The sequence below is a fragment of the Netta rufina genome (genome assembly GCF_964035555.1).
Source record: "Netta rufina genome assembly, chromosome: 2".
In the NCBI taxonomy this organism is placed as follows: domain Eukaryota; kingdom Metazoa; phylum Chordata; class Aves; order Anseriformes; family Anatidae; genus Netta; species Netta rufina.
Genome location: NC_140124.1, coordinates 97,378,510 through 97,522,688, shown reverse-complemented (window position 1 = coordinate 97,522,688; position 144,179 = coordinate 97,378,510). Strand labels below are relative to the sequence as shown.

At 40.7% G+C, this 144,179-nt stretch overlaps 1 protein-coding gene across 2 annotated transcripts; it reads right to left on the bottom strand.

Annotated features, from left to right (window-relative positions):
- Positions 1-52,702: 52,702 nt before the first annotated feature.
- Positions 52,703-112,453, bottom strand: ZNF516 (zinc finger protein 516; the record flags this gene model as incomplete). 2 transcript variants are annotated; one of them, XM_084306908.1, is made up of 5 exons in its annotated part: positions 53,070-53,259; positions 60,084-60,151; positions 61,060-61,164; positions 67,082-68,569; positions 110,548-112,453. In XM_084306908.1, 5 exons carry the CDS (start codon positions 112,451-112,453, stop codon positions 53,200-53,202), a joined length of 3,627 nt encoding a protein of 1,208 aa, XP_084163034.1. In that variant the 3' UTR covers positions 53,070-53,199. The 2 variants fall into 2 exon arrangements, with proteins under 2 accessions (XP_084163035.1, XP_084163034.1); XM_084306909.1 differs by lacking the exons at positions 60,084-60,151; positions 61,060-61,164 and having other exon boundaries at positions 52,703-53,259; positions 110,548-112,404.
- Positions 112,454-144,179: the final 31,726 nt, after the last annotated feature.

Below are 144,179 nucleotides of genomic sequence, written 5' to 3'. Positions count from 1 at the left end.
TTAACACTCAGTCACTCCTCCATGGACCCCTGCCTATGGGATGGTCCTGCACAGACTTCATCACTGCACTGGTCCCAGGCATGTTTGCTCACTTGTGCTCTTGGAAAGGGAAGGAAGAGGCATAAAGTGTGGGTAAAAGGGAAAATAAAGGCATAATTTGTTTCCATATTCAGCTACAAAGCAGTTGTGTTTCATTCCTTCACATTCCTCACTGCTCCCCACTCTGCATTTGTAGGGACTGCATTAAATTGAGCTGAACTGACCTCTGTAAAAACATCTACGTACAGCCTTGTAATTTGCAGTGCCTTTTCCTCTTTGATGTGCTTATAGTTTCCATTTACACTATGCAAGAATCTCAGATATTCATGAGCAAGCAGCTGGGCCAACTCGTCCGTCACTTCTCTCTCTTCTGCACTGCCCTGACAGCATGGAGCAGATGAACTCTAGTGGGTATCACCCTCTGGAAGATTTCCCTTGCCTGATGGGAACCCTCTGTTGTCATCAGGCTGTTGGCCAAGGCACTGACTTGAGAGGAGTTTGCCTCTTCCCAGCTGGCATCAAATTACTGCAGCAACCTCTTGGGCCTTCTGCAACAAGCAGGCGTTAGGGATTAAACTAACTCCCATCCTTCTTGTAACAACAGTACCCAGAATCACATCTGTCCTACCCATCCCACCCTGAGGGTGCAGAGCTCAGGTAGATTCACCCGTCCCAAATCCCAGCACAAAAATCCAAGCATGCGTTCCCTTTCCCACCAAGCAGGGAGTCCTCAAGAAGCAGGTTCTGTCCATCTGGTACCATGCTTGCACCCTGGATTGCTTTCAGCCACAACCATGGCCTGTAATGGTCCATGGACCATTTTACCCTTCCATAACCTTTTTATCCCGCACTAAGAAGCCAGAACAGAGGCACAAATCTTGCTCTTGGATCTTGCCCTGACTGCTGCACTCCAGCTTCTTCAAAGAATCTGGTGGTGAGAGATTAATTAGGACTCTCTAATTGTAATTCCCAATTCCTCCATTCATTTACGTTGGCAGAACTGCTTTTGGTTACATTATATTCTAACTATTTTGCATGGAGAACACACCACAGAATTCCTGCCTGGCTGGATCATTTTGAATCGCCTTTCCAGCATTTTTTTAGTCTCAAGTTTATGCTTATTCAAATTCTAGTTAGTCTGTTTATCAAAATCCTATGTGGAAAATATGTTAATTGGCAGAGAAGTTCTTTTTTTCAACGTCAGCTTGCTCAGCCTGGATTCCTTACAAATGGAGCTGCAGTTTATTTAACAGGATACTTCACAGCCCACAACTTCCTCAGGTACCCAGTGCGAGCCCAGAAATGCGTGCAGCTGACATCCTCCCGTGCTCCATCTGATTCACGGGCTGAAACCACCACTGTGATAATGCATTGCAAGGACTGCTAATGAGCAAGTTGATTGGAGCAATGCTGTATGCGGCTACATTGCTTTCATTTTAAGAGCTAACAAGGCTGCTGCTTCGATGTAACTTCTCCAAAGAGTGGCACTGGTCTGTTATCCAGGACATGAGCTGTTCGTGGTGACATTTGGCCAGTAGCCTGGCTGCAGAGAGAAAGAGGAAGGGTGGCAGGGGAAAGAGAAAAAGAACTCAGGGCCTATTTCAAGGCCTAAAACATGGACAGGTTTGGTGAGAGATATCTCAGAGCTGTGCAAGGTAAACATGGTCTAAATCACCTGCTTTAGGAAGATAAGTACGCTGAGTTCCCTAAGCTAAATGTACGCGACTGCACTTTGATTGAAAACTTTGTGATGTGAAGACTGAAAATCACAAGGAGGAGGCAGGCAGCATTTAATCTCCTGTTGGATGACGATTCAAGATAGACCGATAGAGATACCTGCTGCCTGATAAACCAGTCAATACTGTAGATGGTAGATACTTGCAGGAAACAGACACAGCAGAGGCGGGGGGAAAGGGGGGGGATTCTCAGTATTTTTACATTTTCCGTCTGTTCTCAGCTCCCTGCTAAGCAAGATGAGATTTGTATTTTCCTGCGTTATCACACTTCAGATGCTGCAAACATCCAAATATTCTTTTAAAGGGCATATTGTCTAAGTTAGGAGTAATGTGTATACCAATTGTGTACACAAAATCCAGGGAATTCCTGGTGCCTGGCAACTCTGGCATGACCCCGCCAGGATTCTTTATTACTTCTTTCTTGTATATTATGGAAGAATTACTTGCCCACCAACCTATTTCAGACTGAACGATGTTGTTTTGTACAAACAGCAGGTCATACCTGGCTGTGAGACAGGAAAAAAAAAAATAAAGAAAGAAAAAAAAAAAAAAAAAGAAAAAATAAAGCATGAAGTTTGAAAAAGCACGAGGAAATCACAGACAAGCAGAAAGCACATTTCACACTTCTCTTTGAAAGGACTTGCATAAGTTGGTTTGTACATATTCTTACTGCAACACTTCAGTTTTTGTGTGCACCTATCCTTCATGCTATGTTTATTATGAGAGCTAAGACAGCAGGCTTTCTAACAGCTCTCTGCTGCTGCTGTCTTACTATGATTTTCCTATCTTTTAATTAAAAGTATATTTCACAGCCAAGCCAAATGCTTTATAATAACAAGAAGGAAACACAGAGAAACAGCAAGGAAAACTTTTGACCTGCTGTGGACTGAACATACTTCTTCTTGCCATGCAACAAGACTAAATCATCACATGTGCTGCTGATGGACATTCATCATTATTTCTTCCCAAACTGAAGGCATATTTCATTTTCCTGAAACCTGGATTTTCTCCAGATTCGCAGGAAAATGTTGCTGCCATTGGAGCTTGTTGCTGTATGTCACCACCTGCTGGCAAATATCAGTCGAGGGTTTCTATCTTGATTGCACAGATGAAACAGTGTAGACAAGGACTTTTATCTTCCTTGATAGAGACAGATAGGTGGCCACAAAGAGAACATATGTTATTTAAACAGATTTTTGGTCTTGAATGCATATATTCAGACCAAACTGTTTGTATAACATGCAGTCTGGATCCTGCCAGCCATTACTCAAACTAGTTCTTAATAAAGGAGAATAGATGAAATTGCATGGAAAAGGTTACCAATGTGGGCAAGTGTTCACAGACTCCCCTGGTTCATAGACCTGAGTTTGCTAGGAAAATAAATGAGAGTTTAAAAATGCATGGTATAGGCTTTTACTGTATTTAATTAACAACAACATAGAGTGAAAACTCCCAATAACCTTCTAGATACAATCTCAGATTTGAATATTCTGATCTATGCTATTTATTTCACAAGTTTAATGATGAGAGTTTGTGCTTTTTTGCCCTCCCCCCCTGATATTTTTAGAAATAGCTCTTTTGAATATGAAAGCATATTTTCAAGCTCCTAGTATTTATTCTATCCACTCTAATAGGTAAACGTGCATTGCAGTGTGGGCACTAATGCTGATAATTCATATCATTTATCTGATAGATCAGGAGCCATTATGGCCTGTTGTGTAAATTCATATTTTGGCGCTCTTTAAAAAGTGGATTATTATTGACCCAATAGACCGTAACAGCTCCAAAGAAGCCATTACTGTCTATTGTGTAAATCCTTCATGGTGCATGTTTTATTGACCCTTTGGAGCCATCATGGTCTGTCTTGTCAATCCAGATGCCATGCATGCGTATTAGGGCTGCCTGCGTAACATCCGTATGAAATGGTAGTTACATTATTGATGTGGGCCTCTACAAAATTACATTTTGAGCCACATTAGTGAGCTATTTTTTCCTCAGGTTCCAAAATATCTATTGTTCTAGTTCACGTTCTGAGCTAAAGATCAGGGCTACAAAAATCATTTTGAAATAATGAAGCCGTTACTCTTTTTTTTTTTTTTTTTTTTTAAGAGTGAAAATCTAACTTGACTTAACCAGGGAAAACACAAAAACAGCCATAGACAGTCAGATCACAGCCTGCCTGGTCTAGGATGCTGCTCACACCAGACAAGGCTCCTGAGGAAGAGCGTCCAACATGCTGTTGAGCATTACCATCAGGCTGGGCTCTTCACCACTGCTTGCATCGCCTGTGCTGGATGATCCACCTCTGGCATTGCCCCTGAGGCACTGGATGATAATTTCATCCCAGTTCTGCCCTGAATCAACCAATCCTGTCCTTTGTTCTCTTCATCTTGTTCTCTGTCCCCCCACCCTCACCCCTCCCTGCAGCATGTGCCTGACTATACATGTATAGGACAGATCTATAAATTTAGGCAGAGCAAATGAAATCAGAGAATCATAGTATCACTGAGGTTGGAAGAGAACTCCAAGAACATCTGGTCCAACTGTCCCCCTACCACCAATGTCACCCACTAAACCATGTCCCTAAGCACCAGGTCCAACCTTTCCTTATACACCACAGGGACGGTGACTCCACTACCTTCCTGGGCAACCCATTCAAATGCCTGACTGCTCTTTCTGAGAAGAAATTTGATCTAATTTCCAAATATGAACCTCCCCTGGCTCAACTTGAGGTCATTCCCTCTTCTAAGTGTCCTCTCGTCCCATCAGGATCCACAAAACCCTTCTTGCCGGACAGCAGGATCAGCAGTTTCCCTGCTTGTGGGAGAGGCTGAGCAATAAAATGGCTGTGGTTTTAAAAAAATTACACAAGGAGCAAGCAAGTGAACATGTTCAGGTGAAAGTGCTCAGAAATGCAGTATGCATTGAGGTGCCTGCATCTGAGAACTTTAATGAGAAGCAGAACCCAAACTTTCCTGGGGGAAAGTCTGTCCTTAGGAGGTGCCTGCCCCTGCTCCCAGGCTGAAAGTGTTCATTTGGATAAGCCAAGTCCTTGCAAACCCTTTCTGGCTCATCATCAGCAGGGGAGTGGTGCAGACACAGGGAAGTGTGTCCCCATGCAGCTCTCCTCCCCACACTTCCCCATCTACCTCTTCCATGTCCTCTAGCCCCACACCTCCCCAGCCTCCAGTCCTGTCCTGAACCACAGGCATCACTGCACCAGGCACATGTCCCACAAGGTAAGCACATTTCCCGGTCAAGCCCACCACATGCAACTGGTCTTGCTCCTTTCCTTAAATGATTCCCAAATAAAAACCACACAGGAACAACATAATCTGAGTTGCTGCAGAAATAAAGTCTTCCTGAGGCAAGAATGAATTGAACTGCACAGCTAGTGGGGCTAAGTTCAACCTGGAACTGCCTAAATGCTTGAATTATTCCTATGCCTGGCATAATAAAGATCTAGTGTTGGCACTGGTTCCTTGTCTTATACATTCATAAATATTTATCCAAATATTAATGAGCAGAAAACAATTTATTTCCTTTTTTTTTTCCCTAATTGTAACATCAATTCTAATATGTTTTGTTACTTAGTCACCTCACAAGTAAATTGATTTTCTTATCCACCAATAAGTATTTAAATGTTTTACAAGTGTATGCCAGGATTCTGAAATGAGAACTGTGTTTGGAACTCATAGCAGGGCTGGTACTTTCAGATTCCTTATTATTTTATTTTGTTAACAAAGTTGTAAAGTACAGTTATGTAATAAAAATTCAGCATAAGGAATGGGTAGCAGTTTCATGCAATGCACATCTCTGAAGTCTTCTTCCAACAACAGGCAGCTGCAACGTATGCATGCAAAATGCATGGCACATACTACAGAAGAACATTTGTTCCTCTTCTTCCTCTGCACACATTATTTTCTCTTTTCACACACAAACTCCTCTAGTGCATAATATTGACACGATTTATGATTACCAATTGTATGTGTGAGTATCTAGTTTCCAAGATGGCATTCGAGAACACTTTTTGAAATTTAGTTTTCAATTCAGCAGCTTACTAAAGCCCACGACTGACTCAACATATGCAGACAGTCCCAGCAAAGTCAACTCCCTGCTTAATCACCTTGCTAAACTGGGGCCTCACTTTTGCTACATCTCAACAACTTTTCATCACCCACCTAGCTAATGAGAGATTCGGGTAATCCGACCTTCCATAGTAACTGAATTTTTTTCAATGTTATGACTTGTGAGAGCTGTATATTTCCTTGGAGGAGAAGATGAAGTCTTTGGTCTATGCAGCTCACTAAAGGAGCACTTTATTAGTCCAGCATTTCCTAGTGTGTGGCTGGAAAATGTATCAGATGCTCACTGACATCCTGCTGTGCATTAATGCCAGGGGACCACAGCAAACAATCCCTGGTGCTTGTAGGAATTGGGCAAGGGACCCTATTCTTCCCATTATCTTTCTAGGCGGGATGTATGGGAGATGTAGCTTCTCTGACATAAACAGACTTACATGTGGGTCATATATTTCAGGCAGTCCAGAAACACTTCATACCTTGATGGTGCCTTGGAGAGCTACCCCACCTATTCCATGTAGCTGGGCACTGGAACAGTTGCTTTAAAGCTATCCCAGATGAGGAAAGTGGAGTTTATACATGTCTTTTCCGTTAACATTTTGTCATTTGTCACTTACCCTGAGAGTGACTTATTTGCCGTTTTTCTGAACAAGAGAATAAAAAGCTCTCCTGATTTAGTAAAATATACAAAATCCTTTTGTTTTTTCCCTAATACAATTAAGAAGAATTTAGGTAGATCTAATATTGATGAAGTTCATATACTGGACACAATGTTTACCAAATAAACACATTTATTTTATAAATGGTAGCTTTACCTCTTTTCTAATCCACTTATTTTTAGAGCTAGGAATTGATTTGTTCAGATGTAAGAATAGCCTCTCTACCACCAGCTTCAGGGGAGTTGTACTCAGCACACATTGGTGTAAGCATAGGCAAAATTTCAACCCATCATTTTGGTTTATCATCTGCTTGCTTCCTCCTCATGGATTTCTGAGACAAGAGACAACTTGCAACGTTGCCAAATGAACTCCTGGAAGGAGAGGATGAGGGCTCAGAGAAGCAAAGCTCAAAGTCTCAGACAGCCAGGTCTCAGCTGAAGTCAGGAATAAAGGCTGTACCTTCTGGGAATATTCCCTACACCACGTTGGTCCCCATTTAACTACAGGAAAGAGGAGCTAGACCAGGCAGCTGGGCATCTCAGTGCTGTGAAGTTTGCACTCTTCTGTGTCCCTACTGCTGCAATGCCATAAAATTCCCTGAAAGCCTGCACCACCCATCATCGTAGTTTTGCAGGGCTCAAGTAGAAACTCCCAGGGTCTGACAGCCTTCTGTTTCAACACATAGCCTTATGCTTGACTTTTTTATATGCAAACAATAAATGCTCAAGGTCTGGATTTTTGTATCTGTATTGTGTCATTCCATTTATGGTCAGAAAACCATGAAAAAAAAAATGGCTTTTGACTGTCTTTCTCAGAGTGTACAGCCGATGGGTTACATGAAACAGCAGGGCCGCTGTGAAAAAATACAACCAAAATTTTTAGCACCAGGATTACCTCATTAATAAACTCCTGGCAGACTGAACACACTGGAGCTGGAATTACTGGAAGGACGGGAAGGATAATGATTTACCTTCAGACTTCCCAACTGCAGCTGACTCTGAATCCTGCCACAAAAGGCAAACAAACAAAGCAAAACAAAACAAAACAAGAAAATATTTGATGACTTTGACTTTCTGTTTTTCTGTGACAACCAACATCATTTATGACCCATTATGTAATGACATGAGCATTATATATTGAAAAGCTGTCTTGAAAGATGTTGTAAATAAACATTTCTGGTTTGCAAACAGGAAGCCAGAAATATTACTGTGGAAGCTGAGAGGATGGGGTTAGATTCTTGAAATGCCAGTGATTTGTTTTTCCTTCCATCTTTCCCAAGCTTGTGGTGCAGTCATATTGTTATTAGCTAATGCATTTCCTTTTCTCTCCACTCCCATAGCTAAAATATAACTAAATAATAATAATAGTAATAGTAATAGTAATAATAATAGTAGTAGTAGTAGTAGTAGTAATAATAATAATAATAATAATAATAATAATAATAATAATAATAATAATAATGGAACAGCAATAGAAAGAGAAAATAGACAGATGAAAAATAAGAAGTGGTAAAAAAAAAATGAATGAATTGGGGGTATAAAGTATTTGGGGCTACAGGGGTTTACAGGGGTTCAAACCAAGAGAAAGGAGTCCAACATCCAATAGCGGCCCATCTTAGACATTTCAGCAGAAGGCACAAAATCAGCAAGAATAAATTTTCCCTTGCAGAAGCATCTTCAAACTCCACATAAAAGTGGTGTCTGGCACCATGCAGGGGTGGGTTTTTCAGGTATGTGTAGTTATGCTGACAATGGTGAGCATAAAGGGAGAGCTAATAGTTTTTACTAGCCTAAGTATTTTGTGGAGGGAAAAAAAAAAAAAAAGGAAAAAAAAAGGAAAAAAAAATGTGAAAAGGCTTTGGGGGTTCAAAACTTTTCTTCAGGACTGAAACTTGAAACTTCAAGCTAGGCTTTACTGCTTCCTTTCGTGATGTGAAGAAGAACTCGTACGCTCAAAATCGGTCTGGTTTTTGAGCTGTTTCTGAGCCCAGTAACTCCCTCTCAGCCCTTACGAACACCAGACACTGTTGCAAGCTCCCAGCAGCTGTAGGTTTCCGACAGCCCCGTTGCAATCCTGGCTCAACTCTGCTGCCCTGAGCATGGACCAGGAGCTGACATGGGAGACGCAGGAGGCTCACCAGCCAGTTCCACCAGAGGAGGATCAGGCCCTTTCTCCCTTGGACGCATTTCAAAACATCCCTCTTTTTTTTCTTTGCTGACTGCTCATAACAGTTGCCTGGTCCAGGCATCAAATAAACACTGGCTTTTATATGCCGGCACTAGTGTTATTGTGAAGGAAGTGTTCAGTCAAACAATACCGCTGAACAAAATCTTTTCTCCTACTGATGTCGTGTGACAATTTTTTATTTTTTTTCACTCTAACCTGAATTTCTAACCCACTTTAAACGTGCCATTTTTTCACACATTAATGGGAAGATATTTTTTTTTTACTCTATTCTCTGCCTTTCCCCCCCCCTTCAGTAGATGAACTTTAAATGCAATAGTGTGCTCATCCTGAGTGACCCTGCCTGCTGGGAGTAATTGTCTAGAGGAGAATAGAAGAATCTAAGAGCTTTTGTGAAAGGGAATAGAGAAGACAGACTTTATTATGATTCTGAATCGTAAGCGCACTCTCTTTTTTTTTCATTCTCTCTTTTTTTTTTTTTTTTTTCGGGTTCTAACAGCTGTTTCCCATCACAACCGGTGTTTGAAAGACACAGCAAAATTGAGTGTATCAGTATCACAATTAGTTTCACAGGCGGCTAATAACTTACTTGCCAGCCATGCCTGATTTAATCAGGACAGTCCTGATTTATGGTTGTTTGTCCCAGTGTCCGATTTTCTCTGCCAGCTCCATCACAAGGAGATGCATGTAGCCTGCTCCTGTGCGCCGTCAGGGCCACCGGTTCACGACGGTGGGCTGGCTGCACTGGAGGGGAAAAAGGAGGAGGCAGCTGAAATTAGAGGTCTGGAGTCCTCTAACAAAACTCAGGGAGCATATCCTTCTTGCTGTGATAAACGGAGTGGCTCGCACTGGTGCAGGCATGCCAGGCTGTCTTATGTGGGCTTGTACATTTATCAAGGTACCTCACAGTGGCCTGCTACTCCCTCTTCCCTTGTGACCTGGAGGAACCTCCTGGGTTAAGGTCAAGAGGTGATTTTAGCAGCACATTATCTCAAGCCTGCAAGGCCCCGAGCTGCTGCTAGTGAGTCTTCTGTCAATGGTGCCAAATTACGCGTGGCTCATTTCTGCAAAGTGATCTACTGCTGCTGCTCACTGGGGACAGAGCTGAGACCATCCAACTCATTTTTCTTAGGACTGCAAGCTGGCCTGGATGAAGTCCCAGCAGTGAGAGCCCAGCTCATGCCTTTCTCACTCAGCAACTCTACTCCTTGAAGTTGAAAAAAACATCTATGAGAAGCTATTTGATGGATCAGTTGTAGCACGTAAAAGATGAGATCTGAGATAGTCTTGCCTGTAGACACAAAATGGCAGGAAAAAGAAGAGAAGATAGGTTTTTAGGAAGCTTTTAGCTAGGCTGGTGATACCACTGTCCCTCCAATTTATAAATATGGGAAATATGCAATATGGGAAACATGGGAAATATCCAAATATTTTCCCTAAAGAACAAAGAGATGTTAAGATGTTACAGACAGGCACCTCAACTGACACCTGCGCAACCCTTTAGGGCTGTATTCCCTGCAGTTTCATCTGCAGATAAAACCCTCTCTGTAAAGGTCTCTTTGCTGTGATGTTCACAGTACCAGGAAGGTGATTAGGCCACCACTGAGCTGAGACCACTGCCCATAGCTGTCTCTCTCTTTCTTTGTGATCCCTAGTCTGCTTTTTTCTCTCTTTCTCACTCTTTTTTTTTTTTTTTTCTTTTTTTTTTTTTGGTTTGGTTTGGTTTCGTTTTGCCTATGGTGATGGAGGAGGGTGTCAAATCTTCGACCCCAGTTTCTAGGTGCCACTACCCTTAGGGATGTCTAATTAGTGCAGAAGTAGCACATTCATGTCAGAGGGAGCTTGTGCATCATGTTTTCAACTTGTGAACAGAGGTACCCTGCTTTAGTTTGAAAGGCTATTGTGGAAAATCCCTCATGCCACCTGTTTTTAAAGATGTGTATTTCATGTCTATAGTTAGCTCTGAAATGTGAAAGACAATATGGGCCTTGTCATCACCTTCTTAAGTCAGGAACCCAGTAGTCTTAGGCCCCAAGTTTGAAAGGGGAGATGTAAGCAGGCACTTTGCACCTTCCTTATGCATACTGGGCAATCATGCTGCATGGGCATTGCTTGGGGTCTCATGCAGCCCTGGTCCTTGCCCTGAGGAACTCACAGTTTGGGTAGAAAAGCAAAAACGTCTCTGGGACACTAGAAAAGAGGAGGGTTGTTTTGGTTTTGTTTTGTTTTTCTTATTTTCCTCTTTTTCTTACCATATGTAGAGTGTTTGGTAACAGAAGAGACAGAATACAAGCTACTCAAATCAGAACAACTAACCAGGCTACAGGAGAAGTCATTGCCTCGTTCTCTACGTGACAAGATAACAAGCAGAGGCCACAGCACGTGTTTTTCTCCAGCTGGAAGAATCAAATCTACATTTGCAAGCCGCCTTCTCCTTATGGAGCAAGAAAGGAGCAGTTGCCGATTTCACTCAATTTTAAACAGAACCAAAATGCAAATCTGCATTCAGATTTTTGAGCTGAATGGAAGAGTTCTTGCACAATGCCTTTCACAGGAGGTATTCGCACAGCTTAACCTGGAGTATTTCCCTCCACCTCTCAGGTTTCCTATCAGCTGTTTGTAGCTGGCCACACACTTGATATGGAGACATTCTGACTTGCCCAACAGCAGGCTCCAGATTCTTTGTACAGTCTCTAGTGGAGAACTTGGGCTTTCCCCAGAAGCCTCTGAAGGGGCCTCACTCTCTTCTTTCTTTCAAGTGGAAGGGAACCAAGTCAGTCTGGAAAGCTTATGTGAGGCAGCAGCCTCAGGTTTAAGTTTTACAATGGCTAGCTTAAGTCCTGAAAAAAAAAAAAAAAGATGGGCCTGGCATGTCCTCACAGGCAGGTACCAAGGCTTTCTGCAGGCACACGGGGGCTTGAGTGCTGACATCTCCACCCTTTGCAGCAGAACATCATCATTTTTCCATCAAAGGCAGTATAAAGTGGGGCTGGAGCCGCAGCGACTCCAGTAAGAAAGCTGCACTGGGGATTCTCTTTTCTTTCCTCTGTTTACACAAAAGGCAGACCACATTCAATGATATCAGCACAACCCAACCATGATACTCATTGAGCAGTTAACACACACACATACAAAGAGAAAAAGAAAAAGAAAAAGTGACAGTCTATCCATCTCACTTGGCATGTTTATATGTCCTTCTTAACCATAAAAAAGGAGGCTGTTTACAAAGTGGAGTGTCAGTAACATTGTGTAAAGGAACACTTATCTGAGAAACTTTGATCTCATCCTGAAGCACCATTACTCTGAGACCGAACGGCTAATGGCTCTTTGGGTGGGAGAGAAAGTTTTTCAACAAGAAAAGAAGGAAGTTTATTGTGCTATCTAGTGGACACATTTAGAAAATCCTGCTCCTCGGAAATAAGTTGTGGCTGTGTCACCGGCAGCCTTATCCCACATTGTGCAGGCTGCTGAATGGGGATGAAATAACAAGATGCTGAGGCCTGGTGTAATGGGATAGTGGGGAAGTTGTTACTCTAGGGCAGGCCTGTTATCTCACTCATTTAAGTAATGGACATATTAATGGAGTTGAGAGCTAAACCAGACACATAGCCTGCCTATTGGATCTAACGTTTTCCATTTCCAGACTCTGAGCCACATTTTACAATACTGATTCACATATCTAGACCCTACTTGAGTGAGTAATTCTATTGGCTTCGTGAGCACGAGCAGAACATTGGCCTCAACAACAGGAGTAAAAAAACTCTGCCAGAAGTGTAATGGGATCAGATCCTAAAACATCTAGTGATGAGTTATCATTAGAAATAAAAATACGAACACTTTTTTTGAAAAGGAATTGCAAATTCCTGTGATCCAAAAAGTGGGTTGAAAAACACACATAGCACTCAGGTAGATTCTGTTTCTGATAGGCCAGAAATTCCATAACAGCAGAATCATTTACTCCACTGCCTTTGCAAAAACAGCACGAAGTCTTGTCTAATCATTCTTTTTATTTTTTTATTTTTTTCTAATTTCAAGTGTACCAGATCTCCCTAAGATGCCGAGGTTCACTCGATACTTCACTATCATCAAATATTGGGGCACCTCTGATCTCTCCTGCAAACGTATTTCTCTTAAAAAAAAATAATAAATAAATAAATAAATAAAGTTAAAATGCACCAACAGATTGAAACTCAGTCACAGAGACCTTCACAACAAACATAAACAGCTCCTCCTGAGGCTCACACATCACTGGTCCTAGCTTGCATCTGTCCTTCTGCTCTCCATTTTATTTCTCCGTGCTGCCGCCTGCACTTTTCAACTTCTTCTATCTGTCGCCGAGCCCCTCACTCAGAGACTGCTGAAAACCTTGGGAGACCGTCCAGTACCTGCCGCAGGCTTTGGACCCCACCGCTCAAGTTCTGCCCTGCAAGCACTTAACGCTTCCCACAAGGTGCCGAACAAGCCCATTAACTAATCTTGTTAAAAATATTACTTGCCAGCCAGCCTTTGAGTCGTTGTGCCTATCGTATAAACGTGTATTTCTCTTACAAACATTCCTGGAAAGACAATCTGGAGATAAGCTGGAGCTGTCTTTTACAAGTTGCTTGTCCTGTTGAAACAATTAGCTTGAAAAGGCAGACTTGAAAAGATGAGGGGTTTGTGCCCGTGAAAGAAAAGCAGTGGCTTCAAAAGGGTGTGATTTATATGAAAGGGAGAAAAATAAAAGGAAGCAGAACAGTTAGGCTCAGTGAGTTTCCATCCTGTAGTTTCCTGATTTTGCTGGGCTATGAAAGACTGCGGCCAGGCTCTATAGAGAGTGCACATTTTAACTCAGGCTCACTAAAGACTGACACGGCAGTCATGAAAGTTCGATTTATGTCTTTCCTCTTCCAAAAAAACAAGCTGCTCATACGGCACCGTATTTTTTGGTGATAGACAAATAAGGCAACTGTTATTGCAGGACGTTTAAAATAGATAATACCCCATTTGGAAACTGAGATGAAGTACCCTTCTATCTGGCATAGCCCTGAAACATTTACAGAAAGCCTTTTAATGGAGATTTAGTGCATATATAATAATAACACAGAATTTGATACCCTCTAGGAAAAAACTGCCCAGTGCTCCCTTAACAACCACAATTACCGCACAACTTGTTATACCTAAAGTTAATAAACTGGAATTAAGGTTATGAATAAACTTTATTAACCAGCAGGAGCTGGTGTCTTCTCCCCCTTGTGACTGTCCTACAAGCACTGAAGCCCCGACATTCATCCCTTGTTTTACCTTGCCTGGGGCACGCAGCCAGCCCCCGAAAGCTCTGGCGGTGACTGAAATTCACTGGGACCGAGCCAAAAAAATAGTAATAATAATAATAAAGTGAAAGGGAATAAAATGGGGTAAGGTAGAATAAAGCGGAATGGAATGGAATAAATAAAATTGAAATAAAGTTAGACGTAAAATAAAGCAAAACAAAATAAAATAAAAAATGAAAGTAGAGTAAAACAAAATAAAAATTAAAAATAAAATAACAAAAGTAAAGTAAAATAAATAAAATTAGAATAGAGTAAAATAAAAATAAGTAAATAAAAACAAATAAAATAAAGATAATGAAATAAATAAAATAATTAAAATAAAAATAAAATAAAAATAAAATAAAAATAAAATAGAAGCAAATAGAAATGAATGAAATGAAATGAAATAAAATAAAATAAAATATAAAATAAAATAAAATAAAATAAAATAAAATAAAATAAAATAAAATAAAATAAAATAAAACAAAGTAAAATAAAATAAAGTAAAATAGTAAAATAAAGTAAAACGAAACAAAAAAAAGGGATTTCTTCTGGCACCCAGCGCTCATCGGCACTTCCCCGGAGCCCCCGAGGCGAGGAGGGGCGGCCGGGGGCCGGGGCCGGGTGGCTGCGCGCAGCCGAGCGGTGCGGGCGACACCGTGTGGCCGCCTTCGGCAGCGCCCCGCGGGGCCCCGGAGGACTCGGGGGGAGACTTTCGCCTCATCACTGCCTTTCAGGCAGCAGCAGAGGAGAGAGGGAGGCTTGCAGGTGCCCTTTGAGGGCAAGGTGGGCGAGTCGGGGAGAAGTTGGCCGTCCTCTCCCCTTGGGTCCGCAGAAAAGCCCCGTTTTGGAAACGAAGTGCTCCAGCGAGCGGGAGGACAATGGCACGGCACGGCGCTCTGTGCCGGTGCCGTTTCTGGGTCAGCGTGCTCGTGGGGAGATGGCTTTATTTAGGCAGAGTAGGTGATGATGAGATATCAGTTGTTGGGCCAACAGAATTACAGTGCATGTGGTTTGGGCCTCCGCAAGCCTGTCCTCAATTATTTTTGTTTACTTTGGTGCTGCCCCAAGTCTTTCAGATAGTGTGTCTTCACTCATGTTTTTGTTCTGTCAGGAACAGGCATAAGAACCCAAAAGCCAGGCCTCCTCTGACAGCTCATCCCTGTGCCAAAAAGGCCGAAGCTGTTGCAACTGCTGTCAGAAACAAGCTTTCAGCAGGCCCCTGCGAGCCGAGGCGGCAAACTAAAAACAATCCTTCCCTTCCTTGCCCCCCAAAACGCCTGTAAACTTTGATCTGCTGGCAGGGAAGGCCCAGTGGTGGAAAGGGTGGGCTGCAGAGTCACGACCTCGGCTAATGGACCTCCCGCTTCAGAAGCGGTGCAGTACCGCCACCTGCTCTCCCCAGAGGTATTGAATAAACAAACGCGAAATAGTGAAAAGCTTTGCAGCATAGCTGCTCTCACAGGTAGAGGAGGAGGCTGTACGCTTCGTGCTCGTCAGGGTATGTCAAATTGGAGGTATACATTAACATTTTGTGCCTGACGGTGAGTCTTGGGTTAGCCTTTTCCCCTTCTGAACACCATTGGGACATCTCAGGGTTTTGAACACAAGGGGTTTTTTGCATTATTTTAGCTTCTGTAGGATTGCTGAGGTGTCTGTGTGACCTGAAAGATATGACAGGAGCTGCAGAAGAATATCTTCCCAGAAAATTGGATGGTTGCCAGGTGGGATAGTCACAAATACCTGAAATGGCAGTAGGAAAGCAGGTTTAGGACACTTTAACCCACCCATGTATCATTTTTATTTATTTATTTATTATACCTTTATTACATACAGATGCTGAACTAAATGGATGTTAAATGAGACATCTGGGACCCTTCATGCATCCTTGGTACAGAGCTGGCAAGAATAAAGGTGGAAGACCACCCAAAATCGGGCAGTATTTTCATTAGGGCAAGTGCAGGCTAGGCAGTCAATAGCTGCAGTGTTGGTTGCTGCACCACTGTGTTCATGCTCACACATTAACTCAGATTTTGCCTCGCCAGGTTCATAACCTGTTGCTATTAACCCCCAATGGACCTGGTAGAAGGAGTGTACACAGTCCTTGGACATCCAAAAGTCATCTTCAGTGGTGGACACCAGAACATTGTCCACCTCCTGCCGCAGCTGATTCAAACAAAGCACCCGGTGTCCATCAGACCACTCTATTCCCTCTCTGCTGTTTGACAAGATTTAAGGACAGAAAGGAAGTCGATTTCACTCCAGCAAAATGTTCAGATGACAGATCACAAAATCAGAAACAAGGTCACAAAATAGAAAAATAATGAAGATTATTTATAGGTATGGCCTTTCAGAGCAGAGCTCTTCACTCAAGATACAATGTCTAGGTATATAATGGGAAAGCCATCTCATCTTCAGTTCAGTGTAGAGAAATTATTGAAGTATCTTCTCAAGAAACATGGCTTTCTTCCTGGCTCACCCCTCAATCTAAGGAAATATCTTGAATGTGATCTTAAATCAACAGATACACAGAAAAGAGACCATTCTTAAGCCTACTAGGAGCCACTGCACCTTTCTTCTCCTCCTCCCTGTGGTTCTCTTTAAAGCAAGAACTATCTGGGGCTAGGAATAATGCAACTACAGCTTTATTTCTGTGGCCGCAGGGAAAAGAGACTTCTTTCTTTCTGAGCCAGTTCAGTTTCACCTGAGGTCCTGTTCACTCCTCCTGCAACATAAATGGATTAAGAGGTTTCTCAGACCTCCCTCACAAATAACACTTTTTCAGCTAGTTGCAGTATTTCATAATCATGTGTCTTAAAAATTAATGATTACATATCAAACATACACTTATATAATTTAACATAAATGATAACACCATAGTTGCCTCCAGCATATCAAAGAAGCCAAGCATGACACAAAGAGAGTTTGAACATTCTTTGGTTAGAATAGATATCTTAATGTCAAACAGAGTTTATTTGCAGGGGAACTTTTAAAACACCTATGCTATGCATATGTTAAAAGCACATTTGTCATTAATCTCTGAAAACTGGTGCCCACTAACCTGTGCTACATCTCCTTTTTCTCGTCTGCCATACAGAAAGATTGTAGAGCTAGGATTGCCTCAGCTCTTTGGAAAGGGATTGGTGAAGGCCAGGGAAAGAGATGAGTACTACAAATACTGGTGTAGCATCGACACCCAGTACCTTTGGTATCGCACACAAAATCACACATCTACTGTGATATCAGTACCTCACTGTGCCCATGTTATTCTCCATTTCAATGGGCAGTGTGGGAAGAAAGACCACGGAATACGTTCCTGTATAAAAGGCTTGCAAAAGTGCTTTTCTCAGAAGGTCTCTGAGGAATTTCCCCAGCAGATCAGTGCCTTCAGAGTGTTAGAGCAACCTTTTCATTTCAGTAACTGTTCCTCTCCTCTCTCTCTGTCTGCCTAAATTTGTGTTCTGGGCTTGAAACAATACCACCATGCATGTGAGTTTTCAGACAATCTGAATGATGAAATCAGCTCCCTATTGATTTATTTGTGGTGAAAAAAATCCTTGATGAGATATGTGCACTTTAGCTCTATCTCTGCCTCTAAGCAGCCAGTTGGTAGTGGCCAAAGTTATCACAATGTAGCTATGTCACTTAATGGCTTACACTGGTCACACAATCCCATTGCTAAGAAGCATCTCTTTGTATTCATTAAAGGGAGAGCTGCCTATCTCTCAATTAAAAAAAAAAAAAATCCTAAATTTTTTTTTACAATGCATTTTTACAATGCATTGTAAAAAATTACTAACAAGACATCTAACTCATGACACAGGCTGAACAATAAGTGGGAGAAGATGATTTTAGGAGTTAGTAAAACAGAGTGGAGAAAATGTTAGAGCAAGGAGCCTTCCAGGAACCTGGCAAGTCTGTTGTTTTATCTCATTCCCACAGAAGGAACCTCAGATGTGACACCACCTCTGTCAACCCTAAGTATACGCCGTGGAAATCTTCATGTAAGGAAGTCCCCCAGCCAAAGAACTCCGTCACCTAAGAGAACTGCATCAGTGAAAGCCAACACACCAAACCTAACTGAAGACTAAATGAAGGCTGGATGACAGTTCAGACTACAGAATTACCGACATGCAGTTAATACCTCTTGTATTCTGCACTGGCTTGAGCTTTATATTATTATTATTATTATTATTATTATTATTATTATTATTATTATTATTATTATTATTATTATTATTTTATTTATTTATTTATTATTATTATTATTAACACATTCAAACACCATGTATTCCAAAAGAGTACAAAATATGAGCAATTGTGCCCTCTCAGGAAGGAAAAGTCATACACCATGTCTTGCCAGGTACAAATGAAACTGGTATTGAATTTAACTGAATACAAAGGCAGTCCTAGTTCTATGGATGAGAAAAGTTTCGCCAGTTCTCACTCATCTGAGCATTCAGTTTCATATGATTAAACATCCCAACAGGAGAAAAAAAAAAAAAAAAAAAAAAAAAAAAAAAGGCCTTTGCCACAGTGAAAGTTAAGCCCTGACTTAAAACCTTAACCTCAAGTGTGTTCACAGTTGAAAATCCAATCTGGATGACATTTTGTCTTTAACACATGCTATCATAACCTCAAATTAAAGGCAGCACTTACATTGCACCAGGTTAAATCATGCACACTTTGGAAACTTTGTCATGTAAAGGAAGCATGGGGCAACATGAAGATGGTGTCAGAACACTTTTTCAGCCTTCTTTTCTTGATATCTTGAATTTTACTCAGACCTTCAAGGTTATATACTTTTCATGGCTTAATTTCTGTATTTCCCTAAGGCACTGATGCATATTTACCTGCTAACTATAATAATTCCTTTGAAACTAAATAATTTATATTAGGCATATTATGATCCTTTCAGATTTGTTGTGATCTAATCAGCAAGCACATATTTAGGAAATCGAAAATCCTTTCGGGGCTTTTACTTTGAGACAGGCTAATGCACAATGCATAAACACAAATTCATAATAGTTCACATTTTGATAAGGTGATCCATTCTCCAAAGCCAGCAAATACATGTAATAAAGTTAATTGAGCATTAGCCACTTTTCGAACCTTAATTGCACTGCTTGCTTAAAAATAAATAAATAAATAATTTTTTTTTTTTTTTAAAAAGCATTTGAAGAAGAGTTTTTGTATATCAAAGGCATGTTCAAACTGCAGACAAAGAATTGGGGTTGGTCATGTCTGACTGAATTGTCATGTAGGCATGATTTTGAGTTTATACATTTAAGTCAGAATCTAAATGTGTCTAAATGTGTCTTAAAGAAAGGATATTTTTACCCTGTTGATGGCCAGACTTCAGGAGTTTGATCAGCACATCATGGACCAAAACGAGTTTTCAGTAGTTTAATCATTTTTCCTGTGGGTTGTGTGAACTCTCAAGTAACTCTCAACCTAGTTCAATGCACCTTTATTTGCACAACAATGTCATGATGCAAGGCACTACACCACACGATTTCTGCTCAGAAGAGACTTTCTATAGTAGCACTGTACCAGCCTGAAAGTGCTTTGTTCCTGCTAAGGGATTAGTGCTGATAAATAAATTACAATAGTAGGGAAAGTAGGAGACAAGTTGGAAAATTTGGTAAAGTTTGGCAGTTTGGCAGTTTGATATGATGAATGGCTATATTCATTTATTTTGTGTCATAGGATACAGACTTCATACTTCAGTGGATTTACCTGAGATTGGACTAGTGTGAGTCAGAGAAACTTTGTGATTATAATGAGCATGCATATTACTATTTGCGATAAATAAATAATAAATAAATAAAATAACATTTTCTCCCAACATTCCCTAGTAAAAAATTTTTCTCCCACAAGGATTTCATAATAAATCAGAGCTCATACTGTGTACCACCTTACCTCAAACCTCCACTTGCAAAGAAGAGCTATGTTGTCTAGTAGTTGTACCATTTTTTTATATAAACTTGTAATTGTAATAACCACAAGCTAAAGCTTGAAAATGTGAACACTGCAGACTAAGATGCCAGCAGGTATGTCAAATGAACTCAAATCTTTTAATTCTTAAAAACATTTGTAATCTTTTGAATGTTGTCCTTACCACCGTAATCCAGATCATTCTTTTAAAACTCTTCTTCTCAAAACCAACACGTACACAGCACATCATTTATTACTTAATAATTATATTATTATTAGAACAAGAATTTCACACACACAAAGGCCATTGATAAGGTAGATACTTCTGACGACACCAACCAAGTTCTTGGTGAATATTTCCCTTATGTAATGAAGGTTAAATCATTGGGTTGACATGTTGAATTTTAAAAAATTAACCAAAAAAAATCCTATTTAGTGTTTTGATTTTCCAGAGCTTTAGTGCAACTGATATATTTTGCTCATTTAAACCACGCTCCATAAAACAGAAGAAAAACCTGAAGCAAAATTCCTTTCTGAAAGCATCTCAGTAGTCACACCATCCCATACTTCTTCATGAAGCTGTCCCTGGTTGGTTCATCCCTGAGACACCATCCTTAACAAGAAGAAAGCAGTGTAGAGAAGGTAGGCAGATTTTGGTGCTATGTAAAATTCTGTGATACTCTTCTGGACTATAACAACACATAAGTGTTGCAAGCATTGTGAAGAAAATGAGAGAAGAAAAGGAGGAGGAAGTAAAAGAACTGTGACGTGATGGGTTGGGGAGTATAATTTGGAGAAATAAGGAATGCTTCACCTATCGCTCCACTCTGATTACCTAGATTTCAAATGTAGACATTGGTTATGGGTGCCTCAGCCTGCGGATGTCTACCTTGAAGTGTTTCCTAATATCTCAAGTAAATAAACCATATATCAGGCAAAGGGCCTATCTCTAGTGGTATTAGATCATCTTTTGCTTAAAGCTTAAAGCAGAAGACCTTACTCCCCTTAACACTGATAATTTTTCCTGTTTTTTTTTTAGTAGGCAGCAATAAGGGCCTCATCAAACTCTAATCCACATGAATTGAAACTTAGATGGACTTTGGGTAAATCCTTCAGAGACAAAATTAAAGATAGATAGGTAGATAGACAGAGACATAAAAGCATCTCTTTGTCTGGAACTTGAACTTTCATTGTAGACAGATACTTCCAGGCTAAGCGCATAAGCAAATGTCCTGCTCCCCTCATTGTTCTGCGCAGTCCCATGGGACAGGGCATAGCCTAACCTTACTCCAATTTCTCTGTTTTCAACTGCTGAGGGACAGTGAACAGATCAGGAAGACTGTTATTCCAAATGTGAAATTCCAAGTGCATTACTTGTTCAAATTAAGCCATGTGATACTGTTTTAGTTCATTGATTTGACAACTGTGACATTTAAAACAATGTTTCTGATACAGAAACTGCTGGAAAAGCAAATGAAAAATGTCCCAAAAGCAAACGATTGTGGAAAGTAAGCACAGCTGGGCCTTAATTCTTTAATAAATTGGAATGAATATTCCCAGAACAGATTTTCAGTATTTAGCCATGTTTTTAAATTGCAAGACTCCTGAACTTGCATGACACCTGGAAAACATACCATTCTTTCTCTCTCCCCAAACTGACTATTTTAAGAACTTTTCTTGTCTGAAATTAAAAAAAAAAAAAAAAAAATGCCTGTAAGTTCAAGCATGATTATTCCCATTTTAAGCATAATGTTTAAAGATACGATATGCAGAACTTTGAAATAATTTAGGCATCTAATGGTACAAATATTCATTTACTGAGATCTCCCAAAATATCAAAGCAGGTTAAAAGACACACAAAGGTACCTTTTAAAATGCTATTGATTATCAACTTGCATCTCTAAGAGTCTAGAAAAGCTTTTCAAAATCTATCAGTCACCTTTTGGAGGCCACATGGAGGTCATAGGCAGAGAAGAGCAATAGAAACACCTAAACCACCAATCCTTAGTCCTAGACAAGCTCTTGGAGGATGGGATTTTAGTTCATTCAGCTCTGGATTAATTTTTAATACTGAGTGTATCCATGTCTACAGCAGCATATAGACACTTCACAGGAATCAAAGTGTCAGAACGAAACAATAGCAAGGAGACACAGATGGGGTGCCCTGGCAAGGCTACTATTTTGCTCCCTGAGGTAATTGGCATGTATTTACTTACTAATTCAAACTCCATTCCACCCACATTCTCCAGTCCTTTTACTTTTTACATTAGATGATTAATATTTTTTTTTCTCTCTCTCTGTTTTGACCACTTCCCTCCCCATACTGCCCCAGTGTTCTTCACCTGCTTCCTTTCATGTGTTTTCATTCCTCCTAGGAGAGGAACCTGCACAATTTGTTGGCCGGTCTGTTCTTTCTTCCCCGTTCATCCATAAGGAGTTGAAAAGGGCAGAGCCCAAGAAGCACGAAATGGGAGTGAGACTTGTAAAGACAATGAAACGAAATGAATAGACATAGGTAAAATAATCCCAAACCAATGACAGCTCTCTTTATTGCAAAAACCTAGATGATAAAACAGATAGTAAAACTCTTAATTGCCTCTTTACCACACTGTGCAAGGCTGCTGCTGTCAGGGTCCTGCAGTCAAGCCATGGCTAGGATGAGCAGATTTTTTAGAGTTTCATTCTTCATCTGCAGATTTCAGGAACAAAAGGATTGTTCCTAGGAGAGGAAGTTAAAATTTAAATTGTCCAATTTCTTCCTTAGGCTGGCATAAATCAAAAGTATCAATTGAGTTACGCTGGTTGGAAAGAGCTCAAAATCTGGCCTGCAATCTTTAAAAGAAAATGCATTTCTATTGTACGTTACCAGAAAATTAATTTTTGTTGCCTCCATAAGATGACCATAGGCTCGGAAGAGAAAATAAAAAGGAACAAAATATTAGATTTATTTCAACGTACTGCACTAGGCCGCATGGTCTCTTCTTGGAGCATCAATCCATCATCAGTCTGAAAATAAGATCCTCCAAGGCTACAACAGTCTCCAGCTTTAAAGGAATCCCAAAACTGTGGCTAGAAGCCAAGGGTCTTGACAGCTGACCAGGAAGAAAGGGGAGGCTTCCACCACAAACCTGTCAAACCTGAAACATTTCCATGAAGCATTTCAGGTTAAACTAATTTCCCCTTTCTTAGTTTTGTCCTGGCTCCCCTCTGCTATAGTGGTGCCAGAAGATTTCTGCAAGCAAAGAACAGGAAAGCTTGAACCAAAACTTTCCAGTTTTAGATGCAGATGATCCGAGAAGCTATGTCAGAATCTGGCCTGCGTGGGGTTCCAGCTCTTCATTTGCCATTTATAATTTTTTCCCCTAAATTTATTTCAAAAACACAATCTTTCTCCTCTTTTGGTCTGGGATATATTTCATGAACTGAATCCCAGCTGCCACTCCTGCTGATGCTTGCATCTATTTCTAAACTAAGGCTAAGAGTAAACTGCAGCATGTCTGAGCCAGGCTGGGATGTGAGGGACAAGAGGGATGCTGGCAGTAGAGAAGTAATGAGTCAGAGATTTAGGCTCTATGTTCATTTTCAGTTTGGGGAAGACCACTCTTTGCTCTTTACCAACAGAAGAGGAACAAAGTCATCCCTCTCCCGGCTGCTCCACAACACAGGAACAGGGAAAGGAGAAGATATTTGTGTGGCTCATCCATCCACCCTACAGATCCTGGAGCCCACACTACTCCATCCCAGTAAGAGCCCTCCCCAGAGCACAGGGGCTACAGGCTGTAACTGTATGTCTGACAGAGCTGGCAGGCAAACCGGGATGGATTTGAAACATCTCCTTCTAACACAGAAGAAAAACAGATTAAAACAAATGGACAACAAGGTGGCTAATAGTGTTGGTACAGTCCCTGGCAATAGCAGCTGTAATAGAGTCAGCCTTGCAGTGAGCTGTGGAGTGCTGATGTTACTTTATTCTTAGTAATGATCGGTGTTAACTAACATTTGTCTGCTGAGTGCCTACAGGTCCTTGTCAAGGATCAGGCCCTCACCAAGCCTGGCTCTGAATTCAACCCAATAAAAAGCTGCCATCCTCAAAGCTTGAAATTGAAGTACCAGTCAGAAAACAATAAGTGAATTCTGCAGAGAAACAGGTGGACCCCAGGGTAAGAATGAGACAAATGTGTGATGACATGGCCTGAAAGTGGCCAAGCAGTTACATACAAGAGGATGAGAAATGAAGCTATTTCTGTTAATTTGAAGAGTCCCTTGGACAGTCTATCCAAGTTAAAGTTGCCAGGTCTTTTGATGCTGTTTCAGAGTTCAAGTCCCCCTCCCGGTACACAGCTGTCACAGAGGCGGGGAGGAGGTGGCCTCTCTCTGGAGGTGATGTGAAGTGAATGTAGGAGCAGCAATGTTGATACCTAAGGCTAGCTCTCAGCACACAGTCCATTTGAACTGCATCTTCTAGAAGCCAAACCTGACTTCTCAGGCAGCTAACAAAGGGGATTCATCTTCTGTGCAAACTGGCTGCTGCCAAATGCCTGCTGCAAACCGAGCAACTGGTCCCTTCCACAGGCGTGTGCTCTTCTGAAAATAGAATTGGTTTCACTGTCTGTGCTGACCAGCTCTGTATCAAAATGGGAAGGGCTCCATACATGTAATAGGAGCTCAGAGACCACAGTAATGAGTACAGTATAAAAAATGATAGATAGGTGGATGGACAGATATCTCTTTATCATTTCCCTGAGCCATCCAGTTTCCCCAGGCACAGAGTACACCCTGGAGATTTGATTTTAAGGCAGAGAAAGCTTTACACGATGGATTGAGTGTTGTGTAAATATGTAAATAAAGAATAGGTCTTTAATTTTTTATGAGGAGTACATTTTAAAGCCTTGCTTTGGCCTCCCTACTCAGGCAAAATTGCCACCTGAGAAAATGCCAGTCATACCTGAACAAACATAACTACCATCTGCAAATAAAACATCTGTATTTTAAATTAGCTAATGAAAAAATATTTGGATAATATTAAGAAAGTAAACTTGTACTGAACATCAGACGAAAAATTCCTGGGGTATGAAGTGCATTAGACTAGGATGACTCCCTTAATAGGCCAAATGCTGCATGCTCACATGCTCAAATCCCAAATAAACAGGCTTTGCACAGGGAAGCCAAGGAGGTTCAGAGGCAAGCAGAGTGTCAGAGCTGCCCTACCACCACGCATGACATGTCTTGAGGCAGTCTGTGCACAGCAGCGTGCAGGGGTGACACAGCACAGGGATGAGCTTTTCAGCAACAAGAATGGCACCTAAGCATCTCAAAGACGCTGGGCCCTTGATATGCCTATTGGGCAGAAGTGTCAAGAAAGCCTGAGATGGGATTTTAGCAAGCAAGCTCCTGAACTGGAAGCTACAGTGCCATGCCAAGTTGGAGGGCTCGTTGCTCCACACACAGCACCGCTTGCCCTGGCTGCACAGAGGAGCCAGCATGCTCCTGCCTGACCATCTTCCCCCATCCTGGGGGGATGAAACCAGGGAAGGAAGGGAGCCCCACAATGCAACAAGCAACCCATTGCAAACAATTTATGTAAAGACTGGCTAAGACAAAGCAATGGACACAACCAGGAACAATCGTGAGCTGGTAGGAGCACAGACAAGATGGTCTTCTCCTAATAGCTCTATATGTCCTCCAGTGTCTCCAGCAAGATGTGAGAAGTTTCACTGACTGATCACCATCATTCAAATGAAACTTTTTTTTTTAAAAAAAAAAAAAAAAAAAAAAAAAAAACTCTGGTCCTGCTCACATATGAGAAAAAATCTCTGACCTGTTTTTCTGTAAAAAGTGCAAGGGTAAATATCACCCACTAAGAGAGACTCTGCCATTAAAAACATCGTTGTTTTGTTCATACCACCAAAGACACAGTGTTCTGCCTAACTAAAGGTCACAAAACAGCAGAAATTTGAATGCTTCTCTCAACATCCCAAGAATTTTCATACAAAGCCTGTAACCCAACCAGTAAACACATCTACATACATATGCACAGATAGATGTTTACACACGTGCATGTATATAATGAAGGAGGAAATGTTTCCGTTAATAAAGTGACCTTGTTGAGTGGTGCCGCTGTTTAAGAAAAGGGTTATTAATGAAGCCAGCAGAAGTGCAGCAATGTTTGTTAAGGCAGTGAAAACACCCTTTTTCTCTTTTTCCTTTTTTTTTTTTCAGCTGAACTGAAACCCGCACACATGATCCACACTCTTGCAGTGTTTAGGTGTAAATAACACTTGGTGTGTACAAAGCTCCCCCTTTCATATTCATTACTGTCATAGTTTTGAAAGGGAAAAAGCAGAGGTCATTTATTAGAGGTTACTTTTCATGCAAAACACCCTGTGGTTGCTGTCATTCAGAACTACTTAGTCTACGCCCTCAGTCATCTATTAGCAGGGCTTCAGGTCATAACCTTTAGTGGCATTTGGAATTCCAGAACCTCTGATTAGTGCAGGATTTACATATCCTTCAGTAAAAAATGCTCTGCTATAGAAATGCATGAAGTGTTGTAAATTTGTTTGGCCTTTTGTCTGGAATACATATGAACTCTGCATTCAAAGTAGGGTGCATTAAACTGTATTTGTTTGTCGTGTTATGGCTCTTCTATTAACGTGGCATCAGTTAACCCATTAAAGACAAACTACCATTTCAACGTGGTCTCATAATTGAGCACAAAGAGGAGGTGGATGATGGTACAATTAATAAGTTCAGGTTACGTGTGCAACTGCTAGCACTTCTTTAGGCCCGTTACCTTTTTCTCAAAGAAGTAGCCATGCAAGTACAAAGTTTGATTTAATAGTCTCTTCTGGGATCCATATCATGAAATTTTACTGGAAGGTGAGAGAATACTACTGAGTCGTTGTCTCAGCAGATGGTAGTAAGGTGCAACCCATCATGCACTTTTTGGGTTTCAGTAGCACAGAAATGTCATTCATTTCCCATACAGGATCAATACAACTTATTTTTTTGTTGCTGGAATTTGGAAATAAAGCCAAATTACACTGTTCTTCTAACAGAAATACCATTAACAAGCATTAGCATGACTAATTGGTTGATTTAGTTCTGCAGTGAGGATTTGTCAAACAATGCTAAGCTAGTTTCCCAGATATTCAAGTACTTGGGGCATTCTTCTGTATTCTAAGGTATTTCAAGGAAAACATTTTTAAAGAGGAATAACATTCACAGTGCATGACTAGAACCAGTCATTTGTGCATTTGAGAAGTCCCCAAGTGAATTGAAGTTCTCTAAGTCATACACAGTGACAGACCATCTATGTTTTCTTCAGACAGTGTTATGACTCTCTTATCTGGATACGAATTCTAATAGTGATAACAAAAATGGTAGTCTGCTGTGGGGGTGGCTCCTCTATCTCCTCTATACCATCACAGAGCTTCACCAGGCTGTCCGGCCTTTGAGTTCAATTAAATGACACCCAGAAGACCGTTTAGACTATGGTCTTCCTGCTGAGGTAATTAATTAGGATAAAAGTGAGGGGTAATACACAGTGACCAGAATACCTGTCAGAGATATTTTCCACATATATATTTTGACTTCTGGTGCTTATATGTCCTCTCTAGCTAAAGCTTGAGATTTTTTTTGCCCTAATTTTCAATTATATATATATTTGGGGTGTACCTCTTTACATGAAATCAGTCCACGAGCATATAGGTTGGTGGATGATTTTGGCCCATGTTTTCTCTTAATGTACAATCCAATTAGGAGTTGGCATGCTGAACAAAGAGGAAAAAAAAAAAAAAAAAAAAGGTGAAAAGAGATGAGGAGCCAGGAGACAGACAATCTCAACACATAACAAGATAGCAGTTAACAGTTTGAAGCATTACTTTACCCCTAGAATTAGTCTTATAGTCCTGTGTTCAAACAGCAGTTTCAGCCACCTCCCTGACAAATCCAGCGTTATTTCCAGACAACTCGTTGTTTCATAAATTTAGAATGATATATGATCAACAAAGTGGGCTTCAACTCTGCAAGTGTATGACGTGTCTTAACATACTGCCAGTTGTCCAGTTCTGTAGGTACTCTTTGACTTTCCTGCAGCAAGTTGAGAACATCTGAATGACCTGGCCTTCTGAGTATGAAACTTGACTTTTGATGTCAAGGTTGCACAATGTTTCATGTGAAGGACATGTTTCATGTGAAGGAAATGTTTCATGTTTCCTGGAGGACAGAGGTCAAGTACCTAAATTTATCTTCTAGTTTGACTTAAACTCAGTCATGAAAGGCAGAAAGACTCCACATTTAGATGATTGCTGCAGTGGCTTGGAATCAGCCCACCTTCCAGCTCAACAGAAGGACACATCTCACCTTTAAATTGACAGTGGTGGGGAAAGACTGTCAACACATGAAATGTGTCTGAGGTGACAGCAAACTTGAGGTGTTTACTTCAAGAAAGTATTTCAAGGCACTAGAGGGGCTGGAACTGAGGGCTCAGATTTGGACATACCCCAGAAAGGAAACATGACCCTTTCAGAGAATGGTTACACTTACAAAGGACCTGTAGTGATCATCTGCTCCAACCACCCTGCTCAAGCAGGGACACCTAGAGCAGGTTACCCAGGACCACGTCCAGATGGTTTTTGAAGATCTCCAAAGAGGGAGACTCCACATGCTCTCTTTGGCTCTGTTTTTCTTACCACATGATCAACACCTCTTCAATCGTAAGATAGTTCAGGAATCTTATATGTAACCAGAAGAAGGCCAAAATACCTATTTAGGAAATGTCATTGTCCTGCAGCATCAGGTCTGACATGGCTACCTTGATTGATGTGGCTTCATAAGTTCCCAGGTTATCAAACTCATCTGGGTGGAATCACATGTGCCCCATCTTATTTTACTTTTCGTATATCCAACTGAAAAACCAGAAGAAAGGCAGATAAAAATTTTCTGTTCTGCACAACCAGAAAAGGGTATAACAAAGCCAGCAATAACATGCATTCAGGAGCAAAGCTGAGGACATTTCCAACAGGAAACTGGGATGGAGAATGATCAACCACAGGATACCTCCAGACTGAAAATACCATCAAGGATCTAGCCATGTCTCCCATTCATGTATGAAAGCCTGAAATGCTTCAGGTTCTCCAACACTGTAGTCAGAATTCATAGGAGGCAGGACACTGCCAGGTGAACATGTTTTCTGGTACACATGACACGGGGAGAGCCTCAAATGCACAGTCTCTGCCACTCTTATCCAGATGTGGCACTGCCCCCCCACACATGAATACCTAGAGTAAACACATTAAAAGTGCAACAGTAGATGTTAAGGTTTTTCTCTAGGGACACAGATGAGAGCTGATTTTTTGTGCTTTCACGAGATTTCAGAAAAAAAAAATTCATCAGTCATCCCCCAATGATAAAAGAAGCTTCATGCATGGGACAATGCTCACCACCCGCAGAATAAGAGCCCTGGGGGACATATCAAGGGTAGGGAAGGATTAATAATGGGAAACAATGAAAAGTAATAGAGAATAGAGAGTAAGAAGCAGTAAAAGACATGGAGGCATGGGATCAAAGCAGTAAAACCACTTTGAAAGCAAACTCTTTCTCACATGGCTAGTTGAAAAGAACAGATGGCATACGGACACTCCTTGACTTATATAGCTGTTTGTCAGCGCAAGTAAGAAGGCTAGCCTACAGATACCCCTGAGCCTGATGATTTCTGACTGCCTGTGGCCCATGCATTTATTCAAAGTTCAAATGGGCAGAGGGAGCACCACTCCAAAACAGAGATCTTTTCTGGTGATATGAAGAATGCGGACTGGAATGACACTACAAATTCTGCTCCACAGGGGTCAGTGATGAAAAAGATGGCTAGCTCCAGTAATTTGTAAGGGAATTTGTTTTCTTGTATTTGTTCAGCAGCTAATCCTCATTCAATTGGAGCTTTTGCACTAACTTTAGACAACTGGACACCAACAGGTCTTCAGCCCACCTTTAGTTAAGCTAGAACAAATATATCTTGCTAAAATGAACCTCAAGAAAACCGTCTGTGTACACAAAACTCAGAGAATGCTCTGTCATCAGCTTCTGCATGAGAAGACTTAATCTAATATTGCACAGTTATAAATTGTATAAAAATATGAAATTAATTTAGAAATCATTTTAATAAGATAAACACAGTAATCTCTTCCTCAAGTAAATCCTCTACCCTTCAACTATTTTCCTCAAATCCTAGTTTTATAAAACTACAAAAATCAGGAGAATATTTGATATAATGTTCATGTTTAAGCTGAAAATGATAAATTCAAGCACTCCATGATACTGAGCACGAAGTGATGCTGTGGAGGTTAGAACTGCAAAGAGTTGCCACCAGTTCACTACCATATCCCATCAGCTACACGTTTGTGGTGTACAGGATACCTACTGGGATTTAGTTAGATGAGGTGTTTTTAGCTTCTTATGGAACAGTAATGTGGATCAAATACTCTCATCTAAACAAATAGAAATGTATAGAATTAATTACAACTCAAGCCAACTTTCTACCATAAGTGAAAGTGTTGTGTTTGTATGTACTGATACATATATGTCCATATATGCATGCAGATTTTGGTAGATTACTCTGATTGCCTGCCTTACAGCTGCAGCATTTTTACTCTGTTTAAGAATGCTGTGACCTTCCCCTGCATAGCAGACTATGAATGCAAGAGCAGAAGATGCTTCCATATGTTCTCCCCTGTGCTTTTCCCTCCTCTGCTTCAGCACTCCCCCACATCCTGACACTTGCTCAGACACAAAAGTCTGATTTTTGCCTATTTCACAGGTTAGCTCAGTTTATTACACCACCATTCCTCAAAATTCACCACTGCTGTCTATGTCTGCACTACCTATGCACTACAGCGCCTTCAAATCTAACTCTGCTCTGTCTTAGATGGTTGTGCACTGACCTTATCAACTTGCCTCAGAACAATAATTATCAACAGCTATTTAAACCCCGGATCTATTTAAAAAATGAAGTGATCAAGTGAGCACAGCATGACCAGCACTCAGGAAACCTGTTTTTTTTTTTTTTATGCCTGGCTCTCTCACTGACTGGGTATTAAGACTTCAGGCAAGTTACTGAATTTCTCTTCAGTGCTCAGGCATGGCTCTCTTTAAACTTCACAATCTCAGAGACAAGGATTGTCTTTACTCCACGTTTGTAAAGCGAGTGACACAGTAAGGCCTTGTCAGCAGCTGAGATCTGTAGCTATTATGGTAATACCACAAGCACTCTTAAGATTTTGTAATCAAATACCATACTGCAAATGTATTTAGCACTCAATAGCCAAATAATGTAATAGGTCCCAGCCACCTAATCAAGGTTAGATTTCACTTAAAACAATAACACTTAAAGGAGGCATTCAAGTATGGAAGATGGAGCAGACACGAGGTACAGTTTCTCTGAAATTTTGCAGGCTTACTCAATCATTTCCCACCTTCCATCTGAGCTGCCATGGTTTGACTCAGTCGCCCTCCCTGAAGACCAGGAAGCACCTGCATTTAGCAGTGCTGCACCCAGCAGCAGCTAACAATCTCTGGGGATTATTAGCACAGTGCATGGGTAGCAAGAGTACTTCTGCCTGAAAGAGGCTCTTTGTAGGAACAGCCACCATCAGGAGGTGGCTGAGAGTGAAGCTGCTCAACCTGCTGGGTCCAGGTGGGGCCCTGCTGGTGCCCCCTGCAAAGAGGAGGTTGCAGGAGCTGCACCTGCTGACCACACCACAACGCAGAAACCTGCAGCAGAGAGGAAGGAGGGGACAAACGCCAAGTGCCTGATTTCTTAGGAATGTGTATTTGTACTTTGTAGGCACGTGCATATATTGCTGAGCACTGTTGGGGTCTAAACAATTCATGTGTGCTGATTTTTGCACTTGACTCAAGCTGTTTGGTTCACTTTTGACATATCTTGGACAATTTTTTTTTTTTTTTTTAACTATCACATGACACAAAGTAAAAAAAAATCCCTGTTGAGCTGTCTCTATCAGAAGTGTCTCCAGCCCTCTGAGCTTTCCCAGTAAAACATCCATGAGAAACACAATAATGCCATTTTCAGTCAGTGTCTCATTTTCCAGTTGTCGGTAATGGACATACTGTGCTTTAGCTTGTAATGATAAAGCTGAAACCACACTCTCCATGTTTATAGGTCTCTGCTCTTTCCAAGTGACATCTTTGCCAAAGTAGGTCTTTTACTCTCTCTTTTTTTTTTTTTTACCTACAGATGAAAAAAAAATATATCAATAAGACACTTAGCTGAAACTTATTTTATCTCAAAGAGGTAAAAAGGATTATTGCAAAAAATCCCATAAACATATGATTAAAAAATATTAAAGAAGCATTTGATTTATAAGGAAAACCAAATAGTAATAGTAGTAACAATAATGACAACAACAACCTAGTCTGCATTGGCTTTGGTCTTTCTGTATCATAAATTCCTTAAATTTCTTTTAGCTGTAGATATGGCTCAGTGAAATATCTTCTGAATCTTCCTGGGCGAGAGAACCCAGCAAATCCAGCCAGAACAATCTGTTTATTTACTGGGTATGAGTAATTCAGTGCTGCAGGAACCGAGAATGAGACTGCCTGGTGAAGACTAAAAGAAAACCTCTAGTCTGACATGTTGCCATAAATGACCAACTGAAGGCTTTTCCAGAGAACAATCCATGATTAACAGAGAGCTGAGACAGTGGGTGGTATTTCCAAACCAGAGATGTCACGGTCTCATCTCAAGGGACTCCAGCAACATGCGGTTGATGGGAGAATGCCCTGGAGTCATTACTGAGTCATTACTGGTCATTACTGAGATACATCACTGCCCTAAATTCTACAAGGAAAGAACTGCCTCCAGGTGATGCAAGATTTGGGAGACCTCAAAAGATATAATAAAGTCATTTTTTGCTGTGCCTCCCACTCCCCACTGTCCTAGACTGTATGTCAGATATTCCTTGGCTGGAAGCTTTCTATGAACCAGAGTCATTTTGAAGGTCTGCTACCCACCAAACCTCCTTTTCTACCTAATGGCAACACACACAGCTACCTTATTTAAGCAAATAGACAGATGCTATTCTGTTCTTATGCCTCCAAAAAGCAAAGCATACTGAGAAAATAAATAAATAAATAAATGCCCATGAATTGTCCCCTTTTGTTTTCCCACTATTACACCCATCACAATACGAGTGACTGGGAGGTGAGGATGGGAGAAGAAGGAGGAGCAGATATTTCAAAAGCTCCTGTCTAGAAGACATCTCATGGGAGGGACAACATTCATGTACCAACAGCAGTAGCTACTTAATTCCTGTACTCACAGAAAATTGGAAAAGACTGAGGCCTTTCTGTTGGTTCCTCTTGAAAGCCCCTGTTTTGGCAACCAACCAAGTAAGCCTAAGTTGATATATATCAATTCCTTTTTACCTTGCCCCTCTCTCCACTCCCTCATCACCAGTTTAATCTGGGAACCAATCAAATGTTTTTCTTAGGCCCACAAGTCTAATTCTATGTAGTTGGGTAAGGTGTGTTTGTTTTATTTTTTTTTTTTTTCAGTTTAAAATGCCTAGTTATGTGTAAAATATGGACCTTATAAAGGTGTCTACATATTAAAGGTAAAACAGAAAAATGAAAGAATGAAGTTTATTATTTTGTACAGTGAAGTGGACGCTCTATATGGCTGATTTTTGAGTTAAATGAGTTTTCCAATAAAATGTTTAGCCTTTCATTGAACAATTATTTTAAATACTTTGCCACCAAGAAAGTAAGGCAGTGTAAGTTTTATGAACATATATTTTTTTCCTTTCACGGAAACATTTGCTTGACTGATCCCTTACAGTTCCAGAAACAAATACGAGTGCATTTGCTTAAAATAACAAAACCACACACAATACTTAACTCATTAGGATGATTTAGCAGTGGTTCAGTATTTCTCTTGGCTGAGTGCTTTGGATGAAATCCCACGTATACAGTCTTGTATTTTACACCCCTACTTTTATTTCAGGTTATACAGTAATCTCTGTCAGACGCCATACCCCAAGTAGTATAAAAAGATAGCTGCTTATGGAATATCCCTGTCAAAAGGGCATGTGCAAAAGAGATTTTTAAAATTAAACTTGTTTAATGCATTATACTTTATGAGTGTTGGAGCAGAGAATTAACTGAGATAGTAAACCCATATTGCCCACCACTTAGAAGATAAACACAGTTGCTGAGCAAAGGTTACAATCACAATGATTTGGCAAAAATTTGTCTCAGTTCTAGAAAATCTACATCAGAGTGTCCTCTTTTCATGATTAACACGTGTAGAAATAAAATCTCTGAAATGAAAATTTAGTTAAATCTCATAAAATATATTAGTACAATCTCTATGAGTATTCCTCTATACCAGACTTTTGTTGGCTTTCCTATTTATATGCCAAAATAATCCTTTGTGAGACTTCTCTTTAAATATCTTGAAGTTGTGCATCTCTGGTTGGTGGCACTCAATCTTAGCATCCCTGCAGTACAAAGGCAGTTGATGATAGCCCAAGTATCATGTATTGAGTGTTGCTCCCCAAGATTTTGTATCTAAAAGTCACCTAATGCAATAGACCTCATTCTCAGATACCAACTGCTCAAGACCTGCTAAAGGTACTAATATGTGACTTTGTCTTGGGAAAGGTGACAGAACTTCATCCTTCATCCAAGAGGAACACGTCCCATCCCATCCACCATCCTTCCCCAGATATGTTTCTTGTTGGCTTCATCAGAACTACAGGGGACCTTCTAATTTTTCTGGTCACATTTTATCATCCTTTGATTATTAGACATTACTCCACTTTTATCCGTTTTGTTATTGTTGTTGTTGGTTCATTTTGCTATTTCAATATATTTAATTTAAAAAATGGCCAAGGACGAGATATGTATTGAAAATCAATTTATCCTTTTGTCAAAGTAATTTCTAGCTGGGGATGGTAATTTCTTTGTTCAGAGCAGATATAGGACTATTGTCTTGGCCTTCTAAATTGGTACGCCATACCCCATGCTGCCTGCAAGTATCAGTATGGAGCCATGCACAGTAGATGCTGAATATACTATGTAATGGAGGTGTCCCTGTCTAACAAAAACTCTTTTTTTTTTTTTTTTTTTAATGGAAGAAAAATAATGAGACAACCGCACAGTATTTTAGTCCACATTTCTCTATTTCCTTCCCATAAAAGGTCTCAAAGAAATGCAAAGCACCATTGAAGAGTTCAAAGACATACCTCAGAATGTGACTGCACATTCAAGGCATACTGACATTCAAGACTGGATAGCTCTATTGGAGAAAAAAAAGAGAGACAGAGAAGAAAGAAAAGGCTCAGCATACAAAATACAATACACAATATCGGGTTCTACTGTGTGAGACTCACTGCATTCATTTTGCTCACTGAGCAAACTGGGTCCCGGAGTATAACACATACAATAAATCTACCCCATTTTCCATAGGAACTGATTTCTAGAGAAGCTAAAAATTACTTGGTGTAAATGATGCAGAGGCTGATGCAGCTGAATTTATAAATTAGGTTGAAAAGTTTGACATGCTGAATTAGATTATACCATATAATGCATCACTAAGTAATTGATATGTACATTATGTGCAAAGAAAGCCCCGCTAACTCAAGTGTAACTTTTTTTTCATTATTGTGTAACTCGGCCATCAGTTCATTGTCAGTTGAACAAATTTTCAAAAGGAGATTTAGTCCTTTATTAGCTGAATAAAAATACAATTTTGTTATATCCTGGTATATATATATTTAAAAAAAAAAAAAAGAGAGAGAGAGAGAGAGAGAGAGAGAACAAAGATTAAAAAGATTAAAAAAAAAAAAAAAAAAAAAAAGAGAGAAAATAAATAGAAATGCATCAGAACATTTAAAGACATTTGGGGAGATGAACTTCTGATTTTTAGGGAAGTTTTCCCTACATTCATTCAAGAAATGTAAAAGTCCAGATGAAAGATGTGCAGTACCAGCAGCAATTGGAGAGTTGATTAGGAATGGACAGGAATGGCGAATGTACAATTTCCCCAGTTAGAAGAAAACATCATAATATAGAGTTCACAGGGAGGTTTGGGGAGCAGAAGAGAAATTTTAAAAATCCTACTGAAAAGACGTCTCAGTTTTATACTAGCTGCTTGGTACACTTCAAGTCTTCCACTGATGATCTGCATTTATTTCAAGGAGATGAGAGCATTTCCCTCTTCAATTACTAGAATATCTGCCCTGATCCAATGCTGATTAAAGCACAAGGTCTTAAATCTCTGTAATCTGTCTGAAATGTTATTAAATATTAGATTTCAGTGTGATTTGTTTTCTTATCACTTTACTTGTAACTTTACTGCCATTCACCGCCAAGAGACCTTGAACTGGAGGCTGCTGCTTTAATCTCAATTTGTTATACTAAAATGCAAAATTAAAGAAAAATGAAGAAAGTTGAATATTACCAAGGAATGTGATTGATAACATTGTGTCATTTTTGAGTTTTAATATTATAAACTGAATTTTATGATACTCTACCCTAATAGTGACATATTTAACATTTTAAGACTGGATATAATAATTTTATGGGGCAAAATGGGTATTGTTAGATTATACAGTAGTACTTTGTCAAATCCTTGTATATTAAATACAAAACACTATGATAAAATAATGGTAAGAGTCTGAATTCTTCTCAGAGAAGTAAGATAATCCGTCCTTATGCCTCATCTCTGCTTTAAGATCTCCTAGAGGTCTCTGGTCAGCGAGAATTGCAGTGTGCAGCATGTGCCACCATACCTTGGTGCACAGGGGTAATGGACAGTTAGCATTTATGACATCCTGGCTGTTTTAATTTGAAAATGCAAAGTAGGGACATTTTTATATCCTGACAAATTCTACTTTGCTTCCAGGCAATTCCAGTTTGATATATACCCAAAGGACGTATACTAAAGGGAACAGAAATGAGCATGCTTTCAAATAGCACAGGAGCAACCAGGAATGGATCGTTTTGTTTTTCTTTATGTATTTGACCATTTCTCAAAAGAAGCATCCTTTCTTCCATATCACCAGCCAGGCTCAGACTTTCCTACATCCAAGTTATTCTAATGCACTTCTGGCATGCTGCTGATAATGATGCTTGTTGATTTGTATCATATTTTCTTCTGGTGTCCTCCTTCCCCGACCACCGTCTACCTTTCTCTCATTCCACCCTAAAACTCTGGGGATCTTGAATACAGATCTTGAAACACCCAAATCTGTGTTTAGAGTGAGCAACCTCACTAGAGTGCAGTATAATATCAAGTTAATTATAACATTGGTAGGGGTCAGTCATAGTAGAGGATGGTGACCTTCCAGCCTCCTGGATTGAGAACAGGAAATTATTCTCTGCAGTCTGGAACTCAGACCATGGTCAAACCCAAAATAAAACCAAAGAAATTACAATTAATCAGTAGCAGTGTCAGACAGTGTATATATAAAACCATAGTATGAGATATACAAGTGGCAGTAACACACTGCAGGGTACAGACATACTAAGAAGGATAGCACAGGATTTGTAAATCTGCAGATCAGGGTGCAAAGTGACCAATTCCACTGTGCTTTGTCTGCCCAAATCATTATTAGCTGTCATCCAAGCAACATTCCTCCTTAAGTCTATCCTTAAAGTGCACACAATAAAATGAGGCCACTGAGACTTGTACATGGCTGGCTGTCTCTACTGATTTTAATTCACTAAGTAGCAATGCTGCACAAGGTCAGTTTATGTGGAAAAATCCATACTGGTGGAGGCACATGTTAATCTTCCTCTCAGGAGAAAATTGTAGGATTTCAGATTAGGTTTCCTGTGTAGATGAGCAGATCCTTACAATGAGATAGGTGTACACAGAAAAGAATGGCAACAAAAATGTTTATACATGTATATAGAGGCTTGAAGTAGCAATGCCACAGATTTTTATTTATGTAGGTCTCTTTGGAGATCTGTAAAGACTGTGAATTCACAAAAATTCAACAATTCAGACCTGTCAAACGAAAAGTGTCAAATAATTGAGGTCTGAAGGAATTTTCAAATCCATTTTAACTATAGTAATAGTTTTATACTTGGCATATACTTAAGTGTGAAAAGACTATCTAGCTATATTTGATGTTCACAAATGGGTTAATTTTAGAGTTGACCGCTCTAGAAAGCGTTACAGTTTTGCCGAACAAGCTCTGGTGTCAGTGATGTAGCACTCCAAGCATGATAATTTATTGCTTAAGTTTGTCATCTCCTACTAGTGAGATCCAGGGAGGGAGTTCTTTCCTTAAACCCTCTTCAGCAAATGCAAGTTCTTACTAGGTAGGTGCTTTCCTAGCTTGCTCTCAGATTCCCATCCTTGGCGAATAACCTAACACCTCCACTGGCTTTATTCTGCTCCCTGTTTTTTTTTTTTTTTGCACTTAAACACAGAAAGGGAAACACTTCATTTTAGTCTGTCAGAGACTAAAATGATTTTTTTTTTTTTTATTGCATCCTAAGTTCTAAAGAATCACAGGACAGGAAAACATTAGAGTAAAATTTAGGGAAATTCAAGGAAGCTTATTTATAGGAAGAGAAATTATTAGATTAGTTCATTTGTTGTATCCAGTTTAAAGCTACTAAAAATCTCAGCAAGTATTAAGGACAAACTTCACCCAGGACAATCTGAGGAAGCTAAAATATGTTCTCTCTCCATCCATGGGGGATCCTGGGAAGAAAAGTCACAACTGTCTCCCAAATTCTACCTGCAACATAATTCATCAGACATTAGTTTGAAAAAAGCATCTATAACTCTGCCTACAACATTATCCCAGGACTCAGTACAGAATAGAAAAAAATATTTAAAAGATGCCAGTTTTGTTCAAAGTGAAAGAGAATTCCCTTAAAAAATATTTTCAAAATAGAAATGAACAGCAATAAATATATATATATATAAAAATCTGTCCACATTTATGGACTGAGATGAGAAATAAAAATAAAAATAAAAATAAAAATAAAAATAAAAATAAAAATAAAAATAAAAATAAAAATAAAAATAAAAATAAAAATAAAAATAAAAATAAAAATAATCTGATCATACTGATTATACTGTACAGTCTTGTAATGCATGGCAAGGAAATGATGTTGGTAAATTTTCTGTTAAGTTTTTTGTTTTGTTTTGGTTTGGTTTGGCTTTGTTTTGTTTTGTTTTGTTTTCAGAAAACAAACACCAAAAAAAAAGGGAAAGAAAAGTGGGGGTAGAAAAATGAAGGGAAAAGGAAGCACTAGATACCAGGGCTCTCTCTAATTCCACCTTTGGAGATGCTGGCAAACATAAAGAGATACAACAGTGAGGGAGTGAATGGTTACAGCTATTAGGAGCCACATATTTCGCATCGGGCTTGCACCCTCCCTGCCCGGCATAAGGGCACTGCAGCAAAAGGAAGAGGACTCTGTGTGCTTACACAGCAGGGTGCGTACACAGCAGGGTGCTCTGCTAGAAGTGACTCTTCCTGACACATCACATCATTGCTGGGACTCAGCTCAACAATTTTTTTATTATTTTTTTTTTTGTAATCCACTTAATACATTAGGTAGACTTCTAGAAAAAAAATCTGATTGCTTTCCAGACACACTTCAGCAAAAAGCCCAAACAGCCAAGAGGCTGTCCCCGAGCCCTAGTACCCCAGCAATAATTTCAGGGAACATTTTTATGCTATGAGACAGTTGTGGCACAATGCAGTCATGGTGTTTGGACTTGTCAAAACAAACAAACCATGCTCAGTGAAATTTGTTGCACAAAAGAGCTAAACAAATTATGGGGTAGAGGCAAACATGGCCACACCATCAGCATTCAAGACCTGAAGGAAAGAGTGGAAACTTTCAGGGTCTGAATGCAAGAGTGGGAAAGCTAATTGAGCACAAATGAAAGGATCTATTACGGCTGAAAGAATAAGTGAGAGTACAGGCAGGACAATACTCTCATTTATGATTCAAATATCCACAGATAGCGTGGAGTACAGCTTTAAATACAATTTACAGCCTTGATTACAAATGATTATGTGCATCAACTTGGAAGGAATGCAAAGACCATGAGCAAGAGAAAGAGCCTGCCTTGTCTAAAAGGAAAGAAAAGGGGATAAGTGAAGGCAAAACTCGGCTGGACAGTCAGAAGCAATTGGAATGTGCAGAATTATGAAATAGCGCTTTTAGAAACCTGAAGATGAACTGATTAGTGGTCAAGAAGGCCCACATTTAAAATAACTGAATTGCCCAGTGATAAGATTATAAAGGGAGATTTATGCTAGATGATTGCAGCAAGATCAGGGGAAAAGGGAGTAGCGTTCTCTCCCTGTGTCTTCCAAAAGCAAGATATAAAAATATGAATGCGGTAAAAATAATAAGTGCTGGAAATGAAGAGCAAGGACGGGCTCCTATTTTTATGGAAAGCAGCAGCAGCTTTTTCCCTTAACCTACAGGAGACCCAAAACTGGTCTCAAACCACACAAATTATGAATTACTTTCCACCCAAAAGCTGCCTGTATCCTCACTGTACATTTTTATAATTCTTAAGCTGTGTGTTAGGCAATTTAACATTACTTCTGATAAATTGACTTTTTTTTTTTCAAAGATTTTGAAAATTCTAAAAATCTTACAAAATCTCTGGCGTAACTTGGGCTGTGTAGCAAGCAAGTTAGTAACAGCCTCTATTGGATGGACACTTGCACAAAATGTAGTGTACCTTCAGACTGCACAGGTTGTATTTTCTCATGCTTTCTATCCTATATCCACTTCAAGCTCCCAATGATATTACATACCAAAACAACTAGCAATATTCAGAAAAAAAAAGCCATCATCTCACCACAGGTCACAACTTCCCAATTCTGAAATCAGAAACTCACAAAAAGGCAACTGGTGGGACAAGCAGAAGCAAAACAGCTGGCTCAATTTATGACTTGCAGAACATCAGTACCTGAGCGCTCAGCCCTGGGACTGGCTATACGGTAAGGGTAAGGATGCATTTATCTCCAGGTAGCCCTAAAACGCTCTTTCTTCCAGGTGGAAATTGGTCACTCAAAGTGGCCCATGCATCCCTGACTGGTAGGCTTAATTAGCAGCAGTGCACCACATGCTCAGGGCTAAAACCCAAATTTATGAAGCCTCCATTCCCAGTGTAATGTGCAGCAGCCCCTCAACTAAATAACTATAAGGAACTATACACTGCAACATCACAAACAGCTCCTGTTGAAGACACATCAGAACTGTTTTCTAAAATTCACAGGTAGTGAGAATGATGAAATGTCAGGAGCTGCCTCCCCTCCCCTAACTGAGAGCCACGTTCTTCATGATTGTGTGCATGGGAGGCTATGACTGTGCAACGAGGAGAAAGGAAAGGAAAGGAAAGGAAAGGAAAGGAAAGGAAAGGAAAGGAAAGGAAAGGAAAGGAAAGGAAAGGAAAGGAAAGGAAAGGAAAGGAAAGGAAAGGAAAGGAAAGGAAAGGAAAGGAAAGGAAAGGAAAAGGAAAGGAAAGGAAAGGAAAGGAAAGGAAAGGAAAGGAAAGGAAAGGAAAGGAAAGGAAAGGAAAGGAAAGGAAAGGAAAGGAAAGGAAAGGAAAGGAAAGGAAAGGAAAGGAAAGGAAAGGAAAGGAAAGGAAAGGAAAGGAAAGGAAAGGAAAGGAAAGGAAAGGAAAGGAAAGGAAAGGAAAGGAAAGGAAAGGAAAGGAAAGGAAAGGCATCTGGATGACTAATTCAAGTCTATGGAGACCTCACCTCTGAGCCCGAAAAGTAACCACACAAAGGATAAAGCCAAGGTCTCCTCTGCTTTCTTCATCATAACCACTCATTGCAGAGCCAAACAATGCTGGGACAAGTGTGTGTATTTTTACTTCTTTTGTAAGGGCTCAGCTGGCACCTTAAGCAAGGCAGTTAACATGAATAGCCAAGCACAGTACCATTTCCCCACAATTATTCATTTTTAAGGACATTGTTTTTTAAAAAGAAAAGAGAATGAAACTATATGGCATGTGCTCCCAGTCTCAGATTGGGTGTGGAAGAAAATAATGGCCACACACTGCTATACAATTAGGTCTGTCTTGGAAAGGAATTATACTGATGTTTTTCTAAGCAATGCCAGGTGGTTTATTCACCAAATAATGAGACACTAAATGGATCTAAAGATTCTTGGCAACTGGTAAGTGCTTACCTTGGACTCCCTATTCCTGCCTTCAAGAAATGGTTTGCTTTTCCCAAGAGTTTCCTTAAGTAGCTCCTCAGCTGTGATTAAAAACAAATAACAGTGGACTGAAGGTTGGTTTAGTTATACTTGTTTAATGATACAGCTCAGAGAACTGTGAATGCACATGAGATGTCTCTCATTGATTTAGTAAACAGCTTAAGCTATCGGACAACCTTGTTTTCAAAGGCCATAATTCCCTTAAAAAAAAAATAAAATAAAATAAAAAAAAAACACCTGTTGTGGTTAAATTGATCTATGACCAAAAACCTATTAAAAAAAAAAAAATCTACATTTTTAGCAAGAGCAACAAAAGTGTACAATTATTTTTAACTACACTGCAGGGGAAAGAAATTATCCCAAAAGGAGGAGCACTTCTGGGATCACAAGGCAAGGTTCTCCATAGCTCAGCATAGAGAACCATGGGAAACAGGTTCCTGGCTGTCTCTGAAGGCAAGCAAGACAAGCAAAGGCCATTTCTCAACAGACTTATGGCAGCCTCCCTGCTCCATATCGACTGTGAAGCAGATCTGCTCCATGGAGCGAGAATAGGGAATTGAGTAGTCCCAGTTCCTACATGTCCCCAAGCCCAAGTGCCAGTCAAGCGCAAAGCAGGGCTGAGTGGTCTGCAGACACTCCTGGGGTTGTCCTAGGTGCTCAACAAGAGCCCCAGGCCCAGAGAAATGTCATATGAAGCCTTCCATTAATCACCAGGAAACTCAATATATCCCAACCTGGCTGTCCCCTTGCATATCCCACTGCTCTGTGCTGCGCCATATTTGAAAATGGGAAAGAAAGTGCTCTAGCTCCAAACAAAACTAACCTGGAAATGGTGCACCTCATATATGTGTGTACGCAAAGCAACATATTGAATAAACCTAGGACTGCCAGGGACTGCTGATATGGGCTTCTTTGTTTTCTTTCTTGCTGCACATCTGCATTGGGCCCTCATGGAGCAGGGTCGAAGCCAAGGTGGAGTCAAGCACTAGTGCCCAGCAGACAATAGCAGCTGAATATACTGCAAGAGAAAGACTTCACAGAAATACTTTCATAAATGGCATTTCATAAAGGCCAGCAGAGAGTTAATCAATTAGCCAATGAATTTTATTTCTCTTTCTCTTTGTTAATTTATAGGGCAAGGCACATAATAAAATAAATCAATGATGTAAATAAAAAATGCTGTGAATAATTCTTTGCTTATGGTTTCTCTTGTAAACATTTGATATTTAAAATTAGTACTGCTTTGGTCATCTCTGTCCAAAGACCTCTCCTATAGTCATTTCAAGAGATAACTACTCACAGCCAACAGTTCAAAATGTCATTTATGTGAATACAAATGTATACCTACGTAAAATCCTACATCTCAAGTACATCTGTTTAAGAGTCATTTTCTAGAACGTTCTGCGTAACACTAAACATGCTGAGCATTGCAAGGCTTCTCAAGAAGAGCCAATTACAATGCTCAAATTAATAGTTGAAGAAAATCTCGAAGCAATAGCTCTGTTGTCATTTAAATATGTGACTACTGTCTTTATAATGTGCAAAGCATTACTACCATTTATATGTGCTCCGAGTGATATATCACCAATCTGAACTTAGAGTTTCCCCTTCTTTTCTTCTGGGTTCATAACCTTGCTGTATTATCTTCCATAACTCTATAGCTTGCTAATGCATAATTCAAGCCTCTCTTATTGACAAAAAGTGGCAGAAAGAAAGAATATTTCAATGACACTTTCCCACATAGATAGTATTGCTTTTACTTCAACTGTTATCATTTCCATATTAAAGCCAAATCTTTTAAGGTATATTAAGTATCATTTTCCTTGCTTCCTTGCAGTCAATTCACTAGGACAACTATACCTGTTTACCTCCATCTTCCAAGAATACTGAATTGCAACATTTTTTTTTTCTTTTTCAAGATGGGTTTCTTGCTAAAAGAACAAACTTTGGTTAAAGCATGATGAGTTAGTGTATGACATTAGCTGCATGCTGATCTCTTGATTTAACTAGAGCTTGGCTTCAGAACTGGTGTCACTGTTTCCTCAAATGTGTGTAGGCATCAGGATCATTGTGTGATCATTCTTCAATCCTTGTTTTAATTCCTTCCCTTAGCAAAATAAGCATGGAAATAGGCATAGTTTGAATTTCCGTGCGTCACTGACTGGAGGTCAACTTTGTCAATCTATGCTCACATACAGCTATACAATATGCAAAAATTCCACTTGTGCTGGTGCAGTTGCTTCAAATGCACACAGGAGGGAAGGAGAAGAAAGTTTGACCTTTTTCCACATTGGAGAAGGATGGTGAGAACACCAATGGCTTTTAGTCTCTACCTTGCATTCTTCCAACAGTACAAAACATGACAAAGACTTGTAGTCAGGCAGAATAATTAGAAACAACCATTAAAGGCTCTACAGAAACAGTGAAGTATCAAAATGGGCAGGTTAAGATTGGTGAGCTCTTGTGCCTCCACAGACCCTCAGCTCAATATCCTCTTGTTAGAGTGTCTTTAGGGCATATAAAAAGGACATAACACCTTTCTTTACAGACTGCTGTAGGGCAGGGGGCAGCTAGAGAGAGAGCCTTTGCAGGGAGAGAGCTTCATCACATCCGTTGTGTATTCCCTGTTGTCTGAGGCTCGACATACTGTGCAAGGGCCTGTGAGACTCCCCCACAGCTATCCTGCAAGTCCATACATTCACCTGAGCTATGAAATCCTGCTCTCTTCCATCCAAACTGCCCTTTTAGGCAGCCTGGACTCAGTCCGAAGCCAGACTGCCTACAGCTCCCACCCGCCCTTGTGACAAGCTATGTCCATGACCCAGCCAGCATTGTTTGTTTGCTACATGTATCTTGGTTGCAGTAATGAAACCAGGTGTGCCAGGGCCCATCCACATGGCTGGTAATGCCTCTAGAGCATTGCACGCAACCCCTATGCATTGCAGTTCGCTTCTCAAAGCAGCAAGACGTTTGCCTTGAAGGCAGCTTAAAGTCACTCAAGCAGGTAAGTAAGGTGGGCAGAAGGTGGATTTGCCCTCAAGCCCAGCTCAGAGTCACTTCTGCACAGCAGCCTACATACAGCTATACAGTGCCTGGCACAGACGGACACCTACCTAAAAGGCCCTTTATCTAATAATGGAAAGTGCAATCTTACAAAAAAAAAAAAAAATCTGCCAAATGTAGTAAGAATAATCATCAGAGGGGTCCCTGCATGGTACCTGTACTCCCTGAAGCCACATCTACCAAACCAGCTTCAGTACCACTGTGGCCAAATCAAAAATTAACCAGGTTTACAGCCATGATGCTTCTTCCCATGCCACCTAATTCCTGCAAGTTCAAATTCCTGAAGCACTGCAGCTCTTGCTACAACCAAAATAATTCTCTAAACTTATGAGCTTGTATTCTTCTAAAAGCTCACAAAGTCTTAATAAAGACTCACTTTCAGCAAAATACTCAGAAAATACAACCCAGGAAGCAAAATTCAAGCGGGTTTAATGGTGTCTCCAGCTGTGTCTCATTTTAAAGTCACTGTTTATTTAACAGAACCAATGTAAAGAAGAAAGAACCCAGTTACCAAATAATTTAGTGTCGTGCTCAGAAAAAGTAGCAGTTTAGGACAGCAGCACTGCTGCTGCTTGAACTATTCCCCTTCTCCTCACCTCACCTTAAAAGCCACCTAATTTCTCACATCTTGTGCTCACGAAGGAGAAAAAAATAAAAATGACTTCAGTAACTTTGCAGGGAACTCCTTAGATGTTCCTAACCCTGAATTCACTAAAACTTCCAGCAGCAGAGTAGGAAATGGAGTAGACCATAAACAGTATGCTGGGAGGTAAATCATCAGCCTCTCCCGCAGCAGGTGAAAAGCCTATGTCATTTCTGACATTTGCTCACTATCTGTCCTTCCTGCTACCCTGAACACTGTAACTGGCAAATTGCTTTGTCAAACATCACGTACAACGCTGAGCAAAGAAACAGATCTATAAAATCATCCATCAGATTATCCTCAGCAATAACAAATGGTGAATTCGCTGGAATTTCCCTTGGGTCTGCTTGGATTTAACCCTAGCGCTGCGGTCAGCCTAGCTCAGGAAGTTCCCACAGGCTTCCTGCATGTCACTCCTGCCCATGAATGACCTCCAGATAAACACTAGGGAGCCCCTTCACGTGCAGAGGGTGAAGACAAACTTGCCAAGAGCCTCTCCAGAAATCACTGGCCAAAGTCTCAGTTAGTCTTCACACCCATGTGCCCAGGGAGACCTGGCACGTGTCCCCAGCTCAGGTACTGGGGGCTGCTGGCTCCTGTCAAAGCAAGGATGGTGAACAACCAGGGACCAAGCACCGAAGCAAATTTCCACATAATCCCTCCTTCTAATTAGCAAATTTTCACAAGTCCTCCACTGCAAAGGGCCCCAGAGCCTTTCCAGTAGGCCTACCACTCCAAGGTACATAAAAAGTGCTTTAATACTGCATCTGCGCCAGGCTTCCTTCAGACTGACTCCGCAATAATGCATTCCAGGTATGCTCTACTTGAAAAGAAAAATAAAAGAGGAAGAAAACAATAATTCCCATATTTGCAGCAGGTTTTTGAGCCTTATTTGGAGCACAGCCACACAACTGCTCTGCCATTTGGCAGTGGGGGGGGGGGGGGGGGAAGAGAGGAAACCCCTGGCAGAAGGGACAAGACTCTCAGCAAGCCCCTGACGTGGGTTCCTTGTTGACAGAAAGTTCCCACTGCTCCTCTGGAAGCGTCACCTCCTCCATCATGCAAGCAGCCACGTATGGCTGTGCTCTCTGTGTGGGAAGGAGAGGAACGTGTGAAAAAGGCAAGGCTGGGGAAGCAGCAGGCAGCAAAGCAGGCACCGTTTAACAGTCCTATATCACGGCAGTCTCCTAGGCAAGCTGACTGAAGCGACCTCCCATCCCTGGCTCCCTCCTGGAAGAGCACACCTAGTTTTCCTGCAGAAATCAGCACTGCTCTCCTGAAAGCTCATGCTAAAAGCAGGAAATGATGGAGTTTGTGACCTACCGTCATGGAGGGAGATTCCTAGCAGAAGCATGTTTTCCGGAGCACCACTCCAGCACTCTGTTGGGAAGCCATGGGTCTCAGGAAGCAGCAGTGGCTCCTTAACTGTCCCAGGCAAGGCACAACATAGCTGTGTCCCAGAAAAGAAAGCTGGATCCTGGCAGTAAAATGAACTGCAGGGCCAGTGCCTCTTTCCTTTTATATCATACCAGAACAAAGAATACTTAGAATATATATATACATATGTATATAGCTATTTTTTTCTATTATATCATACCAGAACAAACAACATTTAGAATATATGTGTATATATATATATATATATATATTTTTTTTTTTTTTTTCCTCTTGGAAAAAATCTTCTAAGATCTCTGTAATACTTAGGACGATGATGATGAAATAAGCCACAGATTTTCACTTACAGAAGGGGAACATGGGTACCTCACATTTTCTAAACTCTTGAAAGTAACTCACCTTTGTAGATAACGCTGATGACATAGGAACAAACAAATCAAGCCATCCATACCAATCTTACATGCACCAGAACTGAAGTTTGTGATAGAAAGGATTTCAAAGAGAGCCAAGTGTTTGAAGCCATCTTAATATTGGGTACTTTTTATTAGCTTCAAGCATCCCCAGCTTTTCTATCTAGCATACTATGAGGCATCTTTAAATATGTTATGTTAGAGAATGCTATCTGAATGTACCCTCTAGCATCCTCAAAGGATTGCTGCAGTTCAGCATCTGCTTAAAACACTATGCCTTCTTGCCTTCCTTTTTTTCCCTTTTTTTTTTTTTTTTTTTTTTTTTTTTTCCCTCGTTCTGCTTGAGGCTAGTCAGAGTCTGCTTGTTTCTTGAAAAAAGCAATATGCTTTTCAAAACCCGCTGGGTATTGCACCCTTCAGTCCAGCCTCAACTACTCATAATTATAGTCCTAACTGTGGTTCGCCTAACAGTCAAGAGAATAAAGACCCAAAAAGGCATTCCCTTATTTTCTGTCATTCAAGCTCACACCACAAAAGTTTTGCAGAATAATTCATCAAGTTTAAATTTCGTGATTAACTTCTGAAGCTCCATATCCACACCTCTTATTTCTCACACTGTTAACTGCAACATTTTTTGCAACCTTTGCACACTGAAGACTTTGGTGATTCTCCTATGAACCTCTTGTTGCACTCCTGGCTCCTCCTTAGTCCCACCCTCACTCTTAGCCTTTTTCAGATTTTGCCTTCCATCTACTTGAACTTCACAGGGTCAAAAGTTAGCCCCCTACTTTCACATGTCTTCTCCATCTCTTTTTCCCATAGCCTTGTATGCAACATCCACTTCAGTATTCAAACCCCACAAAGCTGCGTCATGCTCATGTTCTTGACCCCTTACCCCAAGCTAAAACCAAATGATCTTGATTTGTACCTGCTTCCTACTCCTGACATGACATCCTTTCCCATCCCTTTCAGTGGAAGAAGTGCCCCTCATTTTATCTAGTAATAGGTGATCAATTTGGAAACAATACTTGTTTAAAGCACCATAACTGCCCAAACAGTTTTGGTTGGTTGGTTTTTCTCCCATCTATGCTTTGTCCTTTGTCCACCAGCCTTCAGGTAATGGCAACTTCAGATGGGAGATTAGAGTTGGGTTTTTCTTTTTTTATCCCCAAAATAGCACAAATGAAGAGCAAGAAAAATAAATATAGATGTGACTCCAAATAAAATTGTAATGATTACAGCCTACCATGAGACAGCTAAGGTTGTCAATAGATGGTTAAAATGCTTCTCAACAATGCCAGCATGCCCACAGCCCCAAAGAAAGCATCTAACAGAGGAGTACACCTATGCTTTCAATGATTTTTCAATTGTTTTATGCCCCTAGCTGTTCCAGAAACAATCATAATTTATAATTAATGAAAAACTAAATTTGAAGGATTTTTTAAATGTATATTAACATATTCCCTTTCCTTTTAGTTTCTCTCCAAATGTTGGGTTAAGTACACACGTGTTTACCTCCAAGATCCAAGTGTATCCACGAAAGCTTTGCATCAGAGCATTGGATTGCACTGAAATATGTGACTGTCTGACAACTTTGTACAACTCAGTGCTTTGTATGAAACTGCTGGCTTAAAGTTCTGGCTTGCTGGGTGAGCGGGAAATTTGATTTGACATAAAATGCAACCTTTCCTCCTTTTAACCCAACATACTTTATATAGCAGAAAATTAATAAAGTTACCTCTTGCTTCATTCCAGGTCTTCTACCATGGATTGATTGTTGAAGCAGAAATCCTAAAATGTGCCAATGAATTCTAGCAATTCTGTTGGAGCTGCTGAGGTATACTCTAAGTAGCTTAACACAGGAGTACAGCAAGGAAAGAAAATGAAAAAACCCTACTGACTTGGTCAAGAACCCATGAAGTATGAAACCAGGCAAACAGTCGGATGCCTTCTCGTTAGAAGGACATGATTTCATACAGTGGTTCAAAATATCATACATACTCTGAAGTATCCAGCAAGCCAAATAGATGTGCGCTCCAAGACACACAGCACCAGGAGAAGGCAACATGTTTAGAGGTCATCCTGAACCCACAAGATGTCAAAGCCTGGAAATCACTCAAGTAACAGATTTTTAACCGACAGTTAATACCAGAAGAGGGTTTTTTTGCACAAATTGAAGATGCTATCTTCCTGAGGATGATTGTCTTAACTAGCTGTTTGCATGTAAGCAGTCTTCTAGAGTATGGGGGTGGCAATTTATGCTTAGTCTTTTCACTAAGTGCTTTAAGTGGTTTTCAAATACAAAACTAAAACTGTTTTGGCTCATTCGCTTTCCATTTTGCACTATGTAACGATTTATTCATAATATTTTTGACAGAAAGAACTTCAGGAATGCAAACAGAATTATGACAATGTGGTAGCTGATTATCCCTACAGAAGTTTCTCCAAGTTCAACTTCCAGTTAGTGCAGGACGTATGGGATAGAAAAACATTATTGCAAAGAGGTCTTTCTTTTACCTGCACTTTAGCTATAATGAAACACACAAAAACAGAGAGAGAGTGAGAGAGAAAGAGAGAGAGATGGCAGATACACTGAGAATCTACAGTGTAGGTAATCAAACCCTTTATTGTCTAAGTTACATTAGACTTGCAACACCATAAAAACCTGTTAAGAAGAAGAAACAGTAGATTGGTAGAGGTAGTAGAAAGTCCCTGTAACAGTCATAAAAGGGCTTTTACAGGAGTGTGTCATGCCAAAAAAAAAAAAAACTTATCACGTTGTTTAAAGGAGCTGATCAAAGCCCATTGACTAAATAAATAAGGAACACAACTCAATTTAAATACTAAGGCCTAACTAAAATAACAAATCAATACAATACAACAATAAAGAAGAAAAAAGAAATCATGGGATTCATTTCTGAAAACAGATGGTCTTTAAGGTTGGCTTTCTCCCACCCACTCTTATTTCTTGCTTAATTAAGTGAAAATCTCATTTCTGTGCTATACACAGCATATAATTATTTAAACTGATTTTTCCTACTGTTGTTCTTCGTGTAGCTAAATTATGATTGTAAACTTTGCTGATTAGTACCCTGGTAATGGCAGTGACAGCACTAGCTTCTCTGTCAGATATTTGGAAGAAAAGCTCCAGAAAGAAGCTTTTGGCTCTAAATATTAACTAAGATCTTCTGTATCAGCTTGAAAAAAATAAAAAAAATAAAAAGAAAAAGAAAGAGAGATTACAAATGTACACTACACTTTCGTGCCATTTTGGGTACACAAGAGTTTTTAATAACTAAAACACAAACAAATAGGCTAAGCAACTAGCTTTGTGCATTCCTGAACTCTCACTCATGAAGAATATGATCCAGAAAAGCAACAAAAAAACAAAAACAAACAAACAAAAAAAAGAAAGCTAGTGCAAACCCAAAATGATAATCATTAAGCAACACAGCAAAATATTTCTTTTTTTTCTCTCTTTTTTTTTTTTTTTTGGTGTACAATGGAATGTGTCTATGCGACCTCCCTCGAAATAACTTCACAGAACAGTTAATTACAGTCACTTTTAAGCATTTGCACAGACATTCCTACCTACACCAAGACTTACAGAGAACTCTGGTATACATCTGGTGTAATAGTATAAGGAAAAACTAGTTAAAAAATACATAAGAAAGTTAATTTGCATTGTTGCAAGTGTTGCAAAGTAACAAAAACTGTCAAGTAATTAAAAACAAGTAACAAGTAGTATCCAGAACCAATTACTGACTAGATTGTTTTAAAAAAGACCCTCCCCCAACCAGAACTGTTAGAACAGAAAGATCAAGCTTTAAGGTTTTTTTGTTTTGTTTTGTTTTTTAAACAAATCTTTGTGTCAGAAGCCCTACAAAAACAGCACTATTCCATTATTGTATTAAGTAAACTGTTGCTCTCACCTGTATTAAAGGTTAGCATCATTTCTGTACATGTAAAATTATTGCTTTTTTGAAAAATATATTTAGCATGCTAGTTTTTTTTTAAATCCATTTCCTGCCTTTACAAAATGTTACAATTTAAAAAAAAAAAAGAAAAAAAAACTAGTAAAGCTTTTGCAAAAATTTTCACAGAACATTTTCTTTCAAGGCAGCAGTAACTTTTGATAATGCATAAAATTATATGTGCAAAATCTGAAACTCTCAGAAATATTACCATCACACATAGTGTCACAGCAATAAGAAAAGAAAATATTTATATCTGTGGAATACATTTTTAATTGCTTACACTGCATGGTTTAACAACCTGTTATGTGCCACAACCCCACCTCGAAAACTTGCAGTTAAAGAGTTACTGTAGAAGAGGTATATAAAGCTTTTTTTTTCTTTTTTTTTTTTTTTCCTAACACCACCAGTGATCACCAAATACAAGACATGACACATTATATGAACATTAACCTGCCACCACAAAAGAAGGTATTCATCTTCTCGAAGCGTCACCAGGCCCAGGGAGGACCAGTAGCTGGCCTGCTGGACAAAACACAGGAGCCTACGGTGCCTTCATCAGGGCCAAGGTACTCCATGCCACCTTCTCCATTAGAAACATACAGATCAGCGGCGTTAGACAGCTGAGCGCTTGTTGTTTGTTTTTTTTTTTTAATTTTTATTTTTTTAACATGAAGACTTCCTTTGTGATCAGGTCGAAGAAAGTAGCCCTGTTACAAAAAAGGTCCTGAGAGTAAAACACAGAAGCCTGTTTTTCTTAGTGTTCAACTAGCTTTTCTTTTCCAAAGCAGAATAGAAGCTTTTCTGTGGAAGTGTTTCAATTTCCATATTCACATACTATTAATGGTGCGCAGTCAAGAACAAGAGCACTAGAAATGCAAGTGGTCCCCAAACTGTAATGAAACAAACCATTGCAGAGTGACGGTCTTTCTCTTTAGTCCCTTTAATCCTTCATCAAGCATTGCTTTCTCAGCACCGAATGCCACCTTTTCCCCGCACCCCCCCTTCTTCCTCTCTCTCTCTCTCTTTTTTAATTTGCTTTTCAGCATGACAGGCAGTGGCAGTTTCATTAATTAATACTTCTCCAGCCCTCAAATCCACTGCTGTTTTTCAAATGTATCAAATAGTCATTGTGAGCATCAGGGAGGTTTTTGTTACAGTGCTTAACTTCTTCATGCTGTCCAAATCACATAAAGTTTAATTTTTCCAGTGTCTCAAACTTCTCTTGATTAATATAGATGCCTTGTGCTGCCACAGTGCTTGCCAACTCCACTGTTTATTATAAAGGAAATAAGGAACCATGGGACTGATTAGTACGTCAATTTATATATATCTCACGGAGCATCTTCATTTATTTTAAAATGATTAACAGCGCGGCGGCACCCCCCTCCTAGCGGAGTGCAGCGCTGTTCCCAATCCTACACAGTGGTGACAAGCAAGGGGATGCTTCACAGGGATGCTCCAATGCCGGCATCGCGGGGGGCTGCCCCACGGGGCAGGGGCTGCGGTTGAAGGGCAGCCGGGGTGCAGGCTCCTCCGCCAGGGCTCTAGGTTCCCTTCCGAAGAGGCAGCGTGTGGGCGACATCGGCGCTCATGTGGTCTCTCCCCTGTAAGAAGGAGAGAGGAAAAAGCTCATTCTCACCTCCTCGCCTTATCCTTTTCGCGCCTGCGTCGCTGCTCCCACTCACAATGAGTCCAGCAAGCCCTCCTGGCGCTCATTACCTCGAATTAGCATCACGTGTGTTTGCTTGTTTGGGCCCCTGCAAGGTCTCTGACAGACCAGAAGAGCAAGTGATAGCGTCTGATGGAGCAACGCAGAAACAGTTAAGGACATGGAGGGAAGGAGGCCTCCTAAAGGAGGAATTTTGTGCTAGCCAAGAGGGATTCAGAGCTAGACCAGAGTTTCAAATGGGCTGAAGTTGGAGGTCATAGAGGCCGCTTGGAGAAGGAAAACTGAATTCTTGTGCAGGTCTGTCAAAAGCTAAGAAGGCTTTCTCTTCCCCTCGTCATCTTCCTTTTAGTTTTTTAGCCAATTTTCATGAATAATTACCACGTGGAAAAAATAGAAGGGATATTCTGAAAATCAAGTGAAATTAAAGATAACATCATGAATAAGTGGGAGCCTGCAGCTCCTGAGAAAAGCTTTAAAATGACATTTAGAACATCACTGTCGGAACAATGCAGTTTACAATCCTGATCCTAAAACAACATGGCAAGATTAATCTTACATAAATGCATTATCCTTAAGCTAAAGTCTTGATGAAGTGAAACAGACCATTTTAAATTAATGCAACATAAAATACGGCACCCATGTAAAATCCAAGCAAGTTTCAAGCTGTGCCTATGGCAGCCCTAGAAATAGCTAAAGAAAGCCCAGCTCTGGTTGACATAATGTATTAAGTGCATCTCTTTTGTTAATAGATTTAGAAAATTCCTAATTAAACCTGGCCCGAGATTCATGACATTTACCAGTCAAAGTTTGGTTTAAGTCGGAAAGATTTGCAACAAAATTAAAGAAAAAAAAAGCCGCTGTACAGAGCGCAGTATATTTGAAATGTAGGAAACAGTAACTGAATGAGAGATGTGATAAAACTTCCTTAGTTGGATGCTGAATTTCCTGCAGTAAACTAAGAAAGATGCTTTACATTTTTGCACGGCTACATCATGCCTGAGAGACAGAGCCACAATTCCGAGAGGAGGCATTCATCATTAAAACATCTCGTATCGAACCAGCTCCCCATACACAGGGGAGCACGGCAGGCTTCCTCCCAGACGGGGGTGGAGAGGAGGGGGGGCGGGCGTCATGCCCTAGTTTCCCTGGGTAAGACCCAAAAAAAAGGGGTAATTCAGGGAGTTCTTTGGGACAGCTATCCTGTGGGGTGCTGGTAGCGGTGGCTTGCCCTGTGGGTCTGGCCACCACCCATCCACAGACCATGCAGCATCAGGGGCATGTAAAAGGGAAGATTTTTCTTCTTTCCACACGACAGGGATCCATAAAGGGGGCTGGGGCTGGGGATCTCCCCCGTTGGCCATCTTGGCATCAGAGAAGTCCTCCTCCTCCACGGGGAGGCAGCTTTTCCTGCAGTGGCGCTAGCGAGAGGGAGAGATGAAGTCTTCAACACTTGGTTGAAATACAGAGTTAGCAAATGCAAGTGTGTGGTTTCTGCCTGGAGAATACCAGTGAAAGGAGGCCAAAGAAAGCCTCCCAGAAATAGCCTCCCCAAAGCGGAGGAAGCTGCAGGTGGGTGGAAGCAAAGGATGTTTCCCTGGGCAGGAGGCTTTATGTCTGCAGAAGTCTACCCAGTGGCTCACCCTGTAGGCATCCAAGGAAGTAAAGGTTTCCTCCCCGTTTCCCCCTTTCACAGTGGGACCAAGGGCAGGTTTTCCAGCAGATCAAACACTACCGCTAAATCTTTGGTTCTTTGATATGCTAGCATGCACATCAGTTTTTGAACCATCTGATACACGGCTGGACTGAATTCTTCCTGAAGTGAAAAATTTACCATTTTAAAAAGTAAGCTTTCTTCACTTCCAGAATTTTAGAGGGGAAAAAAAACACACAAAAAAACTTTTTGGTAGATGAAACCTATAGCTTCCATGCCAAAAGCTGTTTTCATTTTGAATTCTAGGGCGTCACACCAGTTAACTACAAAAAAGAAAAATTAGTCTGTGCACATTTTAATATATTGGAGACAGCTGATCACATGACATGCCATTGAAATAAATTGCAATAATCAGTTTGGAGCATGGACACCTTTCCAGTTTGCTGGCAAGGGGAAAATGCAGGGACAAGACCTACAGCTGCTAATCCTGTCTATAATGCTCTGAAACTGATGGATAGCTAACACATGCATATTACTCAGATTCCAGTACAGCAGCCTCCATGATTCCTTGATTGTTTGCATTATAATCTCCATATGTATGAACGAGACAAATTAGGTTGCCATTTATTTGTTCATTATCTATTATTTTGATTAATGGAATTCTTGTTCTCAGAATAACTATTTAAAAATAACATTTGCAATAATGAGGACTGAACTATTAATCATGATCTTTAGAAGAAACTCTGCAAGGAACTGGGACAAGACATTTCATATGAACAAATGTCATAAATAGGACTTCTAACAGACAGTGCCAAAATTTCAGATCCAAATAAAAACACCAAGCCAATGGCTTAAATAACTTTTTTTCTTTTTTGCTCCTCCCTTTCTCCCTTTTTACAAGCAGGGCTGTACTGTAGCTGGACTAGAAACACACTGGAGGTAACGTGTCCCCAGCAAAAGGATCCCAGGTCCCTTTGCAGCACAGATTTTTTTTTTTCTTGACGGTTTCTTCCAGTCTATCATCCAAATTCTGATTACTCACATCATTATCTCAAGATTGAGTACTAAAAGAAATGTTTTTAAACAGTCATAGCACAGAAAGCTAAAGCTCATGGACTCCTCAATGAAGGTGTTATGCTCCTGTGATTCACGATCTGCTGCATACCTCTCTTTTCTGCGAATTACATTCCAAAACTGTAGTGTCTGTAGTTCTTTCACAGAAAAGGAGATCCACTGCCTTCTGGCATGTGAAAAGCTTCAGCCAGAAATATCCATGATACGAACTGTTCACTTTTTTTCCCTAGCGGGTAGCTTTTTCTTGATTTTCTATGAGTAAAAGGATGCTTTTCTGCAGAGGGCAATGGTTTGAGTTTTGGGGGGGTTTGCTTGCTTCTCTTGAATGAAAAGTCAATCTGTAGAGAGAACTACAGATGTACAGATGTACTAGAATGTCTTTGGCTCCAGCCCTGTAAATATGCTTCACATACATATATATATAGGCTCTTAATTAGACAGAGCTCTTGGTGCTAACCAGTAAATTATGCCTTCGAAAAATCCAATTACTTGTCCTTTAAAATTTTTAGAGCATATTTTTTGACATGTCACTGATAGATGATATTTCTAAAGTGGGCCATGTTTTTATGTTTTTAAAAATACAATAGGTGAGGTTAAATATGAGGCATACGCATTAGAAACTGCCACCAGTGCTGTTACCATTTTGCATGAGCAGGCTACAGACCAATTCTTGTGCCACTGAGTGCACTTGGGAATTGGGCTACTGGTTGCAACATCACAGAATCAGGCGGTTCCTCTGAAATGACCCCAAGGTTTAGGAAAGCTTTGCTTCAAGAGCTACAGCCCCTTTGAGATTCACACTGGTGCAGGGGCCCTTCAGAGAGGGAGCCAGCTTTTGTCTTGCTATGTACAAGCGACTGGAGTGTGCTCCCGGAATTCATGCTTACTAAATCAGGTCTTTGGATGCTAGTTCGTGTATTCCAAATTAAGATACATATTCATCGTGGATAAGCAAGCTTAATTATGGATATATTGGGATATTTAGCATTTATAAGAATATTCAGAATATTCAGTATGTTTAATATGGCAGCATTTCAAGAGAATCTGCATGACTTTGCACAGATTGTATTGACTTGGGGTATATAATAAGCATTTTTTGACCTTTAGATAAAGAAGACTAAGAAATATTCTAGAGTTCAACAGAAATTCATTTGATGGATTTTTTTTAAGCATTCAGGTAGAAGAGAACACAGCAAATAGCGTTAAGAAAGAAGTATAAACAAAACGTAGGAAATACGGTATTTATTTTATTGGTGTTAATGCCAAAGCATGAAATGTAGCCTAATGCTAATATTATCAAAATGGGGTGTGTATGGAATTCTTTACACACCCCTATAGGTGGCCTACTTTGCAGTGCTGCTGCACACCTGCATCTCCTGTTAGCAGTTCATTACCCTAAAGTAGGTTTCCTATTTGGACACCTAAATATAGATTTAGCTGTCTCATTTTTGAAAAAGCCTGGCTGCAGACCCTATTTTTAACATGCGGAATTAAAATTATTCTGTGAGAAAACTGCTATATAATGCAGCACCATTGTAAGCTACTATGCTGGGGAATTTTAAAAGCCCTACGTAACCTTCTTTTATAAAGGAAACCTTTAGAGATGATCTTCCATGACTACTGAAGGGAATGGGGGAACTGCAAAATACTAATGTTAATATTTTCACTCTTTAGCTGACTACTCCAGGGAAGATATTTCACCTGTGAGGAGGAAACATTATGTAAAGTAAATCGTTTCCACTTAACATTAAAAAAAAAAAAAATCATCCTAAAGCTACTGTACGTGCTAACTATTGTTTCTCGCTCAGAGCATGTGCATGGCACTTCTGTAACTTGAACTGACTTTACACTGTAAACTCTCAAGAATAGATCTGTCCCCAATTAAAATGAAATGAAGACACAGAGTGACAATGTTTAAAGTGGGAAATAGTAATGTTTCCAGAGCGCTGCAGGCATTGTTCTTGGTGCGAGAGCTACTCTCTGTGCTTCTAAAGGTCCCTGCAGCTGCAGGTAGAAATGAACGAATTCCCTTGCTAAAACCCAGGGACTGTGCAGGTGGAGGCTTCTGGGGCCTCCTTGCGATGAGAACAAGGAAAACAGCAGACAACTGAATAATCCTAACTGACACAGACACCGACAAACTGAGACACAGGCTGATACTGAAGAACAAATAAGACAAAAGAAAGGAAGATATCTCCTGGAAAAGCGATCATGCTACAGCCTCTGTGGGAGAAATACTGATTGGGAAGAGACAAAACGATTCATGAGCCTAACCTCTACCCAGTATTCTGCTGTATTGAAAGATGCTGTAATTTAATCAAATACTTTGAAGACAGATTGACATGGACTGTTGTCTGCAACAGCAAACTACATTTGCTGTGGAAGAAGTTAGTCAATAAATTGTGGTGTGGCAGTAGTTTACAAAGACAAGATTATGAGTAAATTTATTGTGCAGTAATACAACCCAAATTACAAAAAGAGTCCAGATGAGCTGCCACAGTTCTTTTTGGGTAGAAATGACCACTTCAGAAGTTTTCAGAACTGTATTTCCAACTTTGACCTTACATTGCCTTTTAGAGAAAAAAAAAAAAAAAAAACCAACCAACCAACCAAAAAGAAAAACAAAACAAAACACTGCCTTCACAATTCAATTTCAACTACATATGAGATAAACTGTGAGCATGAAAAGATGAAAGAGCGTTTTCAAGGTGCTTAGGTTTATTAAATCTAGATCATTAAAAGGATGAGAAACAAAGAAGAGTTGAGCTAGTTTGCAGAGCTGCAGCTTATCTCCCTGGCATATACTTTTCCTAAGAGGGATGTCCTTGCACAATTTGGTTAGGTAAACATCAAAGAGAGCATTTTTCATCTAGTTCTTCCCCTAGAGCAGAATTTTGCTGCTATTGTCCCATAAAACCAAAAGAAATACCACCCAGAACAACATGAAGTGCTATGTCGTCTTGAAAACTTTATGAGGAGAGTTGTTGGCCACTCCTACAGCCTAATGGCAGGTCAGATAATTCCTGCGGCAGGGGATGAATTCCCAGAGTAGCCTCCAGGGCAAAAAGAAGCAAGCACAACGGAGAAGATGCCAAGGGTCTCCACAAAGGGTGCAGCACGTGAACTAAGCAACATGGTGAGGATGCTTACTAAATAAGTAGAAAAGGTTCCTAAACTTTATGAAGGTAGGACTGATATTGAGCTACATTCTTTAAGCACAGCAAAAAATATCTGCAATTGCTTAGTAAGATATGGGAGGGCAGTACGTAGAACTTCTTTGTGGTAAAAATTATACTAAAAATGTGGATGAAAGCAGGAGTGAATGATGCTGGAGGCAACTCTGATATGAAAGAAAATTGCCCATGAGAAGATATGCCCTGAAACCCACCTGCAAAGCTTGAAGATGGAGTAGGACGGTCCACCTTCCTAGGTGTGACAGTGGTCTCCAAAGACACAGGATATATGAAATTTCAGTTTAATGGTTTTCTACATAAGAGCTGTGTCATGTATAATTCAGAGTGCTGAGAAGTGTTTGTTAAGACAGGAAACACTAGTCTAGAAAGAGGAAAGTGCAGTAACTTGCAAAGTCCACAGGAACTGGAAGATGAGCCTTTCAGAGACTAGATACTGGATATTATGGTATAAAGACTCTTCAGAAAAATACAGACTAAGCATTAATTGCATTGCTGCAGCAGAAAACGTATTAGTTGTAAAAGCAAACTATTTGTAGGAATTATTTAAATCCCGTCTCACTACTACATATCATTGTGCATTAGTGTTATCTATCCCACCCACTCCCCAGTAAGTCAGTAACATGTTTAATTAAACACTAACTACCTGGTCTACAATTAACTGACTCTATATAACAGACTTTGATAAAATGCTTAAAAAATTTAAGAGCTAAATATCAAGCAACACCATTATTATTTATACATGTTATAAAACAGTCAGTACTTTACTGATAAGTATCACTGTGCAACATATCCCCAGCTACCACATTAAAAACCAAACATCCAATTAATTGTAAAACATACTTGTTTTGGGGCATCTGCGGAGGTGGTGTGAACTTCAGTACCTCGGAGTCCATTAGACTCAAACACCACTGTGGGAACAAGGGGGCTTGTTAACAGATGAACATTCAAGCTTCGTTAGTGTGTGTACATTATTTGAGACCATTACAGATTAACCACGTTCAAAAAAAGACACCAGCTACTAGCCTGTGGCCGGAAAATACCAATTTACCGTAACACTTACTGTAAGAGAGTGTGCTAATGGCAGCCTAGGGCCACTGCCCTTTTTAATTCAGACTTCAGCGCTGAAGAAAGCAATCACTGACAACATTAATTATCAGTCTATGTGTAAAGGGACCCTCTTCTTGCATTACTTACCATTTGGCCTCTGTCATTTTGCATCAGACTGGCTTATGTATGCATCATTCACACTTCTCAGAAAGAGCCCGCTAGTCTCACTGTCTCGTGCAATGCTCAGGAGGTAACGACACTGGTGGCTTTCGCCTCCCCCAGTCTCAACAACAGACTGTGCCAGGTTAAAAACGGCTGGTAGGGATTTCTGATTTTAGGACTGACCGACCGGTCTGAGGAAAATCTCGTTTCCTGCAAAAACGGTCCTGTCAACAGCAATGATGAGGCAAAACAAAGCCTTATGTTCTGCTGAAAGGGGTACTTTGATTTCAATTTGTGCTGGTGGCAACAGAATTCATTAGCATATTCATTTCTGAGTACCCTACTCTCTAATTAAAATAAAACATTTGCAAACAGACTTATCTTAAATGCATTGCAATTTTATGGAGTTCGGGCGGGGATCAGGTAAGCAATATCCGGAGAACAAGAGCAATAGTCGTAAAAATAAAAAACCTGCGTATTAGATTTAGGTATTGGAATTACTGAGGTTAACGTGGTACGTGAAACGTAATTCTTGGCATTTTGTCAGCTGGATCTGAAAGAAGGCAAACAGGAAAGGGAGAAAGCAAGAGCAAGTGTGAAAATATACCTGTGTGGGACCTCTGATGAGTCCTGAGGTGACTGGGTTGGTTAAAGCATTTTCCACATTCCCTGCAGACGCAGTCTCCTTGGCGTGTTTGTGTCCTAAGCATCCCTGTAGTTGATAGGGAGGAAGGGAGGGAGAGAGGGAGGAAGGGAGGGGGTGGTGGGGAGAGGAGAGAGGAAAGTTGAGAAGAAAACATTATGCCAGAAGAAAACATCATTAGTATGTCTAATGTGTCATTATGTGAGGCTACCTTCAGGCCCTGGATGACAACTGTCAGCCTTCATCTAGGCACTGGCTGACAGGCCAGGCACACACAGGACTGCAAGAATGCATAAATTACATTGAATTAAAAAATGCTCCCCATGATGTGCCCGCACCAGGACTGGCATGTCAGGTGTGCGCTTTTCAGAGCAGCTGGATCCACTTTTCAGCCATCACCCAGCTTTGTCAAGCAGTACATCAGGCAAATCAAAGTGACTCCAGCGTGGCGGAGACAAGTCACATGGATAATAGGAAGTGAGTAGGACCAGAGCCCGACTGTCCCCCCCGGGCGGCAATACCTCAGAGACAAATGCAGAGTGAGTGGAGCCATCACAAACTGATCAAACCTTTAGCCCCTGCCTACCTGCCTGCCGGTGCTGCTTTGACCCCGGAGCTTGGAGGCACAGACGAAAGACATCTGTGAATGAAAGTGTCATTCCGGACATTTTGAGCTAGTCGCGGCACAGCAGCCTTCCTCCAGCCCTCGGTAAACATGTTTTCTAGGCCATTAGCATTTGTGGAAAACCACTCAAACCTCTCCTTTTTCTCCAAAGGTCAGTTTACAGTATCTGACTTAAAGGGCTGGTCTTTGTCTTTTTGCTGCTGATCAAAAAAGACACATTTGACTTTTATTGGGCCTTTTTTTTAAAAAATAATATGGCTGAACATCATCTTTTCTATTTTGGTAAAAACACCCTCCTCAGAAGGGAAGAGTTGATGTTTTCATTTGCCACTGGAGTACTTTGGCTTTTAAAGAAATTCTCAGGGGGTTGTCAGCGGAAGTGAAGTTTCAGCTTTTCGATCTTTTTTTTTTTTTCTCTCCCATTATAGCATTTTAAATGAATAAAATTGTGAACAAAAAAGTGTCAAGAAAAAAAAAAAAAAGATTGAAAATCAAGGGCAGCATGCCAGAGGGCTCGTCCAAAATACAGACATCTGTACCTCAAAGGGAATGAAAAATGAGATGGGCTACCACTTCCTCTGCTTGTGTGGCACCAAGTGTCCTATGATTTTTACCACAATATAGACTGCGAAGAAGTCTGGCTAGCAAAAAAAAAAAAAAAAAAAAAAAAAAACACACATTAAAAACCTACAGCTGATTTCTCATTTCATAACATTTCATAACAGCACCTCCTGTAGATGGCAGCACAGCCTATATTATATAACTGAACATTCATCTCCAACAAGTTCCTGGCACTCAAATACAAGATCGTGATTATTTAGGGCCAAATCCACATCACACACACACACACGCACATCAAGTTCAATGAGAGCTTCACAGTAATGAGACAGATTTGCCTCGTGTGGGAGCAAAGGTTAAAGTGGATTTCCTCTTATGTTACCAACATTTCCCCTCCACTGGCCAGAGCTATAGCTTCAAGCTCGAGACCAAAGCTAAACGAAGTGCATGGGAGGACCAGAAGCAGCCCTTGCTGGCTTGCTGCCCCAAGCAGTGGCCTGTAGAGACAGCCCAGGCTCTGCTGTCAGGAGAGCCCAGGAGGCTGCCAGTAGAGCCCAGGCCCAGGGGAAGCCCTGAACCCCTTCATACCCCAGGCCTCAGAATCACAGACGGTTGCAAGAGACCTCCAAGATCACCTAGTCCAACCTCTTACCTAACACTAACCAGTCCTCCACTAAACCATATCACTAAGCTCTACATCTAAATGTATTTTCAAGACCTTCAGGGATGGTGACTCCACCACTTCCCTGGGCAGCCCATTCCAATGCCTAACAACCCTTTTGGCAAAGAAGTTTTTCCTAATATCCAACCCCTGGTGCAAGTTTAGCCCGTTCCTCCTCGTCCTGTCACCAGGCAGATGGGAGAATAGACCAACCCCCACCTCGTTACAGCCTCCTTTAATGTGCCTATAGAGAGCAGTAAGGTCGCCCCTGAGCCTCCTCTTCTCTAGGCTGAACAATCCCAGCTCAGAATCACAGAATCACAGAATTTTCTAGGTTGGAAGAGACCTCAAGGTCATCGAGTCCAACCTCCAACCTAACGCTAACAGCCCTCCACTAAACCCCTCAGCCGCTCCTCGTAAGACTTGTTCTCCAGACCCCTCACCAGCTTCATCGCCCTTCTCTGGACTTGCTCAAGCACCTCAATGTCCTTCGTGTAGCGAGGGGCCCAAAACTGAACACAGTACTTGAGGTACAGCCTCACCAGAGCCGAGTACAGGGGGACAATCACTTCCCTAGACCTGCTGGCTACACTGTTCCTTATACAAGCCAGGATGCTGTTGGCCTTCTTGGCCACCTGAGCACACTGCTGGCTCATATTCATCTGACTATCAACCAATACACTCTTTTTTTTTTTTTTTTGGTGATGCTATGCACTCTGGGAAGCAGGAAATGGCTTTTCTGATACCAAAGACAGCCAGAACCATCCTATCCTGTTGTTTACAACATGAACAACCACCACAAGAGCCCAGAGGCCTTCAGATATAGTGAGGCTTATTTCCTGCTCCATCCACACATGCTGCTCATATGCCCTAGCGAGCACAGCTCAGAATCACAGGACCTTGATCCTCCAGCTATGGAACCTGCACACCTCAGCCCCAGGAGCACCATGGAGATGGGGAAGCCTCGAGCCAGGCCCTAGAGACACTTGCATTAATAGCAGGCTCTGAACCAAGACCCAAAGTTGTCCCAGCAGTCATTGTAGGTCTGATCTCATGGCCTCTGTGGAAGCGTTGTTCCCACCCGCATCTTGTGCTTTGAGGAGGGAAGGCTGAGAATCACTGTGGTAAGCTAAAAGCATACAAATGCCAAGGAGAATGGATTAGCACTTTCATCCAACCCATCCCTGGCACTGATGTTATGGCAGTTGTTTAAAAAAAAATAGGTAGAAGAAAATGGATAGCTTCCAGGTACGTTTGCCATTGTTGTATTTTTGAAGGAGCCTGTAATGCTTTTCATTTTGATTTGAAGGCTTTGTGCTATGGGCGTTACTGTTGCAAGGTAATGCCCCCCTGAGCCATTACTCAGATCACAATGGGGTGAACAAAAGAGGGTGGATGACTGCAGGTGCTGGCAAATCTAGGCAGCTGGAGGTGACCACCTGAATGGGGGCTCTTGTGAAAACAAGACTCGAAGTTGGCCTCAAAGGAGCCCCAGGAAAAGAGTGCATCTGCTACCATAACCCATCCTTTCCTAATACCACAATTCATATAAATACCATGAGCAAAATAAATAACTATTATGTCTAACAATGAGATTTTCCCTGCAACATTTGGGAAGTTTGGGCAGTGTGAAACGAACCTAGCCTAAGTGCAGAAAGCTTTGTGTTTGCAGCTGCATCACAACAGCACGTACAACTTTCCAAGGGCATGCTGGAATAAACACAAATGTAAAAAGAAGGATCCCAGATATAAACCCAGACAATATAAAGGAAGTTATACCCTGCACAACCACGCACTAAAATGTTCTAATATCATCCAAGATGTGGGTAGATTAGCACCAAACACCCTAGTAAAGTTTATCAGGAACATTCAAGTGGGAAAAAGCATGTGACAAATAGCATATCTAAGTAGGATTTCTGGTTGTCGTTTATGTCATGATTGCCCTATTCACATTGCCATATGAAGACTTAATTGTATGATGCATACTGACAGAGGGCTCAGTCTAGGACCATGTGTTATTTCAGACAAGGTTCATTTAGCTTCCTCTATTTGCAGTTGGTAGGATCTTGTTCCTTTTGCCTGCAGCAGCTTTTTATTTTAGTGCTATGAAAAACAGCCATCATGCCAATTGGTTTGAAGAACCATCAACAACCTGGAAGTTGTATATAAAATGAAGACAAGCTACATTAAAAAAAAAAAAAAAAAAGTTTAAAGTTCTGAAAACTTGATTGCTATAAAACACTAAGAATGAAAGAAGAGACTTCAAAGCAGAGATAGGCACTAAATAACTTCCAGTTAAAGTGTCTCTGGAAATCACTGCCCAGAAAAAAACATTTTGGCAATAAAATCCCTCTAAAAAAAAACAAAAAAAAAAAAACAGGTAAATGGAGACCTCTTTGTAAATCCTGCCCTAGTGTTCCACGTGGGTTTTCTATTGTCTGCATTCACTTGAGTCAGCTTCCAGTTCGTGGCTGTTAATGTTTCTCTCTATTCCTCTTAACAAGGCTAGGAGCTCACTGGATCAGTAAGATTTCACTGAGCAGGTTGACATGTTAGAGTCTTAAGTAACATCAGGGAGTTCACCCACATTAAGGTACCCCAAGTTGATGGTAGAATAATTAACCAGTATTTAGAGCAGGAAGACAACATTCCTGCACCCTGTGATGGCAAAGGGAAGTCAGCTGCAGTCTGTACCCAAGAACGCTGACCCTGCGTATTTAGCAACCGAGGAAGTCCTTCTCTGCTTCCTTAACAAAACCCAAAAGCTTCATGATAGTTACAGTAATTACATGGCCTCTAACCACCTGCTGAATGATCTGTTCAATAGTAATAAAAGTCATCTCCTATGCAGCAGTACTGTTTACCTGATTACCAGTGCAACAGAGTGGCTGAAAGGTACACCTCATGGGCTATTTCAGACAGATTTTGCCTCTGTCTTCTCCAAAAGACCTTTCACAAAGACCTGACTGAACATCATGGCTCCTTTCATGCCTCACAGCTGCCAGAGCAATCGACTTGCATACACCTTCTGGGACCTAGACCACAACTTCAGCTGTTAGCTTCTGAACGTCCTGTCATCCCCCTTACAAAGTGGGGTCACAGGCTCCATTTCACACACTTCTTTGATGAAATAGAGAGCATTATGTCAGGTGAGCATACTAGCCATTTCCAGTTGTAGGAGTAAAGGTGAGAAACAAGTACTTTTTGTATGTGAAAGTCAGTTCTTGCACAGCTTCTACTAACAGAAGTGCTTAAAATTGGGATGATTTACAAAAGGCAAAAGCAGGGACTGTGGTTCCTGTTCTCCACCCCCACACACCCACCTCAAGAGTAATAAATCAGTGTGATTTTTCAATTTCCACTGAGGCAAACTAATTTTGGCAGATAGTCAGAAGAGTATGGTTTCAAATGCAAATGCACAGGTTTCTTTTCCACCCCCCTTTTATTTTTTTAAATGTGGCAGTACTTTTTCAATCCCTAAACTTTAAACTGGTTATTTGAACAGCAGCCTTTCCAGCTTATGTGAATTAGCAGGCACATATTCAGCTATACTTTTTTTTAATTATAAACATACAAATAGATCAAAAGAATCATTTGAAAAATACTATAGTATTTTTTGATATGGACAAGGAGATCTTAAGACTTCTGTGAAAAAAAGACAAAGGACACTGACAAGTGATTACCTCTCTGTTGTTGGAAGACTTGTTTGCAGACAAAATTGAACAAAACCCCCAAAATAACATCACAGATAAGCCCCAGAGGATGTTTATTTTGCCCGAAGCAAAAAGATTATGATGTTTGCCAGCACCGGCATATCAGTGGGATCATAGTGTGACAGCACATCTGTGTAACTCTAGCCTGCTTGAAGGGAGGGGACGAAGCAACAGGAATACTCCAGGTGGAACCAACTACATTTAACCTGTGACAGAAATGTCACACAGTGCATGAGGGGGGATGCTGCAATGTTAAAGATCGGTAAACAAGTCTATTCAAGCCTATCCAGAAATGATAGAACAATGAATTTATAATCCCAACAGCTAAAAGGAGAAGGAGAAAGCTGCAAAACAACGTGCTGTGGCTCAAAATGAAGAAGGAGCACGCAAACCACATCCCCAGCTGTGGAAGGGCTTATGAAATCTTACCTGTGTGATCCAGGACAGGGCTATTGGCACCACAGGTTTGGTACAACGAAGCAAGGTCCTTTGGAATGTATGTTTTAAAGATATTTAAAATGTCCAAACGTTTCTCATGCCCATCTGATCCCGGATCCTGTTTACTGGAGTGTAAAGCTGAAGAAATTCCTGCTGCGCTGGGCTGAGGCTGCATCAGTGGACTTGCTCGTGCCACGGCTGTGCAGTTTGCCAATGTCCTCATCTCGTTCCCAGCCTTTATGTGAGACTCCCTCTGAGGCACCGATGGCTCTTCGTGTTTAGTGTACTGCTCACTTTTGCACAGGGGATGATACTGTGGTGGTGGGTTGAATTTGGCCTTCACAGAATCAGACGTACAGTGCTTACCTGAAGGGACAAAACCAGTACTTCCCTGGGGAACCACATACTTTTCCACCTGTTTACTGTTGCTGGACTGTGTGCTAGGCCTGGATATGACTGTCTGAGTAGGCGTTACACTTCTGCTATAGGCTCCCATTTGCATAAGTTTGGAATTTGCTTCATATTTATTTTTCAGCGGAGGCTGTTGTGCTGCTATGCTGTATTGCTCCTGGGAATGGTTTAATTTGGGCTGTCTGTACCCATCAAGACCTGATAAGCGTGGACCACAGTGGCCGAACGCATGGCTGTCCTTTGACTGATGCATACTCCCAGACTTTGCAGTCATCCCAACAGGAAGAGAGCTGCTTTTGGACCCTGGCAATGCAGTTGGCACTTGAGTGCGCGTAAATCTGGCAACAGGCAAAGGCTGGCATTCCTTACCACCGAGAACAGGAGGGGGGCCGGTACGCCCACTCCTTGCCAGAAAAACCAGGTTGTTTTTAATACTCTTGAATCCATTCTGTTGAACCCAAGGGGGGACCATTGAGTTACAGCTGATTTTGTGCAAAACTCTTTTGTGCATCCACAGGACTTCGGGGTAGTAGGTCTTGTGACTGCAGAAAGGACACGGGTAGATAATTAAAGCAGCCTGCAAGGATGTATTCAAATTTTTATTGCATGAATTATCCCTTGTTGATTTTTCACTCAAATCAAGTGGAGCTGCCTCGTGAGCTTCAGCACCTTTTTCTATTAGAGGATGCTCCCTGTGTAAGTCTAGCAAATTTTCTCTAGAGCGACTAGCTTGCACTTCAAGTGACGTTTTCAAGTCCATGACCATGTTTGAAGATGTCTGGCCCACACCCGAAACAAAGCCAGCAAAGTGACTGGAGCAAGAAAGCCCTTGGCTGTGGTGAAATGCTGGCATCTTTATGTCTACAGAACCTTTCAGATCGTGGTATTTCGAAAAGGGCTCCTTGATGACACTCTCCAGTGCTGACACCAAAGCTGGAATCTCTGGCTTAGATTCACTGGCCTCGTTTTCTCTGGCGTTGCGGCTTCCCAGCTTCGGAATTTCCTCCAGCTGAGATGTTACCATAGGGGTTTCCTCTTCAGAAAAATTGCAGTGGTATGGCTTTTCATCTGAATGGGACAAAACATAAACGTAACTGTCATTTTGCGTAAAAAGAAGCACAACAGACAAAATAAAATTCAAGAATACTGTATAATAGATGGGGGAAAAAAAAAAAAAAAAAAAAAAACTTTTGTATTAGTATTGTAATGACATACTACAAACTAAATGTACTGTACGAGCAAGAAAATCACAGAATAAGACACAACAGTTCAATTTATTTTTAAAGATCACCGTAAAGTCTGGATAAACTCTCAAATGTTCATGACATTTTGAAGAAAGAACAATTCAATAATATACCCATGTTAAAATTCTGGGACTGTGAGAAAGATAAACAAATATGCAGCCGTTTAATGCTTTAACAAAAGCAAAGATAATGGAGCCAGATAAGACTGACCTAGTTAAAGGTCTGTCAGCGTTTCCATTACAAGCCCCCTTTTTTTTTTTTTTTTTCCGAAGGGTTTATAACTCAGCAATAAAAATTGGCTCCACACTGAAACCAAGCATATAAGCAGATACAGCATACAACATAAATTGCTCACTTAAGAGGGACTTTTGCAGTGGCCCAATATAAAAGATGAGTTATGAAGAACGTAAATTTTGAATTTTTTGTCCGTTAGTTTAAAGGAGATACATTTTTATTTTAACATACGTTTATGTTTGAGTCAAACTTTAGGTAAATTTTACGACTGCTCAATCCACTGAGAGATAAGGAATTCAACATTTTCAGCCACTGAGATTACGGAATTCAAACCAGACTCTCAGTTCTTCCCAGTTTCTTCTTCACTTCTCAGCTTTCCCGAGCAAATTTGTCTAACACATGTCCTGGAAAGGGAACATACTGGGCAGTAATTAAAGCAGTTTAGGGGGGAACAGAGGAGTATGATTTGTTTTGCTCGGAGCACAGCTACCTCCACGTGCTCTCACAACGTTCCTCTCTCAGAGCTGCTGATAAAGTCGTTGAATCCCTCCAAATCAGTTCACAAATCAATTCCAGAGAGATTTTCATCACAGCAGTAATGCTTACTTCACTGAATCCATTTAACATGTAACTGAATTGAATCATCTGACAAACTTTCAGTTTCAATTAACATGCAGTTAATGAGCCACTGCCAGGCAAGTGTAAGGAGCCTGTGCTCCATCTAAAATGTCACCAGTCCAAAGCGATCACCATATCAGGAGGAGTGGTGAGAATGGGAAAGGAGTGAACTGCTCTATTGCTGCATATCCTCTCCCATCAACTCAGAAAAGGCAGTGCTTCAGAAAATCAAGTGCTGTTCCTTAGCAGGACACAGTGCCACGGGCATTTTTCTAAACAGCACAATGGAAGTACAGCTTCAGCTGGAGTCTCACTGCAAATAAAGTCCCTTTAACCCCGTCTTCAACTCAAGCCAAAAACAAATAATAATAAATAAATCGTAAGCTTTTGTTTAATTCGAGGTAATTAGGTTAAAAATAGCCCATAGATTTGCAGTCCTGCAGGGCTGAGTGCTCACTCTGCTAAGATCATTTTCCTTTCAAACTCTCTAAGGGGATAAAGTCAGGAAAAAAAAAATACAAGGAAAAAAATAAAACATAACCCCCAAACTTGTTTTTCCGTGTTACAGGGGGCAAAGCTTTGGGAAAGCACATGCCCAGCACTGCTGGCTAAATTTACAGTTTGAAACAAAGACACTGCATGCAGCAGTGAAATCTGACACTGCACATCTGTGTTATTTTCAAAGCACATCTGTCAAAGCCCAAAATATTTGTGCTCTTAAATAAGATTTTAAGGCTTCCCTTTACGATCACAAGGAGCGGGTCCTTTGATCATCGTAGTAAATAATGAAGGAAAGCAAAAACAAATCATTCAATCGCAGCAGTAACTCCGTGGGGGCTGAACCAACCTCCTGGCTAAGCAGAGCCCGGCGCAGGGAGCAGGGGAGGTGGCGAGCACCCCCAGCCCCGCTCTCGGGCCTGGTCCCTGTGGCCACGATGACGGAGCCCTTCCACAGGGGCCAGCAGCTCCTGGGGAGCTCTGCCCACACCTGATACCCTTTGGGTGTCCCTGGCTTCGCCAAAACCCACTCAGCATGCTGTTTCAGCCAAACTGGCTGAGGCAAGCTGTTGATGAGGCAGGGAGACAGTTTGGTTTGGGCCTGGACGTGAGGAGAGGAGAAGGAGGAGGAGGAAGCAGCAGATGGACAGACGTTTTTTCTGCCCTGACTGTGGGTATATAGCCTGGGAGATGGCCACAGTTCTTTCACCCCCCTTGGAGTAGTGCAGTCGTCAAAGCAAAAGGGATTTTCCAGGTGGAAACTGCAGCACAGAATAAATGTGAAAACGCAGGGAGGCAGCGGTGAGGTAACGCTGGGTGCTGCCTGTAATCACCACAGAGCTGAAGTCGGATGCTGCCAGGGTAACGTATCAGAATTTGTAAGGTTAGGACAACACACAGCTCCTAACAATCTTGCAGTAGCTTCCTGCTGCATTCAGTTCCTCTGACGTCTTACACAAACAGTACCAAACATACCAGGAATCATTTTAAAAGCTTACTTCAGAAGCCTCAATAGCATTATTTGTATTAATTGCTCAAGCTGTACTTCTAGCAATAAATAACAATAATAAATAAAAATACACACTAAACAAACACCCCCTTACCTGTCTTCCCCAAACTTTGCACACACTTTCCACATACAGGCCAAACCACGCTTTTCCCCAACAGCACAAACACAGCCTAAGCATCTCCCTAACCCCCTCCTGCCCTCCCCAGGACCCGACACCACAGACACTCATCAGGCCAAAAGGCTGCCCCATACCCCTTTGTATCCCCCTGGTGTGCAGGCAGCAAAAGCCAGGGCGAAAAGGATGATGCCAGCAAAAGGAAGAGGAGCCAGCACTCAACCCAGTGATATCGTCAGAGCCTTTTTAGAAAAATAGATTGAATTTATTTCTGCTTGCTCCCAGCTGCTTGCCCCAGCTGAAAAGGGGTACTAACAATCCTTTTAAATCACTGGTATAAAATATTGCTCTAACCAGTGCAGTGCAGGCATTACTGTCACCAGAAACTTTCGAGATTTTATTATGGCCAGGTCAAAGCAAAAAGCCATGAATGGGATGCCTTTTGCGTGATCTCCAGGGACTATAACTCACGTTCCCCATTGAAAGACTTCTTGGCAAAGCACTCTCTCACTGTCTTCCCTTCAGTCCCTGTCATCTTCTCATTTTTGTCTCAATTCCTTTGTTTCTTCTCCAAAACTGCACTTTACCTCTTACACTTGAGAGTGAGAAAGGTCCTTTCACCACAGCCCTGAAAAAGCCCCAGGTTTTGTTGTTACAAAACCTGTAACAACAGGTTTTGTGTGTTGCAGACACCTGGCCAACAGTTCAAGGGGAGGAATTTTGTAAAGTGCTCAGGATGGAGCTGGCTGCTGATGCCACCTCATGCCTCCAGCTTGGATTTGGCTTTAGGTATCAGTGCCCTTAAATTAGATTGTAAGGCTTCTCTTCGGGATTTTTTGGACTTAGCTTCAGAGACCCCAGGAAAGCAAAGCAGGACAACACACAACACTCAACGATATGGGAAGCCAAAGCCTAGAAATACAAGAAGACTTGGGGATTCAACTGCTTTTTCAGAAGTATATCTAACTGCTACCCCTTAGTCATGTACCTTACACAGGCAGACGAAAATAGCTCCCCTTCCCCACACGCAACCCCTTCTCTCCTCCTCCCTCTCACATACACAAACTCCACTTATTTCCTCCCAGCTCCGCTCTCCACAAAACCAAAATTCAGAACGGGACGCACAGCTGTTTTAATTCATGAGGCTTCCTATAAAGTAAACCAGGCTACAAGCCTGAGGACAATGAAACCGTGATTTCTATTCAGAAGAGCAGAACTGTCGAGAAATTGGCCCCTTTTCTGGCTAGCACTGCAACACTAGGAGTTGAAGGGAAAGGAGCAGATGTGGTGTGTTTGATTTTCAGTAAACATTTGATAGTGATTTGCACTTTTGAATGCTCTGGCTTCATTTGAAAACTGACTGAAAATAAATTACAATAAAAGCAAAGGACAACATTGGAAGAAAGTGCAATATTGCTAAGATCTATATTAGGTCCTATTTCACTTGGTATTTTCCTTAATGATCCAAAAGAGACTCTAGACGGCATGCTAACTTAGGTCTCCAGGAAATATCTCATTTGGAGGAGCTGCAAAAATAATGGGGACAAGGAAGTAATGCACAGGGACTTGCAAAGAATAGAAACACAGTCTGAAAATAATCAAATTGGATTCATTCTGGGGAGGAAAAAAAAAAGGCAAGCTAAGACAAGTGAAGGGAAATGATCCAAAAACCCATGCAGTGAGAGGGTGAAATCTGGGAAGGAGCAATGCTGAATATAACAGATGTTACAGTAGACAACAAGTTAAATATGAGTGTACTAGGTGAGGTTCTTCAGCTTAGCTTTCACAAATAAAAGCAGGTTATTAAAATAAAATAAATAAATAAAAAAGCTAAAACTACTCCTGTAAAAGAGAGGCATGATGGCCATACCAGTTGCATCGTTATATCGTTATATATGCATTAAACATAATATAAGCACCACAGTCATGGGCAGCATGCAAAAGCCTGCAATAAGTACCACACAATGACATGGCAGGGGAAAAAGGCAAAAAGCAGTTCTGCAGCACAGATTTGAAGCATTTTACCCTGAGAAAAGAAGGTCCAACAAAAATGTACCACGCACTTAAAATATCTGTGCTGACCTGCAAATATGGACAATTTTGAAGGAGTTTCAAAGAACTGCAACAGAAAAGTTACTGACTACAAAATAAAGATGAAGAGTTAAACGTCCCCAACCTCGCTGGCGGAAGACAGCAAGGTGACAGGCCAATGCCTGCAGGCTCCTGAGGAGTGCCAGGTTCCCAAAGAGAATTATGTCATCCTGAGCACTGGAGTGTATCACAACAATAAGATATAATCGCACACAGGAAAACTCACAATGAACAGAAAAAAAATAAATCCTAATTATGTGTATTTGCAGCTTGTAGAATAAATGTCAAGGGAAGAGGTGGAACACCATGTGGAATGTGAAACTTACACAGACAAAACACTGCTTATGCATGATAAAATTCAATCCTTTCCACGAGGAGACAGAAAGCACGACTTACTCCTGCCCTTCGCTCTACCCACACAGCAACCCCAAACCCCTCGTACGCTAAATCCACATACTACAGCTGCATTGTAGACGTGTGCCAAACCCAGCCTTTTCATACTGAATCCCTACATGGTTAGCCAAGGAACGAACTCATGGAGAATTCACTGGTGAGCCTCTGATCCTGTTTAACAGTTGGATCCTCCAAGCGTGGGTCGGGCTGTTCAGACAGACCTGTTATCTGTTTTGCAGAGGATGATTTGTCTTATGCTGATGATGCCCTCTCTTCAAGTTCATGTCCTCTACACACTATACATCACCTCCTCCGCTTTCTGCCCCAGCTACATCACACAGCAGAACCCCAGCACAGTGCTAAATAGGATGCGAGGCAAGAGACAACTCCTGCATATCTCTCAGCTTTCCCTACAGCACAAGGCCACTTGCTACAATGAGATACTGGGAAGAAAAAGTTACTTTGCTTTGATATGAGAGCCAGCTTCTCATCTGCAAAGCTCACCTTACTTTATATGTTGCTAGACATTTTTAGATGCAGCTGTAACAGCTCCTCGATAATTCACAAAAACAGATGAACACGATTAGATTGGAATACTCAATACTGCATGATGGGGCATGCTAGCAGATGAGAGGGTAATATTAAAGGGCAGAAAGCACATGATCAACTAATATCCCTGCTTCCTCTTGAACTAATTTTAGAACAACAGGGAGTGTTTTTGGCTAAAGTTTGAGGTTTTCAACAAGGCATAAACCCAACATAACTCTTGCGATTCAGATGTTGACCAATAGAGGTGGTTTATCAGTCTGCTAACTCACCTCACCCTGCAGTGATTGCACTGCAGCTATGCCAGGGGGAAAGTGGAGTAACGTAGCCCTGAACCAGAGCCCAGCAGCACACAGAAGAAACAAGACCCAGACTCTCCAAGAAGTCCTGAATTTCACAGTCATCTGGTCACGAATGAGAAGTTTGTTTCTGTTTAATAGCACGCTGTTTTTCCTTATTGCTCTTCAGCAGTTTATTATTTTCTTTTATTTTTGTGGCTAGATGTTGCGGACTTACCTTTTCCCTTCTAATCTATTAGAGTGCATTTGTAACAGCTTATACATCCTTAGCAAATGAAATAATGGGAATGCTTGATTTGTCTTAATAATGAGATACCATTTTTAGCATACTGATCGGACTAGATGCCCTTTGGTTTAGCTGGTATTCATGATCTCCATTCTCCCTTCACATATCTAAATCTTTGAGTTTCTAAGGTGATCTCTCATTTATTTTTTTAGTCTCATGGCCAACAATTTCAAGACAAGGATGCATGATGGTGACTGCCAACTTTCAACTAAATACTTCCTAAGGATGGATGCAGATGACAAAAAAAAGCATAATCTCACAAGTACAGAGAGAAGAACTGCAGTTTTGTATTACTGTTTTGGAGAGTGGGGCCAGGGAGGGGAAATTATTACGTGAGCAAGGCAATTTTAAGCCTTTTAGGAACCTTACAGTAACAGTTTTTTTTTTTTTCTTTTTTCTTTTCACTCTTTTGTTCCCAAGCAGCACTATCACGCTTTCCATATTGTGTAAATGACTAACACTTGGAGCCCTGAACTCAACATGTATTATAACTGTTATGTTTCTTGCACATTTGTTTTCAGGCTTCCCTGTTCCTTGTCTGTTCCAGGAACAACAGCTTTTGGAGTCATTCCAAAGGCCAGCTTGTTTTATTTTACTATTTTTACACTCTACAACTTCTAATTTTACCTGCACGTCACTTTTTAGCCTCGCTGTCCAGCACCTAAAATATCACGCTGCCCGAGTCCTCCAGAAACCACGTCCCCAGCGTGCAAACAGCCAAAGGGCCCTTTATACTGCTCACTTCTTCACTGCAGAACTGCGAGACATTCCACAAGATGAATGAGAAAAATGCCAGCCCAATCCGCCCCTCATAACACTCTTGATTCTCCATTTGACTAATCTCTCCTGCATTGTCTGGGAGGACACCTGCTGCTTGTGAAAACAAAACCCACTGAGCTCTTACAATCTGGGCAGCAGAAAACATGAATAGGCGACCATCAGACTAATTCAATAAAGTTTGTTCAGTCCCGGACTTCACATGTTGATTTTTTAGATTATTTTAGGTCATTATTATCATTATCACTGATACTGACTGCATTAGTTTTGCATTTTGGAAAGAATGTGAAAGGTCACTGAGCTGATAAGAAAAATAACACAAAAATTTTAGTTGATTAAATTTGAAACTTAACCTTTTAATATGAGTGAAATCTGAGTCTGAGAAGAATTACGGTAAAGCACACAAAAGACTCCTTCTGCAAGGTATTCCCTAGCTCAGTAAAATTACAAATTCCTTTGCACAGCAGAAATGCTTTAGAGTTATGTCACACTTCAAGGATCACTTTTTTTTTTCCTTTTCTTTTTTAAAGGGGCTTGAAACCATCTTCCATGCACACAGCTACAGATGCAAATGTCAGCAGGTTTACTGCAACTTCAAGCACTATCAGAGAATATGCACCAACAAAGTAACTGAGGAATTAAGTGGGAAAGGGTATCAGGTCCAGAATTTGTCTGTAGCACATGTTGTTAGGTACTGGAGGCACCAAAAAAATAAATAAATAAATAAATAAATAAATAAAAGGAAGTTTACAGTGAACTTTTTATTTCCAGCTATTTGTATACAATTTTTCATCACAGGATATTTGGCTCTGTTATCTAGGGTACTGATGCTACAAGGCTTTCAAAGGCCAACTGATTGCAAGAGCAGCTCCACGTGCAAATTACTCCACTCTTCCCTCGCATAATATCTTCCTATTACCCTCAGCTTCACACAGGTGCTCATCCAGCGCTACAGGCTTCGAGCTGAAGCCCAAATGCAAACTCTCTTCTAGCACCAGGTACTTTGGGACCTGTCTCCCAGGCATCAGCCTTACAAGGGTCAACATGGGCTTTTATCTGAGGGTGAGGGAGAGAAAGCATCTGCAGTAGTGTATAGAGAAGTAGAAGTGCATGTGTGGGTAAAATGGCTGCTGCTGGCAGCATGCCACAGAGACACTACGTTTTCAGTGTTTATCATGTCACTCCATACCTCCTCACTGGGACTTTTGTAAGGTATTGGATACATAGTGCAAAGGAATTTGGGGCAATGGCGGAGTTCATGATGACTTACCAACCCTTTCCCTCTGTGTTTCTCACAAGGAGGTGTAATCTCTGCCCAGCAGTAGGGAAAAAGACCCACAAAACAACCTGTATGTATCTGCAGGCAGAGCTGCAGCCCTTGTTATCAGAGTATTTCCAAGTGCCTTTTTCACCCTTCATCCACACCAGCTTGACATAGGGGTAGTTTGCACTTCAGAAGAAAACCTGTCCTTTAAATGGAGAGCCGTGGGGAGGCTTCAAAGAGCTGCCAAGCCTCACACAGCAAGGCTGCAACTCACATCGCTGCTGCATCCTTCTCACATCCCCAGCAGAGTCCTGGAACATGCCGTGTGTGTGGCCACCTCGACTGTCACCAGGAGAAGGAATACAGCAGGGGGGCTGGCACTGTGCTACCGGTGCCACCTGCAAGCCCCTGAGCAGGGCACTGTGCCCCACATCCCTACTTTGCCCTGCGAACACCCAGTGCATTCATTTCCCCATCACCCATTGGGATGCTGCAGCTACAGCCAGGAAAAGCACGGTGCTGGGAAGTGGAAGTGAATGGTCCACATCACACAAAGCCTTCTCGCCTCTGCCTCCATGCCACAAACCTTCAAACTGGCTTTTCTTCCCGGAGGAAACTTCAGGCACAAGTGCATGCACAGGAAAACATCTGCCAGTCCCACCAGGGACTGAACCAGAGTGACAGCACCACAAGGGTTTAATACGTACAGGTACCCTCACAGTCATTTCACCTGGATCTTGAGGGGGTGGTAAGCGCTTAGCTACACAGTTTGAGTAAAAGAGAGAGAGAGAGAAATGAATACTTACACAGGACCAGTGCAAAACACTTGCAGGGACAGCATGCCAAAAATGAAAACTGTACAATTTGGCATTGCCGTACATGTTGCTGATCATAATGTACTTAAAGAAAATTATGGGATATAAAACCCTTGGAATGCTCTGCAAAATTAGGAAGTGATTAGGCCAGATGATACCAATTTAACTGTAACATAGCTTTGTCGTAATTCCAGGCTTAATAGCAATGCTGTATGAACTGGCCCAAAACCCAAGTGCAGTACTTCCAGGGCGCACTGTAGCTGCCGGGCATTTCATTGTGTGTGGCCCTGCTTGTTAACTTTGGTGCAGGTAGAAGGGGGGAAAAAAAGGGGGCATAAGACTATTAACACAGCAGGATAAATAATTAAATTTGAGAGGGTTAGACTTGGGTAGGGGGGTTGTTTTATTATTATTATTATTTAAGGCACAGAAAGAAGCCCAAATGGCTTTGATGCAACAAAACTACTTGCAGAGGAGATGGAAAATTATGACTCAGATTTTTTTTTATTTATTTTTTTAAGCAAGTGGCAGCCTGCCTGTACAGCCACTCCAAACACAGAACGACACAGCTGTAAATCTTTCTCGAGATTTTCCCTTTCGTTCCAACAGTCAGACATGCCACAATGTCTGCTCCAGAGCGTCTTCTTGACCACCACCTGTTCCTCTTCCTTCAAGCGTATTAAGGAAAAAGGCTTTCCAGGCCAGGACTGGGGGCTGGCAGCTACCCCATACAGCTTAACATTCCTCAGCCAATATTTCATTTCTCCTATCATTTGTTAAGCATGGCTAACATATTGCCATACATCATAAAACTCGTTCCTAGAGCTGCTCAGTCGAAAAGCAGAGGGTACAGCTGTGCTGCAGGCCAGCCTTCTGCAGAAGTACCTCAGCTGCAGCCAACAAGCCCAACGTGGTAACAGAGGTAGCACAGCTATGGAAACACAGAGCTCCCTCCGCGTGAGCTAACTTACCTTGTTTCTCATACTAAAGGCCATGCTACCACCCTGGTTCCTATGTTCACCGACTTAAAGGCAGTCAGGGATCTCTACTCTGCACGTCACTCACGTCAAATGTAGTGGTACCTCACTGAAAGGTGAGCTTAGATTGTTATTTGGAAAGTATTACAAGTATTTAAAGATGCTCTACTTGTACAGTATTTGGTTAGAAAATCAGTTTCTTTATGTCACCACTTCTTTCAGGCTATCAGAGGAAAAAGGATTTGGGGGCCAGGCTGCTGGAGCCAGACTTTCCCCACCAGCATGGTGGGAAGGACATGGCAGGGCAGGTGAGCATGGGACACAGTTTCCTCCAGCGAGGCTCAGCAGCAGGAAGGCTCCAAGCTACTGCTGGATCGAGCAAAAGTTGTTTTTAACACTTCTGCTGTGGATAAGCCAAGGGAACAAGGGCTACCAGTGAGGACTTTGGTTCAGCCACAAGGGCAGTTGATGATGTATGGCCTGCCGTGACTGCAACACCCTTCACTGGGAATGGGGTTCAAGCCACCAAACATGTCATACACATGCCACAAAACCCGCAGCTGTGTGCCAAAGGCCTTGAAAACAGGCTCGAGGCCCTGCCTGCTGGACCCAGCTGCCTCTGCTGAGCCTCCAGCACGCCAATGGTGGCATTTGCTCCAGTTGACCTCGCATGGCAGCGATATTCACAGTCTGGTTAATTGCTAGGTAAGTAGCATTTCCTTTCCCTTTCTATCCAGTATCCTCCCTTGCTCTTTTGTGCGGGAACAGAGGAAATGGTCACAATAACTATGGGAGGCATTTCCAACAAAGTAAACGGCCTTTCAGAGCAGGCTTGAAACAACTCTGTGACAGCCTTGCGGAGATCACTAAAGACATCAGTCATTTACTGGCAACTTCCATAATCCCCCTGAAGAGCTAATAGACAAAGAACCCTGCAACCTACCGCCACGAACAAGAACGCAGAAAAGGCACTTGTTTGAGGCTGAACAGTGCTCTTAAAGGAATTTGGGCTTTTAATTTTTTGCTCTCACTTTTCCTTTTATACCAAGAGGTAAATTTTACAGCCCTTGGGAGCACCAAAATCCTTGGCTGACTTAAATTCTTGCTTTTTGAAGTATTTGTAATTTGCAAAATGAGTAATAAAACATATTTCTCAAGATGTAATCTAAAAGACGCAAGAAATTCCAGCATCTATTCATCTCTGCTGTGTAGGCTTCCCATTTGAAGAAAGAGGAAGCCCTCTGTTTGGGGAGGAAGTCAGATGAGAATCATCCCACGGTGCATAATGTAGATCAGAAAGGTCAAGAGACAAGGGGATGTCTCAAAGATGTATTGGAAAAAAAGAAGAACTGTCTGTAAATGTGTTTTATTCAATCTTTCAAATAATAGAAACATTGTTATGGTAAAGGAGGAAGGGGTGAGAAATCAAATCTATTAGAAAAAAAGGAATAGCAACACATTGCATTTAAAATAAGCTTCATAGACAACTAGCTAGTAATTCTGCACCTGTGAGTCATGATTATTTATAACATACACTCATTTTAATAAATAAAGGATTGTGTTAAAATGCTAAAATGTTAAATACCGGAATTAACTATTGCATATAGTGCATAGGAAGCTTCCCAACTTTTCCAATTAGTACCAAGGCTTAAGCTTTAAATGCAGAAGCAAAAGAAATGCTGAAAAACACTGCCACGGGCTGGCTTAATTTGGAATTTCTCCTTCTCAAAAGGATTAGGAAAATGTGCACATATACACAGTACCAGAAGGGCTGGAAAGTACTTCAGCTTTCCTACCTCTCCCCAGCCTTAGTGCTGTTACGTACATTACAAGAGAGCAGGAAAGTACATTCAAGGGCAATTTGCAATCTTGGTTTGATAGAAAAGAGCTTCTTCATGAGCATCTGCGGCAGACTGCAAACACCATTCTAGGTGAAAGGCCTTGTTAACCTCACTGCTGCCTTTCACCTCCATATTGAGAGCAAGCCCATACAAAGCAGCATGAAAAATCCCTGTGCCTGACACAGGATTAACAAAAGGAGATTTTAAAATTTTGATCATCAGCTATTGAAATGAGGCATCCTTAAATAGAAAGTCACTTGCCATCTCAGCGGAAAACCCTTCTTCAGGTAAAACATCCCACCAAGAACAGGGAAAAGATGTATTGTTTCTTGGGTGAGAGCTGTGGTCTGGTATACTTTTGTAGAAGAAGTACTGACACCTCTCCTCCTGAGGAGCTTTGGTGTTAAGACCTGAACACTGGGGAATAATTAACATGGAACTGATTTTTTTGGAACCTCAGGGGGGCCATCTGCTCTCCCAGCAGCTCACAGCAGGTCAGAGGAGCTCCAGCAGGGTTAACCAGTATATTGGGGAGGGATGAGGCGAACAGGGGGTAACCAAACCACCTCCCAGCCCCAATGCCTGAGAGGGGTATCAGCTGTGGGCTTTGTTGTTACACACATAAAACTCCACCAAAAAAAAAAAAAAAAAAAGGATTAAGTTATCAAAAAAGAGCTCCTCAGATCACCCACATCACTTTACCTACCATTTATTCATATCCTCCTGTCATCAAAGACCAGACACTCCCTATCCCAACCCCTTGGCTCCTTAGAACTGCTTCCAGATCAACAGAAATAAAACTCGCCCGAAGAATAGTGGGCTTAAGAAATACATCTGGTTCATTCAGATTCTCAAATAGCAGAAAACCATACTGAGAAACAGATGTTTGATCGGCCAGGTATTTCCTAAAAGAGAGAGGTAAACAATTGCATGCCTTCCCCCTCTTCTCTCTCCTCTTCCCCCACCCCCACCCCCCCCAACATCACACTAAGAAATACTACCATAATTACTGTAGCAAATATATAGCTTAGACTGATGTCAGAAAAATGAAGTGTTTGGTAAATCCTCCTCAGAGTCATTTACTAAGATATATCTAATCTACGAGTTAGTTCAGCTGCTATGTGCAAGGTTCAGGTGGTAACTGTACTTTTGTGGCACAGACGTCGCATCAAACTGACTTCAGATTTCATTTCCTTAGTCAAAAGAGGAAAATAGTAGTGGCTCAAGCAGTCACAAGAGAGGTGGTGTGGTTAACGGCATTACCTACCCACACCAAATAAGACACGCAGTTAAATCACTACAACTCTGGTGGACTTCCCCGTGGCGCACTCCCTCTGCATGAAGTTAAAATGTTGTGCTACACAAATAAAGATAAACGCAGCACCTCACATTTCAAAAAAAAAAAAAATAAATAAATAAAAATACTACGGTAGCTGATAAGTATCGGAAAGTACAGCTAAAGGAGACTTTCATATTCAAAGGAAAAAGGAAAAAAAAAAAAAAAAAAGAGTAGCGTTGTCAGTGCCATTCCAGGGTCAGGCCGCCGCCAGATGGCGCCGCCGCCCAGCGGATGAGCCCCGCCGCCGCCTCGGCGCGGCCTAGCGCTGAGGCCTTCACAGTAACGTGCTGTTGTGTGTTGGGCCTCGGCCTCCTGCTCCAAAACAGTACCAAGCAGCACCAAAAGTAGCCCAAACAAAACAAAACACGGGGGACAGCATTCCCACAGCATGCCAACCGCCCCCTCCTCACTGCTAAGTGGAGATCTGCCCCCCAAAACACAGCTTGGTGACCCCTGGCACCACAAATGCCCATGATCGTCATTGGGTCCTCTGCCCAGAAAACAACTCAAAGCAAGCACAAAAAGGATCAAAACAAGCATAAAGAGGGATTTATCCCGCAGAAGTATCCCCCAGGGACAGTACTGCCCCACAAGGTGCAGCTCTTAGCAAGGTTCCTCCCCGTCACACCTTCTGCTTGGGACAATACCTCCATGCAGAGGTTGAGCTACATTGACACAGGTGTTTGGACTAAGGATATGTGTGTAGCCCAGCACCTGCAGACATGTGATGTGGAAGTTCCTCACTTTCCCAAAAGGGGGAGAGAGAAGCTGGACTGAGAACATGCAGACAACAGCTCTGAGAGCTTCCCATGACACCTTCTACCAACCAACAACTTGGGAAAATCATGTAAAATGAAAATCTTCCTCTCTGTACGCTGAGGAAGTCTCTGAACAGAGCTTCCCTGCTGTCAATTGACAATACATACCTTTATATCTCTGCATCATGGGACTCAAGTCATTTAACAATAAAGTGTGTGGCACTGTGGGATGGAGGTTGTGCGTCTACATACTTCAAACCAGCAGAAGATGCTACTTCTGTATGGCTACAGAAGACAGTGGTATTCTGACATGTTCAACAATGATAAGCAAAACTAACTCTGGTTGAACATGAATGCGACCACCACAAGCACAAGGAGTATAAAAACCTTCTTGTAGATGAGGGCATATCTGGTCGAATGATTGGGGATGTGATTAAAGAAACAGTAAGGACAGGAAATACAGAACCTTCATGGTTTTTCTTACATAATATGCTATATTATACTGTCCCCCGTCTCGTTCCTCTTTTTTAAAAAATAAACCACAACTCCCTTGAAATAAATAGCCCTGATAGACTAATACAGATTACTTTAATAAGAAACAACATATTCAGGAAAAAAAAAAAAAAAAAAAAAAAAACACAGATACAAAGGTTTTGACTTTTGTCCATTGCTTCTGCTACGTAGAAGGATCTCAGTCAAAACAGGCTGAAGTTTATGCAGTCAGCAGCAGAATGAGGTAATGCCAATCTGTATCTTTCTTTTCAGAGAGTCAGTCTTGATGAATGGTTATCAGCCCACATGCATCTCTGCATGAAAGTATCGCCTGAACTTTTCTATCAGACACTCTGGAAAATATAAAAGTGTGGAGGAAGAAAATATAAAGACCTCACAAGTGTAAAATTTTTGCCTGCAGAGAGCATTCTTACAGAATAAAAAGGTAAAGTGCTGCAAGAGGGGGAGAAGCTTTACTTAAAAACAATTAACAGGAAGGTAAAACAACGAGCAGTAACACATACAAGAAAACATATATGAAGATAGAATCCAGTATTTGCCACAAGGTCATTTCTGACTGCTTTTTTATAGTTAGATGAAAACAAGCTAAGATGCAGCAACAACACATTATTAAATTTAAAATATTTCCAGAGGGCATGTAAAATTCCTTCAAATTTTGCCAAATCTAACAATGAAAAAATTATGCTTTTAAGTTTGGTATTCAACTTCAAGCCTAAAACAAAGACCAGGAATAGGAAAAATAGAGACAACTCTTTATTCTCAGCAGAAATACATAAATAAGTAGATAGATAGGTAGAGGATTTAGGGAGAACAGTCTCTGATTCAAAGGCCTAGGTTTGTTAATGCTATTAAGGATTTGGGGTAGTGCTTGCTTGTTTGTTTTTTAAATATATACATATATAAATTGTTTTAGCATTAAAGCATACTTCATATGCTTTAATTAATAAGGCATAGCTTTCAGACAAGTGAGTATCTATCATTATATTCTGAAAACTTGGAAATGATACCTGTCGCTAGGCACCCAAGTGCACTTGGTACTTTGATTGGCATCTATTTTCCATTTTAGCTTATTGAGGAATGAGATCAAACCAATCACTCTTCCTTAATGCTGCACTTTGCCATCTGAGTATTCAGGAACTCAGGGAAACAGTAGCAAATACTAAACATGCAGTTTAAGGATGTTTTATGAAAGTTTAACAAAAAAGAGGTGCTTCTGAGCTGGGTTCTCAAAAAAACAAACAAACAAAAAACTTTAAACGTGTAGGTTTAATTTATATAATAATTCTTTCATTATTTCAGAATGAATGTTTCCCTCAAAAAAAATCAGAATATAAATGAGCACTGAGCTCACAAGGGACTTTCCAAGGCTGTCTTACATATTTGTTGATGAAATACTGACTTTCCCAAGGTCAATGTCTACAATTAACACACAAACACACACACTTTTTGTTTGTTTGTGTGTGAGAGAGAGAGAGAGTCTTTAAAGCTTTCTTTTGTCTACTATTAAAGAACTGTTAAAGATTCTACACTAAGAGGTAACTCTTTCCACTTTGTTTGGGGTTTGCAAGCAGGATTCCCCAGGAGGAGGGGATCATTAGCACAGGCTCTGTATTTAATTGGATGATATTCCAGACGTAAGTGTGAAACCCACCCTCCACAGCAGCCATGCAGAATTCAGCCCAAGTGCCTTCTGCATACTACGAAGCTGAGTCAACCTTTGAATCTCTTTTGAGCTCTCATGAAAGAGCTTTCCTCTAATGATTTCCTACCTTGTCCTTCCTGTTCGAATTTTCCTATCTATCTTTCTGTATTATCCAGCCTGTGGAAAAGCTAGTCACAGCTTGTTTTGCCTTAGTCAAAACCATAAAGGTGCCTTTTGGAGCTTTTACCTTTACATCCTTCCACCACCTTGAGAATATATCCTTCTTGCTACTCAGCAATAATCTTTCTCCCTAATTTTGTTGTGCTTCCCCCTCTGCTCCATAAGAAAAACGTATCACAGAGAATGGATGGTTTCGCAGTTAAAGTCATCCAAAGACATTCCAAGTTACAATTTTCAGTTTTACCACATGCTTTTTTTTTTTTTTTTTTTTTTTTTTTTTTTTACCATAAATGACCACGAGATAGTTCTTCAGTCCCTCTGAGATTAAAGTCATCTGCCCGCTAGAACAGGAGTACTGTTATTCAGAAGTAAGAGCATCTCTTAACTCCAGATAAATTAGATTTGTCCTCTGACTGACTGAACTCTCCACGTAGTCTCTCACATAAGTTCAGTTGTGGTTCCTTGCCCATCTGCCCGGTCAGGACAGGAAACTTAAATTGGTGCACTGCCAGTTTTTAAAGATGTAATGCAGTGAGAACAGACATACTAATCGTAACTTCTCAGCAAAGCCAGTCTTCATTTACTACAACTGGGTATTTAGATCAGAGTCTGTAGACTGGTTATTCCTTCTTTTCACTCAGGTTAACTCTAGCAGTGAAGCTCTAGGTAAATACAAACGACAAAATAGTCCCAGTCATTATGAAAAAGAAGTTTAAAATAAAAAGCACTTTACATGCCCATCACCTTTCTGCCCCACCCCACCCCCAACATCTCTCCACACCACTTTTATTTTTTTTTTCCCAACTTCTTTATTTTTTCAATGATTTGTATTTGTGCTTATGGTAAGTAGAAAAACTTCCTTTAGGCAATAACTCTTTCCTAAAAAAATTCAATCTCCCTCCACCTAAACATAAAATTCAGACTTCAATTAAACTACCAGGAATTTCACATAACTGGATTTTACTGGCACTTGCACTGTGCTAGATACCTTCTTGTTGTTTAGTGTTGGACATCAAAGTGAAGTAAAGTTTTATCCTGGAAATCTTCTCAACAGAAACAAAGCAGTTAAAACTAAGGAGTACTTTTAACATTGTGGTAAAATAAAACCCTTGTTTTCAAACAAGTCTAAAGTGCAAGTACCAGGTCTGCTCTTCTTAAAAAAAAAAAAAAAAACCTCTATTGTTTACCTTAAAATTCATTGTTACTGCAGTGTTGCACTCCTGTATTTACACTGTGCAGTGCTCTAAAAAAGGTGCTGAATTTTTTATGCATATCCTATTTCAGTTTGAAATTGATCCCCTAACTGTATTGGTCACAGGCTTAACCTGTAGCGTTAAGAATATAAAACTTTTTTATTTTTTAACAGAAATTGTTTCTGTGTCATCTAATTATCCAGGTTACTATCTGAGTCATCTTGTTACTAGGTAGAAGAGAGAAAAACAACAAAGCAATACTTTGTGTAACGACATTACTGAATCACAAGAAATAATTATTTTCTGTGGAAAGCAGTGGTTTAAAAATTATAATATCGTCCTTATAAAAACCAGTATTTTTAAAAATGCATATTGGGATCTTAGACTCATTTTAAGGAGCTTTCATGAAATCGTTCTAACCTTCACTGCAAAAATGAAAAGATATGTATCAGCATTAACTCAGTTGAAGTTGCTTCCAAATTACAGACTGACATGCTTAATAACTCAAGGTGGGTTGTGAAGATCCTGTCTGTTTTTCTGCCAGTCTTCTCAACCCCAAATCCTTACTGATTTTGTTTTCTGCATCCTGCAGTCTCTATGCGAGAAATGGCTGCACCCTCAAAATGGAGAGCCACCACTGAAGAAGTCTCACCTCTCTTTCAAAGAGCCTTGGAGGTTTTACACTCCTCCAAACCTAGAAACACGCTATCAACGGCCTCTGCTACTGTGAGTGCTTTGTGGAGAGTTGGGTGCCAACCTGTCTCTTTTATCAAGCTCCTTCCCGCATCTAAGAGGATCTAAGAAATCCCTTATTTGGTGTGGTCTGTCCTCTAAGACATGGAGACTGGGGGGGTGATAATGGGTCAATACAGTCTAAAGATAGATCAGCCTGCCCTAACAACTTAATAGCTTGTTACAGGGAGATGTAGCACTTAGTAAGGCAAACAACCCAGCTCCTGAGATGTGCTGGCTCCCAATTGCAGGGAGTGGTGCTCCCCGGCTTGGCCAAACAAACAAAAAAGAGAACCACAAATGGTGTGCATCATTTTACTATTCAGTGCTAAGCCAATCTTAGAGCTGATGACAGTATCTGCATAGCCCAGATGCAAAACTCTCGTTTAACAGGTGATGCTGCTCAGAGACGGAAAGGATAAATCACCTCTGCCTACTCAGCCACTGCGCTGGTACTCCAACAGGCCGGCCAGCAGTTTGCTGGAAGCAGATGCCAGCTCCACCACATCTCCTCCTCATCAATTTAAAAGCTGTTGGTTGGTCTGACAGCTCTTGCCCTTTCCCTTGTTGAACTGCAGCACTGGATCATCTGCTTGGCAGCCTGTCTTCACCCAGCCTTAACCTATGTGCCTACCGAGCGCTGCCAAAGAGCCCTGACACTGGCGCTACAGCCTCGGGGTACATGGTTTGGAAGAACACAAAAGCTCGACCTGCTTAATTAGTTAATTCCTCAGAAGGAGTTCATTCCAGGGAACATCTGCTGTTCCAGGGAACGAAGTTTTATTGGAAGATGCAAAATGGTGCCAAATCCACAGTATCCATAGGATTGATGTTTTTACATACAAGTCGCGTGACAGTTACAATAAAGGCCTTTGTCTTTAAACAATCTTGTCGATCTTGTCATAGCCCATTAGCGCAAGACCCCAGAGAAGCCCCACCTCTCCTGCCAGAGGCTGCTAAATCAGCTCCCTTAATGCATGCCATTTTCAGATTAGTAAAATCTGCAGGTTTATATTTTGCAGGGGAAAAGTGATAAAGGATAGGCTATTGCAGGCATATCTTTATATATATAAATATATTTAATGAAAAAATGTTAGTACTGCTAGGACACTGCAGGGATTGGATTCCAATCCATTTCCATATTAAAAAAAAAAAAAAAAAAAATAATAATAATAATTTGGACCTGATAAGAAATAACCAAAATTGCTGTTGCTTCCCCTGTGAGCAAAACAAGCCAGGAACAGAAATGTATGAGCCACTGCCCCAAATGCTACAATGGTACTTGGAGGCGCATCAGACTGTGCTGAGCAGCGAAGCATCCCTGAAGCACTATACCTTGGATTACAATTTATAATTCAGAAATCTCCCAGTGACCCCATTATCAGCATAGCATAGAGAAGCAGACTCGAACGTGGTATAGGATGGCAATGGCTATTCAGGGAGCTTTAATCAGAAGGAATTTAACTGAACAAACAGCCGTGGCTCCCAGAGAAGGGCTGAGTACTTTCAAAAAAAAAAAAAAAAAAAAAAAACTGAAAGTAGTTGACCGTATGCTTTAGAACAATAAGATAGAATTATTACACTAAAACCCTTTAATTAATGCATGCAACAGAAGCTGTGATTTTAAAACCCTAATCTCCCTGTCATTTCAGTTTTTAAGAAATAGTAAGAAGCACCCATCTGCTCAAGCTGCCACAGGAGGCCCAAAGTTCTGTTCTCACACCAGTTTTGCGCCGGATGTCTCAATAAATTTACTGCTTATTTACATCAGCCAAAATGGAGGAAAAAGCTGCTGATCTCGTAAGTTTGCCCTCCTGCAAAAATGACTAAAATGCATTTTGCTGTTACACACGCCACTTTTTCACCCCTAAGAGCAGGGGCTTGTCTCCCTCCTCCCTAAAAGAAAACCCATAGGGCATTTTGAAAATCCTGACAGATGTTTAATTACAGAGCCACTAGCAGGCATTATTTTGATAAGGTCAAACACAGAACAACTCTAGCTGACGACCAAATGGCTTAAGTGTCTGCTGTACTCCTAGCGAAGCAAAAACTTTGCTAATCCACATTTTGCTAATTCAAACACCTAATAATTCACATACAAGCAAAAAACGGCTTGTAGTGCAACACTTCTGAATAACCATTTAATAGCAGGAATCCGTAGTACTATCTCATGTTACTGGGGGACATATTACAAAATACACCAAACAGCAGTCAGCACTGCGTTATGAAATATCAAACCAAACTCTTAGTCTCAACATCTAAGAACAAAGTACCTTTTGTAACGCATTTTTTTCCCTCTGCACTTATTAATTCATGAAGTTCATTCATTTAAATAGGTCCTTTAGTCACTGATGTAAATGAACAGGGTTCCACAGTACGTCAGTGGGTTTTGTGGCAGGGACAGAATAGAGATGGCACTGCCTTCTCCACTGTTATTTCCAGTTGCTTCTTAGAAATTTCTCACTGATTCCCTGGAAGTTCTCACGCTAGATTACAATACAAAAGCTTTCTTTTATTCAGAAAGCTAGAAAATCCTATTTTGACTTATTAAAAAAAAAAAAAAAAAGGCAGACAAAATATAGACACCTGGACGTGTGACTAAAATTTCTTGGATTTGACTCTGAATGAGGCAGGACCTGCCCCTTCTTTGCTGAGTCAAATTCAGTAGCAATTAGGCTTTATACATTATTCACCTTCACAGCTGAAAGCGAGGCATAGGCGCTTTGCAGTGTTTTTGCATTGTGTACCGAGCATGCACAAACATGCAATATTTTACTAACAGATTTAAGCATGCCTCAAAGCACATTGTTCTGACAGCGCCTGGGTCTCCGTCATCACTCTCGTAACTATCAATGATTCTGGTTAATTTTACAATCGCAAGAGGTACAAGCCTCCATCTGGTTAGTCTACATATTACTGCGGAGCTGGAATCACACTGATCAACAAAATATGTTAGCCTGGAAGGCTCTGTTAAGGTGGACCGGTGAGTGGAGAGCAACCCTACTTTAAATTACACTGACGACCCACCACGACTACTGCTGCTCCCTGTGGAGAGGCGAGTGGCACTGCAGGGCTCCCTAGCAAGTAAAGGTAACTGGAGCAGGACTCAGGTGTGCTGGTTGAATTGCTCGGCCACACATCACGTTTAGTCTCCTGCGTGTCTATGGTGTGCACGGCAAATCCCCACCCTGCATTTTTCCCTGGAACGAAGGCAGAAACTGAGGGGAGAGATTTCCTGGTTTAATGCCTATGACTGAAGAGACCTTGTAAGCGCATGTTATATGTGGAGTGGTAATTCGTGTCGAGAAAATGGTGATATTAATAAAGAAGGGGGAGATGCGGGAGTGTGGCCATGGGGGTCGAAAGCCCCGTGGTTAATGATAACATTAGATTCTTAACGGTGAAGCCATTAGGAATGTAGAAGAGTTTAGAGGGAACAAAGAAGGGTGATTCAGGAGACTTCATGCAGTCTCCAGTTGCTTGTTCTCCAGCCATTAAGGTGTGGAAGTTTCTGGGTGTTTACTGCTGTTGTTATATGCAAAGTTGTTTGACCAATGAAAAGTTGTTTTTGAAAAGAACTGCTGTGGGGAGAAGGGTATAAGAGGGGAACCTGTCCTCAAGATTAAAAAAAAAAAAAAAAAAAAAAAGGCAACACAATGTGATGAAGTTATGTCATCAATAAGTCACTGAAAACAGGCGCACCGGAGCTGGGAAGAAGCTCAAGATGAGAGAAGCGGAACCACGCACACAACTGCCCCTTGCTGCTAAGCAGTTGCGCATTATGGGGAATCATACATCCTTAGAAATAAAGACTGTCCTGGTAACCTTACAGCTTATTCTCCTTATTAACAGACAGTTTATGATCCTGAAATATGGGCCCAAATTGAGGTCAAGGTGTGGGACTCTGCAACTAAAAACGACAAGGTTGCGGCGGGATTGCTCAGCACCTGGCAAGCAATCTCTGAGGCCTTAAAGAGCCATGTGGCACCACAATCAGAAATACGTAGTTTGCCAGACAGTGAGGGAACTGCAGGCTCCTTTACTGATCCGACTGCTACACCATGGGCCTCTCTGCTGCTACAGCCATCAAAGGCTTTTGCTGTTACGCCCACTGCTGACCTGGACGTGCCTTTTGACCCAGGCCCTATTGGCCTTGAAAAGGAGATGGGTATGCTTTTCTTCGATCCGGGAAGATTATGATACATAAGGCCCGAAGACAGTTGCTTGACAACTTAAAGCAAGACATATTGTTCAAAAGGAATGGAAAATGGAGACTTATTTGTAATCAAGAAAAGGAATGGAAAATGGAGACTGTTAAGTCATGGAACTTAAAGGATTGTTTGTTACCTTTCCTGATTATACGTACGTATAGGCATACTCGGGTTTAGTATGTAAAGCAATGTTCTGTATATTTAGAATGTTTGATGTTCATGTGTGCGTGTTGGTGGAGCGTAGACTCCCCGCACACCCAGTGCTGTTTACTTGCCTTTTATAGCTTTTATAAATAGTTCTTTTATAAATATGACTAAATTCAGATTGAGTTGAGACTTCATTTATAACACGCACAAGGCAGGGCTTCCAAATGCTTTTTGTTCCTTGCTTGTGCAAACACCAAGGGCAACAGCACCCTCTCCCACAACAGAGAAGCAGCATAGCTGTTACTACAACACAAGCCACCACCACGCCTGTCACCCATCCCTCACAGAGAAGGATGCCTCACCAAGCAGGTGAGGATCAGACTGGGAGACCAGCCGTAGTGTCACCGTGGGGTACCCCAAGCCAAGAGTCCCAAGGCCACATCCATGCCAGGAGCCAAAGTCAGACACCACAGGACCATCAGTATGGATGGAGATACCCTGGTAAGACTGCCACTTCTGTTTTTACAGTCAAAACCTCCTCCCACTACGGAAGACCAGGTTAAAGCGCCACCTGACTGACAGCTGTATCTGCATCACGGGTCCTTCCCACCGGACCTATACCAGCCATGGGGTGACCACTCTTAAAACCTAACAGACCATGCTGCTGGTGAGGCCTGCAATGCAGGCCGCACCAAGGCCTCCTGTGAAAGAGGTGTTTCCTACTCATTCTCCAGCTGGGCTTCACTTTTGGCTCTTGCCATGGTCTGGGACTTTCCCCCACTCACTTCTCTCTTCCTGTACAGGCCCCAGTGTTGATTCCTCTCCAGTCTGGCTGAATTTTACTCCTATCTTCTAAGCATGCCCTTTATGTGAACTCCCAGTGAATAGCACATTCAAATGCATCAATAAGTGTATATCTGTACCTACAGCACATCCTCATACCAATTACTAAATACCCAAATCACTGTTTGTAAGCATTGTACTCTATAAGCAAAACAAATGCAAAACTGAGCATTTTCTAATTCTCGACTTCAGAAAACACTTTTCCAGTAGGACACAGAGTAAACAGATCTAAACGCACTTAAAACTTCATCTTATTCTGTAGTGCTATATTTGCATCTAAGTCTCTTCACAGCACAGCCTACATAATGTGTGATTATACAGTGAAACTCCCTTATGCATACAGGTAGGAAGCAAAACAACTCAACCCTCTGTCTCAGTCCATATTTTGTATTCATCTACCACAGAAACAGGCCATGAGCAAAAGGAAAAACAAACAAACACTTTTTTCTCTGCTCTTGTTGAAGACAACTCCCCATAGATAACTCCGTGGCTGACACCATCAGCCATAGTAGAGGATCTCCCAACCATGTTTTATTTCATTTACCTAATATCGTTCTATGTATGTGAAACAAGAATTCTGCTATGATCCTGCTGAAATCACCGGTGAAAGAACTGCTAATCTCAAAGGAAGAAGAACTGGTCTGAAGAATATGAATAGATAAGTAAATTCAGAGGCTCTCTCAGCTCTGGACAGCTTCAGTGTTTAAAAACCCAGTGGTTCCATAGCATAAGCAATGAAAACCAGGTTATAAAACTCAGAAAAAGGAATTAATAAAAATGACCAGGGGTCACCCATAGTCTGTCAATCACTGTATCATTTACAGTTCATACAACAGTAAAAAGGCATGAATGTTGTCAGTGCTGTACATTGGCTACTCTGAGATCTATCATGAATAATTGATAGAGGTTATCCATTTGAGTCCCAGCCTATTATTCAAAACTCTAAAACTGCCGTTCACCAACAGCAAAGAGCACTCCAGATGAAGGATGGAGGGGTGCTATAGGGAACTATCTTCAACGATGCAAGTGGTGATGAGGTAATGAAGATTATCTGAAAACAAAAGCTGGATTTTTCTGAGACCCGATGCACTACCATTTTATACAGCAAAACAGTGCTTCATCTCTACCTACTTTGCACAGTTGACTGTCAAGAACAAAATACACCAACTAAATCTGAACTTGACGCTTCAGTCTTAAATCTCTTAAAAGCTTAGTTGTTTAAGTCTGAAAAGTGCATTTGACTCACATTCTCTTACATATTTTGGCATTGAGCACCTCGTATGTGTCTTTTTGATAAAGTGACTTTGACCCACAATCAAAGAATAAAGAGACTTACCATAACGGGGTAATGTTTTGATGATACCTTTTAAATATGTAATAAAAAGGAAGAGCTATGTTTACAAACTAAAATGGATGCCCAAGGAACTAAAACGTGCAAAATGACATACACTGTATGAAACCTGACATAGCTGTTAGCCAAGTAACTTACTCCACTGATGGCATTAATTCCAATGTAGGCAAATGGCAACACACATTTGGAACTAGGAGCAAGGTTAATATGCCAAATAGGAATCTGTTAACCACTAACATACCTATTAACTTGCAAGATGTGATAATTTACAGTTCACTGTGACTGCACTGAAGAATCACCATCTTGGACTCTACATACATGCTACAGGGTACAAAACAGCTCATATTTTCATCTCAGATTTAAGAAGGTCAAACTCACTGAGCTTTCTTTTTTTGCTCTGTGTCAGAATAATCTTTTACTACAATGACCACCTGAGACATAGAATGGGATTGTCTAAAAACAGCAGCTCTGTTTAATTCTTACAGCAGCAGCTAATCAGCAGTGTTTGAACAAGCCATAATGTAGTCAAATCCTTTGACGAGCAACACCTGAAACACCTTCCTTATCTTCATACATCCCAGAACACAGTAGAAATGCAACATTTTTTCCCATTAAATATGAAAGGCAGGTAGTAGAAAGAAAGATTCCTCCACAAATTCAGGGACATCAGAGCCTGCTCTTAATTCCCTTTGCTGAAACACAAGGCCCTGTCTAGACACCAGCCTTAAGGCTCTCTCTTTGCATATACGGAAGGGTAGAGTATATTGAAAGTGCAAGGATTGTCAAAAAACCTGTTTGGGCTTTAGCAAATTAGTATTATATATTGTGTAGACAGCAAAATTTCCAGGTTTACATCCAACAGGAGGAAAAGAAAAACAAAAAACACTCCAGTCCTTTTGAACAACTCAACCTTTCCATACCAACAGCCATTTTTCCAATTCAGCCTGTTAGGAAGTCAAGCCTGAAGAAGGCTTTGTTCAAGTATCCACTTTTTTTTTTTTTTTTTTTTTTTTTTTTTTTTTTTTTTGTGGCAGAAGACAAATTCTGTTTATTTTGACTGAGTTTTGGAACCTCCATACTTTGGTCTTTTGGATTTCCAAACTGTCTAACACTGGTATCATACTTCACTTCTTACAACCACCCACTCATCATTCTCATCAGCTCTGCGGTGCCACTTTTTGACCAGAAACAAATTAACATTTTGCCTTAATAGAACCGACAGCACCCCTTTTCTTACATGTCACGTAAACAGCAAAATACAATCCCACTCCCATTTCACTTTAGAATATTTTTCTCACGCCAAGCTCTGGTGTGTAGTGGTCAGACCCCCCGTGACTGTCAACACCTTCAACATGGACAGTCAGTGGTTACTTTTGATGGAGCAAATCCTTATTACTCCACTCCCAAGGCTTACAGGTACAGACAGCGAGGAAAGTGGGTGGCACGGGTCTGAAACTGAAGAGACTGAGCAGTTTTCACCAAGAAATTTGCAGTTGAATTGGCTGAGTCGGTGGTATGGTGGAAGGGTGGTGAGAGAAAAGACAGAGGGGGAAACAGATTTGATTACACACAAAGAATGTATCACTAACATAACTCTGCAGCTTACACATCATTCCTTAGCTAGTTCCAAGGTCAAAAGACCAGTACCATATTTGATGTGGACAGGCAAATAACAACATTTAGTAAATCAATTATGAGGATTAGCTTTGCCTTACATCTGAGCAAAACACAAGATCTAAAGCCCAAATGAACTTCATAATGTAAGAAAAAACTAATTGCACTTTAAAGAAACCCCGGTAAAATTACTGCACAATCAGAAAGCACTCATTTATTAATACATAATGATCATATATTTCTGTTCTTTTTAGTTAAGCTTAGATCTGAAATATGAGCCTTATATGGAAGGAAGCTTTGATGACAGTCATTTATTTGGGAAAGCTTTTCCAGCCTTTTTGTTTCGCACAAATGATTTGAGTGTTTAAAGCATTTAAAGAATTTCATGTCTAAGTATTAATAAAGAGATGTTGTCTTTTCCATCTTTTATGTTTTTATTAAGCTTCTAATAAAAATGCAGCTGCTGACTTATGAGCAACTCAAAACTTATATGCAAGCAGGCAGCCATTTCCACAATCTGCCAAGTAGCACATTTCCATAAATAACAAAGAATACAGGGTCATGATATCAGCTGTTCAGAAATTTTTACAAAGTCACAATGCCTCTAATTTTGCAGTAACCATTTGCTGGATTGTTTTATTTATGGCTTGAAATTGAATTTAGAAATGCGTTTACTAAGATATCACTGAACTTTAAACGTTCCCAATTTAACAGCTTTCTCTCCACTGCCTTCTTACTACATTTCCACATGCCTTTGTCCATATTGAGTACAGTGTATGGTAACAGGCCACAAGCTTGGTGGGCAGTGGTTTGTGAATGTGCAGGTCTGCTTTCATGCATTTGTATGTATACACTGCATCCGCATTGGGTGATTTGCCCACATACGTGGTCAGACGTGCTGTTATTTGGCTCTTCAGACACTCAACATTAATTAATTGCATGGCACATCACCTTTACATAATTAGACACAGCTGTATGTTTGAAAAATAGCAACACACAGTGGGAAATCCTGCTGGAAGATTTTGGTCATAAACACTTCTGTGGTTCTCAGATATACTATTATCTACTCCTTACATCTCTGTTTTGATCACTGTTCAAAGTTTTTTTTTGTTTGTTTTTGTTTTTTTTTTTTTGTTTTTGTTTTTGTTTTGTTTTGTTTTGTTTGTTTCTACTTTTTCCCTTGGGGACTTTGCCAAGCATTCCGCTTAAAAAAATTTGGTGGCATTGTCACTCTGCTTCTAGTAGAAAAAAAAATAGAGAGAGAGATAATACTGTGAAAATGCAAACTATTTCCTTTAAAAGAACCAAGGAAAAAGAAAAACAAAATAGTATTTTGAAACTGACAGAGCTGATGGACAGTAAGGGGTTATTAACATTTTCTTTTAAATAGCATGTGAAATAATGCAATTCAATCTTCATTTTCTCTGGGAACAAATCCCCCTCCCCCCTCCCTGCCCCCAAAGCTGACAATTTTTCCATGAAGAGACAGGAAGCTGCACAAGCATTAGAAAAAAAAAAAAAAAAAAAAAGCATCTCAGATCTGGTCAATTCATCTTCTTTCACATACATAAAAGTGTCAAAATCCATTCTAAGTTAACATAGCTTGTAAATCTCTTTACCTCTTGATTCAGGTGACTAGAAAAATTCCATGTTACATTTATTCATAACAATTACAAGACTGTTCTTGTTATTCCCTATCTGAAAATACAAACAAGTCAGCTCTCAGACAACTAGTAAGGCTGATTTGGTTTGTTTCGTTGCATTGGAGGGCAATGTTTTAGCATAATCAGGTGATTTCTCTCTGCATGGCTTCTGGAGCACAGATGCAGAAGTGCTGTGATAATACATGTAACTCCAGAAAACAGAGAAGAGATCTGCCCTTTAATTTTGATTCACAATCTACATTTTTTTTCTTTTTTTCCTTCCTTTTTTATTATTATTTTTTTAACTGCTACTAACACTAACTGTATTTTTGGCCTTCTGCATCAAGTGAACTCCAAGCTACTGGATGATTTCCTAAGTGGGATTACCTGTGTTTCTTCAGTCCCTACTAGCCACTTTCAGGTGCACCTGTGACAATTTAACTAAGCTTGCTATCAATGACAAGCAACCAAATGTGAGGAAATAGTAGATAGGTTTAAGCTGTTTCAGACATAAAGCATGTGTAGAAAACATAACTTTGGGATGGGGTTCATTTTTCATCTGAAATTCATAAGAACTTCTAATTCCTGAAAAAGAACAGAAAATCTAAGCTATCCTAAAAACTTCCGCCTTTTGTTGAAAGAATGTTGTTTTTCCATTCAACTTTTGCTGAGGTACAGTCACAGTTCAGAATATAATTGACTCCTGAGTAAGGAAATAATGGGAAAATGGTTTCCCTTCCATTCTCAGGAGAAGCCTTTTGGGGGTGGGGGGAGTGGGGGAGTCAAAACAGAAAAGCATCACAGCTTAAAGTAAAAGAGAGGCGTAATTAAGCTTTTATACAACATCTGTATGACATTTGCACATGCACTCACTTCCAGTGAAGAGACAGACTTCAAAACTAATGGAGAACATCCCAACTCCCCGCATGCAGGAAGAATTCTGTAGCCTTCCTAGCTCCACTTTCAGGATCGTAAAATAGGAGGATCAGCAAAAAAAGCCTAATTTGTCTTAAATGGCTTTTACTGTTGTTTTTGGCCAGGTAGTGTTATGAAGGTCTTAAACAGGTCTATCATACTGCTCCATGTACTAAGAGACTTACGTACGTCGAGACTACTGGAAAACAATTGCTACAGAATAAGCCTCATCATCTTCTGCTTGTTCTACACAGTAATTGGTTCCAGGGTCAACACTGCCATGCTGCAACAAAAGACTATAGCTTAAGGGTAAGGAATAAACTGCAGTAGTTAATGGAAGTTCTGGTACTACATAACTGTCACTAAAATTAAAGGAAAAACAGAAAATAAAATATTCTGTATTAGTAAAATTGATTACGAATCCAGCGTTCAACCTTAGCTGTCCACAGACTAAAATTTCATTGAAAGAAAGAAATGGAGCTAAAAAAAAACTTGAAGTATCTGAAACAAACAAATAACATTGCTGATACATTATGATTTTGAAGCTGGTTTGACAAACACAGTACTTGCCATCAGTGCTAACTTATTTGTGTTAAAATACAGGCAAAGAAAAGTATCTGAAATTACAGTATCATTTGTAAAATAACCATTATTAGGGGTAAGGCATCTTTGTTCAAAGGACCACATGGGATTGCTCGACTGAATCTAAACATCTGGGGCAAGTTATGTATCTGGCTTTAGTGCCTTTGAAATGACATGCTACATTTAAGCCAAGAGGTCTAGCCACATCACTTTTAACAGTCATGTTTTCAAAGTCCATTACTTTATCATTTTTAATCTTCCCACTCAATGACACTTTCAATTAAAAAAATGCTTATTCTATTTCCCCACACACCAGGAAAATGAAACAGATGGAGAATCGCAAATCTCTTCTTTCAAAGTGTTTTCCCAAACGTAGTGATTACCACACGACACTCAAGCACTCAGATGAAAAGGTACAAAGTAATACAGGCACCCTTACGATTCACAACATGAAACACTAAGATACAGAACATATCAAAATGCAATCCCTCATTTATACACTTTATTGTTATCACTTTTCTTTTACTTTCTGATGTTTTCAGGACCTAAGAGAAACTTGTATCTGTTTTTCTTTCACCTGTTTGCCTCCTCACCCTGCCTTGAGCACTGGGATTGCTCCTGCAGGGTTGTGGCAGCTGCTCTGCTAAACCTCCTGTGCTGACAAACCTCCCACCCAACACAGCCAGGATTATGCTCATCTTCAGCCTTCCCTGGTACTCCACTTTCTCTGTGTGCACTCAATCATTTCCTTCCTTTAAACAACCCTAGTTTTTTTGCCTACCAACAGTGTCTTCGCAGCCTAATTCCTCGCAGCGTGCCAACCTCTCCAGAACATGCTGGTCCAGGGCTGGGCTGTCCTCGTGGCCCTCCTTCCATTAATGCCATGACACCACTTACACAACCATAAAACACTTACCTTCAGCTTAATTCCTTATGCCATAGATTCACCCTTTTTTTCAAGGCTCATATTTGCTACAATTCCTCTGCAAACATACAGTTAATGGCTGACAAGAGCAGCTGAAATGGTTAATGTGGGATTTTCTGTAAGAGAGCAGAAAGTAAATGCTCAGCCGTGTCCATGACCACTCCACCAGGCTCAGCCAGGTGCTTCCCACGAGGTCTCCTACATTCCTCAGTTTTACTGTCCAGCCTAAATTCAAACCCATCTCTTTGATGCAAACTCTTCTACTCCTCCTTTTGAGAAACCCCAAAACACTTCTCATATGGTCCACAACTGTGTGACCACCACAGCTAGCTAGATCGAGGGAAATGCCCCCAAACCACCTACACTGTCACAATGGCAAGCAGTGTTCTGCCATAAAGCTGCATCCCACAAGGTGCTGTCAGGACACCCGTCTCCTTGCAACTCCCACTGAAGCCCAACATACGCAGGCAGTGCTGTGGAGATAAGGTGGGAAATGGCACTCCTGTCTTAGTCATGCTTCAAACTGTCAACAAAAGAAATTTAGATTGGTTATCTCACAGTGTATATGTTGTGTGGTACTTGTGATACTGTGAATCAGACCAAATATATTCACGTCAGAAAGCAAACTCCCAGATAGGGCAATTATTGCAGAAGACCGCATTTGGGGCTTGTACTTTTGCATGCCCTCTGTTACCTGCCACTGCAATGATCCCTGGAGGACGTCTGTTTAGAAGTATTAACGAGCTCCCAGAATAATCTGTTTGTTATACTTGGATGCATCCCTACCAGCAACACACCAGACTTTTCCCACTTATATACGTTACTTTATAGATGTTATACACAAAGACACTTCCTGAATTTTTGCCTTGCCTTTCTGAGATCTTTTTCAGCCTGATAAAGTTTTTAATTACATTATATTTTGGAGCCATTGCAGACTTCACCTCCCTAGGTATCATAGCTCCTTTCTTTTGGCTTCTGCAGGTCTCAAAAGGAAGTTGCAAAACTGGACTTTGAGTAAATACTCTACAAAGAGTACCTCCCATGATGCATTGGTTAAGTGAATTAAGTATTTCAACTTACTGGATATATCCTAAGAGATTTTAATTCTGGCTCTAATATAACCAACCAAGAAAGGTCAGTCTAGCAGAAAATTTTACTGCACATAAAAATTTCATTATGCATTAATAACATCTAATTTCTGAGTGTTAATATTAGGCACTTGCACGCTGATAACATCAGAGATTAAAAAACTAACAGCTCCATTTGCAAAATAAAGTGATTATGTTTGAATTATAACTAATATGCCATGTCTGTGTGTATAAATTAATACAAACAAAAACCAACACCCCATATTTCCCACACAAATAACAGTACTGAGGCTCCCGTGTCAAACGTATTTAGCACGACGGTAGCAAATACGTGATTCTCACTGACGTGCACCCATTTTGTTGTCCCAGAGTGATCCAAGTAAAAATTAACTTTTTCCTGTTACAACTTCACTCGCTGTTCCGTGTTTGACAATTTTTTCTAAGGCTTCTCCAGGCTTCAGAAGTACTTAAGGTTAAGTCATTTCTGGGAAACTGGTGTGCGTGTGGATACAGTCATGTATAAGGACAAGAAACTTCTGCAAAGTATTAGAAGGGGGTTAGAATTAATGTGTTCCATGTGCAGTGTAAGCTGTACTTCCTGAATGCTCTTTTAAGGAAAGAGAAAGATCTCCTTGCTTCGTTATCTAGTAAAAAAGGCTTCATTACCTACTGAGTATAGGCTAAATCACAGAAAATTGAACATACCTTTGGTCCGCTGATGGTACACACTTACAAAACATGTAAAAGGCCAAGTTAAAATGCAGCATCTGCTGCACACACCTTGGGGTATAGAGGGGATGGGAAGAGAAGACACCATTTACACCCCACTACGATCCTGATTCATATGATACATTGCACTCTTTCACCATCATGACGCTTGCTCGCAACCACTATAGTTAAAACACATAAATGTTCCAAGCAGGGAAAAAAAAAAGTTATGTTTAGACTCGAGGTTCGTGTTTCTGAAAGAACCTGTGTTTTTCCCTTGTGGCTGTGTTCTTTCCCCCCAAATATTTAGTTTTTGCTGACAGCAGCTTGCCTCAAATGCTATTTAAGCAGTAAGACATCACAAGACATATGCTATTCTGAGATAACACACACCTCTAAAGTACTGTTAGGTGTAGCTGATGCCTTCAACTGGCTGATGAATTTGTTATCTCAAAGAAACACAAGGTTTGGGAGTGTCTTGTTTTGCAGATTAAATCCAAATTTAGTATTAAAGTTTGTGGGTTTAATTTTATTTTATTTTTTAAGTGTTCTTCTATTCCTTTAGAAAAAAAAGGGAGATCTTCTTTGGAGTAACCACCCCTAACTTACAGCTCCAAACAAAACTAAAATTACGGCTGTGATATGACAACCAAATCATTTTAATGGCTGTTTGTTTTTCTGTTATTTGAAGTAACAGAGATAAGGAAGTAGTATTTGAAGTTTGAGACAACCAACCTGGGAAACAAATTTCTAAAATGCAGGAGGGCAAATCTTCCCCAACACGCCCTGTAAAGAATATGTGATCCTGGCAAAGAGGAGCATCTCATGCTCTACATCAGTGATGAGTAAACAGCCGTACCCAAGTTGCAATAGCCATCAACTGAGGAAATACTTTTCTCTTACATGAACATTTTCTTAGTAGAGATTTTGCACTTTAAATGGATGAAGTGTTGGATTTTTATTGTTAACATCACTAAACCAGAAGTGAATCCATTAACAGAGTATCCATGAAAGAGAATTTTGAAACTTGCTCCTCTCCTGTGTCTTATCCCTTATGTGTAATGTTTGCATGCTAGAGTAGATTCCAGGATATGTAATTTACACTGGCATTGATTACTGAAAAGAAATATTTCCCTATTTTTCCTCTAACCTCAAGCCATTAGGTGCTAACTGGTTCAACAAAGCAGTTAATAATGACTCCGACCTGACTGCTCAGATGCTGAAAATCAGGGCAGTAGTTATGAGTTCTGCTGGATTAGTGCCAAAGTGTTCTGCAATGTGCCAGTTCAAACCCATGCTGTATATAAAGAAGAAAAACAAATTCTCCATGAATATAAGTTCTCTACACTTCGACAAATCAATTCCATGCACTAAAAATAATGTCTAGAAACAGGTGGCCAAACATGGCACAGTGGTAGTCTCAGAGCAAGTGTAAGAAGAATCCCAAAGTCTCATACAAAGACTAGTTCCTGCACACTGAAATAATCAGTATAATTATAAATTGAAAGACTTCCTCCACAGTTTCCATAAAATTCACTATATGCTTTTCCTCTCTCTCCAAATCCATGTTTGCCACTGATAAATCTTACAGGCAACCAAGAACACAGCCAGATCCATTCAGGTTTATCCAGTGACTGAATGAGACTGCTGGTGGAAACCAAACAAACACACCCCCTCCACAGAGGGACACTGAGAGCATCCACTGCCAACCCTAGCATCTTATGGAAAAAAAAAACTGACTCTCAGTTTAAGATGGATCAAGGGCAGACTTTGAACCATAACTCCAAGAGCAGCAAAAAGATCTAACATCAAAGATAGCTACACAAATCCGCTGTTGGAGGCCATTTACAGATCAGCAAAATCCCACTCAATACAGCCCTGGTGCTACCAAAATATTTGGAAATCGGATTAAAACCATTACCATTGTAATTTGCATCATTCAAATCTTGTTTTACTAGCAGGGGGAGAGGAGTCCTGCTCACTAATCAGAAACTGATAAAAAATAAAAGCGCTACACAAAGTGGTTTTATGACTGTAAATGTCACAGAGTAATATTTCATGTGCTATAGCTTGATGTAGTAGAAACAATACAATACTAAGAACTACCAGAATTGCCATACCGGCTTTTAAAGGGCAGCAAGGTTAGGGTAAGCATAAAGGAGTGAGGTTTCTGAGGAAGCTGCGTAACTTACTGAGCAGCTGCATTCAAAAGTAGAAGTCGTATTTGCAAATGTTTATAATACTTGTTGAAGAAGAGCTAAAAGCCTGCTATGAAAACTGGACCCACTGTGCAAATGAATTAAACATAAAGGGAGATATTTCTGAATGCACAAACTACAGCCAACATTGCTAATAGCTTTCCATACCCCTGATTTTATTTTTATTTTTTTTACATGCTAGCAATGGATGTTGGCAGTTGAGAAGGGATTCATCAGACACCAGCAGTCCTTAAAGCAGTTGTTGTGACACTTCCAAAAGCTACTGTAGAAGTATGAATAACTAATCTTGCTTTGGACATCTTACACAAGCTTCAGGGCAAAGTGTATCCTACTATCACCCACCTTGAAGAAACCACACTCACCTCCTTGCTTCATGACAGATGAAAGAAAGGCTGGGTAAACCTATCTCTCTCTTAGCATCTTGGTACAAATTTGTTTCCAGGTTGAGCCATGTTTTGGTTGCTCATATCACATACCTACAGCTACAGTAAACTGTCTAAACAACATGCTGGTCTAATTGTGTGAGTTGTTAGAGTGTATGGCAACCTGCACAAAAGGAACACTAGCAAAACTAAACACCATGGAAGTATCCTTGACATGGTACATCAAAATACCACACACAAAATTCTTCAGGACTTAACCAACGAGCTCCCCCATTGAAACATTTGCAAAGAACAAAAATAGTCCAACAGCTGGATAAGGAAATTCAAAATGTGGCAAAAAAAAAATCACTCTCAGCAACAACAAAGACCATTTCTGGCAGGAGACGTGGTGCATTTACTGAGGGATCATCCCAAGCTCAGCCAGCAAGCCTTAGTTCTGACTTGAGCTGACTGCGTTATCTGTTCCCAATCACCCTGCCCCGCTGCACAAGGAACTTGAATTACTGTTCAACACTTGGGCTGGCCACCCACATTACATCAGACTGAGTAAAACAGGACCTAGTAACAAGGAACACAGTGGAAATTACCCAAGATGCCTACAGGGCAATCGTTAAACGTTCTTTAGTTAGTAATGATGTCAGGGTAATATATAGCATTAAAGGGTACAGACTGCATTATCCCAAAGCATTGCTGCCCTGCTCCAATCAATCACTTTTTGCATGAGCTTCTTGGAGCAGAGCTCCCTCCGTGAGCCTAAAATAAAGGGCTAAACAACTTCACATTTATGAAGTACATATGCCAAGGAAGTTTTTTAACCACATCTCTAGATGTCCTATGGCTCTTCTCTTTCCCTCTCCTTGACACACACCTCAGTGATTCTGACTGTCTGAACTGTTCTGGCCATCCATTTCCTTGAGATGATCAGCATAATTTATGTTTTATTCTGTTCCCTCAGTTCTCCTTCCAATTCATATTGTCCCCCCGTTAAAGAAGACAAATGAAAACTATTGCTGATGGCATGAACATACACACAGATTTCCACTGCGGTCCCAAGGAATGTACTAGAGTCCAAAGTGGAGAGGAGAGGCAATAAAATACTGCTGTGGAGATACACACAGGCCTGTACTGATCAAAAATGATGCTTAAACTTGCAGTGCTTTGCAAAGAAATTTCAGAACATAAGACCACACCACACCACATGTGGCTTTCCTATATGCATCAGAATTGACTACCTGCATTATAGCAAGGTACATACAAAAAAGAAGTTTGTGAATGGTATTGTTTGGCACTGTGAAACTACGTAGGTGATGATTTAACCCTGATCCACCCAATTTGTTCTAAGGAACAGCCTGAACTTTGCTAAATCCCACACCATACCCAATGAATCTTACTTCTGCAAGCACAGGGTGCTTGCCTCTGCCCAACTTCCCTGACGATCTGAATCATCAACCTGCTGTACTTGAAAGTCCCAGCATTAACAACCCAAACAATTAGTTTGGGTTGGAAAGTTGAGGAAGTTTTAGATTACAACAACCACTCCCTGGCAATGCCAAAATTAACTGGTCGAAGTGCATAATCACAGTGAAATGTTACCTTCATGGTATGGATCTAACAGAAGCCACTGACACTGTTCTGTCTTGAAACTATTTAATTTCTAGGGCAGTAGCTACCAGTTGTCCACCGCAGGGAAACTCTCCAATTTGTTGTAGACTTATTCTGCAGAATAAATTTGCTAAATAACTTCAGCATGCTTAAGATTGTACACACAGAACAAGAACTACATTTGGAGTAAAATGTTATAACAGGACTGCCTTCAGTGGCATTAAACTGATTTAGAGTAAGTGGGAGTCTGGCATGAGAAGTATCTAAAGTGTAATTATTTGATTAAGATATATAGCAAAAACATTTGATTTTTCAATAGTGGAGAGGATTTCCCTTGTATACAGAGGAAATGTTTTTCATATAAGCAGAGCAAGGAAGTTCTGGTATTGGATCCTGGCAGCTGTATTTCATGAACTCAATTTTCTAACAGAATATACTTACCAGAACTATCTTTCTCTCTTTATTCTTTGGTTTCTCTCCAGAGTTAATATACAGTTTTATTTGTCAATTTTCACTTACTTAGCTGCCTTACTCTTACTGTTCATTTCTGGACAATTTTTACTTCTTGTTTATTTTAAATCAAATGCCTTGCAAGACTATGCACTGCCTTTTGTTTTGTACGTGGAAATCCTCCTGTAGTCACCCACCTCAGCCCTTGATGCCACAAGTCTTTCCAGCTTCGGCCGAGGATGCCCAACACCTTGGCCCTGCTTTGTAAGGTTCATATCCTGATGCTGTCCCACATTCCTCTCAGTCTTGCCTCCTCTTCTAAACCTCCACCAGAGCACAGCTCCCTTCAGCATGGTCTCCCCACTCCAAAGCTGACCCTCCTGATCTTCTCTGCCTCTCTTCGCCCTCTTTTCTCTCCTTGCTGCACCACACTCCCATCTCTCATCTTACCCTTCCATTGAGCTCATCTTCTCCTGAGCATGTCCCAGCAAACCACTGGCAATTTCTGATGCAAGAAAAATGTGGCTACATGCTGGGTTTTTATTTTTGTTTTGGTATTCGGTGCTTTCCGTCCATTTGTGTCCATCTTATCTTTTCAGACTAGGAACTCCTTGAACCTGTAACTGAATTTGTACAGGGCTTTGCACAATGGTTTTTCTTTGCAATCAGTCCCTTCCTGCATTAGCCAGTGTAATAAAAACAGCATGTGTTGAGAAAGAATGAATCAGTTTCTCCTTAAAGCATTTCAAAAATCCGGAGGAGTCTGACAGCAGGGAAAAAAAAAAGAAGAGGCAGAGAGAGAAAAAACAAAATGGAGGTGATTTCCACTCAAAGCAGCATCCAGTCTAAGGCATAGCCTTAGACTCCTTTCACTTACTTCCCTCCTTAGTAAGCTCAGATGAGAACAAGAAGCATTCCTCTCCTTTATTCCTACATAACATTCCTGGTTTTGGTCATGATTTTCTTCTCCTCTTAGATTAATTTTAACATTTTTTTTTCCTGCCTGATTATTAAATGGTGCTTTAATGCAAAAAGAAGTAACTTTATGATATTCTCTTCCTTTCCCAAGATTTAGACTTCAATATCAAGGACCTGCTCTGTTACTATGTGTTTGCTGAGCACCAAGTGGTATTTGAGTTGTTTTCACTTCTTTTCTTCATCTCCCCACCTGTCAAAGGCAAAATGATGCTTCCTTCTTCATTTCAGGACTGAAATGGTTTATAGTGCCTAGCGTAAGAAACTAATACCCCAATTGCTAAATGCACCATGACAATGTAGATGCCCATGTTAAGCCTTAAAAATACTAACCACTGAATGCACACATATGTACATGCACACAGACTGAACTATTTCTTTAGCACAGCAAATACTACATTTTAGGTGAGAAACTGTTAAATATATATTTCTCCTTCCACTTCTATCGATGTACAATCCCCGTCAGTCATAACCATGGGATTCTTCTAATTAAAAAAAATCAAAATCATAAAAGAGCCCTCAAACTGGGGAAGTGCTAAGCAACAACTTGCAGGTGGCTCAAAAAGCTTCAGATTCATCTGAGTGGAAATTCGGGTACAGTTTGCTAGTGGCTTGAATGCCAAATAAAAATGAAGACTCATCTGGGGCAGGGAGACCTCAACAATATTCACAGTCTGCTCTTTACAGTCTGTGCTCTGGGGCACCTTTTCCCATGTGGCTGTCACACAAAGCACATCTACATCATGCATATGACAACTTTGTATGGCAGGTATCACACACTACTCCACCTATGTGACACATGAAAATGATTACTTTTCTACTCTCCTTCCAATAAGACAGAAAGCAGTTTGTAACCAGCCAGCTTCCCCCTGGCAACTGATACGCTGGGTCTGCAAACACTGCTCTCATGCCTGAGAAATCATTATGTTACTCTACATACACAGCAGAGACAAATTACTGATGTGTTAAGAGTAAAGAAGTGGCTGCCCTAGAGGCTCTCAATCCCATTTCACATGCAAGGTACATTTCTTGCTTTTCTCCCAGTAAACCCTATCACTATTCCCCAGCTCCAGTCACCCTGTGCCTCAACATCTGCTGGCCCTAAGAGTCAGAGGTACTCAGAGGTACTTTGCCAGCTGCTAAGACACTGGGCAAGCCACCTACCACCCTGCGTGTCACCAGGGCTACTTAGATTATTAAGAGTTAAATGCACAAAGAGGTACATTCAGCTGAAACAAGACCAGAACATTCAATACCTGGTAGTATCAAGCTCCTTTTCTAACCTTGCATAACAAAGCAACTTGCCAAAATGTCAAATGGGGGGGGAGATGTGAAAGTAAAAAAAAATATATATATATATTATTTAAAATAATCTTACGAGTAACACGAGATTTTCCTGACCACAGTCTGAGTAAAAATAATACCATAGCTGACATGTCAGGAAGAGGAACTGAGAGCACGGTTTGCCCACCTCTGCTGGGGGCGGCTGCTGTCTGGAGCACTGGAGCTCTGCTCTCGCCAGAAATGGTTCACCAGCAAGAATAACTAAAACGAGCCACAGCAGAGAAGATCAAACCACAGCACTTCTAGGACAAAACAGACTTGAAGGCCACATCAGAACATCTGATTTTAACGGGAGCATACACAAGGGTGGAATTTGGCCTATATTCTGTAGACCTTATGTTTCTGTTAGTAGAGGAGGAAAAAAAAAAAAAGCCTCTCAAGTTAAAACAGCAATTTGCATAAGAGTAAAACTAATCCTACAGCTTGCTGGACAGAAGGGCAACAGTCCCCTTGGAAACTATGTAAGAGCAGTCTCAGTAAATGTGACACCAGAAAGAGAAAACTGAGAAACTTAAGTCTTGAATCTTGACCTACTGAAAACAAACACATAAAAAAACACCTTTCTTTTTAATTAAAAAGTCTTTGTCACTTGTTAAATATAAAACGCAGCAGCCACCCTCTCACCTAATCAATGCAAAATGCATCCCTTTTCCAAGTTGCTCCTTTATTTAGGCCGATCAGTTTGCTGCTTCTTTAATGCTCAGCAAAATAGATAAGAATCCATTTGGCACCCAAAGAAATGAGTTTCCTGGTGTTGGCTAGAGACAGTGGTTAATCCAGTCACCTTAATTCCTGTGAGAGAAATTGCTGTGCAACTTAAACTCTCACCTTTCATTCATGAGACAAAGGCTGAGCTTGAACCAAGGTAAGAACTGGGACAGAGAAAGAGATGAGACAGCTCTTCTTGTTAAAAATAAAGTACTGAATAGGGAGAGCATAGAAGAACAACTTTACTGTTTGAATATTGTGTGAAAAGTGTTCCAGTGTTTTCAGCCTGTCTCCAGAGAGATGGTTTTCCATCACAGCGGTTTCCATAAGGGCACTGGTACATTACACCGGTAAAACACAGCAGCCCCATTTAACTCCAGTGGAAGCTGCAGCTTTGTAACTACGTTTTGTGTCAACTGCATGGAGGTGTTTCAGGCAGCAGCTGAAGGATTTTCACACAAAGCAAGTACACTCCCATAAACAACTTTTTTAAAGGACCCAAATCCAACAAACTGTAGATGAGAAAGACAAATTTTGAAATTTTTAAATGTGCAAGTAATCACAGTGAAAATATTTCTCAACTTGTCACTAGGACTTTTCAGAGTTGTGCAATGGAGAAAAAAGCATTAACAAAGAAGGGGGGGGGAGATGGATGGTAGAGATGATTTCCTAGTTTAATTTAAATTTCTGTTCTACTGTGCATCCAATTTGTCCATGGAAGTCTTGATCCAAACTGTAGCAAAATCAAGTTTAGGACACTTCTTTTAAGTTTTAAGGACAAACAGGTGGGTTTCATCCCCTCTCATCCTCCCAGTTTCAGTCCTTTGGCTCTCTCTTCCCTCTAAGCCTACACATTGCAAGCCACATTGCCAAGCAGCACCGGCCCCCACTTCAGCTGTCCTACAAGCCTGAAAATTTTAGGAAAGAAACTTAATGACACAAAATATATCCAAGACTGCTTTATGAAAAATGTGTAATTAACACACAATCCTGGCAAGCATTGCGCTTTACTGTTGCAGGGTCTGTAGCCACTGGAGAAGTCACATTATAAAAAATCCACCCAAAAACATAGCTAATTAAGTATATCCACCCTCTTCAACAATGAAGACAAACAATTATGAAACAACAATGAAGACAATAAATTACTTCATTAGAGATAATCTTGAAAATTAGTTAAATTCTACAGATAAGGTTATTCTTCAGGAAAAAAAAAAATAAGGAACAAAAATAGGAGGAATATATTAATGCTTACCAAGCAAAACAAATAAACAAAAAACACACAAGGGTAGTAAGGAAAGAATGGTTAATATCACGTATTTAAAATGTGCTATAAAACAAATAATGGTGAACAACAAAAATCAGAAGAAGAAAAAAAGAAACAATACAAAAGTGCTTAATAGTGTTCTTTCAAATATTTACTTTGCTGCTATTTGGAGAATAATTTGTTCCATTTAGTAGTGTTGGGCTCAAAGGACCGCTTTAACCCAGAGAGATTAATTATAGCCCTTGGAGTTATAAACACAAGTTTGGGAAGCAAAGCAGAAGGGAGAGGAGAGAAATGACTCTCATGCTGGCAATTAATGACTTTATGCACTTTGGGGGCAACACCATGCAGTCTGCACCCTTACCACACCTGCATGCTAAAGGCAAGATAAGGTGCTGGGTGTCCATAAATCGGGGCAAAATAGCTCCTTAGATGTGCAGGGAGGACACCCCGTCCCTAGGGTAACAGTAGAGGTGACTGTTGCTACAGGTAACCAAGTTACTTCTCAAGAGTCCTTCGTTGAACCAAGTTTACCTGTACCTTCTGAACGTGTCCTCAGATCTCATTTTTATTACTTGCACCAGCAACAAAGAAATTGCCACGCTGAGACAAGGAGCAATGCACCTCCTGCCCGCTCCCTTTGCTCATTGCATGGGGACCACAGGTCCCAGCAGCCCTGAGAGAGCAGTGCCAGCCAGCAGCCATCTTACCTAATGATGGGTCAGCTGCTCCCTCCTCCGAGCTCTCCTCGGCCCCTTCCTCCCCCAAGCCAGAGGTGGCTGAGTCCTCTGGGGCGGACGCAGAACCAGGCGTGCTGGGCCCGCTGACGGAGCCCAAGTCCCCTTCCTCACTGCTGGAGCCATAGCGGTCGGGCTGGGTGGCCGTCCCCCCCTCACGGCAGCTCCTCCGCTCTTTGCGGTGCACCCGGGAGTGCAGCACCATTTGGTGGTAGGTGCGGAAGACCTTGCCGCACTCAAAGCACTCAGTGGACTTGTTCTGGGTCGCCCGCCTGCCCTGCCGCGAGGAGGGACGGTAGTCCAGGTCACCCTGGGCGAGCGGGCAGCTCTCCCCTGTCGGGGCACTGCTCGTCTTCTCTGGGCGCCCACTGGGACAACTCTTCTTCTTGGGGTTGCTGGAGGAGCTGGGCAAATCCTGCTCCCGCTTGCGCTTCTCCTGGTTGACGAGGATGTACTCCCTCTTATCCTTGTCATAAGTCACGTCCGCGTCCGCCAGGGCCTCATCCCACCCCACATACTTCACATACTCGGAGGGCTCTGCTACTTTTCCTTTGGTGGCCAGCTGCCAAGCCTGGTAGCTACTGACTGGATCCAGCTCGGCTACTCTTTTTCCAGTCTGTCCCCTTGTAACTCTATCCAGCCCTACAGATGGCCTTAGATTGAGACACTGCAAGAAAAACTGCTTTGTTACTGAGGGGCTCAGGCTCCCGTCAATTAAGCCTTCGGCTTTATCCCCGGTGCTGCTCCGCTGAGCCCGGTAGTGAACAGCATTATGCGCTTTTAGGCTTTCCATGTTTGTAAACAGATTTCCACACTTGGTGCAGACTTCGTACAAAGACAGGCCCGTCACAATCGTTTCCTCCTGTATCACGTCATTGATAGTGGCTATGAGCTCCAGCTCATTTTTCAGTTTGTTTTTGTTCCCAGCTTTCGGGCCGTGTGACTTCATGTGGTTTTTGAGAAACCAGGGCTCTTTGAATCTTCTGCCACAAATGTGGCAGCCGTGATCAAACGAGCCCCTGTGCTTTTTCATGTGAGCTTTCAGGAACCAGGTCTGACTGAAGGCCTGGCCGCAAACTTCACAAGGAAACTCACCGGCACTCAGCTCACTCTTGCAGTTCTCAGCATAGGCCTCCCCATTCGGGACCTGAGCAGTTATATGGTCCTTCTCTACATGATTTAATAATGTCTCCTCCCTCAAGGTCATGTAGCTACACAACCTGCACTTGAAAGGTTTGTGGACCTGGTGCAGGTGCTGCTCCAGGTCCTTCTTCCTTTCGAATTTGCTTTTGCAGAAGGTGCATGGATAAGCGGTTAGCTTGCCATCCTCCTCAGCAGGTGCCACCTCTGCGACCTCCTTCTTGCTGCTTCTCAACAAGATCTTGCTGCTGTCTACCTGAGCAGTGCCATTCAAGATCTTGTTGCAGGCAGATGTACTTTTGGTGGGACTGGTGCAGCCACCGAGACCCTCCGAAACACCCATCTCACCCAGCTGCGCCTCTCCCATCTCCACCTCGTGTCCCTGACTTAAAGTGCCTGTCCTGTGACTACGGATGTGGATCTTCAGGTTGCCCTTTTGGGAAGCTCTGTGATCGCAGTACGGACATTTGTAGGGCTTCTCACCCGTGTGCTTCCTCATGTGCTGAGATAAGGAGCTCTGAAAAGGGAAACTTTTACCGCAGATGCAGCAGCTGTGGCACATGGTCTTGTCAGCATCCATGTCGTTCTTGCTCAGCTTGCCTGGGCTGGAGGATCGCCGTAACTCCATTTCTGCCTCTCTGCCACGATCCATCTGTACTACTGCAACATTGGGTGAGAGGGGCAGGAGGACAGAAGCATGTCCGGCAGCAGAGGAGGGCTGGACTGCGTTTTCAATCATACGGTTCTGCAGGGAGACGTTTTACAGCTTCATTCTCAGGGTAACGTTTCTCCTTGCAGCTGCTCAAGAGAGTCCAAAGCACCGATTTATTTCAGTGTGTTCCGTTAGTGAATAGGATAGATCACCTGAAACAAGAATAAAATCACGTAAACATACAAAAATCATGTAAGTAGACTCTTTAAATATATTTAAGCCTGTTAATATTTTGACTTCAACAGTTTCTGTCACTCACACCAACATTCAAAAGCATACTGTACTAAAATTTATTTCACCAAAAAGCAGCAGCTTCTCTTTTCACTGATATTCTAGACTTCAATGTCAAGTATTCAAAGGATCATTAATAAACAAAATTCAAAAAGGAGCAACAGTGAAAAAAAAGAATTCATTTCCATACACTGACATCACATCATCTTAAAGAAACATGAACTTTAAAAATATTTTTGTTTTAAAACCAAGCAAAAGCAACTAAAAATACACCTTAAATGAGGAAAACATTTCTTGAGGGGGTTATTACACTTTAAATCTGTGGCTTTACCATCATGTGTAATTTCATGTAAAATACTTACTTGCCAAAGATAAAAGGCTTTCCTAGAGACTTTAGCAAATATCATATTCCTGCTGGCAACTGCATTACTTTGCGTCTCAGACAGTTCTGCTGTGCTTGATGTGGCATGCACAGAGCAGGCGCAGAGACTGCATACACTTACTACTTTGATTAAAGAGAAAACAAGAACGCAGAGTCTGACAAAACATTCTGTATAACTAGAAGTTATCTCCTGATGGATAACAAGGAAGAAAACTCCAAGTGTAATATTTAGTCTCCATCTTAAAGTAAACTGATAATGTGCTTAGGTATCAACTCATCTTAAAAGTGAGTGATTTATGTCAGCAAGCTATACAGGAAACCACAAGAATACCCACCTCAATGAAGAAGAATCTTAATCATAAACAAACAAAGTGAGAAGCAAACTTTGATTAAAAAACAACAACAACAACAACAACAAAAGATTAATAAAAGTTTAGAAGTATTTGTATCTTGCCACAATAAATTACAAGGGTCACTATATGCCTCAGCAATGCAAGATACAATGCACCAGCAATTCTCCACCTTGCATATGCCAAAAATCAATGGTTAGATTTTAATAGATGGCTTCTTTTCCAATTACCACAACTGTAAAACAAAATCCCCCCCCTTTCCTATGCTCATTAAGTACTACAAACAGCACACAACTAGATCAAACAATACTGCGTTCTCTAATAAACAAAACTGAGCTATTACTGCGTTTAGAAAACATTGCATGTTAAGATTTAGCTAAAAATACGGAGAACAATAACAAGACTGTATATTCACACACCCATCACTTGATATCTATGACTCAAAAAATAAAGAGCTGCAGATCTAAAATTGCAAATACTGAGGTTTCTCATAGTATTCACCTGTGTCTCTCCAATATGTAAATGAATAAATACAGTTTAACCACATCAACAGCATAAGCGTAACAAAAAGCAAGGTAAAACTGATGCAATGTTCATCTCAGTTACACATTATAGAATAATTTCATTATGTTTACGTTAATCTAGACCTCTTATTTGCTACAAAATCATTCATTTCTGGGTTTGATTTTCCGCATATCTAGTATCTGTACAGCACATTAAGAGCTATCTACAGCATCTAACCAAACAACCTTTTCCTCAGAGAGCTGATAGTAATATCTAAAACAGATGTATTACAAATGCAATCTCATTTCTTGAATGAAGCATTTTTATGTCATGACTGTATGACTAACGTATTAGTCCTTGGGAGGTAAAAAATAAAAAAAACACATCAGATCACAAATTCAGAAGTCCAAATATGCATGAAGTTACAAACAAGAGTATCTAAATTAATCCCTGAAATTTGTTACTCAAGACCAAGTTAAAGGGCAGCCTCACAACAAACGTCCTGAGTGGCAGCCACTAGAAGTTGTTGCTGTACCAGACAGTACAAACATGCAAAACAGCAAATAAAAAATGTGCTTTCCACGGCATATTGATGGATGAAACAAAGTAATATCTTCATTTATTTGACCCACAATCCAAGTCTGCCAAGTAGCAAACCACATTGTCTCATAATCAAAGACTTGACCTAAAATGTATTAAACAATAAAAAGAAACAGCAACTTTTTTCTTTTCTGTTTTTGTTTTGTTGGTTTTTTTTTGCATTTAACACTACAGTATACTTGGACAAGCAGCAGCTGCTTCTGAAATGTTCTGCACCAGTGTAGAGCAGGGGAAAAAAAAAAAAGCCAATAAGCCTTGGGGACAGATCGTTCTGGGTATTTTAGATAGTATTTTCTACATTCTGCATTTTCTGTACCAGCGAGTAAGCTTACTTAAGCTTACTTAACTGTAAGCTTGTACAGTACTTTTAAAATAGGACCTACATTTTTTGTTTAATTCAACTTTCTATAGTGCTTCCTGTCCTAACATTCAGAAGAGTTTTAAGAGCCAAACTTAGTCAGATGAGAATGTTGCAAGCAGCAGTTCAGGCACATATAAATCCCAAGCTTTAGAGTCCCTTTGTTTGCTTGGCTACAGCTTTCCTATGCTTAGTCCTGACATATTTCACTTCAATTATTCATAGCATTTTCATTAATGAAGCTTCGTTACGAAAACAAGAATATGAAGAAAGCACTACTTGTGAGAGAGATCCAGCCACTCACAGGAGATTCCTCATGCCCTATATTCAATTAGGCCTGAGGGGGAAAAATAAGTCAGAGCTAAAAAATAAATAAATAAACACCAAATGATTTCATTAATCTAAAATACTTAATGGAAATGTATCATCTTCACCATAATATTCTGAGAAAAATGGTTCAGCTTTGTTACTTTAGCTTGGCCTGCACACTGCGATTTATAACTTAAGGAGTTGAAATAAAGTATTCCTGGTTTTGAACTGTTTGAATTCATATGCATTTAAAACCAGCAGAATTTCAAGTCTGATCTTCCACAGATAGAAATTCCTGGGGGAGGATGAATGTTCACCAAATCCGAGTCTTCTTTACGCAGTACGTGTAGGCCTGCTTTAGGCTTTGGCAAACTGACTGACAGCCGTCCAGGAGCAGCTCACAACTCCCTCCTCACATCCTTTGAGTGTCACTTAGAAGTAATTCTCTTAGAGGGGATCTTTGCACAACAACAAAGCTGGTGTTCGTTGGAAGGGAAACAAGCAGCAAATACTAAATAAAAATGACAACTTTGAAAACTGCTTCCATTCCGGAGACTGAACATACAAAACAAGGAAAACAACAACAAAGAATTCTAACAATTTTAGCTTAGGAACGTCCACCTTCGTTATCGGACAATTATTTCAACAACATCAAAAATGGCACAAGAGATGACAGATGTCACCTCGTAAACCAAACCACACTATTTAGTCCTTTGCAACAAGTAAATTTTACAATGTCTTTTTTTTTTTTTTTTTTTTTTTCTCCTTTCTTTCTGGCTGACTGCAGTGATAAAGATATTTGGACATAATTATGAATTTGGAAGTATTCTGAGATAATGCTCTTTCAGCACACATGGAATCCGGCCACCTCCAGCTACCCTAAGGCTAACTAAAAATGCATGAAGTAATTTCAGGTGGTAACTGATAACCTTTCATCACTGTGGTCCAAGTTCAGCCTGCAGTTTCTCAGCTTTAGGTTGTCACACACAATTCAGAGCAGAGTTGCATCAAGCCTGCAGATTTCTCTCAGGCTGCCAAGGTATGGAGATCCCTACAGGCACAAGCCGTAAGGAAATGTAAATCGATTCTATTTCAAACATGTAGGCACCAAAATGTCTAACAAGCTCCGATTTAAAAAAAACGACATTGGAAAGAGTTTTTGGCTTGAGGGAAAAGGCATTTGGCCAAAGCCAACCTGCTGCCACAAGGGAGTCCCAGTATCACCCACAGCTTCCCCAAGAGACCATTAGACCCTGCCAGCACTGCAGCAGGTATACTCAGCTGTATTGCCCTTGTGGCTGCTGCAAGACCTTCACATTACTTGTAAAGTGAGGCACACAGGTAAAAGTGCAGGGAGCAGTGGTTTAAATAAAATGGGAGCACTCTGCAATACCTGATACTCTACTCTTTATGTCACTTGTACGTTCTGGAAGAGGATGAGATAGGCTGTGCCCCCACAGCTGGCTACACAGACCCCTCTTAAAGCCTTTCTGTGCCACTCAGAAAAAATACAACACAAGAGATACCACACTGAAAACGTAACTGCAAATTCATTTCTGTCATATACTTGCATAAAAATATCTTGTTCGGTGTAGATGGAAAAAAACTTTGGATAAAATTATTCCCATTCCAGCATTCAGAAAACTATAAAGTCTTTGTTTTTCCTCAATTTAACTTGACTTTAAAAACAATATTGCATGGGCTGGAGTGGCAGGATGAGAGAACTTTTCAATAGGTAATAAACAAGAATATACAATTTAGGAAGCCTCACAGACCTTTTCAAATAGCAACATGTATATTTTGAAATCAAATGCTTTCTGTTTGGGTCTAAATATTTCAAGTCACATCTACAGTGCATAAATGCACTGTAGAAATATTGCTCTTCTCATCTCCAAGAGGCTTGAATATGCACTCCAATCACTCCATCATGCTCCTCTGCCAAAAGGAACAGTGACTTAAAAAAAAAAAAAAAAAAAAAAAAAACACACACACATCATTGTGAGGTGTGATCTTGTGGAAGAAAATATCTTGCTGAAATTCTTTCTAGATGATGCAATGATACTGCAGGCAGACATCTAGGTGAATTTGAGAAAGCTGTATCTTTCAAAGAACAGCAGCCTGGAGACCAACTCTCTCCAGATTTGAGGAGGCTCGGATTGCCCCCAAGTCAGAGAAACTTTGCTGTTCACAGTAAGGCACTAGAAGACAGCTAAGTGGAGAAAAAGAGCGGATGAAAGGTTTTACGGCTGCCTTGCAAGCCTTCACACTCACTGAATTGCAGACACCTTTCTCCTCCTCCATATTTTCTCTTCAAGCTTCAGAGCCACTGCTCTCCACAAATGTACTCCTTAGTATATCTGAGTGCCCTCTTCCTCTCTTTGTGAGGAGACGTGGCTCCTTCTCTCAACACCCAGAGTCACTGGTCCACAGCCTTATCAAAGATCTGATCTTGACATCCCCATTTAGGCTCCCATCCTACAGAGATGACTCTTATGGACCAATCACTTGTCTATAGACTGCATTGAGCTGGTAACTGCCTTTTATATACCTTTATATCTACCATTGTCTTGAAATAATCAGCCCACCCTTAAATTTACAAAAAATCCCAGTGTCCACTGACCTGGAGAATAAACTTGTCCTTAGGTAAATGCAACATAGCTCAGAACTGATTTTTTTGGCAGTAATCCAAACTAATCCAGGAAAAAAAAAAAAAAAAAAAAAAAAAAAGTTATCAGAAAATCCAGAGCCAGTTATGGAAGAAGATTTTGTAATTTTCAAATGTACTCAATTATTACAAACAGTCATCTTAACAACAGACCTCCTGAAGTTTGTTTAAGCCTGCCAAAACTGACACGAGGACTGGAAAGGAAAAATAAAAAGCTCCTGGAAAAATGCAGAATTTCTATTAGCCTAAATTTATTTCAGCTGATGTTTTAGAAAATCCTTAAGCAGCATTTTGCAATACTTTTTGTTTAATCATTTTAAACCAGCCTTTCTCTGCAGCGGAGGAAGCTGCTCCCGCTTAAGAAGTTTGCCATTTGAACAGTCAAACATTATTTTGAGCTTCTCTGACTGCATCGTATGTTTTCGTGTCTTTCTCCTTCCATGAGCTAATGACATTTTGCAGCAGGCTCCAAACTGGCAGCCAGGGCTGCAAAAGCAGAGTCCGGCCTTTCTGAATCAATGCCGCACCCTTAGCAAGGGAACGAATCCACTGGAATAGAGATAAAAAAACACCAAGGCTGAAAAAGCTCGAGGTAGGCATCTGCAGGGAGGTGACCTCTCTCGAAACCAAGCCAGCAAGACAATAGGAACAGCATAACCCAGTTTTTTGGTTGGTCCTACAGAAGCAGTTCAGGAGCGCGGGGGGCAGGGGAGGGATTGCTCTGCACTGCTCCGGGGTTTGTGGAGAAACACAGAGCTGTCACCCACTCAGTACATATTTTGTGTTTTAGTGTACTGTGCGTGTTTGTCTTCTGGAGACAAAGCAATGCGCTTTATTAGTTACACTGTAGTATTACGAGCAAGGAATTAAAATATATCATTAACATCCAGGACAAGCTTTATCTTGCTAGCAAAACAAAGGGGCCATTCTCTGAACAAATTGAGGGGGAAAATCCCATAATGACAATGAAGAGTTCCTCTCCCTAAAAACGGCGCTGTACAAGATTAACAATTACGGGCTTATATCCTACAGACTGGGTTTGCGAATAGCTGCATGAAGTGATGCATTCACTATTGGGAGAGTAAGTACCATTGATGACAAGGCCTTGGGGCTTCTGCTGTTCTCAGACCAATCAATAATCCATTATGAACAAACTACATTTCCACTCTAATATGAAGAAATGAATAAAAGGGAACCAGTATCAGCAGTACTTTCATGGAACAAAAACAACAACGCAGAAATCACAAAATGCCACCATCACAAGGCTTAATCTAGTGGTGATATGTAACACTGACACAACCACCCACAATAACCCTTTATTTTAAAGCAGTTGTAGAAGACCACCACATTCTAGTCCAAAATAAAAAGCTTATTTTAAAGGCAAGATTCTTTCAAGACTAGTTACTCTGGCTGCAGGACAAAACAAAAAAGCAACATTAATCTTGCAAGGCAAGGAGGAGAAAATGAACCAACTTCATTCAAATAACTATCAGTTTGTTTCAAACTATTTTCTAATGCAACATAAATAAGAACTTCTAATTAGAAATAACTGTCCAAATGTGACTGGTCAACCATAACAAGACTTTATTGCAGCAGCTGTGTTACCATCCAGACAAGAAGCCCTTAAATTGTTGTCCTCCCATTGTTATGGTCACATTCAATAATATAATGAAGAAGGGATCCATTTAAATAGCAAAACCATAGCAAACTTCAGCATCCTCAAATTCCTACCTAGGTATCTCAACACAACACCAGAAGGTAGGGAGAGGTGAAAAGCTCCCCTGAAAAATGACAGATAAGGAATTAAAAAAAAAAAAAAAAAAAAAAGTAAAAAGTAAAAATGAAGGAAAAACGTTACTGACTTTTGGTGGGGTAACAGTAAATTAGATCCAAAGGAAACACTGAGACCAATACTATTAATGTATAAGTCAGTCTATGTCCTTTTTCTGAAATATAAAGACTAGTAGTTAAAGTTGACCTTGCAGGGTAGGGGGCTGGGGGGAATGAATACACAATGTGATTATTGATCAGCCCTAGAAAAGCCAAGAACTGAACTAGTGCAGATGTGATTTTTTCTTTTCCTAGGGTCATTAATGATATATGTTGGAAAGTCAAAAGCTTTTATTTCGACATGCTGCAATACCATTGCTAATTCTGAATACGAGCCTCATTTTAAATTAGAGCAAATTTTAACAAAATAAAAATATAAATTAATGCATCCATTGTACTTTAATTTAACAATAATGTTCTCTTATTTGGCCACATACACCAAGTGAGTTACTTTAGTGTCTTAGCATTTTCAAGTACTAAAAATTAAAAAGTTGAAGAAACGTTCACAATTCTGACAGCATCAAAATATACACAAGGCATTTCCAAATATAAGCAAAGTCACCTCAATACCGTATATTACCTCCTTATTCAAATCGATGGCATTGATGCTGTCCATTCATGCACGTCCATGGAGATGCACACATGTATGTGTAGCACAGTACCTTCCCAGCATCCAACAGTGCTTTTATATTTAATGATCTTGTTAGGGTTTCCACCGCAAACCAATTTGCAGGGAGTTGCAACATGGCCATTTTAAATCTGCAGCATGGGGGCTGATTTCCAACTGTATAGGCAGGGCATTTTCCTGCCAATATGCTCCATTATGTTCTGCTCAGTTTCTATCTTAAAACGGGGGGTAAAAAATAAAATAAATAAATAAATAAATATATGCTTTTATTTGCAGCATCATGACAAGAAAATATTTACTTTTATTATATTTGCATTATCTGCAGAAGAATGGGGACTGGATCATCAGCTGGCATAACCTGCTGGTACACCGCACACACACACACCTCCTTTCACCCTCTTTCATCTGTCCCATCAATGCAAGCCCCATACAAACCACATCCCCGGCTGCTGGAAGCACACACGGTGCCATGAGATCAATTTATATCAAATGAGAAGCCATACCATTAGCTAAAATTGGAATGCCTTCGTGCTGTGTAAATCAAGTCCTGAATGCAAGAAAAACATGTGTGTAATTAAAAGTAAACATGCTGAATTGCAGATTTCCTACCCCAGCAAAAGTACATGAAGAACCTTGTCCTAAGTGCCCCAATTCTTCCCTCTCACAATTACACCAAGAAGGCACAAACTTCAGTGCTGTAGAACATGCATACAGCACAGGAATGGCTTATCCATAGCAGACCTTGAATGCAAAAAGCTGTGTTTTTAATACAAAGCAAATTTATTAGATACAGCTAGGTGTTCAGCAGGTCAATGGGAGGTAAAGATTATTTCTACGGTACATGGCTATGAAATAGGCTGTGTGGAGAATTAAGAAATTCAAGGTAATAAATCGGTTTCTCTTATACCTAATATATCCTACTGCTCAAATTACTACAGTAAAATCATTACCTTATAAATATAAGTGTTGCCAAGCGTTAACCTGTTAACAGATTTAGAATTACAGCACTGTTATTTGATTAACTATTAAAGCCTTAGTGTAATAAAAGAATAATAATTCTGAACACCAGTAAGTTGTTTGCTTACTTTTTCCCCCTGCAGAGTATTATCTCTTTTCAAAGTCCCATTTTCAAGAGAGCTTAAAAAATAAAAATAAAAATAAATAAAAAACAAAAACACCCACAAAAACAACACAAGAGTACAGAGAAATGGGGGGCAGGGGAAGGAGAAGAACTGTGCCCTGAAATACAAGGAGGGATAATTATATGCAGTAAGCCATAAAAGCATTCTGTTAAACATTACCTTTGGAGGTAGCACAGTTTAGCACTGAAAAGTGACACAAAGCTCACAAAACACACAACATAGAAAACTCATTTTCAGTTGTTGGGTTACTTTATTTTATAGATAGTATTTTCCTGTAAGGTCTTGCAAAGCACTAAACAGAATGAACTAGCTCTATTTTAGGAAGCTTTCTTAAACATTTAAGAACTTAAGCAGGTAATCAAGACGTTCAATCACAGTTTTTCCATTCTCTGCAACATTTCTGAATGTCAAGCACGCAGGCTATGCCCACGCCAGGACACAGACACTGCCATCAGAGATCCCAAACCAGTGAAGGTGGAGTCTGGCTCATACCAGATGAGACTCCGGACCCAGTGTGTTACTGAAACTGCACACAGCTTTGGCTCAGCAAAACCACCCCCAACGCAGAACAGGACAGCACTGAAGGCAAATCTGCCTTCAGATATCCAGTGCCTTGGAAATATTTTGATTTCATTTTCTTTTCACTAACATACACAGTACCACTGAAGATCACTTAATCCACGATTTGTGATGATGAGCTTATTTAAGACTTGGTAATAAGCCAGAAGACTGCTGGTAGTTTAAGTGAGAGCTCACAACTTTCTAAGTTCACCAGCAGATTTAAAGACCAGAAGATGTCTGCTGTTGTTTCACTACTCCATAAATTAATTTTAGAGAGTTTTCTGTAGTTCTCATTGTTAAGATCTACTTCCATTATGTATGTGATAAATCCAACTGTGAAATACACTGAGCCTTGCACTGGCCTGTCACTGTCAGCACAGGAAAGGAAACAGGTACAGCTAGCATAACAAAAGCGATGTTACCATAAAACATGAGTTGACTTACACAGCAGGGTAACTATTTTTCCCCTCTTTTTACTATTTCATTTTTTAAACACAATGGGAAGAAAGCAATAGCCCCGTATGCCAAATGAATACAAAGCATGAGATGACTTTTTCTGGATTTCAAAGCTCCCAGCCAGGAGAAGAGAAACTGAACCCAAAATCAAATCTTTCAGCTGTCAGTTGGCCAGGCTTATTTTGGTCTGAAGTGCTGAACTATCTCTGTGGAACATCACTGCAATGTATCACACAGAGACAAACAGATTCCATGCATTGCTTATAAATATGATTTCAAGGCCCATTTTACCAACCCTGTTAACTTTGCTCTCATTACTGCACAATGTAAGGCATGCTTCAGATTTTGGCAGGTCAGTACATTGTGGATATCATAAGATAAACCCTGACAACTCTGTTCAGGGCTACTCCGCCTTCCTTACATAAATAGGTACAGATACCTCCTCTTACCTTGCCATTTAACCAAAGACTATGAATCACTGGGCCAATCCCTCACATACAACACATGTGTAATTTCCCCCAAAATCCAGACAGATAATGATTTACCCAAGTGCACTAAGTGATTCCATGTTGCATCCTACATAAAAGAAAAGGGTCTAGATGGACATCCATCCCCTGAACCAACCCTGAGCTCATTGCTAGCCTTCTCTGGCAAGATTTTTCTGCAGCAGTATGAACAGGAAGGCAGACCAGTGCCCTAACATCAGAGAAAAGCAAAGGAACAAAAACCACCCCTAACTTAGAAAGTCTCATGAAACCTTTGTGTGCAAATGCTGAGGAACTACCAGAGAGAAGAAACAAAAACAACAAAAAAAATCTGAAATTATCACTCAAAATATAGCAAGCAAACAAGACTGCAGGGAAGAAAAAAAAAAAAAAAAAAAAAGGTCTACTGCACAGGCTGTTACTAGTTTGCTTACTTTTAGATATGCTACAACTTCCAAGACAGATCTATCGACTGGTAAAACAAACATGAACCGCACACACCCTAAGGCACACAAAACATGAATTTGTTTGCATCTCTAGATATTATAGTTAGACTTTATCCTTTCAAACAACTGCGGCTACTTAACACACAGCCACAAACACCCTCTGTGACAGAGAAGTCAACCTAATGTTATCCCTACACATGCTTCACTTCACCTTCCACCTCAGTGTATGCCCACACCATCTCACTCGTGCACACACACCAAACTTTGGTGGCTCTGACCTCCTTAATTCCCCTCTCCCACCCAGCTCCACCTGGCCTTCGTCACCTGCAATGCCTCCAAGCCTGAACTATCCACATGCGCTGCCTACCTGGCCAGGCTGTCAAATCCCTTCTGGATCATCTGCATGCAGCTTCCATGCTCTTTACCTCTCCCAAGCCACCACCATCCTGCTGACATAGTTTAAAGGTCACTTTTCCCCACCTCTCTCTTTCTGTCTGCTCAGCCTTCAGCCTCTGCTTTCTCAGTTCTCCTTAGCACTTCTGCTTCTTCCAAAAGTACCTCCTCCTCCTCTTCTCTCTCTCAAACCTGTTTGGGCCCTTTGTGACTAATTCTTCCATTTGGGCTCTCCCTCTCTTACACAGCTTCAGTCCTGGCTCACTGGCTATCCATTTGCAAGGTCATTTCAGCCTCCACAGTCACAGCCTCCAGGCACACAGCCTCCTTCCTTCCTTTCGCCTTTCCCCTTCCTCCCTCCTTTCCCCTTTCACAGACTCCTCTCTGTGGGTGCTGTCTCCCTGCGAATGCTCTGCCAGCCATTTCAAACTCAATATTTAAAAACTCACTAAACATCTCCCCTTTGTTCCTCCTCTACAATTGTTTAGGACAGTAATGCATTACCACTCCATGCATTCATCACTGCCTTGCTGTACCTCTTCTGAACATACAGGGCCTCTGGAATCCTTCTTGTCCCTTCTGTCCTCTTCCCTAGAAGACACCCATTCTCCAGGCATTTCTGCCTTCAGTTACTACAGAAGGGTCTCCAGCCACCTAGCTCATAACTTGTTCCCCTCTGGTCTATTCAAGTAACACTGGTACTAACAGCACCATACCCTCCCAAATATCAAAGGATGCCAAAACCCAGGTCAAATATCTTGTGCCATTCATCTCAAGTTCAAGTGTCATTCACCTCCTTCAGGGACCTTCACAGTTCTACCCTATTTTCTTTTCCCTGGGCAGTGATTCATTTTCCCTAATGTATCTTTTGTATCCTTTCCCCTCGTGTGACTTTGTGTCACAACATTGCACTTAGAACCAGTTTTCCCATTATTTTTTATTCATCCTTAAAAACATTTTCCATAAATGATTCAAAATGATTTTCCAAAATGAAATCCATCACTCGGTGTTGTTTATTTCCACGAATGCGTAATACGTACAGCATATATTACATGTTCTAATTGGTGTGTATATTCCTCAAGGCAGGGACTTGAAATCTTTTATACATACTCTTTTATACACTTTTATACAGTGCCAAGTGTTCTTACTTCAAATAATTTCTAAGAGCAAATCATCACTATAAAGTCAAGCTTTTTCTTTCAAAGAGGCAAAGTCTCTCTTTCATCAACAGACACAGCTAAAAGCAGAGAAACAAAGATTCATTTCCGTGACCCCCAAAAGTAAACTAATCCCCTCTGTTGTCTACCCGGAATTTGTCTCTTATTGAGCCTCCATTGACCATCAGGTACTGAAGAAACGAGCAAAGCATAAATCAAGAGTCACTGCTCTTAATTCTTCCCTCCACACTTACATGGCTCTCTCTGCCCAACTTCATGGCTCTTCTTAGGCTCTCCTGCGGCACCCAGGCTGACGTGAAGCAACTGATGCTTTCCTGAAGCACCCTACTAGCCATCTCTTGCAGGGAACTCAAACATCTCACTTCATTGCCTAAGACATAAGTTTCCAGCCAGTATCACCCATTTACATGGTAACAACAACAAGCAAGAAGCATCATAACAAACAAGTGCCCTGCACCAAAGGAAACGCTTTTCTCTCCACTTCTTCAAATCACAAGCAACTGGAAGTTGGTTTTGCAGGATATTAAACTAAGATCTAGGATGCCCAGCAGTGAGTCTCACATCAGTGAGATATTCTTCTTAAAGGTGTTTGTCTCTTTCTATAACTAGGACTACAACTCTGATCTAAAGGCTTTCCAAAACAAGTTTACTCCAGCATGTACACGCTGATTCATATTACACATTTCACTGTTCTGCAAGTACAAATACTCCTTTACTCTTTCAGGCAATGCTTAGATGCATCGATTTTCCATCCAAGAAGTACGGTGTAACTGTGACTCTTCAACTCCGAGAGTAGAATTTGAGCCACGCTGCTAAATCCTTAAACCTGTTACACAACAAATAAGCGTGGATTACTGCCCGACTGACTCATTGTGGGATGTTTGGGGATTCTGTTCCTAACACACAAATGTAGTTTGTCTTAGCCACATACACACAGACCATCCTCCTACTTTCTGCTACATATCTTCTGATCGCTTCCACTTCTCTGCGTGTCACATTTATTACTCACCTATTCCTTCTTAATATACATGCATGCCTTAGAGAGTGCTAAATAATTGTGATGTAACAGCACAGTATTATACTTGCTCTGTATATAAATGACTGCTTGCACTACAGTTACTTGACACTTCTTACTATCAGAACAAACCATTTATAGCCATACATAATCTTTAGTACTCCATGGCTACTTTACTTTCAGTGCTGAACACAGAGCATACAAATAAAAAGGGAGCAATCTCCACTGAAATGAAGAGGTTTTTATATCAGTAGAAATACCAAGCAAAACTACAGAAAATGCCTGACTAAAAGCACATTTTTAGGTAGATGTAATCTAATTTTGGCAAGTCTACAATACTCAGCTACATTGTTTGCTAATACTTTGTAGAGGATTTTGGATTTTAGCAGGTTTAGATAAGCACTCCCGTATTTACTTCCTTAGGTAATGGGTACTTTTATCAAAGTCACTGCTTATAATCTGAAGAGAAGATTTCCTTGCAAGAAAAAACTTTTTTTTTTTTTTCAAGAAAAAGTTAGTCTTAAAACTTAACTAATGCTAAAAAGTAAAACAGAACACATTCTTGATGTAAAAATATACGTCCCATTATTGCTACTATGTACAGAGTCACAAGTATAGTACCTTATCTAATATCATTTACTTCCTAAACATAAAGAAGCTTCTTAACATGTATCAGGCTTTTAATCAAGTAGGGCAATTTGTTCTGACATCACACTCTTAAAATACAGCTTTACTACTAAATGCTATATTTCATTCCTCATTCTATTACACTTCTCTACTGATAGGTTTTTGAGTACCTCCTGAACTTCCCACATGTGATTAATTCAATTAACAAATGAAGACAAGGTGTCACTTAAAAACACTATCCAGAAAACAAGGTATGTTTAAAACCTGCACATAAAGTACAATAAAGATTGTGATTATAGTACTGCCAACTCAAAGCACTAAACCTCATGAGTCAAGCACTCAAATCATGAGATATCCAAAGACTTAGGAGAGGTTTTTAAATATAATATAGCTGTGGATTCTTTTATTTGCCTTTTGAGTTGTTACAGTACACTCAGTCAAGTCTCAAGCTTCTTCCAACAACTGTGAAGCATAGGAATTTACTACTGTGTTTTGGATGCTTACATCTTTTGTTTTGCAGTCACCAGGCTGCAGAAAAAGCACCTTTGGGAAACAATCTCCATCCCTTCTATTGACAAAATCGTAAGTAGAAACATGACAACTGAAGTAGACAGACATGGTATCCCCTTCTCCATCCATTTCACCCTTAAAACTCTCCTGAGAAGGCTACAGCAGCTCTCCTATAAGCATCTAATGCTGGGTGACAGAATAATCCCTCCATGTATTCATTCAGTAGAGGTCAGATGTACAAAGCATACATAGCTGCCACTTACTTCATAAGATTTGCGTCAAAAAAAAGCCTAAGAATACAAACTATTTTATTTCTGTTTGGGGAAAAAGAAAGAAAGAAAGAAAAAAAAAAAAGTACTTGATTTAGGTATTGAATGTAAGTTCAATATAAGTTCATAAATATTTTCTTCCATAATGCTTTTGACTACACTTAACAAAATTAAGAACAGTAAAGATAAAATACAGTGTTAAAAATATCTTAATTTGAAGAGTTTGTATAACCAAGAAAAATTAAGGATACTCAATGACAGACATCCAGTGTCACATTCTCCCTGGCCCCAGCCACTCCTCCTACAAGACACAAGTCCTTTGTCATATCTGCCAGGTGCCTTGCAGTGTGAATGCAGCACAGACATCGCAAAACCTTGAAAGATAATAAATATAACTTGATCTCTTCTCAGAATCTCTCTCATAAACTATAACCTGGAATATAAATAGAATAGATGGTGATAATACCATCAGAAGATAGGACAGCACTAAGGGTAACACTAAGATAAGCCCCACAGTGTCTCACTGGGTTTGTCATTTGCAAAACTAGTTTCTCATAGGTACAGCTAGTGCCTCATAGGTATTCTTGTAGGTATCTGCTAGTGCCACAGCCAGTGAGAGTGAAAGGATTGGGTTGTTTTGATCCAAATTACTATGTATCTTGTGAAAGACACGTCAGCAGGCCAACTCACTGAGATGCACCAATGATGTTAAAAAAGAAAGGATGGACTAGCATCTATTTGATCGTTTTATTCGCTAGCAATATTACCTTGGACTAGCATCTATTTCACCATCTTATTCACTAGCAATATCAACAATGTCAAACTTGTGCAGATGAGGCTGCTAACTATAGACGTGAGGTACAAATGAGTGCTGATCTCATGCTGCTACCTTTGTGCCTCTGAGATGACTGTGTGTCCTAAGGATCAGCCTATGGAGCAGTGTCTGGCCAGCTCAAAAACTGCTCCAGCCCTTCAGCAGCTGCTTGCAAGAGCCAGGTACTTCAGGTCTACTGCCAACAAGTGGCAGCCCCCTAGCTACACCCATTATCTCACTCAAATGTGCCTACAAAAGGCTTCTCACAGGGACACATTCAAGGGGTAGCCCTGGGGCAGCACGGTACCTCTTGCATGGGGGAAGTCTTCTCTGGGATCCTCTTCCTGACAGTTTTATATAGCTCTTTTATTCCACAAGGACCTCTCACCTCAGGGCTAGCAAGAAAGATCGCCAGCTCACAGGAGGTTTAGGCACACTCAAAGCTGTTTTTGTTACAAGCTATGAGTCAAACTCCGATCTGAGTCACATGGGTGTCAATCCGGATTTACTGCACTGACTTCAGCGCAGTCACTGCACGCTTAGGCCCACACAAGAAAGGAGATGTCAGCCCTTCGCTTTTAAGTACCAGGCTGCCATTTTATCTTCCTCACACTTCTGGAATTGCTTCCTTTCGCATCAGCAGAGGGCAAAACTTCTTTTTAAACCCAGACCAAGTCTACTATATGAAAATCAACTGGAAAGCAAGGCACCTAAGATTTTAAGAAAGCTCTCCATTTGCTTAGCATCACCACCACCTGACTGGTTCAAATGATGAACAGAAGGAAATGAACAACTTCATGCAAAAGAATCCTACTGAGGGCTCCACTTCTTCAAAAAGACAGACACAACCTTTAGCTTAGGAAGTCACTAAACTGAAAACTGGTCAAAACTGTACCCCAGGAGGGCTTGTCACCAAAGGCTCGTCCCATTATCTCATGCTTTTTCCCAAGCATTGGACACAGAGCACCGTCTAAGGGAGGATGCTGCAGAACTTGAACCTTCATCTTGAGCCAGTTCAGACCTTCTGATGTTCTCATGGCTATTAATACCAAACCTTAACCCATCTGCTGCTGCACAAGATTAGGCTGTAGGACTCCCTGTGCTCAGATCTTACAGCCCAGCCACCTCCAGTTTAAGGGTGGGGAAGTTGCTTTTATGTGACCGCAGAATTTCAGGCCAAGCCTTATCTTTAACAGCGAGTTGCAAAACAGCAAGTGCTGCAACCACCCAGCACACGCCGAGCATCTCAGGCGGCACGGTGGGAGTACACCTACCCAAGGTGAAGCTGACTCCATTTCCCTCCTTTTTATGAACATATGGGAGAGGTCACCAGTCTCCAGGAAAGCTGACACCACCACTTCCAACCTGGGAAGACAAACAGCACCGGTTCCCCGGAACATAAAGAACTGCTCTGAAAAGCAAGCACGCCTCCTCCCACTGTGAATGCTACCTGGTGTGTGTCTGTGTCACAGCTTCCCATCGCACAGCAGCACCGACCACTTAATTGCTGCAAGCCAGATACCACTGCAGCTACATAACAAACTAGTTGCATCTCAATCAGGTGGATTCAGTGACAAACCCAAGTCAAGTGTCTTCTAGCCGAAGGGGAGGAGGAAAAATCAAGGAAAAAGACATACATAATTAATCACATGGATTTTGCTTGCTTAAGCAACGTAATTTGAAAAGATGTAAATTTTAGAAGGCTTCAATACCCAACACCATCCAATTTCTTGAGTGAATGGTGTACTGCTAGGAAGAAACAGAGGACACTATTAGCGTATTTACCGCCACACAGCGACCTCCAGAGCTTTCACTGCAAGACCAGAAGTTTCTCTGTTTGATACAGTGAAACTCATCTGTAGAGATGTTGTGGCTTACAAGCATTTGATTTCACTTTCCAGCAACAATACAGCCATCATATTAGAAATACCATCATATGAAATTTTAATTATTTTCTAAGAGTCACTTGGTAGCTGTTAACGAAGGCAAACTGGTAGGGAAATCCTGCCAAAAGAAAGTAATGACCAGATGTGTATCAGTGCCATGAGGTCTAATTTAACTGAATAACAACTTTAAATCATTAAAAAAGAGTCAGACACATTTATTGTCTACATGCATCTAAGCAGTCATTTTTAAGCATTTCTCCTAACCAAGAATATACACAAACACAGATATACCCTTGAAAAAAATAGTTTAGGAACCATGAAATATATGGAAATAACTGAATAAGAAAAACAGGAATACTTTTATAGTCTTCCCCATTTAAATCTCGAATTGTACTCAGTAACTTCTATTAACCTTTCTTCACAGCTTTTTCAGATTTTATAATGTTTCCTGCAACCTAAAATACAACAAACTGTAGAGATGTCATAAAGTTACAGACGTGCACTTTAATTACCATAAGTTAATAATGTTTGTCATCTCTATTAGCATTGTAAATGAAAGCAACACATGCAAATTCTGGGATTTGCTTGCAATAGTTTATACACTTTACTGCCACACCTATGTGTTAGCAGCTCATTACGGCAGTGAGTTATGCCAATACTGAGCTGTTGCTAGGCTATGTGATACTGCATTACAACTCCTTGGATTGCAAAAACATCAATTTATATTCCAGCTTAGTTTTAACTGCACAGCGGGTGACTTCAGGAAGACTCGCTTTTCTTATTGATATTATTAGATTAATGGCTTTCACAAACCTAAAGTGAACTATGTTTCCGTATGCATTAAATAATTGGAAAGTGCAACTGAAAGAGCAGCTTGTATCACCTTACATTTCCTTATAAGGTCTCTGCAACCCAAAAATATTTAAACTACTACCATAGCCCTTTGTGACATAAACATATTGAATGCCAAGGCATAAAACCACAACATATCTTCGGCATAGCACAGAAATACAGAAATTAAAAGCTACTTCATTTGTAAATGCTTCCTTATTAGAGGAATGTTTATTGCTTCACTGGTTCATATTCCCATGTCTCCAGCCTATTGTTCAAATAAGCGAAACAACATCTACGCATTTTATAATTAAGTTATCTCCACGTTATTGTTATTGTTCTTCACTGGTGAAAGCCCTAAAGGAAGAAATGCAGCTGTTCAGGCATTGAAGGCACTCCTCTTAAAGTACCTCACAAAACAACGGAGAACAAAGACTGAAGCCAAAAGTTGGTCTCATTCATTCAGCACAATAAAATCTTTCCAGGGAGATTCTCCACAATGATGAAATACAAACACGCACAAAACCAGAGCTCTTCACCCAACAATTCTAGCGCCCACAGGCAGATTTCCTCAGAGCATTATAATTATTTTTACCAAATCACTTATCTGAAGAAACATAACCAACAACTGATAAACTATATACAAGGTTTTAATTATTCTGTTAGTGCCTTCGCATCAAGTTTGTTCTAACATTTTTTCATCTGGCCAAGAAAAGCAAACATGTGTCAAGGTCAGGAAGAAATAGGTGGTTCTTGCTTCATCTTAATTCCAGTTCTGGGCAACAACGAGAAGAGAGAGGAGAAAAACAAACAAACAAACAAACAAACCAAAAAAAAAAAAACAGCCGTTTAAACAGGAAACTGGCTTGATAGTATTGAATTCAGCTTTTCCATGAATGGAGAAGCAATGTGCAGCAAATCTGCTTGCTGCTGATGCTCACTTCATCACTGAAGGAAAAAACAAAACAAAACAAAAAACAAACAAACAAACAACAACAACAACAAAAAACACCACAAACAACACACGAGATCAATCCACACCTCAGATTTGGTCTCTAGAGTAGATCTGCAGGGAGTTGCTGGTTTAATAACATTGTTCTTGAAATGAAGCGTATGAGATGTAGATTGCAGAGTAAAGAAGTTGCCTTCCTAAAAATACAGTGTTTATTTCTAATACGAACTGACTCTCATATACAAAGCATTTCTAAGACAGACAGTAATCAAGGGCAAGTGCTGCCAGTTCACCATTCATCTAAACTAGTGGAGCCAGAAAAATTGCAAGCACTCTGTGGCTTTACTTTGGCTGATCTAGAACTTAACTGCTATGCTGGTGTGTTTTTTTGTTTGTTTATTTGTTTCATTGGAATACAGAGCCATTTTATGGCATACATTGTTCATATCTGTCACTAAGATTAACAGAGCATGCACCATCATGAGGATAGTTTGTCAAAATTTGAACCTCTATAGCAATGATTCACAGAAAAAAAAGAAAAAAAAAAAACTTTTTGTAAAAATAGCATCATCACAACAACATAAGAACAGCCACACGAGATGATGCCCCCAGCTGTAGAGATGCAAAGTAATACAGAAGCAGGCTACAGCATCCTTGCTTGAAAAGTTGTCTTTCTAACTTCGTGCTCTTAGTAGTTCTTTTATGCCATAAGGCATATGTCGTAACCTCTTCATTACTTAGTCTGAGACGTAATGTTAACTCTGATAACATCTCAGTACAGTGAGTTCCCTAGATCAAATGTCTTTGAGAGGTCAGCTCATTCTTGCATCCAGCCACATGAAGACATTTCTTTCTTCTACATCTTCTGTGACCCAGCCTGATATTTTTACTTAAGCATAACTGTAACTCCACAAATTATTATTATGCAGGTTCACCATAAAATATTGGTAAAATAAAGTCTCACCTCAGCCTGGTCCTTTTTATTAAGGAAAACTCGCTTTTCTTTCTCCCTTTGACATGAAAGAGATATCGTCAGTTTTATAACACAGCATATTTCATGTATTTACTTGTATTCAGGTGTACAACAATTAGACAAAAATGAGAACTGTAAATTAAAAATTTCAAAGTAGCCAAGGAGAGTTAGGCAGCTAATTTTGGAGGTTCCCTTGGAAATACCAGCTGTGTTTTTATGTATCTTCTCAAATGCCCTTTTATTTTACTTTATTTTTATTAGGAGTAATCAGCCAGTTTAGCGTAAAGTACTTAAGAATGCACACCTAGAAAGGGAAAAAAAAATCTCTCTTGTACAGAGAAGGAATGAAAAAAGGAGAGGGAAAGGGTGTTACAGAGCGACTTTTTGAAGGAAGTAACATTTTGTCCATCTTTTAGTGTAGAAGGTTTTAGCACACTTTAACTGCTGCTTAAAAGTGCCCCATTTTGTCTGAAGAGCAAGCCAAAAAACACCTGAAACCATTAAACTTCCATATATTACCTAGAATGTCTATTTTAAAGGACATGCAGTGTTTAAAATTTAATAGCAACAAAGCATTTTATATTGTCTGAGAAAATCTAGGATGTTCTGAACCTCATGGTTTGTCCACACGCTAACACAGTATTACAGGATCTATTTTAAAACTGCTATTTCATGGATATACTTTTCTAAAAGATGTAGTCATACCATTTCCACATGTTCTGTTGTATACTGCCTGAATACAAATATCTGATGCACATAAATTACAGTGTCCTGAAGTGCCCTGCATTAGTGAAAGCCTCATCCATCTCCTCATTCCATATAAAACCATTTACTGCTCTGAATGGTCAAGTCAGCATTTCATAATTACAACTCTAAATTAAGGCTTTTGTGTTGTTATTCTCCAGGAAAACTTGCACCTACATTTTACAATTAGAGAAAAAATATTAGAACACGTCTTCGCAAAGGTTTATGAATGAATCCATTGTGACAATGACGAAACATGCAAAAAGCCAAAATCTCTTCTATTTCCACATTGCTTTTTTTCCCTTCTACAGAAACAAAAGTTGACCTTAAAATGATTTTCCTTTCTGAAACGGAATGCAGAGAGTGGGCTGTGCTGTAAATGCAGGCTTTTCAGACATTTTTTAAAAGCTATTAGACAACTGAACAAAAAAGAAACTTAAGTCATTAACTGAAACTTTACACAAGCCCCAATTCTGCAAACACTTACGCAACTGAGTAGCTTCACACACATAAATAATCTGATTAAGTCCAGTGGGGCTGCTCATATTTTCAAAGCTACTCATACATATTAAGTGTTAGTAGAATCATGTCACAGTAAATTTAACAAAAACTGAAATCAGAGATTTCAGTGTGATACTTCAAGATTTCTTTCAGAAGGCAGTACTAAAACACTTTATCAAATTCTATTCATCTGCTCTAAGTAAAAAAAAAAAAAAAAAAAAAAAAAAAAAAAACAGTATTTAAAGTTATTTAACATTAAAGCTGAAGTTTTCAAAATGATGTGCAAATATTTTCTGAACAGTTAATTGGCTCTGGAGATATTAACTAGGTTACTAATTTAGGCAAACACTTTTCAAGTCTCAGGTATCTCTATAAACCGTCATGTTTAAGTGCTTAACAAGGAGAGCCTGCTTTTCAAAGTGCTTATTACTGCAATTCCCGTTGACTGCAATGGGATTTCTAAGTACTCAGCTCTTTTGAGTAAGGGAATACCTTAATACCAGGACACAGGACTGCCAATTTAGACATCCTTAATTAGGTCATCCAGATTTTACAGTTTTTGTCTGAATAAGTAATTTGAGCATTGTTTTAGCAATGGTAAACCAACACACATGAAAAACAAGGAATTGTCACAGTGAAATAAAAAGCACACTCCCTTTCAAAGAATTGTACGAAAGGATGCCAACAGAAGACCAGAGCTTTGATCTTCTTTTTAAACAATCACTAACACAGCGGATACAGTGGCAAAAATAATCTTAACGCTCAAAATATATTCAACCAACACGACAAGATGCCTGTGCTTTCCCAAAAAGCATTAAGTAGAGGATGACCTCACCTGAGAAGTCCTTTAATCCTCCCAGCATTACTTTGTCTAAGCACATAGCAAAAACCTCTCCATCATACTTCTCCCTGTATCTGTGGATGGCATTCCCTATGACTTGGAAGCAATAAACTGCAGTTCATTTTTCAAATGTAAAATCAATACTATTAAGTGGGAATGTTTTGTGTTATTTTTTCCCTTTGTATGAGTGCTTGTAACCATTATTGAAACATTTCTCTTCTGCTATCTTGCATAATGTCAGTGTTCACTCTTTCAAGTTTTCCCTTTGTTTTTGCTGCATCTCCACTTTTAGAACCTGCTTCCAGACTCATTTGGGAGGCATTTAGTCACAGCAGTGTTGTAAAATCATTTCTTTGGGATGCTCACTAAGTGCAGTGTTAAACAAACACACAACACACCAAATATATAAAAATCAACACTTTCCAATACTTTTATTGATTTCTCTTCCCCTCAATTTTAGGGTATCAGTGAGTTCTCTCCCAAATGAAACTGACGCTGGAAAGCTGTCAGGAAACTATTTGTAATCTTGGAAGTTACAAAGTGCTGAGAATGCTTATGGTTTAATTTACAAATATTACCTGCTACCAATACTTCGGTCCTTTCAACCACTTGTTTCCCCATGTAACACACACACAACTGAAAGACCAATAGAGGTTTGATAATCACCAAACACAAATTGTCCATCTATAGTATTGATCGGCAGCGTTTTGCATTTGCAATAGTTTGAGTGAGTAACAATCCCTTGGCAGCATCACCACCATGCTGACAGAACGAGAAACCGGCTGGCATTCGTGCAACATCATGTCACTAGATACCGTGTCCATCAAAAACTGACAGTTTGGCAGATCAGGCACTCTCTGCCATAATGTCATAATGACTTCAATTCATTTCTCCACAGCACCCAAAGGCTGCAATTTCATCAGCTATCCAAGTATCTCTTCTTCAAGAAGAAGACTCTGTGTCTTTTACATTCCTGACAGCTATACGTATTTCCTTGAAGCTTCCTAGGAGGCAGAATGAGAACACCAAGAAACACAAAGCTGTTACCACTTCCCTTGTAATCCATACAAATAACCACCTGCTGATGGAGGAAAGCAAGGGCAGCTGTGGGCATTTAGGCCTGAACTGAAGAACAAGCATGTGTCACTCCATGAAGTCAACAAGACACAGTCAGCAAACAAGAGATACTCAGGTGTTTCCTCACAGTTATTCAGATGTTGCAACGGGGGCAACTATCATGTCATTCTACAGTTGAAATGAAATTGCCGTCTGAGTTTTGGCAGAAAAAATGTTGAGGTCTGATTTCACTGCACCATTACTTTTTAGCTCCTCTTCCTTTGCCACCTCCCAACTCACTAAGATTCTCTCTGCTTGCCAAGAAAATTATTTCAAATGTTTTACATGGTCTTGAATAATGTAATTTGAATCTTTTTCTGTAAAACTAAATGAGTGGAACAAGAAAAAAAAAAAAAAAAAAAACAACACACAACCAAAAACCCCAACTTTTTTTCTGATAGAGATCAGAGACTCAGAATTGAGAAATCAAACATGTTTCTGTACATAACTTCTGTTTTCAACAGGAAACATTTTCTTCTTGTAAAGCATGGCAGCTAAACCTACACTTCTGGTAAAGTGTAGGTAGAAAAACCCAGCCACCTGACAGTGAAGACAGGGGGCGAGGAGGAAGTGTTTCCATCAGAAGACTTCAAAGCTCTCAACTCAAACAAAACCGCCTGAACACATCCAGCAGAGGTGAGCCACCACTTCAACACCATACCCCTGCCTTCTCCTCCTTCCTAGGAGGTATGGCATGAAGGTCCCCATATCACCACTCCCTAATCTGTCCCCCGCTGTGAGATGCTGTGACAAAGACACAACACAGCAAGGGATAGTGGTTCTCTTACATGGGATTTGGTTGCCCAAGGAGCTTGACCCACTGGCTTGCACGGATGGGTAAGAAATCCTCATAGTATGAGGCATTCAAGCCATAGACACAGTTTAAGAACAGCCTGAACCAAAATAAACTAATTTTGAGTCACTTCAAATGCCTTCTAGGTTCCACCACTGCACAGAGTAAAATAATCCTATACACAGAGTAAAAAAAAAAAAAAAAGCCACACTCCTATATTCAATTTATATTAAAAAACACCCACCAATTTCTCAGCCAACTAATAGCTTTTAGAAATGAAGTAACAAGAAACAATCTTAAAGGAAAGTTTATATAAACTACCTAGTATACACCAATCCAAGCAATTGTTATATAAATACAGAGTAATTACATTTTAATCCTGTCTTAAAAGACAGATCTTGCTAATCTGAAGAGGTAGGCAAACTCCTTTTGTTATGCTGTAATACGGCTCCAAATTATTGAATTGGTAAGATAATGAACTGTATGAGCTGGCTCATACACATAGATGCCCTGCTACACTACGGGATGTCTCATCGGCCAATGCCACCGGAGTCCCAGTGTCAGTAACCAGAGGAAGAGTAACAAGCACAGCACTGTACCCTGGTAATTGCATCAACTTGGCCTTACCACACTTGAGCATACTTGCTAATTGCTACATCCCAGCCAAATCCTTTCCTCCTCCCCCTTGCGAAATTACATAGGACACCTCGTGTGTTAACAAAATCTCTCAGCAGATACAGTCTTCACAGGCATGAGTGTCAAAACCACAAAAGAAAAAATGTGGATAGATTAGGAAAAAACAAACAAAAATCTCTTAATATAGATTCAGCTATTTCATACAATCTCTTTCCTGAAAGGACGACTAGAACAGGCTGAAGAACCAACCCAGCCCAGGACCTCTGGGAAGGTCGTCTGTCCACCAACAGCCATGGTAAGGCATCATTTCTATGCCCAAGTGCATACACCATAGTGGTTAGAAAAAATACAAACAGACAAACAAAAACCACACACTTCTACTTTTGACTGGGCAAGAGGGTGTATTTTTTATTATTCTCTGAAGATGACTTTGGTGTTTGAACTTTACTTTCAGTCCCAGAACATTTTCTCCTTTTACATAATAAGGAATATTTCCTGTTCATGTGTCTCTAAAGTGATCTAGTGAGTATATCAGCCTTGCCTATGAGCTTAGCATTTGCACATTCCTACTCAGACCACTGAGCTAAGTAAAGCCCCCCATCAATGAAAAAGTAGCAAGGTTTGGGTAAAACGAGTGTACCTGACACTGCACTGAGCACTTCTTTGCAGATGTTAAACCACCATTTCGGATTAAGCAAAACCTTTTGTATTAGCAAATACATTTTCCTTCACCTGGAACCATCTAAAACAAACATGTCATTAAAACAAATAGACTCCCCAGAGGTAAAGCCAACATTGATACATCATTTCCTAACATTTATATGCTGTTTTCAGCAAGAAGAGTAGTTGCTCTTCTTAAAAAAGTAATTCTCCCTGATTTCTTTGTCTTCGAGTCTTCCAACTGCACACCAGAAAAGAGCCTTATCTGCAGTGACACCTGCAGTGACTCCCTCTAAGAGCATATGCAAGCCGACACTGTCAAAACATGCTTCCTAAAATGATACCAGAGGGGAATTTTTGGCCAAAAGACACCCGTATAGGGGTTGCAGCACAAGAGCTCAGGGAGGGGAATGGGGTGACTTGACAGAGATGTGCTTTCCCTGCTCAACGCCTTGTGCTGCCACGATGGGACACAAGGAAGAAGGGGAAAAATCTTACCTAGGTGGTTAGCAGGGAAGTCATTTAAATCATTGCTTGTCTCATTTACTCATGTCAACGTTTTAGCTTTCCTGAATCTTTTTTCCCCACTTTCTCCTCATTGCTTTTAGAAAACGAGACAACAAAACCCACTCCTGCCTGTGACTCGGTTTCCCAACTCCACAGCTGTTGCAGGAGCACATTCCCAGCCCGCAGGTCCCCAGCCCAGACCTGAGCCCCGACCAGCATCATGGACATAACCACGCCTTTAACTTGCATAAACCGCTCCGGCAGCTGCCGTTTTGAAGCTGACAGTGTTTCTGAGGATAATTGCAATGCTATCGTTTGGGCTGCCTGAGACTCTTCTGACCAAGCATAAATTACAGCTGACTTGGGGAAGAGCACCAAGCGTGCTCTTTCCAGTGCCCTGGAAAAACACAGCCAGCGGGGAGCTGCAAAAGTTCAGACACTTCATAGATCTGGAAAGTACATCTGAGCTTCAACTGCTAAGCATAGCACCCGGGGCACTGTGGACTTGTGGCATTTCCAGGAGGATTCTGAATCTGTAAACTAATGGCTGGGTTATGTTGATATGCAAACGTAGCATCTCCATGCAGTTAACAGCCAAATTGTTTCCCCTGAAATGTAAGGTACAATACCTGTGTTTTTATCCTTGTTATAAACATTTCAAAGAAAGGCAGAGTTTCTCCTCATAATTAAATGGAGCAATTATTTGAGCTCTAAAATTGGGCAACAGTGAGTCATTAATTGCCTCTGAAACTAACCCCCCAGTTGTACAGACTGACCCACACGAGCAACTCTTTGCCACCAGTTCAATATGTTTCCAAGTGGCCACTAGCATCTGCCTAGATGGATCAGCTTGGCAGATCAAGGACGGGTGTTAAATTACAAGCTTTGTACTCTTGGCAAGTATGTTGATTAAAAAAAAAAAAAAAAAAAAAAAAAAGTAAATCCATTTTAATATTGGCAGCACAGCAACCCCACAGAAAAAATTCAAAACATATTTAAATTTTGAGCTTACTCTAATATTAGTTTAAAATATCAAATCAATAACATCCTTTAATGTTTAACCAAACAGCTACATTTGTCCCTGGTTAAACTCTGCCAACACTGGAAATGAACCAGAGATTAATTTGGTTCAATGAATTTGGCTTTTAACCTAGACAATAAAATTTACTTGTATAAAAGCTCAAATCCCAACTGGCAATGTAAGGATGCCTTAGGGTACATTCTGGTTATTGCCAGCACCACACATCCACCTTTATAGCTTCAAAATAAATCTTGTGACCTTTTTTTCCATGTGTGTAAGCACAGTATATGCCTATATTCCAAACAATGAACATGCAAGGGTTAATAATACGGTCCTTGCTAATGTATAACCTCAGAAGTATAGAGGATTAGTAACAACCTACTTCCGCAAAACCAGAAGGGAGGGGAGGGAGAGGGGATCTTTTGCTCTTTAACGAAGATAAGAAAAGCAGAAATACTGAAAAACTGCTGGATTCTTAAGTCACCATTAATTAAGTTGCATTCTTGCCTTTGCCATTAAATGTATCACCCACTGTTATTCTGTCAAGAAAGTGTATTTTCTTAAACAATACTTAGAAGGCATCTTTTAGCATATTTGAGGAAGTAAAGAAAACAGAACCTCTGTATCAGCCTAAAGATGTCATAACAATAACATTGCCTTCATTTTCCCCTTACTTACCAAGCCATGTGCCACTTTTCCCCTAACAATGGACCTGTAGTTTAAACAAAGACATTCATGGGACTCACATGTGCATGTCCCATACATGCAGAGCACCAACTTAGCCAGACTTGCACCCCCGAAATCTCCACTTCAGTGGGTAGTGATGGCAATTCACCATAGTGAATCGAGTCCACCAGGATGAACAGGAGGCAGGGGGATAAAAACGCATCACAATGTGCTGTCACAAAGATGAAGTGTTCTACATGATGCTGCGCTACCAAGGAGGCATTTTTACCTACGGGGCTATAGGTACTATGTTTGCCTGGTTTAAAATAGGTTGCCAGCATCAATAACAGAAGTGAAAACAACAATTGCACATTTTTCAAATCATTACCTGATACCACCAGCACCTAGTTTTGTCTCCAAAAGAAATGCCACGCTTAGAATGAGTAATAACACCAGTCAGTGGGGCCAGACTGGGAAACCATTGCTAACACTGGTAAACTCTTATTCATGAGAAAGTGTCTCTGAGGTCAGGGAGACTCCTCAGATGAGTAATAAGCGCTCAGTGATGTCAGGAAAGATTATTCAGTGAGGGCTTTGAAGATTTTATTTTGTAGCAGTGCATGTGTGTGTCTGTGTGCACACACACAGGAGCGTATGAGACTACACAAAAGCGATGAATTCATCACCAGCCTACACGGCAGGTTGGGTTACAGAGAAAAGCAGTCAGAAAATGAGACAAACGACCCTGTTCTGTGACCCAGAGGGAGTCGGTGTAGGCTGTACCTACCTGTGCTAGGACTAAACATGACTCAGGGAGAACAAGGGTTGAAGTAAAGCACAGAGGCACGGGAGATACTCCATTAGCATTTCTCTGTTAGCTGATTTTCCTTCCATCCTGCTACACTTTCTATGTCACAGCGCATATTTAGCACACTGAATATCAACCTTTGGTTTCACGTATGCTGACATAAGTTTAAATTAATGTGGCTGAAGCTAGGGGAGGAAATCCCAGTGAAATTCAAAATGTTAGTCTCCAGGGGCCAAAATGATAAAAGTTCCTAAAGCAAAGGGATTTGTATCATTTTCTAACCAGCATACCCAAGAAACTATAAAGCCATTTACATGTCCATGAGATACGGCACCACTTTACTCCCAGCTGCACTGCACTGCTCAGAAAACACATAAATGTGAGCTTTGTATCTGTGCATATTCACTGTGCCATACAGCCCTTACTAATAAGCTGCATGACCAAAAGCAAAGTGTTGACACTGCAGTTTGAGAAAGCAGAGCATCTTTGCACTGAGAGGAAAACTGCATAAACGATACCTTACCCCACGGGCAAGCACTGCACCCATATGAAGATATCCATGCTAGGTGTCATGCTAAACTTTCTCCTTCCTGGTTGCTCTCATTTTATGGGACTTTTCTCTGTCATTTTGTCACTACTACCCCACTGATACAAAGCGGGCTAGCGTACAGACGAACCGCCTTTGTTTCTCCTGTTCCCTAACCTCTGTGACAACCCAGGCACGCTGGCATTACCTCCATTTCTGGGCACCCGCAGAGTTTTCCTGGAAGCTTTGGGAAGGACTGGATGTGGCCCATGGTCCCTGCACAGACACCAGCCAGGTTTTTGGAGGAGAGAAAAAATGCAGACAGTGTTTCCAGAGCATGAACACACAGGCAGCAGCGATCACTACCAGAAAGACTGTTGGCAAATTATTGCCACATATTGTGGATACGCATTCAAATGCCAGCTGGGGATCAAATGCTGAAGTTGGCTTCCCCTTTCTCTAGTAAAACGCACAGTAAATTTAATTCTAATAACTTATTATTGTGAAGAGGGCTATGATAATTAACTGACATTTATTAGCATTTAACTTGACAGCAGATATGCTTTGAAGAATTTTAATGACCCGTTAATGGATCCATACAACCACATGTACACAAATAAGATACAATCGAGTCCAGGGACTGATTCTTACTGTGTGTTTGTACACATCCAGGGAACAACAGAAACAGATAATCACTGCTACTGGGTGCCACCACATGACAATAGTTATAATTATAATGCCCTGATAAATCATCATCTTTTGTAAGCCTAAACCACTGAGTTTGTGTCAGATAAAAACAAATGCCTGGCATGTTTCCACACACCTTTACCTAATCATCATGCTGTGGTTTGATTTATAGGATGACTGTTAGCAAGAAGAACTATCAAAACTAGAGAAGCTTGGAAGAAGAAACCGCTGTGTGTCTTCATTTTAACCCCTTTAAAATGCTCAAAACATTAGGTTATTAATCCTTTCTAACAGATCAGAAACATTATATCCAGCACATTCTTTGTAAAAGTAATCAGAGTTAAAGTCATAGCAGTAAAGGACATGTCTAGAAAATGTGCACTTTCATCAGATTCATGAGTATTCACAAAAAAGACGAGGTATGAACAACAGACTTCAATACATATATATCTTTTTAATGGCTGATTTTGCTGGCATGCATCTTTCACAAACCTAGCTAGTTCCAACAAATTCTCTTCGTTCTCAGGAATTTCTTGATTTCTTCTCTTTAGGAAGTTTGCTGCCAGCGCCAAATATCGATTAGGCTTGGGTGCCTGTCAGCAGCCTGCCCGCCACCCTCCCAGCCAACACCCCACGTTCCCAGCATAGCCCCATTCTTCTCGTGGTCCCCTTGCAACACTCGGATTGCTCCTGTCCTCATCCTGAACGCAAACCTGCTCCGCTTCATATTCCTCCCCCAAAAACCTCACATGCTCAGCGTGCCACGTCCACCCACTCATCCCAAGTCCCTGCCATGTTCTGGTTCTAAATGTCGGCACCAGATCAAGTTCAGAAGTGCACAGCAGCCAGGAGATGGGGATCACAGAGCAAAGCAGATCTGGGCAACAGAGAGGCAGGAGGCGAGCAGTGCAATGGGAACCAAGTCCTAAGTCCCTTAAAGTAGCTGTGCAAAAGAAAACTCCAGCTACTTCTCGCATAGGCAGGCACACATGCTTGGCCAACCACCTCCTCTTCTGCTTAAGATCTCCTCTCCTCACCCCCCTACAATTATTTGCACTGTAATTCTTCCCAGGACCCCTGGCGACAGAGCAGGACCACCCAGTGCTAGGCACTGCACAAACACCAGACACAGCTCTTCACATGCCCTGCGTCCTTCCCATGCTGCTGTGGGATGGTGGAGGCAACCAGGCAGGCCAGTGCCAAGGGAAATAAAGAAGATTTCAGTCAGACCATTTTAAGTCATCCCAGGCAGTGATATCCAGTGATTCTGGACTGGAGGAGCTCCAGTCGTCACCTTATCCTCTCTGCTTACAAAGGAAAAACATCACCAAGGGACAGCGATACTTTTACTACTGTAACACAAATAAATCCAGATTCCTGATATGGAGATTTCTGAGGAAACAAATAATACCGAAACTCATCTACAGAAACCAAGTGTCCCAAGGCATGGAAGAGAGTGGTTCTCCACCATTCTGGTCTTCCTGGACATCCATGGATCCTCCTGAAACACCCTCCCCTCTGCCTTTTCTCCCCTCCCCACCCCCCTTATTTCTGTACATTCTTGTTGTATACCCCTTTTCCTTCAAGGTTGTGTTCAGCTCCTCACAGCCCGTTTTTCTGTTTTCCTTAGGCTCTTAGAGCAGATGCTGCCCGTACCACCTCCAGTTTCTCTACAGAGACCAGCACTGATGCCAGTTGTAAAATGGCTGAGAGATCTTTACAAGTCAACCAGCTAATCCTCACACAGCTCTGCTGTCCCAAATGCAAGGTATAACCTTGTGGGTAGAATCCCACAAGAAGTAACTTCGTGAATCAATTACTCAGCAAAGTTCTCTGAGTGGCTGTAAGACTC